Raw genomic sequence first — 112,356 nt, 5'->3', positions numbered from 1 at the left:
TCAATGTGTCCTAATGAGACAGAAGGTATCCTTATGCCCACTGAAAAGACGAGAAAGTGAAGCTCATTGACACATTCAACAAATCCACACTGAGTCCTAGCTCTGAGGACTCAGTAGAGACATGTTCTCAGCCATGAAGGAGCCTGTGTTCTTACAAGGGAAGGAAGACAACAAATTAACAAACAAGAAGACTTCAGGCAGATACAAGTGCCATGAAGTCAAAAAATAATGAAGTCAGGTGCCAGTGGCTCACGCCTGTAATCCTGCCTACTTGGGAGGCAGAGATCTGAGGATCACAGTTTGAAGCCTTCCTGGGGAGGAAAGTCCATGAGTTACTTACCTCCAGTTAAATCACAGAAAAAGTCGGAAGTGGCACTGTGGCTCAGGTGGTAGAGTGCTAGCTTTGAACAAAAGGAGCTCAGAGACAGTGCCCAGGCCCAGAGTTCAAGCCTCAGGACCAGCAAAAAAAGGAAAGAAAAAGAAAAAAATAACAAAATGAACTGCTAGAGCAGCTCAAGATAAGGCCCCTAAGGGGTGTCAGCTGACCTGAGACCTGTAAGGACCAGGCCACATATACACTGCTCATTGAGAAGAACATTGCAGACTTCCCACCAGGATCTGGCCTGGTGCTGCCAAGGGAAAGCCAGGGTGGGTGGGGTGGGCAAGTACAGGCGAGCTCTCAGAAGAGGGGTTTGCTTTAACTCCAAGTACAATGGAACTCCTGGGAGAAAGTAAAAGAGGGCAGACAGCCCTCCAAAAAATGTCTCCATCCTAATCCCTGAAACCCTCGGACATGTTACCTCAGCCAGTGAGAGAGGGGGTGGCAGATGTTGTTAACGATCTTGAGCTAGGCAGATTAGTTTAGATCATCCAGGTGGGCCCAATGTCATCACCAGAAGGGTTCTTATAAAAACAGAGGCGCAGAGGCAGGAGGGTCAGTGTTAAAGGAGAAGTGATGACAGAAATAGGGCCAAGTGATGCAAGGAAGGCACCATGAGCCAAGAAATGCAAGTGGCCTCTAGACAGTGGAACAAACAAGGAAATGAATCTGCCCCAGCTGGGCATGGTGGTTCATTCCTGGAATCCCAGCACTCAGGAGACCGAGGCTGGAGGAATGAAAGCTTGAAGCCAGCCTAGGCTATACAGCAAGACCCTATTTGACATACATACATACACACAGGGGCTAGGAAGTTGGCTCAGTGGTAGAGCGCTTGCCTTGCATGCCTGAGGCCCTGGGTTCGATTCCTCAGCACCACATAAGCAAAAAGAAAAAAGCCGGAAGTGGCGCTGTGGCTCAAGTGGTAGAGAGCTAGCCTTGAGCTGAAGAGCTGAGGGACAGCGCCCAGGCCCTGAGTTCAGGCCCCACGACTGGACCCCCCCCCAAAAAAAAACATACATACATACATACATACATACATACATACAAACTCTGGGGGTGGAATCTCCCCAGGCATCTTGGAGGAAATCATTCCCTAAAAACTCATTTCAGACTTTCTGGCTATAGAACTGTATGATCACTCTGTTACAGCAGCCATTGGAAATGAATTCAGGTGCTATGATCTGATTTGTGTTCCTGAAAAGCACACTAGCTGCTGCTGTGCTGTGAGGGGCAGAAGGGAAGCTGGAGAGCAGCTAGAAGTGAGCCCGGCTCACGCTGGTGCTGGTGGCACTGGGTCTTTGATGGTGGTAGAGGGGAAGGAGGAAGTGAGCATTTGCTAATGGGTGTATATATAGATGTGGGAGAAAAGCCAAGACAGCAACCAAGGGTGAGATCTTGGGGTTATAATTGGAGCATTTGGCTCAGTGGCTGGTGGGGACATTGACTGAGAGGGAAAGAATGGAGAGCGGGGAGAGAAGCAGGTCAAGAGAAGCAGGTCGAGATGGGGCTTGAACTCGGCCTGGCTGCCGTCCCTGAGCTCTTCAGCTCAAGGCTAGTGCTCTACCACTGGAGCCACAGTGCCCCTTCCAGGTTTCTGGTGGTTAATTAGAGATAAGAGTCTCAAGCACTTTCCTGCCTGGGCTGGCTTTGAACTGTAATCCTCAGATCTCAGCCTCCTGAGTAGCTAGGATTATAGGCATGAGCTTCTGGCACCTGGCAAACTTGAGATTCTTCTTTTTTTTTTTGGTCTGGTCGTGGGGCCTGAACTCTGGGCCTGGGCGCTGTCCCTCAGCTTTTCAGCTCAAGGCTAGCACTCTACCACTTGAGCCACAGCATCACTTCCAGCTTTTTTTGCTTATGTGGTGCTGAGAAATCGAACCCAGGGCCTCAGGCATGCAAGGCAAGTGCTCTACCACTGAGCCACCTTCCCAGCCCCAAACTTGAGATTCTTGATCCCCAGGTCTGACATGTTTGGACCTGAAAATATTTACTAAGGAAAAGAGTTCAAGAGGCCATTCCTGTATTAGCCCTTCTTGTCTAAGATATTTTGAGTTGGTTTCTATTTTGTACAGCTGAAAGCATTAGAATTAAGCAGCTCAGTAATCCATGCCAAATGTGGGATACTTGCTAGTCTCTAGAAACTACTGCTGTGGCCGAGCTCCATTGACTTACCTTCCCTCATTTCACTCCAGTGAGCCTATAGGGTTTCCAAGGGTGCCATCCTGGCTGTCAGGTCTAGTTCACCAAATGCAGGTGAGGCCTGTTCACCAGATAGGCTGCGGTGGTGAAGATGAAGCAGATATTGCTCCTGCCCTTCAGCAAGTCAAGTGCAGCAGAAGACACCATGCCAGGCCATCAGTGAATGATGAAAGGACTCTGTGAGGCCAGCCCAAAAGCTGACTTGTGAAATGGCCAGATGAAACTTCATGTGTGTGTGTTAAAGAACAGAAGGCTGGGGGTCTGTCTCAGATGGAAGAGCACCTAAACTAAAAGATGAAAGCACAATACTTCTCTTCGAGGCTCAGCTTTCTTCCTGGCTGTGAAAGGGGTTAGGGAGGGGGTAGAAACAGGAATGGAAGGAAAAAGAAAGAAGTTAAAGTCAAGCAATGATTATATATGTCATAGTACAGTGTTTGGCATATAATAGATGTCCCAACAATGTTCTATTATTTACCAGCTCTGGTCACATGGTTCTAATTCCTTATCTTTGCTGACCTGGGTGGCTTTCTCCCCTTTCTCACTCATTCCTGAGCCTAGTAGCAAGGCCTTTTGACTACAGAGACTTTTCCTCAGGCAGGAAATCTGAGCCCAGTGCCTGGCTTATGACAGCTTCTGGAGCTGGGTAGTTTGTGTTTTCTCTTCTCTTCTCTTCTCTTCTCTTTCCTTTGTCCCTTCTCTCCTCTCTCCATTCTCTTTCCTAAATGCAACACAATAAAACCAAACAAAAGCCTGATGCCTGGCGTGGCTTCTCAGGGAGTTATGCAAGTGTGTAAAAAATAAAATAAAATAAACATTGAGTTTTCAGCATTTGGGATGTTTGATTAGGCACTGAGTGGAGCCAAGGCTGGTTAGACCCAAGGAAGGCTCAGGGCAAAGGGGAGAGGGGAGGAGCTCCGGACAGTGTGGGAGGGTCCCAGGGACCAACTCAGAAATGGCTATTTGTCTCCTGAAAATTTGGCAACGCTCTGGTTGTATGAGCCCAGACACAGAACATTTGGGATCCAACAACTCCCCTTTCTTGGCTATCTACCATCTCTGTTCCTTGGCCATCGGGACACCCCAGGAGCCATTTCTTCCATCCTCCTGTCATTTAAACGACCCGGTGCCCTTGGCTCAATATTCAGCTCCCCCTCCCCACCCCAAGGAGATTGCACAGCCTGTGTTGATTACTCACCCCCCCCACCACACACACACACACACACACACACACACACACACACGGTCAATGTGTCTTTCCTGCTCTAGCTTGACTCCGCAAACTAGTTTTAGCTCATTTTCCTTTGCCCAATCTGAAGTGAGGCTGGAGGACAGCTGTTTGCCACCCCATGAAGCATCTCTCCCTCCCTGTCTGTTCAGGCTTGACTTCATCATCCGGGTCACTGCAGGTGTCTGCTGCCCTTCAAATGCTCACCACCAACAGACACTGATAGAGTTCCTGCCATTAAATCCCTGCATCCTTCATTTCACTGAGCCCTGAAAACAGAACCCTGAAGCTCAGAAAGGTCAAGTATCTTAGGCCTGGCCACACCGCTGGTAAGTGGACGGATGGAGCACGAATTCAGACACTGGCTGCCTACGCGTCATGTCCACCCCTCCCCAGGTCCTGGGAGTGGAGTTGTGATCACCTGGGGGGGTGGGGTGGCCTCAGGATGTCTTGTGGACTTGAAGACTAAGGATTTGACTCCGAAGGGGAGGAGAGTAGCCAGGACCCTGCCTCTGCTAACAGTTTATTCCTGTCAGTCTTCCAGGTTTCCTTTGGGGAAACTGAGGTTTGGCCAGGGTCCTGGGCCCTGTTCTCACCCCAAGATGTGCCCGAGTTGCTGCGGCTTGGAAACCTCCGGGGTGCAGGAGCGGGGTGGGGGCCGGTGGCCAGGGCCGGGGGTCCTACACCGGGGGCCGAGGGTTTGTCCCCCTGCCGAGCCTCCAGCTGCGGGCCGGGCGCGCGGGAGGGGGCTGCGAACTCCGGGGCCCGGCGCTCCAGTCCGTTTTTTCTTGCGGATCCCAGGAAGGGGGGCCGGCTCGGGGGTGGGACCGCCGAGGGGGGGATTCCCTCCCTCGTGCGAGCCGCCGACCGGCCCCTCTCGGGCCGGGAGCTCGGGCCGAGCGGAGGAGCAGCCGCGGGGAGCGCGAGCGCGCGCGGGGGTGGAGAAGCCGGGGGGCGGCGGCCAGGCACGCGGGGGCGGGGTGGGGGTCCGAGCCGGGGCTGCGGGGAACCAGGCGGCCCGAGCCACCCCCAGGACCGAAGCGCCGGGTGGGGCGCTGGCCCCGGAGGGCCTGAGCCACCCCACAGATTGAGCAACTGGGGGACGGGCGGGTGCTTCGGACGGTGCTGCGGCGGGACGGCGGGCCGCGCCCTCGCCCCTCCCGGGCCTGCCCCGCCACGGCTGGCTGGCTGCGCGGAGGTGAGTCCCCCTCGTCGCCGCTCCGTCCTCCCCTGCGGCCCCGCACCCGGGACCCGGGGCACCTCCCGTCGGGGCTCAAGCCCGGACCCCGGACCCTAGCAGAGCAGCGATGGATTCTGGGGGCGGAGGCGGGGGGGGGGGGGAGGGGACTTGTGAAATTGGCCTGTCTAACTTGGAGAGCTCCGGTGGGTGTGGGTGGAGTGGGGGGGGGACAGAAGAAGGGGTGTCCGCTGCGCTGGTCATCCAGCAAGCAAAGACCCCGCTCCGTTCCCCCAATGCTGCCGCCCCGACTCCTAGCCCCTCCCGATTGCTGCCTCGGCTTCTCGGCAATTCCCCCCAGCCCCTCACTTATTGCTAGGATGCCCCCCCCCCCCCGTCCATCAGTCCCATCACACGCCTCTGCAATCCAGGGACCCCCTTATCCCCGCCCCCAAGATCCCGGGTGACACCCCCTCCCCCAGCCCAGTCCCGCAACCCGGACGTGGCAGGCGGTGGCAGGCGGTGTGCGCCACGGCCCTGGATGCGCAACGAGTTGGCGACTTCCTCCGGGAGAAAGGATGGATGGATCGGCTTGGGGCGCTGAGCGCAGCCGGGACGCTGGCCGAGCAGGGATGAATTCGGGGTGGGGTGGGTGGGGTGGTGGTACCATCGGACCTCCGACTTTGGAGAGCTCGCGTGGATCGGGGAGGTGGCGGGGGCGGGGGTGGTAACGCGGGTAACGCGGCTTCGGGTCCTCGTCGGTCCCGGGGCACCTGTCGGGGCCTCTCGGGGAGAGTGGGGAGGGGAAGATGAATGTGAGCCCTGGGGCGGAGATGGAGTGGTGGGGAGGAGCGGTTCTCTCGGCCCGTGGTTTGGGGGAGCGGGAGGGAGGGCGGGAGGGGGTGCCCAAACACCTGGCTCTGCTCTGGCGGACAAGCTGATCCCGCCAGATCGGGCAGGCACGTCCTGGGCCCGCGCCCCGCCAGCCTGCGCCGCGGCCCACACTCTCCAGCGCGCAGCCGGTCGGGGCGGGGCGGGGAGGGGGGGGGGAGGGCTAATGAGAAATTATCTGGATAGTTTACATTTTTTGGGTCTGTATCCGTTCCCTGACGGAGAGTACCCATTTATCCTGATAGTATTGCAGGAGAGAAAGTCAGGCCAGCGACTCCCCGCCTTCAGATCCTCCTTCCTCCCCAACCTAGATCCTCTGGTCTTCCATCCCCGGTGGCCTCCTTCTCCTCCCCCGTCTCCACCTGCGCAGGCCCATTCCCCAAGCCCTGGCGATGGTCTCCACTCAGCTTCCCCAGCCTAATATTAGGTCCATGTCCACGCACACCCTTAACCTCTCAGGGCCATAGAATGGGACCAAGACTACCTCCCTAGTTATGATAGGACAAACAGGGGCCTGCAATACGGCCGGTGAGAGGAGGAGACCTGGGAAGAAAGGAGTGTCCTTCCCCACCTTCTTCCTCACCCCACCTCTACCCTTTCCATCTGGCTAGCATAGTGCGCCCCCCTCCCCAAAGTAAACTGCTGATCCAAGGGAAATCAGGATGAAAACGGTGATGGAAATGAGTCCGGAGATTTAAAAGAAGGCCATGGACTCCAGAGCTCCTGTCCCAGCCCTAGTCGGTTTGGAGCCAGAGCCTCCTTGATAGATGGGGAGCCTCTGAGACAAGGATGCTGGGCCCGCTGGAGCTTGGAACTGGAGGGCTTCTAGCTCAGACCTGTCCAGTGTTGACAATCAGAAGTCACATACGAGCCTGAATTTTCAAACTCTGAAAAGATAGGAAGTCCTGCATTGAGCCGTGACTTTTGCCTGTAGACCTTTAGCTGGAGATGAATAGCAGATGCTCCTTTAGGTGGCCCACTTGCCCTCCCATTTTCCACAACACATCTAAATTTACTATTTATTGCTTGTGAGTCTGTACACATGTATGTTTGTGTGCATGTATATATATACACACACATATATACACATATGGAGCCAGTGCAGATGCCCTCAGCATGTGCATATAAGCATATGTACATATATATGTGTGTATACATACATACATATGATGTATATATTTGCATTTCCTCCCAAAAGTGCTTGAAATGCTTCCTTTGAGTTTCAAGGAAATTAGTTCCTTGAAAAGAGCTAGCTAGTTTCACCTGCTCCAATAAAATTGTCCTCTAGTGTCCCAGCTGAGACTGTTTTCCTGCTGATCAGATGCACGTGGTCTAGAAGCTGATTGCAGGCAGGCAAGGTCTGACTAGGAAGGAGGCAAAGAGGAGGGGGAGGCTAAGAATCCTTGGTGATGAGGGGGGCACAAAGAACGCAGAGATGCTTGAGAGACCTTTTCTACCCTGAGGACCCCAGGAGTATGCACAGATAGTGAGAGTGAAGTCTCAGACCTAGGTTTAGTGCCCCCTTTGGCTGAAGCAGTATTTTCAGGTCTGCCCACTCCACCCCAACTAGTGCTGCCATCAGGAGTAAAACAGATGGAGAGAGATCACTGGTTGCTGGGACCATCAACCACAAAGAGAAATGCAGATAAGGAAATAGCATGTCAGGGTTCAGTAGTAAGGTTCAATCCAGATGATACAGAAAATAATATTGCTTTTTGAATGACTATAGGAATACTAGACTCAAAATGATTTTTATTTTTTTTGCCAGTCCTGGGGCTTGAACTCAGAGCCTGAACACTGTTCCTGAGCTTCTGAGCTTCTTCTTCTTTGGTCAGTCACGGGTCTTGAACTCTGGGCCTGGGCACTGTCCCTGATCTCTTCAGCTAAAGACGAGTGCTCTACCACTTGTGCAACAGCGCCATTCCAGTTTTCTGGTGGTTAATTGGAGATAAGGGTCTCATGGACTTTCCTGTATGGGCTGGCTTTGGACCATGATCCTCACATCTCAGCCTTCTGAGTAGGATTACAGATGTGAGTCACCGGGCTAGGCTCCTGAGCTTCTTTTGCTCAAGGCTATCACCCTGCCACTTTAGTCAAAGCACAACTTCTAGCTTTTTCTGTATATGTGATACTGAGGAATCGAGCCCAGGGCTTCATGCATGCTAGGCAAGCATTCTACCACTGAGCCACATTCCCAGCCCAAAATGAATTTTTTGTTATGAGAAATGCAACAGGTAGCCCTTGCTATGTGCCAGCACTGTTCTAAGCTTGCTCTTTTCTTTTCTTTCTCCTTCCTTCCTTCATTGTATCTCTCTCTTTCCCCCTCTCCTCTCTCTTTTCTCTCTTCTGCCTTGGACTTGTACCCAGGGCCTCAAATTCACTTGACTTTCTTGCTCATAGCTGGTGCTGTATCACTTAAGTTATACCTAGCAGCTTGACTTTCTGTGGTTATTTGGAGATACAGTCTCTTGGATTTGGCTACCATAATCCTTCAGATCTTAGCCTTCCAAGTAGTTATGATTTCAGGCATGAGCCACCATGGCTAACTCATGTAACTTATAATTAACTCACCTAAGCTATACTAACTCATGTAACCTATTACTCACATAAGCCATACTAACTCATGTAAACTATAAACAACCCTCATGCAGATAAGAAAATGAGCTCCGATCAACTAAGCAACTAACCCAAGGTAACACAGCTAATAAGTAGCAGAGTCAGCAATCCAAACCAGGCAGTCTAGCTCTCAGATTCATGCCTGTAACCATCTTGTTTTGCCTCTCGGCCTCTGAGACGGTATGGGAGCTGAAGATAGCAGCTTGGTCAAGTCGGCCACAATCTGTGGGTGATGGGGGTGTGTACGAGGGCTGGAGAGGGTGGGAAGGTTTTGGAAGGTCACACAAGGAGTGTTGGAAGGGGCTAGGAGGGGCTGGCAGCTGATGCGGCATGGGGGTGGCTGGGGGCATCACTGCTGGCTCGGGCCACAGCACCAGGTGGGATCCATCAGCTTCATGTAAACACTTCTCACAGGCAGCTTAACCACTTGAGTGTGTCTGGCCTTCAAAGCCAGTGGGAGAGGCTGAGAGGGAGGCACCAAACTCCTCTGGGGGGGGGGGATAATGATTTATCTCCTGTGCAGGTGGGCTCCTCTGAGAGGCCGGGGGGTGGGGGGTAGACTGGGCACTTGGAGGCTGAGAGAGGGAGGGATTGGGGAGCAGGAGGGTAGAGGGTACCTCCATGCTAGCATCTCAGAGGTGTCATTTAGGAAGCCAGTTATCTCCCTTTTATAGATGAAGAGACAGACGTGCAGGGTAGCCACCAGCCAGTGCCCAGGAAGGTGATGCTCCTCGTGGCATTCACAGAGCTTCCTGTGCTACAGGCCAAATGCTTACTGCGATCTCTCGTCTCTCTGGAGTGTGAGTGTGTGGGGCAGAGAATGGGTCAGGGTGGTCAGAGTTATCGGGAGTGTGGATCAGAATGTGGCTTTGTGAGTGGGAAGTGGAGGTCTGCACCTCACTCCCAAATTGGGCTCCAGTGCCCAGATGTCCAGCTTTCCAGACACATCCACTGGGGCAGGACCAGCTCCCTGCCCCCATCGCCCCAGCCGCCCTAGTCCAGAGCCCTGGCTCTCTGGGCTGGGGGATTATCTCTGGCCAGGGCAGGCATTGCTGCCTCTTTTATCCGTTCACAAAAGCCAGGCTTGCCCAGCCTGCTGTGTCAGAGTTTCTGTGGCCTGGGGAAGCCTTACTTCCTTTTCTCCCGCCAACCCTGGAAAGCCATACAGTCAGCCAGCTTGCCGGGGCCACTACTCCAGCTCCAGGACAGGTGAAAGGCACCTGGGTGACTCAGCACTGGGAAGAGAAGGCTGATGGGTGGTCACTCATGGAAAGACAAAGAAAGCTCCTCTTCAAATGACAGGCTGTTACTGTAGCATGACGTCTGTAGAGTAGACTTAAAGAAGGACTTCTAGTAGAGCTGGCTAATATTTGTCAAGAGTGGGGTCATCTTGTTCCCGTGACGGAGAAAATCCCAGTGATCTACAGGTTTGCTTTGGGTGCTCACCATCGTCTAGCTGCTCAGATAGCTGGCTCTCAGGGCAGGCTGGGAAAATTCTACTCAATAGAGGAAGAGATTTCTTTTCCCAAGGTACAGGTTGGGGGTCCTTGTTGTGCCCAAACATTCTCATGACTTCCTGGGCAGGAAAACATGTGGGGAGGTAGAAGGTATAAGATGAGAGGGTAAATGAACTCTTCTGTCTCCTTCCTGACAGGTTGGCTTTGGGGGGGTCTTCTCTGCTGAAGTGACAAGGAGGTTCTCCGGGTGACGCTCCAAGGTGGCTCCAGGGACCACTCTCTCTGAGGACCTCTGTGTGAGCTGATGGAGGACCCAGCTTCCCACACCCTCTCTGTCCCCAGCTGAGATTATGGTGGATTTGGGCTCTGGCCCAGGCCAGGGCCTCCAGCTGCTGACCCAGCCCCAGCCCCAGCCTCAGCCCCAGCCCCGGAGGCATTAGCCAGAGCCCTGCCGAGACCACCCCTCCTGCCAGGGGCCTGGGGCTGGCAAGTGACTATGCGGCTTGGACTGTGTGTGGTGGCCCTGGTTCTGAGCTGGGTGCACCTCGCTGTTGGCAACCGGGGAATCAAGGGCAAGAGGCACAGACGGAGTGAGTATCTGCATGGGGGAGGGGGAGAGGAGCATGCCATGGGAGGGGAGTCCAGGGGGAGAGGGGAGGACTAGAGGCCTTGGTAGCTCACTCTGGGATGGATGCTTTGTAGATAGTAGATCTTTCTGCTGGTAGATTACCCCACTAGTGGATTAACTTGTTGAAATTACCTACTCTGGGATGACTCCTTTTGTCTGCCTTCCCCTTTGAGGACTGCTGCCTGGATTAAGCTCTCTTGTGCGGGTCTAGTTTGTGGATTACATCCCTAGCTTTGTGTGGTATCCATGGCAATGCTTCCCGACCCTGCTCCAGCATGCTCCTTCCTACTTTCCTCACCCACCCAGACGTTCAGGGCACCTTTCTTTTTGTGGTGGCTGAAGTGTGATCCCGTGGGGGCAGGAATCCAGCACATCTAGGGAGTGGGCACCAGGGTTTCCCTGGCAGATCATGGACAGGAATAGCAGGGGTTGTAAGGCCAGGAGATTCTCCCATCCCCTGGCTTTTAACCAGGCCAGTGGGATTCAAGGAACTGTGGTAAGCATGATGGTAAGGCAAGCAGGGAAGTCCAGCCTTCCTACCCTCCAAGCCAGGCAGCTTCATGTTCCTCTGCTTTCAAAATGACCTTCCATATAAGATAGTGGGTTGGAAGAAAGGTTTTAAAAGAAAATCAAGTCCGGCAATGGTGTCTCATGCCTGTAATCCTAGCTACTCAGGAGGCTGAGATATAAGAATCATGGCTCAAAGCCAGCCCAGGCAAGAAAATCCATGAGACTCCTAACTCCAATTAACCAGTAAAAAACCAGAAGTGGCGCTGTGGCTCATGTGGTAAAACACCAGCCTTGAGTGTAAAATTAAGGGACAGTGCTCAGGCCCTGAGTTCAAGCCCCAGAAATGGCTTGTGTATGGGCATATGTGCGTGAGTGCATGCACAGGTGTGCGCGTGCGCACGTGCGCGCACACATACACACATTCTTGTATAGATGCTAAGAACAGGGAAGGTATAGGCCAAGGGACACCCAGTGAGTATTGCAGCCTAGGTCTCTTGAAGTCTGTGAGCCCAATGTTCTTTTTATTCGTGTGTGTGTGTGTGTGTGTGTGTGTGTGTGTGTGTTGTGTTTCCATGTATGTGTGTGAGTATGTGTGCATATTCAGGTGCATGTGTGCATGTGCTGTACTAGTACAGGGACTTGAATTTATACTCTCCTTGAGTAGCTTTTCCACTCAAGGCTGGTGCTCGGCTTCTTGACCCATGCCTCCACTTTGTGCTTAATTGGAGGTAAGAGTCTTATCAGATTTGTCTGCTCAGGCTGCCTTCAAACCAGGATCCTCACAGCTTCCCGAGTAGCTAGGATTACAGGCATAAGCTATTAGCACCTGGCTCATAGTTTTCTTAAGCACAGAGCTTGGTAAAGTTCAAGATTAACCTGCTATCTGCCCCTCCCTCCCTTTCCCCCTAATCTCAGACATTCCTTGTGCTCAGTAGTTTCTTTTTTTTGGGGGGGGGGAGGGGGGGTCTGGTCCTGGAGCCTGAACTCTGGGCCTGGGCGCTGTCCCTCAGCTCTTCAGCTCAAGGCTAGCGCTCTACCACTTGAGCCAGAACGCCACTTCTGGCTTTTTTCTTTCTGCGTATGTGGTGCTGAGGAATCGAACCCAGGGCCTCAGGCATGCAAGGCAAGCGCTCTACCACTGAGCCACCTTCCCAGTCCCTGGTGCTCTGTATTTTCAATGATGGTAGCTAGCCATTTATGTTATGGGAGTGGCCATGATTGTGAGCAGCCCCTGCTGGGGAGTGGGGTGGAGCCCTCTGGACTCCCCCCTAGGCTCTCTTTCAACATTTCCCCCATAAAGAAAAGTTGTGCCAGCAGACAGGAAGTCTTCCTGAAGTCTCGCCCAACTCCCTCTTGCTTCTCTTTTCCCTGCAGACTGACTTGGGCCAGGGAAGGATGAAAAGCAGTAGAGTTTTATTGGGTCTTTCTGGGAGTAGCCAAGGCCAGAACTCAGCCCAGGAGAGAAGCTCAGAGAATTGGTGAAGCTGAAAATCCCTGGCTTAACAAACAATTAGAGACGGTTAGGTTCATTCAGCAGCAAGGCCTTGATTTTCCTCCCTTCTCTGTTCCGGACAGCGTTTTAGACTATACAGGCCAGATGTAGTTTAGTGATTTGTAATCAGTCTCCTCTGTTTGAGAGAGAGAGTGAGGGAGAGCAAACGAGTTAGAGATTGGGATAGAGCAAACAAGTGATCGAGCAAGTGAGAGAGAGAGAAAGTCCAAGTTATACAATATACACAAGTGTTTCCACCTTTGCTCACGTGTATAGGAACACATACAGCAGCTGAACCAGGAGCCATCAGCCCTGGGTTCAAGTAAGTTGAACTAACAAAGTCATGGACTGGGCATCAGTACGGCCTGCAGTGGCCATGTAATGTAACTTTTTTTGTTTTTATGTGCTGGTACTGGGGCTTAAACCTAGGGCTTGGGTACTGTCCCTTAGCTTTTTAACTCAAGGCTGGCACTCTACCACTTGAGCCACAGTTCCACTTCCAGCTTTTTGATTGATAGTAAATTGGAGATGCGTTTCATGGGCTTTCCTTCTCACACTGTTTCTGAACCACTATCCTTACACCTCAGCTTCCTGAGTAGCTAGGATTACAAGTGTGAGTTACCCAGTTTCTAACTGTAATGTAGCATTTTGATGTGCCCACTTTGCCCATAGCCATACCCAGTGGTATGGTGATGGTGAAAGTTTAGGTTGGGGAGAGGGGGAAACACAGGGGTACAGTGAGTGTCCAGGATGAATAAAGGCTGGGCAGACATGAGGGTGTATGCTGTTAGGCCATCCTTGTTATAAAAACCACAGTTGTAAAGCTAGAATCTAGACTGAGGGGTGTGGTCTATGTGATAGAGTGTTTGCCAAGTATGAAGTTCTAAATTCAAATATCAGTATGGCCACAAGAAAAAGAGAAGTTTCTACTTGGATGAAGTGTGATGTGTGCAGAGAACAAAAACAGATATTGCTGAGGAATAAGGTTGAGGGGTGAAATAGGAAGAAAATTACTCATAGAATTTTTTCAGACCCACAAGGAGCTGGGTCTTTCTTGTAGATAATAGACAGCCATTGATGGTTTTGGACAGGGTTATGATGCCCATCCATTTTTTTCTCTTTTTTTTTTTTGAGGGAGGGCTTGTCCTGGGGCTTGAACTCTAGGCCTGAGCACTGTCCCTGAGCTCCTTTTTGCTAGTACTCTACCACTTGAGCCACTGTACCACTTCCAGCTTTTTTTGTGATTAATTAAAAATAAAAGTCTCTTGGGGCTGGGAAGGTGACTTAGTGGTAGAGTGCTTACCTTGCATATATGAGGCCCTGGGTTTGATTCCTCAACACCACATAAATAGAAAAAGCTGGACGTGGCACTGTGGCTCAAGTGGTAGAGTACTAGCCTTGAGCTGTAGAGCCGAGGGACAATGCCCAGGCCCAGAATTCAAGCCTCATGACTGACCAAAAAAAAAAGTCTCACAGACTTTCCAGCCCAGAGTTGGCTTTGAACCACAATTCTCAGAACTTATCCTCCTGAGTAGGTAGGGTTATAGACGTGAGCCACCAGCACCTGGCTCCATTGGAGTTTTTATTTTTGGTAATAGAGAAATGCCCAGAGCTGATGGATGAGTTGGGAGTTGGAAGAAGTGAGGACTTTGAGGAGGAGGGACTGTGATCCAGAAGTCATTCTTCCTATAGGGTTGCTTAGCTCAGCCACCCTGGGCAAAGCTCATTATAGCGATAGCATCTGGACAAAGGTGTGCACCAGGTTGAGGGAGGCCAGAGTGGGAGGGCACAGGGAGACCCAGCCTGCTTAGAGCAGGGAGCTGGGAAACAAAGAGCTTGGCAGCCAAGAAAGAGCTGGTTGGGTGGACTGGAAAGGCCACGCTATACACAAAGTCAGGAAGGAGGCTCCATGCCCTCTCGTTTTTTGTTTTGTTTTGTTTTTGTCGGTTGTAGGTGTGAACTCTGGGTCTGGGCGCTGTCCCTCAGCTCTTCAGCTCAAGGCTAGCCCTATACCACTTGAGCCACAGCACCACTTCCGGCTTTTTCTGTTTATGGGGTGCTAAGGAATTGAACCCAGGGCCCCATGCATGCAAAGCAAGCACTCTACCACTGAGCCACCTTCCAGCCCTCCATGCCCTCTCTGCCCTTCCTCCTCGCTGAGCCCACCCAGCCTCTTAACCAGGCTATGGGCACCTGATTACATCCCTAGCCTGTAGCTACCCATCATTAAAGCAGCAGGAAAGAGCCTTCTGTGCTCCTTCTTCTTGTCAATGGAACAGGGTCCTGTGTTCTACTCTGTGGTCATATCACGGCCTCCAGTACCCAAGGGTCTTTGCACAGCGGTTCCTCTCCTGTGGCTTGTCACTTTCCCTGGCCACCTGGGCCATTCCTCTGGAGCCACACATCACACTGTGCAGCCAGCCCTGCCTCCCTAGCGCTGGTGGGGCCAGCTCCTCCCAGATCTGGGCAACTGTCAGGTGTACAGGGGAAAGAATGAGTCTCAGGTTTCCCCTCTGAATCCAAATACTCAGCACCTTGGGCCTTCCACTCAAGGTAAGCCCCATCCTCACCTTCATAGCTCCTTTTCTGTGACTCCCTGTATCCTCAAGCTGAGGGCATCCTTTGGCTTCATTTCTCTTTGAGAAATATTCCCTCCCCCTCCTTTTTTGCCAGTCCTAAGGCTTGAACTCAGACCCTGGGCTCTGTCCCTGAGCCTCTCTGGGCTCAAGAATAACGCTCTACCACTTGAGCCACAGCACCACTTCCAGCTTTTTTAGAGTAGTTTATTGGAGATAAGTCACATGGACTTTCCTGTCTAGTCTAGCTTTGAACTGCGATACTCAGCTCTCAGCCTCCTGAGTAGCTAGGATTACAGGCATGAACCACCAGTCTATCTATAAACATCTTTTGTTTGTTTTTTGTCATGGGGCTTGACCTCGGCCTGGGCGCTGTCCCTCAGCTCTTCAGTTTAAGGCAAGTACTCTACCACGAGAGCCACAGTAACACTTCCAGTTTTCTGGTGATTAAGGGTGGAGATAAGAATCTCATGGACTTTCCTGCTGGGCTGGCTTTGAACCATGATCCTCAGATCTCAGCCTCCTGAGTAGCTAGGATTATAGGCGGGAGCCACCTGTGCCCTGCTATAAACATCTTTTTACCCATTGAACCAGCCCCTGACCATCTCTGAGTCCCATTTCCAAGTCCTGTGTGTATGTGTGTATGTATACATGCATGCAAGGAGTCCTGGGGCTTGAACTCAGGGCCTGGGTGCTGTCCCTAAGCTTTTGGCTCAAGTGTAGCACTCTACCACTTGAGCCACAGCTGCACTTCCAGCTTGTTTGTTTGTTAATTGAAGATAAGAGTCTCCTAGACATTTCTTTTTTTTTGCCGGTCATGGGGCCTGAACTCTGGGTCTGGGTGCTGTCCCTCAGCTCTTCAGCTCAAGGCTAATGCTCTACCACTGGAGCCACAACGCCAGTTCTGGCTTTTTCTGCTTATGTGGTGCTGAGGAATCGAACCCAGGGCCTCATGCATGCAAAGCAAGCACTCTACCCCTGAGCCACCTTCCCAGCCCCTCTCCTAGACATTTCTACCTGGACTGGCTTCAAACTGTGATCCTGATATCTCAGCCTTCTTAGTAGCAGGATTACAGGCATGAGCTGCCAGCACCTGACCTGACCTGTATCTTTTGATCTTATTTCCTCCTGTCTTCATTCCATCAGCGTACCTGCCTCTGGGTCTTGGGATCATATTCTACACCCATCTTCATCCAGTCCTCAGCTCACTGGGGTTTGTTTGGCTCTCATCTACTCCATTCAAGCTGCCCTTCTTAGGATCATTCAGCTGCTTTGAGGCTCACCAGCCTTGGCTTCCTCTAGCTCTGGTCCCTGAAGAACTTCTCTTTTCTATCCCCACTCTCCGTGTTCCCTCCCTGAGTTTCCTTTCCAAGAACCCTCTTCTTCTGCTTCTCTGCCCAATTGCATGTCACTGAGGCTCATCCTGAGCCTCCCCTCACTGCACAGTTTTATTTTGCCATTGCTCATCGGCTCCCAGGAATCCAGCCAGCAGCAATCATGCACCCCAACTATCCCCCAAGTTGTCTGCTCCACAGCCAACTTCTTGAAGAAGATGGCACTACTTCTTCTCTCTACTCCCTCCCTTCCTTTTTTCCTCTTCAGCCACTGCCTGCCCACCCCTTCCATGACCTATCACGCCACTGAAACTGCCCCATCAGGGTGGCCCACCTGTGTGCTCCCCATTCCTTACTGGACATCCCAGAGCATCTGGAATGTGGAGACCACACTCTTCCATCTCCTGGCTTCCATGAGGTGATATACTTTTCCATGGCCTCCCCTCTCACTCTTAGTTGGCCCCTCTTTCTCTGGCCTTGTCTCTCCTACCCTTGGTACCCATTCTCTCCACCATCTTGAGGACTCACTTGCTTTAGATGGCTGATTTCATGTCTGGCTCCAACAAGATCGTTTCTGTGTTCAACATTCTGAGAGACACAGGAACCTCACAGTCAGCATATTATCCCCTCCCCACTCAAGACCACTCTTCCTGTGGGGTCCCTACATCAGCGAGGGGTGAGAGCTGCCATATTGTACAGGTCCAGTGTCTCAAGGTCACCTTGACTTGTGCTTTGCTCTGACGCTCACCGCTATACCTGACACATTGCCTAATCTTGTGGATTCTACCTGTGAATATCTTCCCTCCTCTTATTTCAGATCCAGTTATTCTCCCTGGGAGTTGTTTCCCACCCCCTCTACCCCCGACCCCTTCTTGGAGCAGAGAGTCAGTACTGAGGTTCAAACACAGAATTTCACACTTGCTAGCCAGGTGTTCTACCAATTGAGCTATACCTCTAACCCTGTCTTATGTTTTATTGAGACAAGATTTTCCAAGGCTGGCCTGGGATTGACAATCCTAAACCAAGTATGATGATGTAATCTCATTAACAGGCTGAGACTGAGGCAGGAAGATCTCAAGTTTTTCAATTTATTTTTTTAGTTGTTATTATAAAGATAATATATAGAGTAGTTACAGTTATATAAGAGATCTCAAGTTGAGGCCAACTATAGTGAGACATGGTCTCAAAAACAAAGCAAAGAAAGATAAAAGCAGGGTGCTGATGTCTCATTCTTTTTTTTTGGGGGGGGGGTCTGGTCGTGGGGCTTGAACTCTGGGCCTGGGCGCTGTCCCTCAGCTCTTCAGCTCAAAGCTAGCACTCTACCACTTGAGCCACAGCGCCACTTCTGGCTTTTTCTTTTTGCTTATGTGGTGCTGAGGAATCGAACCCAGGGCCTCAGGCATGCAGGGCAAGCGCTCTACCACTGAGCCACCTTCCCAGCCCCATGATGTCTCATTCTTGTAGTCTACTTAATAGGTTAAGATCAGAGAATCTCAGTTTGAAGCCAGCCTGAACAAGAAAGTCTGTGAGACTCTTGTCTCCAATTAACCACTAAAAAGCCAGAAGTGGAACTGTGAAACCAGAAGTGGTTCAAGTGGTAGAATGCCAGCCTTGAATGAAAAATCTAAGGGGTAGTGCCTAGGCCCTGAGTTCAAGCCCCAGTATGGAGACACACACACACACACACACACACACACACACACACACACACACACACACACACACACACACACACACACACACTCACTCTCACTCTCTCTCTCTCTCTCTCTCTCTCTCCCCTGTGATTTCCTCCCCAGCTCCCAAATGCTGCAAATTATGGATGACCACCACCACACCCACATTCCACTGAGTTCCTACCTGGGAATTTTCTGATCCCCCTTTGCTATCCTTATAACCCATTTCTACCCATGTCTCAACTCCTTTCTGTGGGCTGGAGACTTCCCTGGAAGGCAAGCAATCCTTTTTCTTATCCCAGTTCCTTCTTCCCTCCCCAGCTTCTGTCTAGCCACCCACTCCAACCTCCAATCATGCTTAACTAATTTCAGAGCCCAGAGTGCACCACATTTTGCCTGTCAGTGCCGACAACAGCATTGATGATGTGCCAGGTAACTGGCAATAGGCACAGGAGTTCTTCAAAGGCCTTTGCAAATCTGTCCTTCACCAAAATGGTAAAGAGGGGTCAGCTACAGCAGCATAGCCACAGAGAGCTTCCAAAAGCCACCTGGCTCACTCCAGTCATCGACACTGCAGCAGAAGCCAGCATTCAATTCCACAATGGGTTTAGAGAAAACTCAATAATTGGGATTCAGCATCTTCTTTGGAGATTCTGGAGTTTGAACTCAGACCTCATGCTGATTAGACTGGTGCTTTACCACTTGGGCCATGCCTCCAACCTGGCTTTTTGCTCGTTATTTAGCGATGGAGTTCTCGGACTATTCTACTGGCTTCAAGGATTATGATCCTCCAGATGTAAGCCTCCTGAGTAGCTACAGTTAAAGAAGAGACATCAGCCCCTAGCTACATCTACCTTTTATGTTCTGTGTTCCCTGTGTCTGAAACACAGCAACTAAGAAATCATGGTAGAGTACTTGAATCTCCTCATTTTGACAAATGAGGATATCAATATGAATAGCAATAGCCTTAGCTGTGGCTTATTGAAAAGATGAGACGATTGATTACTTGTCTGACAATCCTTGCCACAGAATAGGATACTAATGCTAGTACTTAGAACTAAGCTGCGTTATTATGATTATTACTGATTGTGATTGCTTGTTACTCTCTTGTCTCAACTGCTTTCCTTAATGCTTCCTCTTCTGCTCTGGAATCAGAAGTCAGCCCCGGAGCATTCACGCCTCCAGTCAGCCATCTAGGGGATACATCTTCGCCTCCTTCTTTCTGAGTAGAAAGGGACACAGGTGATGCATTATTGTACTCAGACTTACAGACAGGGAGCTTGGCTCCAGGTCCAGTGAGATCTGCAGCCTGAGCTTGAGTCTGCTCTGCTGAAGCATTGAGTGAAAAAGCTAAGGGATAGTGCCCAGGCCCTAAGTTCAAGCCCTAGTACACACACACACTCCTTTCATCCATCCCTGAGAGATGCCAGCCTGACCCGCACACATACCCTCTATACAATGAAACCCCCCTGGGCTGGGAAGGTGGCTCAGTGGTAGAGTGCTTGCCTTGCATGCATGAGGCCCTGGGTTTGATTCCTCAGCACCACATAAGAAAAAAGCCGGAAGTGGCACTGTGGCTCATGTGGTAGAGCGCTAGCCTTGAGCTGAAGAGCTGAGGGACAGCGCCCAGTCCCAGAGTTCAGGCCCCACAACTGGACCAAAAAAAATTAAAAAAAATAAAACAATGAAACCTCCCTTCTTGTGGAGCCTGGGGAGAGGGCCCTCCCCTGCAGCTACCTCCTCACCCATGTTGTACCTGCAGTCAGTGCAGAGGGAAGCCAGGCCTGTACCAAAGGCTGTGAGCTCTGCTCCGAGGTCAACGGCTGCCTCAAGTGCTCGCCCAAGCTCTTCATCCTGCTGGAGAGGAACGACATCCGCCAGGTGGGCGTCTGCTTGCCGTCCTGTCCCCCTGGATACTTCGATGCCCGCAACCCCGACATGAACAAGTGCATCAGTGAGTGTGGGCAGGGCTAGAGAAGGGTGCCAAATGGGGGTGGAGGTGGTACAGTACACAGCGGGAGTGCTGTGAACTGTTGGTGGCCAGTGAGGATAGACATGAAGTTCTTTTTTTGTTTTTAATGTTAAGAAAATGTACAGAATGGTTACAGTTATATAAGTCAGGTAATGAGTACATTTCTTTTTTGAGGGGGGTGTTCGGTGTCATTGCTGGGACTTGATCTTGGGGCCTAGGCTCTATCCCTGAGCTCTTTCACTCAAGCCTAGTGCTTTACCACTTTGAGCTACAGTGCCACTTCGGGTTTTCTGATGGTTTGTTGGAGATAAGAGTCTCATGGACTTTCCTGCCTGGGCTGGCTTTAAACCATGATCCTCAGATCTTACTCTCTGAGTAGCTAGGAATTAAAGGCGTGAGCCACTGGCACCCAGCCCATGAGTACATTTCTTTCTGGACAGTGTCACCACTTCCCTTACTCTCTCCCAGTTTTGACCTCCCATCCTATCCACAAGTTGTATAGTCCATTTGAGACAAAGTTCTTGATTCAAATATTGTACTGTTGGCCAGATAGCTCCTGGGACAACCCTCCCCCTGCTTCCAATTGTATCCAAACTGGAATTCCATCTCTTCCTGCTGGACGTACACATGCTTCTAGTCCCATGGGTGACTCCAGTGTCCCAACTTGTCACTCAAGCTACAGACCTGATTGCCAACCTCTCATAGGTACCATGCTCCTTTCGCCCACCCAGCCAAAACCAAATCCTGGCTGCTCCACTTCCCTTCCATCCTCATAGCCATTGTCTTACCCAGGCCTCTGACACCTCCCAGCTGGACCAAGGCAGTAGCCTGGCCACCTGTCCTCCAGCCCTGATGTGGTTCCTCAACCCTCCCTCTGCACTGCAGCCACAAAGGTGCTTCTGAGATGCCCCCAACTCACTCCATCCCACTCACTTCTCCCAGAAGCCCTCTATCAGATCCACGGAAGTCCAAATCTGGGTAGGAACACTCTCCCCACCCCACCTCTACCCCCAGTCTTCAGGCTCTGCTTTCCACTCCATTATAGTTCTATAGACCCCAAGGCACATGCTGCCCTGTCCTCTGTAACTGTGTCTCTGCGCCATGCCTGGAGACATACCATGATCTCACCCAGGTGACTGGTGTCAGCGCCCCTCCAGCCGCTCAGTGCTTGGGGGTATATGAAACCCTGGCAAATCTCGGGCCAGTGGGGCCTCACCACGACCTTTGGAGGAAGAAGCCCAGAGAGGAATCGGTGGAGCTAAACTTTGCTGACTGGGCTCTGATCCCAACTTGGCTACTACTAGCCCATTGTATCACCCAGAGGTGGTCTCAGCCTCTCAACACCCATCTCCAAAATGGGAATATGAGTTCCTCTCACTAGGGAGAACGCTGTGAGAGCACACCTATAAAGCTCTTAGTGGCTGACACTCAGTAAATGGTAGTTGCTGTTATTATTTTGGTTTTTATTTTACTGGCAACCAAGCCCAGTCAGAAATCAGAAAACATCATAAGGCTGAGATTAGACTGCAGGGAAGGGGAGGATCAGAGTTGAGACGATAGAGGTAAACCTAGGAGTTGCCCTTTTGGTCTTAAGGGTGTTGGAGGAAAAGGGTTCTTGGCTGTGCCCGTGCCTGAGAGCCTGACAGCCTGGGCTTGAGGTGCCAAAGACTGGGAGTTACCAGCTTTGCCTGCACTCTGGGAAGCGAGAGATGGTAGAAGGCCTGTCCGTGCTCAGCCAAGCCCTGCATAGCCCAGCTCCCCCAAAGGAGGGAACTGGCAGGAGGGAGGCAGGGAGGAACCTGAGAGTCCAACCAAGGGGGTTCCTGGAACTCAGCCTTGAACTGGGAGAGGAATTTGCCCTAGGTTTGCTCTCGCTCCTCCAAACAGCTTCTTTCTGCCCTAGGCAGGAAGGGAATGAGAACTGGGTTGTGGTAGACGCTCAGCACTAGGGGAAAGGTGCTGCTTTCTGGAGACTCAGTTCTTCTGTGGTTAGGGGCCCTGGGATGCTGTGATATGCTGAAATTCTGCTCTCCTACCCCAAACCCAGAGCGCACGCACGCACGCACGCACGCACGCACGCACTGAAACTGTCTCAGTTGGGCCTCACCTTGAGTCCCTGAGCCTGGGACTGGATTTGGGTTTGTATTAGCTGGTGGTAGCAAGATTCCCAGATAGCCCTCAAGAGCAGCCCCTTCACCTGCTTGCCCCTACCCTTTTCTCTTCTCTGAAGACTCCAGTAGTCAAAGCTTTGGATCAAGCTGGACGCTGGTGACTCACTCCTGTAATCCTAGCTACTCAGGAGGCTGAGATCTGAGGATCATGGTTCAAAGCCAAGAAAGCCTGAGGCTCCTATCTCCAATTGACCACCAGAAAACTGGAAGTAGAGCTATGGCTCAGGTAGTAGAACTCTAGCCTTGAGCAAAATAGCTCAGGGACAGCACCCAGGTCCTGAGTTCAAGCCCCACAACTGACAACAACAATAACAACAACAAATCCTCTGGGTCAAGATCTGGTGGATGAGTGGGCATTGGGGCTGGGGATAAGAGGTCATGGCCACCCTGAACTGGGCCAGACCCAAGTCTAGTCCTGTTCCTCAGAATGCAAGATCGAGCACTGCGAGGCCTGCTTCAGCCACAACTTCTGTACCAAGTGCCAGGAAGGCCTGTACTTGCACAAGGGCCGCTGCTATCCTTCCTGTCCCGAGGGCTCCACCCCAGCCAATGGCACCCTGGAGTGCAGCAGTCCTGGTAAGCACCATGGGGTGCACATGTAGAGGGCAGAGGGATGAGTAGGGCACTTTATAGAGAAAGCTTCTCATTACATGCATACCCCCTGGGATTTTTCTAAGGCTTTGGGCCTTCCAGGTTAGAGAGGTTCCAACCTGAAGCCAGGCATCAGTGGCCCATACCTGTAATCCTAGCTACTCAGCAGGCTGAGATCTGGGGATTATGGCTCAAAGCCAGCCCAGGCAGAAAAATCCATGAGACTTATCTCCAATTAACTCTCAAAGCCCACTCAGAATTAGAGCTATGGTTCAAGTGGTAGAGTGCTAGCCTTGAGCAAAAAGAAACTTAGGGACAAGCTAGGCATTAGTGGCTCATGCCTGTAATACTAGTTACTCAGAAGCCTGAGATATGAGGATTGTAGTTCAAAGCCAGCCCATGTTGGTCATAGGGCTTGAACTCTGGGCCTGGGTGCTGTCCCTGCACTCTTCACCTAAGGCAAACGCTCTACCTCTTGAGCCACAGTGCCACTTCTGGTTTTCTAGTGGTTTATTGGAGATCAGGGTCTCACGGACTTTTCTGCCCAGGCTAGCTTTGAATCGTGATCCTCAGCTTTCAGCCTCCTGAGTAGCTAGGATTACAGGCGTGAGCCACCAGCGTCCAGCTCCCATGGATTCTTTTTTTTTTTTTTTTTGTCAGTGGAGGGACTTGGACTCTGGGCCTGGGCGCTGTTCCTCAGCTCTTCAGTGCAAGGCTAGCACTCTACCACTTGAGCACAGTACCACTTCCAGCTTTTTCTGCTTATGTGGTGCTGAGGAATTGAACCCAGGACCTCATACATGCAAGGCAAGCACTCTACCACTGAGCCACCTTCCCAGCCCCATCCCATGAGATTCTTACCTCCAATAGACTATCAGAAAACTGGAAGTGGTACTGTGGCTCAAGTGGTAGCTCAAGGCTAAGAGCTTGCGCTAAAAAGCTGAGGAACAGTGCCCACGCCCAGAGTTCAAGCCCCATGAGCAACAAAAAAAGAAAGAAAGAAAGAAGGAAGGAAGGAAGGAAGGAAGGAAGGAAGGAAGGAAGGAAGGAAGGAAGGAAGGAAGGAAGAGAAAGAAGGAAGGAAGGAAGGAAGGAAGGAAGGAAGGAAGGAAGGAAACAAACAAACTCAGGGACAGCACCCAGGTCCTAATTTCAAGCCCCAGGACCAGCACCAAAAGAATTTTCTAGTCTAAGGCCCAGACAGTGAGCAAATACGTGAGGCTACCTGGGGGACTCTAGGCCAGGAGAGCCCCCTCATATTTCTACTTCCCTTCTCCCTCTCTTTGTGCCAGCACAATGTGAAATGAGCGAGTGGTCCCCATGGGGGCCCTGCTCCAAGAAGAAGAAGCTCTGTGGTTTCCGGAAGGGCTCTGAGGAGCGGACGCGCAGGGTACTCCACGCTCCTGGTGGGGACCACGCCACCTGCTCTGACACCAAGGAGACGCGCAGGTGCACAGTGCGGAGGACGCCGTGTCCTGAGGGTGAGCTGCAGCCTCTGCCCCCCTGAGCCCAGTTGCTTTTGTCTTGCCCCTTGCCCAAGGCAAGGTCAAATAGACAGAGCTCCACTTAGTCCCATGCTGTCAAACCTGGGGGGGGGTGGTGCGGCCTGAGAGCAGTGCACCCAGGATGCAGTGTGGCAGGAGTTGGCAGCTTCTTTGGCCACCATTGCTGTACTTTTCCCATGTCTGGGTGCTATTCACACTGCCAGGGCCCTCCGTCAGATGGGGATGGGCTCAGCCCCAGAGACAAATAGGGATTCAAGCATCTGTGAAGAGGCCTGCTGCTCCTTATCTGCGCCCAGAGGTGGCCAGTGGGGGATGGGGTGGGGACCATCATACCTGTCTTGTGAGCTACACTGGAAAGTGCTCTTGGCTCTTAGGGAATCTAAGGTCTGAAAAAGAATGAGGAAGAAGCCTGGACACTGGTGACTCCTGCCTGTAATCCTAGCTACTCAGGAGGCTGAGATCTGAGGATCTCGGTTTGAAGCCAACCCGGGCAATAAAGTCTGTGAGACTCTTATCTCCAATTAACCACCAGAAAACTAGAAATAGAACTGTGGCTCAAAGTGGTAGAACACTAGCCTGGACCAAAATAGCTCAGGAACAGCACCTAGGCTGTTCAAGCCCCAAGATGGACCAAAAAAAGAATGAGGAGAAGGAGGCAGTGTGGCATAAACTGAGGAGGAAGAAGTGAAAAGATTCTTGAAACCTTCTCTCAGGACTCAGGCTTAGGGTCCTCCAAAGCTGCTGCTGGCCACCTCCCCACGGCCTCCATGCCCAGCTCCTGGCTATATCTCAGTAGGAGGAGGTTGTGGAGATACAGCATCTCTGTTCATTGTTTTGTTGATTCTTCTTGCTGTTGGTACTGTTGCAGGGCAAGAGAGGAGGAAGGGAGGCCAGGGCCGGAGGGAGAATGCCAACAGAAACCTGGCCAGGAAGGAGAACAAGAAGGCAGGCCTGGGTTCTCGGAGACGCAAGGGGAAGCCACAGCCACAACCAGGGACGGCAGGATCACCCACATCTGCAGGGCCCACCTAGGCACCGTGTCCAGCCTGGCCCATGCAGAAGAGCCCAGCTCTGCTCTGCATCATGAACGCTTTCCAGAACTGGAGTGTCAGAGCAGCTCATACATATACACTCTATCCACGCATACATACACACACACAATGATACCCAAATGTGTGTGTGTACATGCATTGTGAGTGCACTTGCGCACGCACACACATATACACACACACCACCACCAGGAGACACATCCATGCATACATACATACTCACTTGATTTATTATGGTTCCAGTGGACATAACAGAATATTTCCCAGCACTCAAATCTCAATGTTACAGAGTGGAACTTTCTGGAAGAACTGCTGAGATTGTATCTACTGAGTGTGGCAGACAAGAGCCAAAGCTCCAGGACTTCAGAAGCGTGGCCTTTCTCCTACCCCAGTGCAGCATGCCCAGCGTTGTGACTTGATCATTGGAGAGAATTGTTACACATCCATGACACATCATCAGGCCTGACCTGACTCAGAAAACTGCTTAAAGTTTATTTCAAATTAAAAAGAAAAGAAAAAAAACCCACAGCCTCAGTAGTCACAGGTATCATTCTTTTCCTTGGAGTAAGAAGTGACAAGAGTTGAATGCTAGCTACTATGGAGGTTGAGATCTAAGGTTTATAATTCCAGCCCAGCAGGAAAGTCCAATTAAACTCTAAACAGCCAGAAGTGGAGGAAGTATAACCCAAGTGGTAGAGTGCTAGCTAGCCTTGAGCAAAAAAGCTAAGGGACAGTGTCCAGACCCTGAGTTCAAGCACTAGTAATAGCAAAAAAATGAGGGGCAGGGGGAGGGTAGGGCCAAATTTCAAGAAACCCACATAGCCTCTGTGACAGAGGTTATAGCACAGGAAGAAAACTTTAGGAATACCCCGAGAGTGACAAGCAGACTCTCTGCATTCTGGTTACTCAGAATATGGTGGGCCACAAAGCAGCTTGTTAGGAGTGAGAATCTCAGTCCCATCCTAGACCTGTTGAACCATAGCCTGCATCTGAACAAGGTTTCAGGAGTTCATGTGCACAGCCAAGCTCAAGGAACACTGTCCTGGGCTGGGAAGGTGGCTCAGTGGTAGAGCGCTTGCCTTGCATGCATGAGGCCCTGGGTTCGATTCCTCAGCACCACATAAGCAAAAATGAAAAAAGCCGGAAGTGGCGCTGTGGCTCAAGTGGTAGCGTGCTAGCCTTGAACTGAAGAGCTGAGGGACAGCGCCCAGGGCCAGAGTTCAGGCCCAAGGACCAGACCCCCCCCCCCCAAAAAAAAAGGAACACTGTCCTAATTACCTCTCAGCAGGAGTCAGGGGACCAAGCCAGCTCTGATGGAGGACCATTCAGCTAGACATCATAGTTTTAATTGCAGCTCCTCAGGACATTGAGATGGGAAGGACTGCAGTTCAAGCCAGCCTGGGCAAAAAGTTGGCAAGATTTCATCTCAACCAATAAAAGTTGAGCATGGTAGTATATGCCTGTCTGTCATTCCCGCTCTGTGGGAAGCAAAAATAGTAAGATTTCAATACAGGCATAAACAAGAGAACCTATTTAAAAATAAATAAAAGGGGCTATGGGGACAAGGCTCAAATGCTAGAGAACCTTTCTAGTAAGTACAAGGTCTTGAGTTTAAACCTCAGTACTACCCCACCCAAAGAAAAAGGAGGAGTAGAGTATCTACAGAAGGGCTATGGCTATGGGGACAGTCCTAGGGGAAGGGAGTGCTCTTGGAGATAGTTGGGAACAGTCCCACTCTAAGGGAGTGAGTGGAATGATTTTTTTTGTGACATTCTGGTGTCCACTGGCAACTGTCCACCTACCAGGATGTGAATGAGGTAGTTGGTATCCAGCAGGGAGCCATTTGTGGCCTTGTCTTCTTGGAGCTTAGAGATCAGCAGGAGAGACAGGTGTGTATCACATGATTATAGGAACACATGCATAATTGCAGATGAATGAAGTCCTGTCAGGCAAATGCTGGCACACATATGTAGCCATGGTGAAATAGATTGAATTAATCTCCAGGAGACTTCTCAGAGGAGGTGATATTTGAGCCAAGCTCTGAAAGCTAAGTAGAAAGATTTAAGATCAAGACTGGATGGTTGACACTTTAGACAAGTGTGTCCAATAGAAGTATATGAGCCACATACATAATTTAAATTTCCCTAGTAGCTACAATTTAGCTAACCAAGTACATGCAAAATATTATCTTAAATTATCATTAGAGGTCAGGTGCCAGTGGCTCAAATCTATAATCCTAGCTAATCAGGAGGTTGAGATCTGATAATCACTATTCAAAGCCAGCCTGGACACACACACACATAATAGATACATATATACATACACATATATATGTATACATACATATATATATACATACAGGTATACATATATCATTCCAGATCTCATATATATGTGTGTGTTATAAATAGTTTTAGAGCCGGGCGCCGGTCGCTCACACCTGCAATCCTAGCTACTCAGGAGGCTGAGATCTGAGGATCACGGTTCATAGCCAGACTGGGCAGGAAAGACTGTGAGACTCCTATCTCCAATAAACCACTAGAAAAAAAAAAAAAATGGAAGTGGCGCTGTAGCTCAAGTGGTAGAGTGCTCTCCTTGAGCTGAAGAGCTGAGGGACAGCGCCCAGAGTTCAAGCCCCATGACCGACAAAAAAATAAAATAAATAAATATTTTTAGAGAAATCTTTCACATTAAAAAAAAGTCGGACCCCCCCAAAAAATAAAAAAAATAATAATAATAAAAAATTCGGAGTGAGACACCAGTGGTTCATGCCTGTAATCCTAGCTACTCAGGAGGCTGAGATCTACAAATCATAGTTCAAAATAAAATCCATGAAATACTTCTTATCTCCAATAACCCCAAAAAGCCAGAAGTACGTCAGCCTTTAACAAAAAAAGCTTAAGGACAGCACCCAGGCCCTGAATTCAAGTCCCAGGACTGGCAAAAACAAACAAACAAAAAAAAACTTCACTATTCTTTGAGCATAACTTAATTTGGATGCCAAAATTTCACCGGAAATATTTGATCTCTATTTTGACTTCTTACGAATTAAGATTGAAGTGGAAATGTGCATACTCCAATTGTTTTAAGAGTAAGGTTCCCAGGAATTGGGTATTTTAAATTTAGTCAATTAAAATTACACAACTTGAAATTTCAGTTCTTCAGTTGCATGGGGACCATATTTCAAGTGCTCAGTATCTGCAGGTATCTGGTGGGCCCTGCCTAGGACAGCACAGTCCCGCATAGGAGACACAACATATATTAATATCCTGTGACAAAAAGAGTGGTATTGAAGGAAAGGAAAGAATAGAGGTGGAAGACTTGGAGAAAAAGTGAAGTGAGGGGCTGGGAAGGTGGCTCAGTGGTAGAGCGCTTGCCTTGCATGCATGAGGCCCTGGGTTCGATTCCTCAGCACCACATAAGCAGAAAAAATTAAAAAATCCAGAAGTGGTGCTGTGGCTCAAGTGGTAGCGTGCTAGCCTTGAGCTGAAGAGCTGAGGGACAGCGCCCAGGCCCAGAGTTCAGGCCCCATGACTGGACCCCCCCCCACCCAAAAAAAAAAAAAAAGTGAAGTGAGATGATTTCAGAAAAGTCTTCTGGAGCCTTTATTCTCCAAGCCCAGGAAGGTGCTGAAAGGTGATAAGTAGTAGATTAACATGAAAAAATTTGCATTTTCCAAAGATCCTGTTGTCTGCAGTAGGAAAGACAGGGTGAATGGAGATTGCTCCAGATGCTGCTGCTGTGGTCCAGCGGGGAGGCATGTTGGAGGCTTAGCCTAGAATGGGAGCTGTGGAATTGGAGGGAAGTGGAAGGAGTCAAAGGTATTCGGAGAATAATGCTGGATGAGTTGGGTGATACTCTGGGAATGAAAGGTGCAGGGAAGTGGAGGCATCAAGGACAAAACCATTCTTTCTGGCTCAAACACAGACAGGTGATGGAGCTGTATGCCCAGAAGGGAAGTCTGTGAGGAAGACCAGTAAGGGAAAAGGAAGAATAGAAACTTGACTTTAACCATGTTGAGTCTGAAGTGCCTTAGAGACATGCTGGTGGAGATGATGCACAGAACACTGACAGATCTAACCACAGGGCATTAGAGAGTGGGGCACTGTACCAGAGAACACATAGGTATGGAAATCACTCAGAAGCTGGGCTCCCGTGGCACCTGCCTATAATCCTAGCTACTGAGAAGGCTGAGATCTGAGGATTGTGGTTCAAAGCCAGCCCTAGCAGAAAAGTCCATGAGACTCTCATCTCCAATTAACCATCAGAAAATTGGAAGTGGTGCTGTGGCTCAAGTGGTAGAGCACTAGCCATGAGCTAAAGAGCTCAAGGACAGTGACTAGGCCCAGAATTCAAGCCCCACAACTGACCGGAAAAAAAAAAAAAAGGAAAGAAAGAAAGAAATTACTCAGCTGTATCTCACACCTGTAATCCTAGCTACTCAGGAGGCTGAAAATCATGGTTCAAAGACAGCCTGGGCAGGAAAATCTACAAGATACTTTTCTCCAATTAACCAGCAAAAAGCCAGAAGTGGAGCTGTAGCTCAAGTAGTAGGGTGCCAGCCTTAAGCAAAAAAAAAAAAAAAAGCTAAGGAACAGTGCCTGGGCCCTGAGTTCAAGTCCCAGTACCTACACTAAAAAAGGAGGAAAAGAAGGAAGAGGAGGAAGTGAAGGAAGGAGAGAAGAAAGAGAAAGAGGAAGAAGCAAAAGAAAAAGGAAAGAGCTGTGGGCTTGGAAGAAGAGGATAACTAAAGGTGTGGGGGGAGAATCACTGATGAGCTTAGGACTCAGCCTGCTCACACTTTACCCAATGCTGTTTAGGGGAGGAGTGGAAGCAGACAATTCTTTTAGGAAGTTTGTGTGTGTTGTGTGTGTGTGTGTGTGTGTGTGTGTGTGTGTGTGTGTGTGTGTGTTTCAATCCTGTGGCTTTGAACTCAGAGCTTGAGCACTGTCTCTGAGCTTCTTTTGCTCAAGGCTAGCACTCTACCACTTAAGCACAGCACTACTTCTGGCTTTTTCTGTTTATGTGTTACTGAGAAATTAAATCCATGGCTTCCTGCATGCTAGGCAAGCACTACCCCTAAGCCACATTCCCAGCCTTTTTGAAAGTTTTGCTGAGGAAAAGGGGAGAAAAATACCAAAGAGGCTAAAAAAAGACATGAGTGAGTTGCTGCTACTTGATGATCCTGGGGTTTGAACTCAGGATCTCATGTTTGCCAAGTGCTCTATCACTTGAGCCACACCTCTATTCACCTCTCCCCCTTTTTGTAGCTTAGTTATTTTTCAAGTAGGGTCTCACAGTTTTGATGGGTATGGCCTTAGACTACAGTCTTCCTGCTTACAGCCTCCATTGTATCTAGATCCACAGGCATTTACCACCCCCCTACACACACCTAGGCCCAACTTATTCATTGGAATGGAACCTCACCAACATGTGCTCAAGGCTATCACTCTACCAGCTGAGCCACAGTGCCACTTCCGGTTTTCTGATGGTTAATTGGAGATCAGAGTCTCCTGGACTTTCCTGCCCAGGCTGGCTTTGAACCATGATCCTCATATCTCAGATTACAGAGCCACTGGTGCCTGGCTCACCAATATTTTGTCAAGGATAGCCTTGGACTATGACCCTTCTAATTTCTGTATCCAAAGTAGCTGGGATAACAGGCATGAATCACCATGCCTCATTTTATGTTTGGGGGCCAGAAATTATTAAACATGTTTCAAGCTTTCTGGGAAGGGTCCAATGAAGGGAAAGGTTAAAGACACAGGAGAAAGGAGGAAATCCATAGTGGAAGATTTTTCTATCGAGAGCCATCTCTGCAGAGTCAAGGTGAAGATCATGGGTCCGAATATCTGCCATTCCACAGGTCCCATCTCCACTCACTGCTAGTCAGGATTCAGAGCTCATGCTGGAGAGGGGTGATCGCAAGCTCCCCCCACCCCCGCCCAGCCCGCCCCAGCCTCTCTCTACCTTGCATCATCTCTCTGACCGTCACTGTGTCTTTGCCAGATTCTCTGTCCCCAGCAGTCTTCCACCTTGGCTTTTGTCCTCTCTCGGCCCTCTCTCTCATCACTGCCTTCTCATGTGCTCTCCCTTCTTTTTCTGTTCCCATCACAATCTCTGTTCTCCTTGTGTGCACCATATCCCTTTGTCTTTTTCTCTCCCTCTGCTGCCATTTCTCAGTCCATATATGCCTTGGCACCTTAGGTTCTAAATTATTCCAATCTTCCAGATCCTTAGATTATCCCAACTATGGCTATGGGCCAGCCTCATCTGGGAACTTGTTGACAACACTAAAGCTTAAAACCAGGTGCTGGTGGCTCACACCTGTAATCCTAGCTACTCAGGAGGCTGAGATCTGAGGATGACAATTCAAAGCCAGCCCAGATAGGCATGTGTGTGAGATTCTACAATTAACCACCAAAAACCTGGTCCTGGAATACTAGTAGAATACTAGTTAAATACTAGCCTTGAGCATTAAAAGCTCAGGGACACGGGGCTGGGAAGGTGGCTCAGTGGTAGAGTGCTTGCCTTGCATGCCTGAGGCCCTGGGTTCGATTCCTCAGCACCACATAAGCAAAAAGAAAAAAGCCGCAAGTGGCGCTGTGGCTCAAGTGATAGAGCGCTAGCCTTGAGCTGAAGAGCTGAGGGACAGCCACCAGGCCCAGAGTTCAGGCCCCACAACCGGACCCAAAAAAAATAATAATAATTAAAAAAAAATAAAAATAAAAGCTCAGGGACAGAGCTCAGGCCCTGAAACAAAACCCCAAGTCTGTCTGTCTGTCTGACTGTCTGTCTGTCTGTCTCTCTCTCTCTCATACACACACACACACACACACACACACACAATACTAAAGCCTAGGCCCCACCCAGACATAAAGGATGCGAATCTGTCTCCAGGATAGTTGCCCACCCCTCGTTCTATAAGCTTCCTGCTCTTCCAGTACTTCTAGCTTCTTCACATGACCGCCTTGAGCTTCTCTTGAAGCTCTGAGCAGCCCACAGATGCCCATGCCACACCTCAGCTTCCACATCTACATACATACTGACCGGGGGGAATCCTGATTCTGGTGCCCTGAAAGCTTCTAAAGTGTGATCTCAGGCATCCCTCGATACAGAGATCCCTGGGCCTACCTACTCTTGTCTGCCCACATTGTCCTATGCTGAACTGAAGGGTAATATGAGTCTCAAAAGGAGGGGCAAGGCCTCTGGGTGCTTACCACAGGCTGTCTTACACCTGACAGTATAGAAAGAGGAAGCAGAGTAACCTACCCTATATACACCTCAGCCCAGGCCCTGAGCCTGGTCTGTGCTGTAAATAGGGAGACATGGGAGGAAAAAAAAAGAGGGGCAATTCTTACAGCCCTAAAAACATCCCACCTGAGGCCAAGACCAAGAAGAAGGAAAGGGACCGGAGTTGGTTTTCACACTTAGTACTTTTTAGGGATGAATGAGTTCTGGAGAGGTGGAGTCTATATCTACTAAGATTCAGGGTTTTCCACTTGTCTCCCAGGTTAAGGCAACAACAGCATGTGATTGTACTTGGTTGTTATTGTATACCACATTGTTATTTGGAAAATGTTAGCTTTTTCCTCTGCAGGCTCACAGCCTTGCTCAGACAAGCACATTTCTGGCCACCTTACCCAGTTCCAGCTCTGGTATGTTTCAGACTGATTCTCCAGAGCATGAATTTGTTTTTCCTTTCATTGTTTTAGGTGATGAGGTTGTGTTTTCTGGATTTGTTGTTCTTGGATTTTTTTAAGTGGGGATTTTTCCCCTTTCTGCTTTGTTTGGTTTGGTTTAAGAGGACTGAGAGAGAATTTAGGGAAAGGGTCAGCTTCATTGGGATCTGTTACAAGCCCCTGACACAGGGCCAGGCCCCCAAGTACTGGCTTTCTGCCTCTGACCCCTCCAGCTATGAACCCGACAAGATTTAAATGGGCAACAGGTGGAAAGCTTATTGAATGGTGCTAAGGCAGGAGAAAAACAACCAGAGAAAACAGGTTCCATCTTGAGGGACTAAATGGATTCATTGAAGATGGCAAGGATACTATCCATACGGCTAGTCAAAGCGAACAAAAACAAAAGCCCAGTTATAGCAGAGAAGAGATCTGAAGACTAGATGCCTCAGGGGATGCTAAGACATGAGCATACCAGGGCTGGGTGCACCTGCTTTGGTGTGGCACAAATGCTGGTTCCTCCAAGGGAAAGAGACAACACAGAGGGAAGAATAAACAGACCTTTCTTGACTCAAGACTTGGTTGAGGGGGCCTCTAGCATGGATGCTGGTAGAGCCAATATTCTGGGCCTCTACCTTTCTCTGGCAACCCCTAAGCCTACTAGGTTGTTGTTGATGAGGATAAGAGATTCCAGTCAATGGCTGGAAAAGGTGACTTGGGTTATACCCTGGAGCCTTCCAGTACTTAAGTAGAAAATTGCGAAACAAGGCTACATTTTGAAAGAGAAAGTATGTGAAAAATGGTTCCTCCCTCGCCTGTTCTCTCCTGGAGCTTGGTGCAGGGAGGTGGGTGAGATGGATTGCTGACTAGATTCACTCTGCTGTGGAAAAGAGTGCAGAACCCAGTCCCTAAGTGCCCCCTCAGGCTAGCTCCCAGCAACTACCAGCCTTTGATGAAGAACTATTGATATTAGGATGCATTTTTTACCATCTGTTGAACATCAGTCTGGTCCATGGAGAAAGCCAGCTCTTTTCTCCAGCTGAGTTTTGTCTTCTGAAAGGGTTGGCTCTGGAGGGCTCCTACTGCAACCCAATATGGACGGTGGGCTGCTGATTGAATACTTGGAACGTCTTCAGTTTGAGCCAGACCCGTCCATAAAATGGGAGGCATTTTGGCAGTTCCAAGGCCCCTGGCACAACCGATCTTGGCCCTGGCCTGGATGTCTTCTTCAAGGAGCAGGGTGGGCCTCCTGCCAGCATGCTTCCCTGGGAAACATCGAAGTGAGTTAAAGTCAACAATGAGTTCATCTCCAAAAGGAATAAACTGACAGCCTTAGGGCAGGGGACAGGAGGAGGGAGAGCAGAGGGTTGGGGGGGGGGGGGGCAGAGGAGGGCGCTAGGTGATACTGGAGCAGCCAGACCAGATCCAAGCCTGTCAAGAGAATTGGCAGCTCAAGGAACAGCAGAAGTGCTTTTCCAGGCAGGCCAGCCCTAGAAGACTCTCTTGGCTAAACTGGTAACAATCATGGTGTCACAATCCCAGGGCCATGAGAAGGATTCCCTCAAGGACTGAGGGCTAGAGCAAGGCAGATGGAAAAAGGCTGAGATGATAGCCAGTAGCTCAGGTGGCCCCGGGCCTGCCTCAGGGTGGGCAAAGATATCCATGGAACAGAGCTATGACACACCGTATCATGTTGGGGGACGTGAAGGGAGAGGATTTGACCAAAGTCAAGGGATGGGAAGGCTCATGAAGGATGATTGTCATAGGCCTCAACATTGTTTTGTTGGTGTATCAGTGCTGGGGCTTAGACTCAGGATCTCATGCTCTGACATTGCTTTTTTTTTTTTTTTTTTTTGCTCAACCACTGAGTCACCCTCTCCACTCCAGCTTTTTGCTGGTCAATTGGAAATAAAAATCTCACAGACTTCGCTGGTTTCAAACCACAGTCCTCAGATCTCAGCCTTCTGAATAGCTAGGATGACAAGCATGAGCCACCAACCAGTATACTCCCCCCCCCCAAAAAAAAACACATTTTAATCTGAACATCTCTCTTTCTTAAATTTGTCTCTGATGACTCTATATGAAGATAACTAGCCTGCTTTGCATTACACTTTCCGAAGGATCCCAGACTGCCCTTGACTCATTTAGCCTGGTGATGCCCAGTGGCATTCAGGAAGTCCCTGGGACTACCTGAAACCGAGGCCACCTCTCTGCAGGCATCAGAATAGACTCCTCAGCCTGTCCTATCATCTCAAGGTGAGCTCATTTGTAGGAGGGTGGCTGCACCTCCCTCCCACCAGCTACTCTGGATGGAAAAGTCTAATCAAAAGTTGCTTGTGCCAGGTCAAGATACACATTACCCATCTGGCTTAGACCTCCCATATGCCCCCAGGGCTTGAAGAGTCTGGCAACAACTGCCCTGAATATACACTTGGCCTCTTTCCCAAGGGCAGGATCATTGCCGATAGACTGTGTTTGATTTCTCTCATGCCCTCACATTCATTCTCATAAGATATTTTATTGTACGAGGTATTTGCCTACCATGCATATTTACAATTCTTTTCCTGCCACCAAACCAACAAAATGTCCACAGACATTGCATCTCGATTTCTCACAAACACATTCTCACTGCATTCCCATGGTTTACCCTTCTCCAGTTTCCCTTCTTTTCCCTTTCTCTCTCTCTTTTCTTTCTCTTTCTTTCTTTCTTTCTTCTTTCTTTCTCTCTCTCTTTCCTTCCTTCCTTCCTTTCTTCCTTCCTTCTTCCCTCCTTCCCTCCTCCTTGCTTCTTTCTTCCTTTCTTCCTTCCTTCCTTCCTTCCCTCCTTCCTTCCTTCCTTCCTTCCTTTCTCTCTCCTACCTTCCTTTCCTATCTTCCCCCCACCTCACCCCCAAACTACTTCATCCTCAGATCCATCTGATCCCTCTCCAGACTGGCTGAGTTGGACTTCTCTGCTCCCAGGAGAGTCTTTACACTTTCCAGCCCCATGGATACTACCTTTTGCCTGCTTTTTCCTGCTTTCCTTGTGATGTGTAGTTTCAAGTTCTTCGTGGCTATGACATGCCCAGTCCAAATTTCCCCATATTTGACCAATGGCTTCTGCTTTTGACTACCACAGGCTAAATGGTGAATGAATGGGGGGAAAAGTAAATGGATGAAAAAAGTTTCACCTTGAATGGTTTCTTTCTTTTCTTATTTTTCCCTGGAGATGATAGTTATTGATGATACTTATTTTTCTTTCTGGGAGGAAAAATAAGAGCTACATCAAAGATCATTGGAGCACTAGAGCAAAGGCTAGCCGGCCTTGATTTTTCTGTCATTCAGATACTATTGATTATGACAACCTAGATTTCAGGGGCATTGCCCACTACCTCCATCCCTGTCCCATCCACTCCTATGCTCAGAATTATTCCTGAGTCCCCTGGACTAAGGGACTGCCACATTTCAGTGCTGTTGGACCTGCTGCTTCCTCCCCTGCAGTGTTTCCTTATACTTCCACCAACACTCATTACCTAGTGCAAATTAGTGTCCCCTGTGAAGCAGCCCTCCAAAGCTCCCTCTGCATCTCTTTTTCTTTCTGTGTGTGTGTGTGTCTGTATGCTGGTACTGCGACTTGAACTCATCCAGAGCACTGTTCCTTAGTTTAGTTTAGTTTTGTTTTTTAACTCAAACCTGGTACTCTGCCCTTGGCCACAGTTCCACTTCCAACTTTTTGATAGTTAACTGGAGATAAGAGTCTCCCAGGCTTTCCTGCCCAGCTGGTTTCAAACCTTGACCCTCAGATCTCAGCCTCCTGTATAGCTAGAAATATAGGTCTGGCTCCCTCTCTGTATTTCCATCACTGTTTTTCCAGTCCTGGGGCTTGAACTCAGGGGCCTGAGCACTGTCCCTGAGCACTGCTTCTTTTTGTTCAAGGCTAGCACTCTACCACTTGAGCCACAGTGCTACTTCCAGCTTTTTCTGTTTATGTGGTACTGAGGAATCGAATCCAGAGTTTCATGCATGCACTCTACCAAAGCCACATTCCCAGCCCCCATTATCACTTTTATCACCATCTGTTCACCTTTATAACATCTATATCTGTGCCCCTCAGCTGAGTGTTGGTTCTATATTCATTACTACAGTCCCTGCCCTTTCCCACATCTCCCAGGGTATATGGATCCAGCTGGAAACACAATGGAAACATTTATACAACACTTGCAGCCACTTAAACCCCTTTGTGTGCAATGCTTCAGTTTACCCTTAGTAGTTCAGCCCTGGGCTGGGGGCGGGGGGGATGTCTATTTTCCAAATAACTGATATATAAAGAAATGAGCTGGGTGCCATTGGCTCACACCTGTAATCCCAGCTACTCAGAAGGCTGAGATCTGAGGATCGCGGTTCAAAGCCAGCCTGGGCAGGAAAGTCTGAGACTCTTATCTCCAATAAACCAGTAGAAAACTGCAAGTGGCACTGTGGTTCAAGTAGTAGAGCGCTTGTCTTGAGCTGAAGAGCCCAGAGACAGCGCCCAAGCCCAGAGTTCAAGCCCCACGACTGACAAAGAAAAAAGAAAAAAAGAAATGAAAAGAAAAAAAGGTGACCAAAAAAGAAAACAAGGTGACCAAGGGCACACAGCTGATGAACACTGAGGTTAGGATTGGAACACCAGCAGCTTGGTTAGCACCAGCTAGTGCTAAAACTCACATCTGGTATGTCCCTTTCCCCACGTGAGTGCCATGACACCCAATCTATGCAGCATTTTACTCATTTGCTGAAAGAAGTATTCTAGGGGTTGGATTATATATGATTGTAAACGAAGCCATTGGGCCCACAGTGGTTTCTACTAGGTTCTACCTCTCTATTCCAGCCCCTCATCAGCATCCACTGCTCATGGCTGCCCAGCCAATACCATGGCTTCCACGTGTGGCCCAGTGTCATGCCCCAGCAACTGTCTGGGTATGGGGGGGAGAGGAGGGTGGCTGCCAAAGCTGTCCAACTCAATGCCTCAGGACCATGTTGGGCAGAGGAGCTCAGCAATCCCCTTCTCTTGGTTTTAAGCCTTGACACTAATGTTGGTCTCATAGAGATTAGTAAAGAGAGAGTGTGTGTGTGTGTGTGTGTGTGTGTGTGTGTGTGTGTGTGTGTGTACCAGTACTGGGGCTTGAACTCCGTGGCTGGGTGCTGCCTTTCAGCTTTATTGCTCAAGGCTAGTGCATGGCACTTGACCCACAGCTCTACTTCTAGCTTTTTGGTGGTTAATTGGAGATAAGAGTCTCATGGATTTGTCCTGTTTGAGGTGGCTTCCAACTGTAATCCTCAGATCTCAGCCTTCAGAATAGCTAGAACTGCAGGCATGAGTCACTAGTGCCCAGCTGTCAAGAGCCTATTTGAGATTCCACATGAAGCCCCCTTCTCCTTCAGGATCAAACAGTATCTGGCATGTCCCTTTCCAGGTACCTCCCCCAAGACCTGATTTGTATTTGTACTCTAGTACAGACTCTTTCTTCTCTCTCCATATACAATTTAAACCTCTGGAAAGCGCCCCCTGCTGGCCCACTAATGGAAGGTGGTGGTGGTGATGGTTTGAATGCCAAGGGCAGAAATAAAATGGAATGTCAATATTAAGATAGGCAATGTACATTCTCAGAGGGCAATGGCAGCTAGATAGTTATCGAGGAGTCAGTTACATGCCCAGTCAATGTGCAGAACACCACCGGAGCCCTGGGATGGGAATAGCGAACAAGCTTTTTTCTTTAAAGGGCCAGGAAGTAAAATTTTTTTTTTTTTGGGTCCGGTCGTGGGGCCTGAACTCTGGGCCTGGGTGCTGTCCCTCAGCTCTTCAGCCCAAGGCTAGAGCTCTACCACTTGAGCCACAGTGCCACTTCCGGCTTTTTTCTTATGTGGTGCTGAGGAATCGAACCCAGGGCCTCGAGCATGCAAGGCAAGTGCTCTACCACTGAGCCACCTTCCCAGCCCCCAGGAAGTAAATATTTTATAAAGGCTTTGCAGTCCAAATGTTGTTGTCTTTTGGAGCAATCCATCTCTCCCTGATTGGGCAAAATCGGCCAAAACTTATGTATAAATAAATGGCATGGTTGTGTTCCAATAAACTTTATTTAAATTTTATGTCACTTTTATATGTCATAAAATGTTTTACTTTTATTTGCTGGTACTGAGGCTTGAACTTAGGGCTTCACATTCTTCCTTAGATGTTTTTACTCAAGGCTAGTGCTCTACTACTTGATCCATATCTCTACTTTCAGCTTTTCACTGGTTGGAGACAAGAATAAGAATCTCTTGAGTTTGGGGCTGGGAAGGTGGCTCAGTGGTAGAACACTTGCCTTGCATGCATGAGGCCCTGAGTTCGATTCCTCAGCACCACATAAGCAAAAAGAAAAAAGCCGGAAGTGGCGCTGTGGCTCAAGTGGTAGAGCGCTAGCCTTGAGCTGAAGAGCTAAGGGACAGCGCCCAGGCCCAGAGTTCAAGCCCCACAACTGGACCCCCACCCCCAAAAAAAAGAATCTCTTGAATTTGTCTTCCTGGGCTGTCTTCAGATGATGAGCCTCAGATCTCAGCTTCTTGAGTAGCTCTTGATTGACAGGTATGAGCCACTGGCATTCAGCTTACTTTTATTTTTGACCCTTTGAAACTGTAGAGCCCATCCTTAGCTTTAGGACCATATTAAAATAGGCAGCTGGTAGGATTTGCTCAATGGGCTATCTGTTTTGCCTACCCTTATGCTGGAACATGATCTACTTAGTTTGAATCATGTTTTTCTTGGGCATTGATGATGTAGGAGACAGAGAGCACAGCAGAAACTTAAGTCTCAAGTCCTGGGTACAATGGTAAGACTTCTCAGACAGTTGCTCAGCTCTAGCTAGAAGCTAAAGTGACAACTGTCTTGGGGCTGGGTCAGGCGGCTTACATGGAAGATTGCCTGCCTTAGCAAGTGGGAGGGTCTAAGCTTCAACCCTAGAAGTACTGAAAAAGAAAAGAAATTAAAAGTGGCAACTCTCTAATCTCTTAAACAGACATCTAAAGTGAAGATTTCTCCATCCAGGTAGCACAGGATATTGGAAAGACTGCTTTTCCCAAAGAAGAGGAAACTAGAGATTTCTGTTTTTTTCTAATCAGGGTGGTTTTTACACACAAATAAAGTTTCAACCACTTCTGCTGTGAAGAAGGTATTCACTACCTTTCTTTCAAGACGTTGACCTAAGTCCTTTTTTTTCAGGTCAATCACATGGCCTGAACTCTGGGCCTGGGTGCTGTCCCTCAACTCTTCAGCTCAACCATTTGAGCCCAGGGCCACTTCCGGCTTTTTCTTTTTTTTTTTTGCCAGTTGTGGGGCCTGAACTCTGGGCCTGGGCACTGTCCCTCAGCTCTTCAGCTCAAGGCTAGTGCTCTACCACTTGAGCCACAGTGCCACTTCCAGCTTTTTCTGCTATGTGGTGCTGAGGAATCAAACCCAGGGCCTCATGCAGGCAAGGCAAGCACTTTACCACTGAGCCACCTTCCCAGCCCCACTTCCGGCTTTTTCTGCTTATGTGGTGCTGAGGAATTGAACCCATGGCCTCATGCATGCAAGGCAAGCACTCTATCACTAAGCCACCTTCCCAGCCCCACTAAGTCCCTATTTTGGAAATAAGATTTTATTCCCAGTTGGCATTGAGCAAGGGAGGGATCAAGATGGATGGAGAGGTGGAGGGAAATCTCAGGTCTTGCTATGTACAAGCTGCCCTTAAGATAACACTGGCTAGATAGAATGCCCTATGACATACTGGTTTATTTGTTGTTGTTGTTGTTTGTTTGTTTTGTCAGTCATGGGGCTTGAACTCTGGCCTGGGCACTGTTGCTGAGCTCTTCAGCTCAAGGATAGCACTCTACCACTTGAGCCATAGTGCCCATAGTGCCACTTCCGGTTTTCTGGTACTTTATTGGAGATAGTAGTCTCACCGTCTTTCCTGCTGGGGCTGGCTTTGAACCTCAATACTCAGATCTCAGCCTCCTGAGTAGCTAGGATTACAGGTGTGTGCCACAGGTGCCTGCTGACACATTGTTTTTTGTTTGTTTTTTTGTTCTTTTTTTTGTCGGTCGTGGGGCTTGAACTCTGGGCCTGGGCGCTGTCCCTCAGCTCTTCAGCTCAAGGAGAGTGCTCTACCACTTGAGCTACAGCGCCACTTCCAGTTTTCTGGTGGTTTTTATTGGAGATAGGAGTCTCACGGTCTCTCCTGCCCGGGCTGGCTTTGAACCGCGATCCTCAGATCTCAGCCTCCTGAGTAGCTAGGATTACAGGCATGACACATTGTTTTAAGAGCAGACTTTTTCTGATTTTTTTTTTTTTTTTTTTGGGTGCTAATGGGGCTTGAGCTCAGGGCTTTGCAAAAGCTAAGCAAGAACTCTCCAAACTTGAGCTACAACTCCCCAGCCCTACTTTTCAGATCCTTGAATGTGACATTATACTTCTGGAAACAATCCAAGGGACTTGGTTAACATTTTTTAAGGACTGTTTTCCTAAGGAAAAGGAGGAGGTGGGTAGGAGATGAGAGGGTAAAGAGTTACACAAAGATTTAGTCTAACGGCTTAAAAATCAAAAGGATCACTGGACAGATAGATATCAAGTGTAGTTAAAACACACACACACACACACACACGGATACTGGAAAGATGACTTAATATGGACCCTCTAGCCTCCTTGGAGCTTAAACAATTATCTACAATTTGGAATTATGCTTTAAATTCCCACATTAGTGTGTGTTCTGGATCCATTTCTCAGGATGTAGCCAGCAGCTTTGAATTCTCTAAACCAGGCTGAAAATTAGAGGGCACTAACAGCATTCCATAAAAGTGCATCTCAGATTTTTTTTTAAGCAGATTCTTCTGAGGACCATAGGGATCCAGTGATAGAAAGAAGCAAAACACTGCTGGTTATATTTTCAAAGCTTAACCTAGGAATCCTTTGAAGAGCTCTTTCCCTAGCAATGACACAGATGCCAAGACCAATAAAGACTATATTTTTCCACCTACAAGTGATAACCAGCTACATTATCCGTGAGAGAGATTTCTGAGGCTTCTCAGAGATGAATCTCTCAGTCACTTCCCATCAGCTTGCTACAGTCCTTACCCCAGAATTTCCTAGGCATCATCGACTGATAACTGAAGGCAATTTGGTCAGTTAAGCCTGCCTGCCTCCTTTCCTCCTTTCTTTCCCTTTCTTTTCCTTTCTTTCCCTTTCTTTCTTTTTTCCCTCCTTCCTTCCTTCCTTCCTTCCTTCCTTCCTTCCTTCCTTCCTTCCTTCCTTTCTTTCTTTCTTTCTTTCTTTCTCTCTTCCTCTCTTTCTCTTGAACTCAGGGCCTGAACGCTGTCCCTGAGCTCTTCCGCTCAAGGCTAGCCCTCTACCACTTTGAATCACAGCTCCACTTCTGGTTTTCTGGTGGTTAACTACAAGTCTCACAGATTTTCCTGCCTGGGCTGGCTCTGAACTACAATCCTCAGATCTTAGCCTCCTGAGAAGCTAGGATTACAGGCATGAGCTACCAGTGCCCAGCTCTTCCTTCTTTTCTTCTTCCTTCCTTCCTTCCTGCCTTCTTTCCTTCCTTCCTTCCTTCCTTCCTGTCTTCCTTTCTTCCTTCCTTCTTTTCTTCTTCCCTTCCATCATTTCTTCTTTCTACCTGGGCTCTGTCCCTTAGTGTTTTCACTCAAGGCTTGTGCTCTACCACTTGAGCCTCAGTTCCACTACTGGGTTGTTTTTGTTTTGTTTGTTTGTTTGTTTTTTGTCATGGGGCTTGAACTCTAGGCCTGGGTGCTGTCCCTTAGCTCTTCAGCTCAAGGCAAGTGCTCTACCACTTGAGCTACACGGCCATTTCTGGTTTTCTGGTGGTTAATTAATAAGAGTCTCATGGACTTTCCTGCCCAGGCTGGCTTTTAATCCTCATATCTCTTATTACAGGTGTGAGCCATCAGCGCCCAGCTACTACTGGCTTTTCATAGTTAGTTGGAGATAAAAGTCTCACAAATTTTTCTGGGCTGGTTTTTAACCTTGATTCTCAGATCTTAGACTCCTGAGTAGCTAGGATTACAGATGTGAGCCACCAGCGCCCTGAAGCCTTAACACACTTTACTTTTCTCATATTTGCTGGCAAATTCTTGAGGCTGTATTTCCAAAGACTGATTTCATTTTCTATAAATGAAGCAAAACAAGACAATCCTGCAACTATCTCTATTCTTGCAGGGTCCAGAGCCTTCTGCTTGAGGACTAGGACTGTTTTGCATTCAGCAGCATCCATTCCAGAGTCTAACTCTTGGTCCAGGAAGACAAGGGTCAATGCATCCTGGACTTGTCAGAGAACAGACCCAAGGGGAGAAAATATAGGGAATCTCCTGCAGTTCAACTGGGAAAGCATAAGCCAACAAGCTGGCACTAATTAAGGACTAATGGCCTTACGATGGAGCATTGCCAAAGGATAATGACCCTCTGGCTGCAGCATAAATATCGAGACAATTGGGACAGAGCCAAGACATATATATTTTCAGAGAGTGTTAGATCCCACTGCAGTCTTCTTCACCCTTGCTCTGCTGGGGGAAAAAATGAGAGGATGTAAGATAGATAAAGAAGCCGGGTACCAGTGGCTCACACCTGTAATCCTAGCTATTCAGGAGGCTGAGATCTGAGGATCACAGTTCAAAGCCAGCCTGGGCAGGAAAGTCTGTGAGACTCTTGTCTCCAATAAACCACTAGAAAACCGGAAGTGGCACTGTGGCTTAAGTGGTAGAGTGCTCCCCTTGAGCTGAAGAGCTGAGGGATAGAGCCCAAGCCCAGAGTTCAAGCCCCAAGACCAACAAAACAAACAAACAAACAAAATGCTATGTTCCGGAGCTGGGAAGGTAGCTCAATGGTAGAGTGCTTGCCTTGCATGCACGAGGCCCTGGGTTTGATTCCTCAGCACCACATAAGCAGAAAAAGCCAGAAGTGGTGCTGTGGCTCAAGTGGTCAAGTGCTATCCTTGAGATGAAGGGCTGAAGGACAGTGCCCAGGCCCAAAGTTCAGGCCCTACCACCACCATCACCAAAAGGAAAAAAAAATTCTATGTTAGAAACAGCTGCCAGCCCAGTGCCAGTGGCTCATGCCTATAATCCTAGCTACTCAGAAGGCTGAGATGTGAGAATTGCAGTTCAAAGCTAACCTGGGCAGGAAAGTCTGTAAGACTCTTTTCTCCAATTAACCACCAGAAAACCAGAAGTGGCACTGTAGCTCAAGTTATAGAGTGCTCGCCTTGAGCTGAAGAGCTCAGACAGTGCCCACACTTCAAGCCCCACTACCAAAAGAAAAGAAAAGAAAGAGAAAAAGGAAAGGAAAAAAAAACAAAAAGAATAAAGAAACAGCTGCCATTTGCCTATCTGACCCCAAAGACAAGTTGTTACAGATGGAGGGTGAAAGTGCTTCCTGTGAACACATCAGTCTGGAATATGACACAAGATTGTTGGAATCAAGAACTATTTCTAACTAGATCCTGTCAGGCTCTTCCCATTCACACAGGCCTGTGGTTACTAGTAGCAAGATTGTACTGGGATGAGACGCTCACCCAGAGTCTGGAGCAAAAAAGAAAAACCCCATCTGCATGGTGTGCAGCTTTCTGTGAGGCTTTGTATACCATAACTCATGTAAGCATATTGCAAGCTTTCAGGGTAGTTAAATTATTCTGTCTGTTTTAAGGCTGAGGAATTATAGGCCTGGAGGTGTCTTGCCTCCGCTGGTTGCTATGACATCAGAAAAAGAGTGAAAAATAGCCACTGTAGTTACAATGGTGGGAAGCAAAGCTAAAAAAAACCAAACTGGTAATTTGAGCTAGATCTATCTCAATCTCCCAGTAGGACTGAGAGTGGTTGTCAGGATGGCTAGTTCTGTTGTAAAAGAGTCCATAGGTCAGATTGTAAAAATAGATGGGAAGTTTGGATGATCAATGCAAAGTATGTGAACAGGAGAGAAACAACCCGCCATATCATCTGGGAAAATGAAACTCTTTGGCAAGACTTCACAACAGCTTGATTCAAAATTTCATAATGAAATTATGTCTCTGATCAAAGCCTGCATGAGCTCATGGGCTGATTCTTGCCATTTGTGTTTATTCTGGTTTGCACCAAGTTGAAGCAGCAGAAACACATTAACCTAATCTTCTCTCTTTGAGGAGACTATTGCACCCTCATTTGGGAGTCAAAGGGACAGTGTGGAGCAGAAGGAGATATTTTAGATTGTCACTAAACTCATGCCTTCTCCCATTAGCTGTCTGAGTTGCTTTACACACAAGTCAGGGTAGGGCCTTTCTAGTAAGATTGTGTTTAATCTCATAACACTTGCTTTTAGGGCAATCAAAGCAAAGATTAGGAGGGAGAAAGAACATCCAGCTCTCCTCTAAGACATGGCCTGCTTTGGGTCTAGAAAGAGTGTTTTGTGGATTTCTTAGCTTCAAATTCAGAGAAATGTTTAGTCATGACTCCAATCTCACTTTATAACAATTTTTTTTTTTCCATCGGTCGTGGGGCTTGAACTCTGGGCCTGGGCACTGTCCCTCAGCTCTTCAGTTCAAGGGGATTGCTCTTCCACTTAAGCCACAGTGGCACTTCCGGTTTTCTGGTGGTTTATTGGAGATAAGAGTTTCATGGACTTTCCTGCCCAGGTTGGCTTTGAACTGCTAGGATTACAAGCATCAGCCACCAGTGCCCAGCTCCAATTGTTTGTTTTTGACTTGTGTTACACTGCATAAATCCACACTTTCTCCCCTGTATTCTGGCTTATCCCAGGGGCATGATGACGGTCACTTCTAAACAACATGAACTACCACAGCAGAGGGAGGGTTCTTGATGAAATGTTGACATCTAGAGGATTTATTTTTGCTTATAGGAACAGAAATTGCTGTGTCTAATTGCTCTTCTTTGTCCTCAGTTCAAGAGACATTTCCCTGTCTTCTTTTTTGGTAATTCTAGAGATTGAACTCAGAGCCTCACACTTGCTTGGCTAGTACTCTACCACTTCAGCCATGCTCCCAGTCTTTCTATTCTTTTTTATTTATTCAATGAGTAGTTAAGAAGTCTTTGTTTTAGTTCAGGTGTTTATTCTGAGCTTTACAGACAGTTAAAAAAATTGTAAGTTGTCTGCATTCTAGTTTTGAGGAAACAAGTCAATTTGCTTGTAGATAAGATCCATTCAGCTAGTGCTAAGTACCCTTGAGTCAGTAAAGCAGAAGTATGTAACCGAATAACTTCAGAAGGTAGTTAACTTAGACATAGGAGACAGGAAAGATTTCTTCCAAAAGAAAGTGTTGCCAGATTAAAAAAACAGGACAAATTTTCAATTTGAAAATTACAGATGAACAATGAACAATTTTTATTTGGAATTAGCTTATTCTAGAAAATGTATTCGTTCTTTACCTGGAATTCCAATTTAACTAGATGTCCTGCATTTTTATTTGCTAATTCTTACACCTTACCAATAAATGACATTTGAGGGGGGAACTGAAGAACCCAGTGAAAAGATTCAGGGAGCGATCAGGAGGTATGAGTTATCTCAAGAATTCTGTAGGGCATGGCAAGGAGTTTGGCCCCTCTCTCTTTCTCTCCCTCCTTCCCCTCTCTCAGATGATAAGCCATCTGACCATTAGAGGTCTTTTTTTCTTTTCCTAGCGAATCTAGGGCCTTGGGCATTCTAAGCAAGTGCTTTACTTTACTACCGAGCTACACTTCAAGCTTAAGGTTTTAAGCTCCATCATTCTTGGAAGCGTTAAAGGACAAACTCAGAAGATAAATCTGAGCCACTGGTCTGAAAAGAGGCTTTTTAATCTGGAGTTCTGAGCCGCTTGTCCGGGTAACTAGAGGTTGCTATGGAGAGGCCGCTTGGCGGTTGCTAGGGTTGGAGGGGGCGGAGCTCGAGTCTGAATGACGTCAAAGCTCCAGGGGCGGAGCCAGAGCCTAGAGTGCCACGGAGCGCGCTGCGCGTTCACAGGAAGTCGAATGGGGGCGGGCATTGGTGCGGACGGAAGTGACGTATCTCCGCCGAAGTAGTCGTGCGTGGTTCACGCGGGTGACTTCGGCTGGGCCTAGCAAGTTCGGAACTCGTTTATCCAAAGTCTAAGTCAGGACTGCCCTGGTTACGTCGGCAAGATGGTGAAGCCCAAGTACAAAGGACGGAGCACCATCAACCCTTCCAAGGCCAGCACAAACCCGGGTAATGGTGGACGGGGCTGGCGGAGGGTGGGGGCCTGGCGGAAGCCTGGCTGGGCGGGGGGGGGAGCTGAAGGGGCCGGGGTGTGTTGGGGGGGTGCACCTGGCGGCGCTGCTCCGGGATGTGGAGGGGAGGGGGAAAGCGAGTCACGTGTGCGGCGGCGTCCCGCCACCGCCCACAGGGGCACCCAGGGGGTCCGACAGCTGAACGCCCGGCGGGTCAAGGTGGGAGTCTCCTGGCCTCAAGTTGGGGAGAGGTGAACTCGTTGGCAGCCTTGGAGGCCCAGCCACTGAGATACAGTAAATCAGTTTAAAAGTGGCGTAGGACTGTACTCCCAGCCCTTGGGAAGCTGAGTTCGAAGCCAGCCTGGGCTACGTAGTGAGACCCTATATAAAAAACAAAACCCAAAACATTAGGCCCAGCTAGGAGGCCTTTCATACTTTGACCATACCTTCTTGCCACCTTAGCTTTGGCCAGTTAAGTGGGGAAAAAGTTTGCAGATTTGTCCCTTGGAATTATGCCGCTAGATAACGATCATTTTCGATACAGGTGTTTCCGCAGATGAGAACATGTTTTGCCGAGTTTCCACCACCAGGGTGAACAAGATGGGCTTTGGGGTAGTCTCTTTCATTTGAGTTTAGGCAATTAAACTTTATGGTTTAGAGCGTTGGTTTTTGTTTTTTGTTTTTTTTTAAACGACAACACATGTCAGATGTTTCCCCTGGACAAATAATCCAGTTAGAGTATCCTGGAATCTCAGAATACTGGACCCAAAGAGGCCTTCAAAGATTGTGATTTTTTTTACTGGTAAAGAGACTGAACCAAAATAGGAAAAGTGGCTTTTCTTAGTAAAGCTGCCAGTACTTCAGGTGCATACAGGTGATAGGAGAAGCTAGGTAAAAATACTTTGCTTATTTATTTGCCTTGTTGTTTGTCTCTGACAAGGCAAAAATTGCTACTAATTTTAACTTATTCACTTAAGAAATTAAGAACATGTTTGTATTATAACATAGTGCATGCACCTGACACTCAGCATTTGATAAACTGAGACAAGAAAGTAAGTACCTACATGGTTAATAACCTAGATGGTGATCACATGCTTTTGTGTTCTAATTCTGGCTCTGACAATTAGTAGGTGTTTCACTTTAGGTGAAATGCCTGAGTACTGTGCCTTGATTTCTTGGCCTTCAGCATGAGAATAATGTATCTCCCTATGACTACCATATGGATTAAATGAAACGATGTCTGCAATGTGGGCAAATTAGCAGTCATCATTGTTAAACCCAGTCCTTTTGGAGTTATTGATTGAATCAGCCAAGACATAACTCCAGTAGTAGTAATTTATTGGAGCAGAAATTTTCTAGACTTGCCTAGTCTAGAAAGATGCATTTTAAGCTGTCATATTTACGCTTTTGATTGTTTAGTAGTATACTGTCAACTACTGTTATTCCTAGATCGAGTACAGGGAGCAGGAGGCCAAAACATGAGAGACCGGGCCACAATCCGGCGCCTGAACATGTACAGGCAAAAGGAGCGCAGGTGAGCATTGGGCATTGTCTTCCTTACCCCTTTCTCCTTTATGATACTGTCCTTGACTTTGAGCTGAAACCTTGTAAGCTTCTAATGTTCCCAAACCCCATTGACCCCAAATAGGAATAGTATATTATCAAATACCGTTTTACATGAGCATTGTGATAAATCATTGATTCCTGGTTAAAGGTATAGGTCTGGATGGTGAAATGGTGATTGTTTCATACTTCCCAAGGTAGAATTTTGTTCCTTATAGACTAGTCTCCACCAAGGGATCATTAAATTTCAGAGGTAATTACTATCAGATAGAAATAATAAAAAAAAAAAAAACATGCAGGATTATTTATGAAAGATGCCCCCCACCCTTTAAAAAAAAAACCCAAAACCTGTTTTCTTGACTCAGGCTTTAAATCACAGAATTGTGTCACTTAGAAACTCTTGAGTTCTACTGAGGCAGCATCTGCTCTAGGGACTGAGTGTGACATTTTGCTAGCTGGTCTAGATTTGTTTGGTAATTAAATTATCTCTTCTAAAAGATGTGTCTTAAACAAAAACATCAGTAAATTTAATCTCTCTTACTCACCTACTTTGCTGTTTGTTTTAGAATTTTTTTTTGGGGGGGGGGGGTCAGGTCATGGGGCCTGAACTCTGGGCCTGGGCACTGTCCCTCAGCTCTTCAGCTCAAGGCTAGCGCTCTACCACTTGAGCCACAGCACCACTTCCAACTTTTTTCTTTTTGCTTATGTGGTGCTGAGGAATCGAACCCAGGGCCTCATGCATGCAAGGCAAGTGCTCTACCACTGAGCCACCTTCCCAGCCCCTTGTTTTAGAATTTCGAGTTCCAGGATAAATCACTCTCTACTTGAAATTCATTTAAGCCAGCCCTCAACTAATTTACCCAAAAGACTCAAGTATGTGACTTTTTTTAAAAAAGCAAACAAACAGTAAGTGGATTTTTAAACAGCATTGTTATTCATCTAGCAGAAATCATTACGTGGTCTGTTGCAAGAGGTTAAATGTCTTTTGGGTAATCTGTTTCAAATGTAGAAGTGCTTTTTGTTTACCAAAAGCTGTATTTCATGATCATTTAAAACCTAAAAAAAAAGTCTTTTTGATGGAAAGGGTATTCTGTAAGCCAAACTTTGCTGTTGTTGCCTTTCTTCTGTTGTCAACCCAAATCTGTTATTTCCTCAATTTAGAAACAGTCGTGGTAAAGTGATTAAGCCTCTGCAGTATCAGTCAACAGTGGCTTCTGGCACAGTGGCACGAGTAGAGCCAAATATTAAATGGTTTGGTGAGTATTGTCACCTGTTTCTTTGTTCTGTAAAATGTATGTTGTGTGGAGAAGGATAGAGTTGTAAATACCTAAAAGGCAGACGGTTTTGGTTAGTCAAACTGTCAAAGATTGTATGAGAAAAGGATAAGAAATCCTTGCAGTGGGAAACAAGTGCTGAGACTAGTGGTGGATTTCAGAAATACTTGCTATTTTTTTGGGTCGGTCGTGGGGCTTGAACTTTGGGCCTGGGCGCTGTCCCTCAGCTCTTTAACTCAAGGTTAGCACTCTACCACTTGAGCAACAGCACCACTTCTGGTTTTCTGGTGGTTTATTGGAGATGAGTTTAATGGCTTTTCTTGTCCTGGCTGGCTTTGAACCATGATCCTCAGATCTCAACCTCCTGAGTAAGTAGGATTACAAGCGTGACCCACCGGTGCCCATCCCTAATTCTTAATTGTGAGCCTCCTTACCACTTAAGCAGGTAAAGCTATTCTTAATGACTATCATTCATAAATCTTGGAACTCTCACCTCTCACTTTCTGGTTGCACTGTCTGATAAGTGGCTTTGCAGTCTAGCCCTTCTTTTGGCTTGCAGCAGAGTGGATCCGAGTTTTTGGCTTTTCCAGGTATGAATAAGAAGTATCTTCAGTCTCAGGGCACATCTTCCTTTGGAAACTCTCCCTTTCAGACTTTAATTGGCTCTTAATAAGGTGGTTGGTGGTCACTATTTGCCTAGTATTTGATTCTGTGCCTGGAGAGAGATAGTAATCACTTTTTATCTTTTATACCTCTCACAGGAGGAGCTGGGGATGGAGCTCAATAGAAGAGCATTGCCATGTAGGCATAAAGTTCAGTTTTTGCCATCACAAAAGAAAAATGTGGGGCTGGGAAGGTGGCTCAGTGGTAGAGTGCTTGCCTTGCATGCCTGAGGCCCTGGGTTCAATTCCTCAGCACCACATAAGCAAAAAGAAAAAAGCCGGAAGTGGTGCTGTGACTCAAGTGGTAGAACACTAGCCTTGAGCTGAAGAGCTGAGGGACAGCGCCCATACCCAGAGTTCAGGCCCCACAACCGAACCCCCCCCCCCAAAAAAAAAAAAAAGTCTATAACATGGTATAGAGGGGCATTCAGCATAGCTAATAAGTACCAAAACTTCAGATCCATAGAGCTTGAATTTGGTTTTAGTGGTGGTGGTGGTCATCATGGCCCTGAACTCTGGACCTGTACACTGTCTCTCAGCTCTTGAGCTCAAGGCGGGTGCTCTATGACTTGAGCCATAGCGCCACTTCTGGCATTTTCAGCTTATGTGGTGCTGAGGAATCGAACCCAGGGCTTCATGCATGCAAGGCAAGCACTCTACCACTGAGCCACCTTCCCAGCTTCATAGAGCCTAAATTTGAAATCGAGTTCTGCCAACTATGTGACTGTTTATTAAGTCTATCCATCAGTCTTTGTAATCTCTAAAAGATGGGAGTAAGAGTAGTAGTACCATCATGAGATCGCATTTTGAGGCCAGCCTGAGCAAGAGGTTTAGCAAGACCTCATCTCAAGTCTGGTGTGTAAGTATATCTATAATCCAAGATATGTGTAGGCATAGATTGGAGGCAATCAGCCTGAGCTTGGCCCAGGCAAAAAATGAGATTTTTATCTGAAAAATAACTAAAGCCAGATGGCCTCGCTCCAGTGGTAGAGCACCTGTCTACTTAAGCAAGCATGAAACCCTAAGTTCAAAACCTCAATAACACAAAAAGGAAGAATAGTATCATCTCACAGGACTGTTGTGTCAGTTAATTAAATATGTGAAAAAAGCTAGCAAATAGTATTGTATAAATGTCATCAGCCCCGATGTTTACATTTGTGCTGCACTGCTGCTTAATTGAGTACTTCCTTCTGGATTTTTTACTTATAAGGGGTTCACCACATAGTGTTTCAGAGCTTTGTTCTGTTTTCTTTACAATAAATTTAGTGGTTCATAGATTCTTCAGTCCCTCATAGTCCTAAAAATTACAACTGTGAGGAGTTTCTGAGTGCAAGGCTCCTATCTATACAAACCAATCAGCTATGATTGGCTCCAGATTTCTTTGCCAAAACTAACAAGAATCAGGACATTTGTCAGATCTTAATTTCCATTCAGTGATTTTTTTTTTTTCAGTTTCATCTAGTCAGGAAATGGGCTTGGAAAACTATCAATACTTGTGTGTGTTGAGGTTGGTGGATATGCATTGTGATTGAGTGCTGGGGAGGGTGTTAGATTTTTTTTCCCCCCTCATGTTTGAAAACAGCTACACGGAACGATATGTAATTGATTGGGTGGATGAGGGTCAGGTAGAATGGATGCAGAGGTGAGTGAATCCAAGCTATTAAGTAGCAATGTTTTTACTTATAAAACAGGAAACACACGTGTGATTAAGCAGTCATCATTACAAAAGTTTCAAGAGGAAATGGATAAAGTTATGAAGGATCCATATAAAGTTGTCATGAAGCAAAGCAAGTTACCAATGTCTCTTCTCCATGATCGGATCCAGCCTCATGTAAGATGTAGGATATCCTGGTGATGGAATTGAATTGCATAGACAAACTTCCTGGAGATACCTCTGTAACTTTTTGGCTTTTTCTTCTGAGACTTTCCTCTTTTCACCATTGGTAGGATCTCAGTTTTAGTAAGAATTGAGTTTTGCCATACAGCTACAGTGGCATACTGGATTGAAATTCAGAGTTTGGAATGGGACCTTGCTCAGTCTCTTTCAGTACCCTTAGTTAGGTTTCTCCACGTGAGCATTAACTTTCCTGCCTGTAAAGACAACTTGGCTTCCTGTGTGGATACAGATGAAACTTCTGTAAAGCATTTGGCCCGCAGTAAACACATAGCATACTTCCTCATAAAGACTAAGTTGACAGTAAACTGGTAGTAATTTTAGTTTCTTCCTTGCAGTACTGGGAATTGAACACTGGGTCTTGTACATGTTTGGCAAGTGAACTACATCCCAGCCCTTTTTTTATGTTGGTAGGCAGACTTGTTTTAAGTGGTAATTCCATCAGACTACAGAGAGATGTAGCATTAGGATTGAAATGGAAGGAGTCCTTTGGTGTTTTGTTCTTCCCTGGCTTTGATGAGATCCTTGGAGATTCTTTTCAGCTGAAGGAAAGGAAGGGTGCTGTTCAGACAGTTGTTGATTGCTGAAGTTTGAAGTACAATGAGAACTGGATCTGGATGGAGTAGAATGAGCTTCGAATAGAACAAAGAAATCGCCTAATGTTTCTCTGCACATTTTTACTTGCATTGAATAATAATTCCCAGAAATGTAGCCAGTACATAAGCTTCAGTTCCAGTATAAGGAGGAGAGGAAAACATTGACATGCATACATGGATTAAACAGTTCAAAGAAAAGTGTTTACTTGGAGAACAAAATAAAAGCCAGGGCCTGGTTATTGCCTCAGGTTTTGTCAATTATGTTTTGTTTTATGATGGACTAGAAGAATGGCACCTATTAGTGGAGTGACTGTTTTCTTTCAGGGAAACACATGAGTGTAATTCATGAACCACAGACAAGTTGCTCATTTCCCTTGTTCTCTTTGTCATTTCTCCCTAAAGCCATCTTCTAACCAACTATTGAATCCTGTTTCTGGGAAGAACAGAGAGGTTCTATTATGGATTTATTGTTTTGTTCCAGTTATTTGGTGCTCCTAAAATCAAGTGCTTAAATAGCTGATAGGTAGAATGGAGGGCCTGTATTTACCACAGTCATCTTATAATTTGTTGCAATGAAAGTTTCAAATAATTGATGGATTTTCTGCTTTGGCCTCAAAAGCTTACTTGTTTTAGTGTGATATTAGGAGATCTAACTACAAGATGATTCTGAGCAGGAGAGTCAAATCAGATATGCTTTAACTTTTACACATTTAGCTCTTTGTATATTAGAATTATGTAGCAGTATGGTAAAAGTAATGTAACTTGATTTACATTTGAACATTAATTAGTTCCAGCATATACACAAAATTAAATATACTGTATTTCATAGGTATAAGATTTTTAAGGATAAATTTGATTGTACTTGACTTTAGAACCTAGTTCCCATGGAAAATGTTAGTCTTTGAGGATGTTCCCTTACTTGGAAGCTAGCAAGGAAAACCAAAGGAAGAACAAACAGTAGAAGTTTAAAGAGCCTTAGAAGTCAAAGGGAGATGAATTAAAAGCTCGAAGCTTTGAGGCTCAATCCTACCCCAAGTTTTGTAACAGTCTACTTACCAGGGAGCTTGTACTGAGGGAGAGTGATTCTTTTTTTTTTTAAATGAGATTCTCTGCTGCTTCTTAACAATCTGTTACGTGATAGATGCTAACTCAAACTTTGACTTTTATCCTGCTTCAAGAATTCCTATGCCTGTAATTCCTTTACAGGCACATCAAGTTCTAGTTACTATCAAGTTTCTTTTATCACATCTAACCTATTCTTTTGGACTTCACTAGATATCTTTCATGTGCATTTAATAAAAGTCTTTCCATGTGCATTTAATAAAAATGTTACCTAAATTAGGGAAAATGTTATCTGAAACTAAAATGCATCTTAAAAAACAAGCAATTCCTTTTAGCCATGAAAGAAATGGACTTCCAAGAAAAAGTTGGCATTTACAGTTGGTTTAAAAAAAAACATAAATTTGAGTATGATTTTCCTTGACAAAATCTGTGAATTTGGCGAATCTTATGCACTTACATGAACGCTCAAAAAAATGGTCAAAAAAGATAAGTTAATTTTCATCATTGTAGCCTTAATTGCATTTGACTAAAATTTATGATAAATGAAATAAAACAGTTTTTGGCAAATACCATACAACTTTTCATATTTGCTTTATTTGTATTAGTTTTGCATTTCTCCCAGGAAACTTATAATGCTTCAGAATAGAAGAACAAGTGTGTTATTTAAATAGACATATCTAATTTGCAGCCAGACTGAATCCATGTTCTTAAACAGGTTTTAATGTGGGTAAAGCAGGTGGTTTTATTAGCATTCTTTTTTTCTCTATGCTTTCCTTAGTTTTATCTGTAATTCTTTTCCCTTTAGAACTCAAAGGTGCACATTCTTGATACTGAAAGTTTTGAAACTACATTTGGACCCAAGTCACAGAGAAAGCGGCCAAATTTATTTGCAAGTGATATGCAGTCTCTTATAGAAAACGCTGAAATGTCCACAGAGAGCTATGACCAGGGCAAAGATCGCGATTTGGTAACTGAGGACACTGGTGTGAGGTATGCTTTCGAGGTTTGTTTGGTCTCATCATTTCTTCTTCAGCTTCTTTTCGCTGCTACTCTGTTACTTGAGTCATGTCTCCAGCCCAGTTTTTTTGCTGGCTAATGGGAGATGGAGACTCTTGTTCTTAGGCTGGCTTCAAACCATGATCTCCCAGGTCTCAGACTCCTGAGTAGTTAATATTATAGACCAGAGCCACGGGTACCTGACTCTGCTAGATATGTTTTTACATTCATATTTTCTTTACAATACCTTAAGCCTACTTTTAACTTTTTTTTTTGGTACCAGTACTAGAGCTTGGGTACTATGCCTAGGCTTTTTTGCTCAAGTCTGGCGACTCTACCACTTGAACCATAGCTTCGCTTCTAGTTCTTTGGTGGTTAATTGGAGTTAATATTATCACAGACTTTTCTGCCTTGGTTGGCTTTGAACTGAGATCCATAAGTACAAGCCATCTAAATAGCCAGGGTTATAGGCATGAGCCACTGGTTCCCAACCAAACAGGCTTTTTAATTTTATGTTTTCCTAAATTATTACGAATACATGTCAGGTGTTGTGATATGTTCCTGTAATCCCAGAACTTGAAGGTTGAGGCAAGAATGAGCCTGAATTTGAGGGCAGCCTTGTCTATATAGCAAGACCTTGGCTTATAAAAATAATTGCTTGAGGATTAGGCGTGGTAGTTCAGTATTGTGATCCTAGCTACCTGGGAAACTGAGATTAGGATTTTTCAGTTTGACAGCAGCCAGCCCCCCCCCCCCCCAAAGATTTGTGAATCTCCATTTACTAGTGGTTGATCATGGTAACACATACCTGTCATTCCAAGATAAGGGAAAACACAGTGGCCATGTGTGGTGGTATATACCTGTGATGGTGGTGGTATGTCTTAGTAATGCAGGGAAGAGCACAAATAGAAGGATAGCAGTCCAGGTAGACTCAAGTGTAAACAGAGACCCTGTCTTGAAAATAACACAACTTTAGAATGTATAAAGATTGAATCTGGGTGCTAATGACTCATACCTTTAATCTCAGCTACAAAGGAGGCAGGGGTCAGAGGATCACAGTTGGAAGCCAGCTGGGGCAGAAAAGTCTGTGAGTTCTTATCTCTGGTTACCAAAAAGCTGGAAGTGGAACTGTGGCTCAAATGGTAGACTATCAGCCTTAAGCAAAAAAACAGAAAAAAAGTGCTAAGGGATAGCACCCAGGCCCTGAGTTTAAGACCCAATACTGTTAACAAAAAAGAAAAGACTCATAATGTTGTACAACCATTATTATCACTACCTATGTCTGATTCCTGTTATCTTGTAAAAGTAAAACTATCCAGAGAGGAAGTGGGGAGGGAGGGAGGGAATAACAGCTAACAGGAAAGTGGGGGCAGCAAGTGGTCAAATGATAGAGGACGTGCCTCACTGGCAGAAGGCCCAGTTCTAGAAAAAGTAAAAAGTAAAACCCCAAGGTTTAGGGGAGAAGCTTGGTTGTAGAGCATATGCACAAGGCCCTGAGTTCTTTCCCCTACCCCCTCCCAAAAAGAATAATTCCCACATCAGTCAACACTAATATAATGTTTAATAGGCTATTTATAGTTTTCCCCTAGGGTGAATTATCAGTGTGACTGAATTTTCCTCACTTTTATATATTCCCCAACGATATTCTGTATGGCAAACCATGGTGTCAAAGGTTATGCTTGTGTTTTTTTGTTGTTGTTGTTCGTGGGGCCTGGGCACTGTCCCTCAGCTCTTCAGTTCAAGACTTGAGCCACAGCATCACTTCCTTATGCTTGTTATTGACGGGCAGCTGTCCTGTTGCCCTATAGGGAGGGTTTACTGGCTTAGCTTCCTTGGGCAGGGCTGGAGAGATGTCTTTTAACTGAAGTTGAGGTTGTGTCCCTTTTCCAGTGGTGTGGTAATGTCACTTCATTTCTTTTGCCAGTTTACCCCAAGCTTGGGGCCTGCTAAAGACAATGCCAAACCATTTGAGGCCAACCAGAAGGAAAGAGCAGGCTCATTTATTCTTAAAAGTATTTGGATTTGGGGCTGGGAAGGTGGCTCAGTGGTAGAGTGCTTGCCTTGCATGCATGGGGCCCTGGATTCGACTCCTCAGTATCACATAAACAGAAAAGGCCTGGAAGTGGCACTGTGGCTCAAGTGGTAAAGTGCTAGCCTTGAGCTGAAGAGCTGAGGAACAGTGCCCAGGCCCAGAGTTCAGGCTCCATGATCGACAAAAAAAAAAAAAAAAAAGTATTTGGATTTTCCAGTTGGCTCTGTCATCTGTCATCTTCTAGTGATTTTAAATTTTCCCTCCTCCAAAAGATACAGGAGGTAATAGGGGAAAACAAACTATTTGAAGCCAGCCCAGGCAGGAAAGTCTGAGGTTCTTTGTTTTTTGGTGGGTCATGAAATTTGAACTCAGGACCTGGGCACTGTCTCTGAGTTCTTTTTGCTCAAGGTTAGCACTTTACCACTTTGATTGTTTGTTTGTTTGTTTTGGGTCCGGTCGTGGGGCCTGAACTCTGGGCCTGGGTGCTGTCCCTCAGCTCTTCAGCTCAAGGCTAGCGCTCTACCACTTGAGCCACAGCGCCACTTCCGGCTTTTTTCTTTTTGCTTATATGGTGCTGAGGAATCAAACCCAGGGCCTCAGGCATGCAAGGCAAGCGCTCTACCACTGAGCCATCTTCCCAGCCCCCACTTTACCACTTTGAGCCACAGGACCACTTCTAGTTTTCTGGTAGTTAAATGGAGATAAGAATCTCACGGACTTTCCTGCCTGGGCTGGCTTTGAACTGTGATTCTCAGATCTCAGCCTCCTAACTAGCTACGATTACAGGCCTGAATCACCAGTGCCTGTCATGTCCAACGTTCTTGCAAGGCATGCACTCTACCGCTGAGCTACCTTCCCAGCCCCATTCCAACATTCTTTATCTCCAATTAACTACAAAAAAGAAAAAGAAAAGTTGGAAGTGGAGCTGTGGCTTAATTGATAGTTTTAGCCTTGAGCAAAACAAGCTCAGGGACAGCACCCAGGCACTGAGGTTAAGCCCCAGAACTGGCAAAAAGGGAAAAAAAAAGGCTTTTTATTTTCCTCAGATAAATAGATTCTAAGCCTTATCAGAATAAACAGATTTAAACTTATCAGAAAAAAACTCATTTACTTCACATGGAACTGAAATGTACGTTGTAATTATGGTCCTGCTTGTACCATTTCATAATTCACTGACACTACAGCTGTGTTTCCCCCCCATTTATTTTTTTTTTAATTGTGATAGACTACGTATAACTACATATGGTCAAAATCTACCACTATAACCATTTTAAGTATAGTTGAGTGGTTTTAAGTACAATTATACTGTTGCACAACCTTTACCAGTGTCTACCTCCAGAACTTCTCATCATCCCAAACTAAAAGTCTGCACCCATTAAATGCCAATCCCATTCCTTCCTTCCTCAGTCCTTTGTAACTACCATTCTTTGTTTTGTGAGCATAACTTGTCTTGGTACCTCATACAAGTGGAAACAAAATGTGTCGTTTTCTATTGGCTGTTTTACTTCGTACAATGTATTCAAAGTTTATCTATAATTGTAATGTGTGTTAGAGTATGCCTTCTTTTTGAAGCTGGATAGTATTCTACTATAAGCATCGTTTTCATATTGATGGTGCTTCTGTAGCTCATTTTGAATGCTTTCTTATTTAGAAATGAAGCCCAAGAAGAGATATATAAAAAGGGACAGTCCAAAAGAATATGGGGTGAGCTCTACAAGGTAAGATTCTTCCATTCTCAGTTCCTTTGGCTTTCATGATTTTTGTGAGCACCTGATTTTGATAGATTGACACCCTGTCACATGAAGTACAGGCTCTGTTACACGTTCATCCTCTTCCCTCCAGAAAGAAACCAGGATTAAGCAGCCACACATACTGCCATTATTCTAGGGGACTGTATTTACAATTACCTGCATAAGAATGGCAGCTACCTATATACACTAAATATTTTGCTGTCTAGTATTTCTTTTTGATTACCATTTATTTTACTTAGAGCCTCATGAGAATTACTAAGCTATTTAATTTTTAATTTTTTAATTTTTTTTAATTTTTTTTTTTTTTTTTTGTCGGTCGTGGGGCTTGAACTCTGGGCCTAGGCACTATCCCTCAGCTCTTCAGCTCAAGGCGAGCGCTCTACCACTTGAGCTACAGCGCCACTTCCGGTTTTCTGGTGGTTTATTGGAGATAGGAGTCTCACGGTTTCTCCTGCGCGGGCTGGCTTTGAACCGCGATCCTCAGATCTCAGCCTCCTGAGTAGCTAGGATTACAGGCGTGAGCCACCAGCGCCCGGCTTACTAAGCTATTTAGTCCTGCCCACCTTTCTTTGTAAGTAAGAGTGCATGTCTGGAAAAGTTGATACTTTGCTCAGCGCTCTCATCCTGAGTCCTGATCTGATGCTTAACTGGCTGAGATCTCTGTGAGAATAATATTGTTAGGAAGAAAGACCTTCTTCAAGTATCATGTAACTAAACAGTATAGTAACAGAGAAACTAAACTATATACATGTATGTGCATGTATATACATATATATGTATATGTTTTCTGTGAAATACACAAAATCTATAATATTTAGTAGTTAACAAGTAAAGAGCTAACCCAGTAAGTTGAGGGTTTTTTTTTTTGTTTGTTTTTATGTTTTTGTTTTTGTTTGTCATAGGGCTTGAACTCAGGACCCTAGGCACTGTCCCTGACCTTTTTTAGCTCAATGCTAGAGTTCTACCGTTTTGAGCCACAGCACCACTTCTGGTTTTCTGGTGGTTAATTGGAAATAAGAATCTCACAGAGGGCTGGGAAGGTGGCTCAGTGGTAGAGTGCTTGCCTTGCATGCATGAGGCCCTGGGTTCGATTCCTCAGCACCACATAAACAGAAAAAGCCGGAAATGGCGCTTTGGCTCAAGTGGTAGAGTGCTAACCTTGAGCTGAAGAGCTGAGGGTCAGTGCCCAGGCTCAGAGTTCAGCCCTCACGACCGGACCCCCCCCCTCCCCCCCCCAAAAAAAAAAAAAAAGAATTTCACAGACTTTCCTGCCCAGGCTGGCTTTGAACCGTAATCCTCAGATCTCAACCTCCTGAGTAGCTAGGATTACTAGGGTATGAGCCACCGGCACGTAGCTATTAGTGGTTAGTTTTTGTATTTAAAATTTGGTGAGTTTGCTGGGTGCTGGTAGTTTATATCACCTCTGTAAATTTAGCTACTTTGAGGATCACTCATTGAAGCCAACCCAGACAGGAAAGTTCATGAGATTATTGTTGTTGTTGTTGGATATGGGGCCTGAACTCTTGGCCTTGGCGCTGTCCCTCAGCTTTTTTTTTTTTTTTTTTAGTATTTTTTTTTTTTTTTAAATTTGTGAACATACTGTACAGAGGGGTTACAATTACATGGGCAGGATAATGCATACATTTCTTACCAAGCATTGCAGCTTCCTCCTTTGTTTACCCTTCACATCCCTTCCCAGCCTCCCCCCTCCCCCCCCCACCCAATCCTTCTCCCTCTCCCCCCCCCCCCCCCCCCCAGCTCTTCAACTCAAGGCTAGCACTTTAGCACTTGAGCCACAGAACTATTTTCTGCTTTTTCTGCTTATGTGGTATTGAGGAATAGAACCTAGGGCCTCATGCATGTGAGGCAAGCATTTTACCACTGAGCCAATTTCCCAGCCCACCATGAGACTTTTATTTTCAATTAACCACCCAAAAAAGCCAGAAGTAGATCTGTGGCTCATGTGGTAGAGTGCTAGCCTTGAGCACAAAAGATCAGGGGCAGCACCCAGACCCCAAGTCTGGCACACACAAAAAGACAAGTTTTAAATATTTATAGGATGAAAAAAAAAAAACTGAATTCTGATAACTGGGGTTGATATTGACTATACCTACTCTCCTCACAGGCTGCGGTACAGTTTGTTTGTTTTTTTAGGTGTTTATTTACTTATTTATTTAGACATAGTTGGTAAGAGAACATTTCAAGATTTATTTCAAAGGTCAGATATTTAAACACACAGTTATTCAAAGCCCAGAACAGGTTAGAGTTTGGGATAAAGATGAATAGAAGGGAAAAGAAGTTTAGAGACTTAGTAGGATGACTGTATGATCTTCGGGCTGTGTTTTGTGGTGAAGGGTTCCTTGTGGGCCTCAAGAATGTCACCAGGTGTAGAGAGGAGACAGTGTGGTGGGTGTGTATCCAGCAATGGCAAAGGAAAGAAGTCCAAGATGGGGTTCAACCATCTTCCAGCAGTTTGGTTTGAGGAGGGATGGTCAAGGAGGCAGACTAACCCTCAGAAAGAGAAGAGGGAGGAAGGGATCCATTGACTCCTGACTGTCCCCACCCGAGTCATGGCTCCTGGATTTTAGCACTAGATGTAAGGGTCACTGGAAAGGAAAGCACCACATGGTTCAGGCAGAAAAAAAGTTTATTGGGGGGAGAGCAAACCCGTGAGAGATGGAGACATGCAGAGACAGGGGATAGAAGAAGAGAAAAAGAGAAAGAGCTGCTGTGCAGTTTCTAAATACTATTTGCCCAGATTCCCTTACAGGTTGTCCTTCTTGGATTTTGTATGTATTATAGCAAACTATTTCTGCCTCTTTGAATTTGCAGGTAATAGACTCTTCAGATGTTGTAGTCCAAGTTCTTGATGCTAGAGATCCAATGGGTACCCGTTCCCCTCACATTGAAGCTTACTTGAAAAAGGAAAAACCCTGGAAACACCTCATTTTTGTGCTCAACAAATGTGACCTTGTTCCAACCTGGGCAACAGTAAGTACAGAGCTAATTCAAAACAGATGATAAAGGCTACTTCTAGCTCAAGTAGACTTGAGATATGTATTAATGTATCATGGTTCCTAGAATTTCAGAAATTGAAGTGCTGTGCTTCTGAAGCGGTTTCTAGTCACTGCAGAGTTCTTAATGAAAACACAACTGCAGTGTGCTCCATTGATAAGATAGGGGCGCCCTTCTTCCTCTGATAAGCATGCTGTGTTACAGGGCAGCTGCAGGACCCCTGCAGGACCAGGATGATGTGCCCTCAGATAGGCAGCTGCTGCAGCTGCTGTCCTGCAGCACACATTGTGTTCCACTGATTGCATGTAGTAGCAGTGCAGGCACTTGGGAAATATTGTTTTGCAGTATTTCTCAGACAAAAAAACAAGCGTTGTCATACTTGAAAGAATATTTCAAGGGGGCTGGGAAGGTGGCTCAGTGGTAGAGCACTTGCCTTGCATGCGTGAGGCCCTGGGTTCGATTCCTCAACACCACATAAGCAGAGAGAAAAAAAGCCAGAAGTGGCGCTGTGGCTGAAGTGGTAGAGTGCTAGCCTTGAGCTGAAGAGCTGAGGGACAGCGCCCAGACCCAGAGTTCAGGCCCCACGACCGGACCCCCAAAAAAAGAATATTTCAAGGAATTATAAATAACATTTTTCCTTAGGTAACTATATTTGAAACACAATACAGTAATTCTAGCTCTGGATCTTCTGTATATCGTAACTAAGGAAGTACAATTTACTAGCATGTTTTGTTCTCTCCCTTTAGAAACGATGGGTTGCTGTTCTCTCCCAAGAATATCCAACACTTGCTTTCCATGCAAGTCTTACTAATCCCTTTGGCAAAGGAGCATTCATTCAGCTTCTACGGCAGTTTGGGAAGGTATGAAAACCTGGGCTGCTGCTTCTGGAGTTGTATAGCTGAGAGTTTGTATGAGAGCCACTTTTGCCACTGGTCTTGTCACCAGGTGACTTTATGTCCAACTCAGTATGTGTTCTAGTGATGTAAAAAACTCTGCCTCTGGATTATGAGGGATTATGAAGTGCTTCCTCATTACTTTTTGCCACTGTTCTAGACTAGAGTTGCTTCCTTTTCTGCCACATCCTAGACAGAATTCTACCCTCTGCCTGAGGCTGGCTGCCTTCCTCACACTTCCTGTGCCTCATTCCTGGTTTTCAGGCCTGCCAGGCTCCTTCACCCTCAGGGCCCATGCAGTTTTCATCTCTCAGCCCAGGGAGGGCCTTGCTGCCCATCCTCAAGCATGTCTTAGAACCAAATTACTGTCTTGTCCTCACTGATCCATGCTCTGTAACTGCAATTTTCTATTTGTTTTGATTACTTTTTTCGTGTTCTCCACTGCTGAGAAGCAAATACTTCTGATTCTTAGCTATCATTTCTAGTGTTTCTTTCCATGTTGTTAGTACATACTTATGCTCAAGATTGGTGCTCTAGGCTGGGAAGGTGGCTCAGAGGTAGAGCGCTTGCCTTGCATGCATGAGGCCCTGGGTTTGATTCCTCAGCACCACATAAGCAAAAAGAAAAAAGTCGGAAGTGGTGCTGTGGCCAACTGGTAGAGTGCTAGCCTTGAGCTGAAGAGCTGAGGGACAGCGCCCAGGCCCAGAGTTCAGGCCCCATGACCGGACCAAAAAAAAAAAAAGATTGGTGCTCTACCACTTGAGCTATGCCTCTACTTCCAGCTTTTTGCTAAAGATAAGAATCTAGCTGGGTGCCAGTGGCTCACGCCTGTAATCCTAGCTACTCAGGACACTGAGATCTGAGGATCACAGTTCGAAGCCAGCCCAGGCAGAAAAGGCCCTGTGAAACTCTTATCTCCAACAACCCACTCAGAAGAAGCCAGAAGTGATGCTGTGGTTCAAGAGATAGACCACTAGCTTGAGCACAAAGAGGCTCAGGGACAGTGCCTAGGCCGAGTTCAAGCCCCAGGACCAGCAAAAAAATAAAAAGATAAAAATCTCTTGAAGCCCAGGCTAGCTTCAAGCCTCTATAATTAATATTTAATTTATTGATTTCTTGATCTCTCCTATCCCTCCTCCCAATTTTAATTTCCTCTGTAGAATGAGGATTATGGTTTTTCACTATTGTTTTGGTATGAGAGGTTAAAATTGAAGGCCTCTCGTACCCTGGACAGGGCTAGGTTTCTTACAGTCCTCCTTCCACACATTCTTCATTTACTTTGTCTACAGACAACAGTGTTGGACTATGTGATTTAGAACTCATATTATGACTGAAACACTAGTCACAGTTGATCAACTCAGTTTGAGTGGCTTCCTTTCTGATAGAAGCTTTTTTTTTTTTCCTGGACTTAATTTACTTGTTTTGAAGACTGTGTGTAATAGAGCTTGAACTCAGGGTCAGGGCTTTGTGTTCTCCTTTAGTTTTTTGCCTCTACTTGCACTTTTCTCTGTTTTGGTTGTGTCTATACCACTGATATGCCTGAAGATGCTCTGGTAGAGTGGGAACCTTGAGAATTTCTGAGTATAGTAGGTAGTCCACTCTGGTAGTCAGCACTTTTCCCTCTCTCCAGTAGGAACTAGCTGCTCACAGGCCTGCTATAAATCTGACTTCTGAGATTTCTTGTCCTTTTACTTATCCTCCCTTCATTTTTTAAATTTTGCCAGTACCGGGGTTTTAATTCAGAGCCTTGTTGGTACTCTGTCACATGTCCAGCCCAACTTTTTGCTGGTTATTTTGGATATGGAGTCTTGCAGGCCTTTCTGCCTAGCTGGCTTCGAACTGATACCCTTCAGATCTCAGTCTCTTGGGGAGTTAGGATTATTGATATGAGTCACCAGCACCAGATTACTCCTTCCTTGTGATGGGCTTAGAAAAAACAGTTTAAGACACCTTGCATTCTGAAAACATCTTTATTTTATCTTACAACCCTATAAGGTAAAATAAACAGAACAGTAAAGGCACTACTACATTGTCTGGTTCCTTTTGCTGCTGAGAAATCTGAGGCCATTCTGACTCCTCATCTTTTGTGGCTGGGATTTTTTTTTTTTTAATTCCTGTTTATTACTGTGCCTGGTGGGTCTTTTTACTAGTGTGAGCTAGGCATTCAGTGGAACTTATACTCTGATACTGTGTTGCTCTTTGAAGTTTGCTTTTTGCCCTTTGCCATCTGTTTTTCCTTTGAGGAATCTGGGTTTTACCTCCTGATTTAAGTTTTAAATTGTATATGTTTTGGAGCATATATGACATTTTGGTCTACTTTGCAGGCTTAACCACATACTCTTCAACTTTTGAGAGCTCTTGTTTAAAACCTTACTTTCTGACCCCTTCTCATCTTACTTTATGGATGCATTATTTTCTCTCTCCCAACATTGCCTTTTTTACTTCCAACTTGCTTTGGTTTTTCTTTCTTTTTTTAGCCAGTCAACAGGGCTTGAACTCTATACCTGGGCACTGTCCGTGAGCACTTTAGCTCAAGGCTAATGCTCTACCACTTTAGCCACAGTGCCACTTCCTGTTTTCTAGTGGTTAACTGGAAATAGAGTCTCACGGACTTTCCTGCCCTGGTTGGCTTTGAACCATGATCCTCAGATCTCAGCCTCCTGAGTAGGTAGGATTATAGGCATGAGCCACTGGTGCCTGGCTTGCTTTTTTTCTGGCTTTTCTGTTACAGTAACACTTTATATCTGTGGTTGTCTTAATCTTCCATTCATATTTTAAAATAAGATACTACACTGGACACAGGCATAGACCTGTAGTCCCATTTATTTGGGAGGTCAAAGCAGGAGGATTGACTGAGCTCAGGAGTTCAAGACATGTCTGGACACTTACATCCTGGGGGAAAAAAAAAGTTCCCAAAAAGAGCCAGTATGATGGTACACCTAGCACTTGGGAGGTTGAGGATAATGAACTCAAGGCCAGCATGGACTACATAGAGAAACTATCTAAAAGGGAGGTGTGGGAAACAACATATATGTTGGGAGGGGGAGGGCTAGGCTGTGGTGAATAATAGCTTTCACTGTAATGGTGATTAAATAGGGAACCAAATGTTTTGTTGTAGATAGTTTTTGACTATAGTTAATTTTTTTTTTCCTCTTGGTCTATGATTCTCCAGAAAAGATTCTTCCAGTTTCAATTCTGAGGTCTGTAAGCTGGATGCCAGGGTTCTGTGAGAATAGAAGATAACTGTGCCAGTGCTGAGGGGATGGAGAGGAACAGCTACTTTGGCAGACTGGTCACCAGTCTTTTTGTCCTCCCACCAGTTCCCCAGGTTTGACTTGGCATTTTACAGGATTTTCAGTGTTTTCACGTTTGCAGTCATACTATGTAGTGGCCAAGTAGATGGTACTTTTTTTTTTTTTTTTTTTTTTGCCAGTCCTGGGGCTTGAACTCAGGGTTCAGGCACTGTCTCTAAGCTTTTTTCCTCAAGGCTAGCACTCTACTACTTGAATCACAACTCACTTCTGGTTTTTGTGGTGTTTAATTGGTGATAAGAGTCTTACAGACTTTCCTGCCCAAGCTGGTTTTAAGCTGCAATCCTCAGATCTCAGCCTCCTGAGTAAGTAGGATTATCATTGTGAGCCATCATTGCCTGGCTTTAGGTGATACTTTTTAGCTTCTTGTATTTTGTTGTCTTTGTTTCTTTACCTTGTTCTTTGGTTTCCTGTGTTTCATTCTACTGGTTTAAGTGTGTGATTCCTACAGTTGTCTTTCTTGTGGCATTTGGTGAGTGAGGTCAGCACATGTGTGCACATTTAGTCCACCCCCTTTAGTAAGAAGATTGTTCTCTTTCTAGCTCTCTTCTGTGTTGCTCAGGATGACTCCAAACTTTCATTTTTATTTATTTTTTGGTCGGTCGTGGAGCTTGAACTCTGGGCCTGGGCGCTGTCCTTCAGCTCCAGGCGAGTGCTCTACCACTTGAGCTACAGCACCACTTCCGGTTTTCTAGTGGTTTATTGGAGATAGGAGTCTCACGGTCTCTCCTGCCCGGGCTGGCTTTGAACCGAGATCCTCAGATCTCAGCCTCCTGAGTAGCTAGGATTACAGGCGTGAGCCACCAGCGCCCGGCTGACTCCAAACTTTTAGACTCAAAGGATCTTTTTGCCTCAGTCTCCCAAGTAGTTGAGTGTTATTAAAAGGTTAAAACCTACTGGACACTGATGGCTCATACCTGTAATCCTAGCTACTCAGGAAGCTGAGATTTGAGGTTCAGAGCCAACCTGGCCAGGAAAGTCTGTGAGACTCTTACCTCCAGTTAACCACCAGAAAACTGGAAGGGGACCTATAGCTTAAAGTGGTAAGAGTGCTAGCCTTGAGCAAAAAGAGCTCAAGGACAGTTTCCAGGCCCTGCAACAGACAAAAAAAAAAAAGGTTGAGACTTTTTCCGAGGAGTTTTAACATGTGAGGTTTCTTTTCTTTTCTTGATGCTTCTTTTCAGCAGTGTAAATATGAACTGTACTATGTAAAGAAAAGGAGAGGGCTGGAAATATAGCTTAGAGGTAAAGTGCTTTCTTTAGCATGCAGGAAGCCCTGGGTTCAATTCCTCATTACCACATAAACAGAAAAAGCCAGAAGTGGCAGTGTGGCTCAAGTGGTAGAGTGCCAGCCTTCAGCAAAAGGAGCTGAGGGACAGTGCCCAGGCCCTCAGTTCAAGCCCCAGGACTGGCCAAAAAAAAAAAAAAAAAAAAGAGAACGAGAGGGAGGGAGAGAGACAAGTCATAGGCTCTCAGTGAGTGAATCTGTTAAGGTTTTTGTCTCTGAATGTATTGCAGCAGTAAGTGATGATACTGTAAATTGGCAATTAACAAGCTGTTTCTTCCTTTGTTTCTTTTTGTTTGGTGTTTTGACAGTACTGAAGTTGGTCAGCCTCATGCTTGCTAGACAGGGACTGTACCTCTTGAGCCATACTTCAGCCCTCTTTGTTTTAATTATTTTTCAGGTAGGGTCTCTAGCTTATTGCCTGGGTCCAGCCTCAAACTACCATTCTCTTAACTACACCCTACCATGTGTAGCTTATTGTTGCAATAGAGTCTCTGAAACTTCCTATTCAAGCTGGAACCATTATCCTCCCAATCTGTCTCTCAAGTAACTGAGATTGTACAAGTGAGGCACTGTGCCTTCTTTTTTCTTGACCTAAATGCAGTTAATCTTCAAACAAGGATGTTTTTTATGTGAATGACTAAGGAAATGATTGGCCTCTAACTTAACAAGCATGTATGTGCAGCTCAAGCTATGTAACCAGTGTGTCTTAAGCTTCATATTAAGTTCTGTCAACACTTTCGCTGTGTTCTTTATATTAGCAAAGTAACACAGTTCGTCGCCTTAAGGAATAATATTCATGTGTATTTGTATGTGATATGTATTCTCTTTGCACAGTTGCACACGGACAAGAAACAGATCAGTGTGGGGTTCATTGGCTATCCAAATGTAGGCAAGAGCTCTGTGATAAATACATTGCGCTCCAAGAAAGTCTGCAGTGTGGCTCCCATTGCAGGTGAAACAAAGGTATGTCTGGCTTACAGAATTCTCCTGCATATTTTTTTAATGGAGGGTGATTGTTTAACACAAGCAGTTTTTGTTTTGTTTTTGGTGTCAATTCTTGCATTTGAACTCAGGACCTAGGCACTATCCCTGAGCCTTCTTTTTTTTTTTTTTCAAGACTAGCACTCTACTACTTTGAGCCACAACTCCACTTCTAGTTTTTGAGTGGTTAATTGGAGATCAGAGTCTCATAGACTTTTCTGCCTGGGCTGGCTTCAAACCACAATCCTCAGATCTCAGCCTCCTGAGTAGGTAGAATTACAGGCATGAGCCACAAATACCCAGCGGATTCTAGCTTTTTGATGGTAACTGGATATAAGAACCTTGCAGATTTGTCTGCCTGGGTGCTTCCAATCCACAATCCTCAGATCTCAGCCTTGAGCCTTGTCCTGAGTAGTTAGGATTATAGGATTGAGCCACTCACATCCAGCTCTACCCACTTAGGTAAGAGTGCTTTGTATACTATTTGATTCCTACGTGATTTAATGGATGACATTCAGATTTAAGGCTATTTTAAGTTGTCATTCCAGCCTTTTACTTTGATGGACAAAACTAACAGGAATATTTAATGCCTAGGCTAAGAAAAGACACCCAGAATAGATTCTGATCATTGAGGGATCAGTACCAAGAACACAGAATGTTCTCCAGGGGAACAGTATGATTCCCTCTAGAAGCAAAGAGAAAATAGTACTGTGCTTCCAAAAGTAATGTTAGAGGCCACTTTTGTTACTGTGCAATCCTAAGTGGAAATGCTGTTTGATTTATTCTTAGACACTTAGCCTGATAGAAACTAGTTTATATGGTATAGAGAGGTATGTTCTTAAGCTGGATCACGTAGCAGAATGCTTTTCTTCAAGCCCTCCCTTTTGTACTCTAACTTCAACCATAGCTTCCGGGGTTTGAAGTGTTAGACTCAGGATGTCTCTGACTTAGAATTTTATCTTCCAGGTTTGGCAATATATTACCTTGATGCGTCGGATATTCCTGATCGATTGTCCAGGTGTGGTTTACCCCTCTGAGGACTCAGAGACAGACATCGTCCTGAAAGGAGTTGTGAGTATTTGGTCATAATAGCCTCTGCCTGCCTTCTTTGGTAGAGGAAGTTGGGGGATTGGATCCCCGAAGACCTTTGTTTCTTGTTGGGAAGGCAGTTTTGGATCAACTTGTCTAGTGAAACTGGGGAACATGATGCTGAACAGGGAAGCCTCCTTCCCACTTCGTCTACCTGAGGAGGTTGTGGGACCATAGACAGATATGGTCAGTGTCACCCCACAATACAGTGTGTAGTTTACACACAGGTCCAGAGGAAAGCAGGGCCTGTTGATGCTTAGTGATCATTCATCTTCGTGGGTTTATGGGTTGAGTCATTTTGGAACCCAGTCATTTCCTTGCTTGTTTCTGAATATGCCAGAAACTTTAAATGGTTCCCCTTAAACATAACCATGCCTCTGGCCACACATTCTGTGCATATTCCTCTCCTCTGTTCTTAAACTTTCTCAGTATTTGTGTCCTGAGATTGGCAGGATTTTAACCATTTCTACAAATGGGTAACACAAATTGTTTTAAGCCCATGCTTCTTGTGGATACACACAGCCAATTTGTGGTGAGCTGGAGTTCTGGACTCCTTGTCTGTGGTCAGTGGTTCTTGCAGACCACCATGTCTGGCCACCCCAGAGGCAGGCTTCTTCTGCCAGGCTCCACTCACTCTGTGATATTGAAATTCATTTGGCCTTACAAAGAGCACCAGAACTTCCCGAGACCACAACATAGTTTGCAGATTTCTATTACCATCTAGGTTCAAGTTGAGAAAATTAAGACTCCTGAAGATCACATTGGTGCTGTTCTTGAACGAGCAAAGCCAGAATATATTAGCAAGACATACAAGATTGATTCTTGGGAGAATGCTGAAGATTTTCTTGAGAAGCTAGCTTTCCGCACTGGGAAATTATTAAAGGTGAGCCAGGGTCCGTGGAAAGTGGATGTGGTATAAAATACAGGGTGTTGTAGAAGGAGTTATGTGAGCAATGGGAAACTTGGCAGGTGAATGATATTGAGCACTTAGGACAACTAAAATACCTCTAAAGTAAGAGGTGATTTTTTTTTTCTGAAAGTTAATTGAGAATATTTCCTAACGTTTCAGGGTGGAGAGCCTGACTTGCAGACTGTGGGTAAGATGGTTCTCAATGACTGGCAGAGGGGCCGGATACCTTTCTTTGTCAAGCCTCCCAGTGCAGAGCCACCCACTTCCCTTCAGGTAAGAACTGGAAATCATGGTCACCGGAATGTAACTTTTGATTGCTTCCCTCTGTAGAGCATCTTCTTTCTTGCTTTGTGGTAATATTTTAGCTGTGTGTCCTCCTGGAATGCTACCTTCATTACTTTTGGGAGCATTAGACTAAGAAGCAGAAATACGTCAAACATCAGCTTAGATACCACCTTGGGAAAAGGTGGCGCTTTTTAAGTGTAAGAGTCTTCTTGACAGTCTTTTCTTACATGTGGAGAGCAAAGGCACTGCCAAGATTAATTTATTGAATAAGCATATATTAGAACCAACTATGGGTGCAGCATAGGAACAAGGGAATGAGTAACGGCCCTTGCCCTCAAGAAATGTGTGCTCAAATGGGGAAGTAGAGCATGTAGTTGGTGCTCCAGGAAAGTGGTCTTGGGTTTGGAGCTCATCCACTGTTCAGGAAGGTTCTCAGTTGTCCCTTTTTCCCCTTTCACAGAAGTGACTGCCCCAGGGCATAACAGTAGCACTTGGCTTTTCTCTTTCTAGGGCCAAGTCTCAAGAGATGGCTTCAAGTTTTGTACTGTGCCAGTATCATTTGCGTTCATATAATTTTTTCTGACAGGTTTAAACTCGGGGCCTTGCTCTTACCACTTGAGCCATACCCTAGCCCTTCATTTAGGAATCCATTTCAAGATTTGCAACTGTAGTGGGGTGTTTGCATTTGAGTATTTTCCTCAGCATTAAAAACTTTTTAACATGGGGGCTGGGAATGTGGCTTAGTGGTAGACTGCTTGCCTAGCATGCATGAAGCCCTGGGTTCAATTCCTCAATACCACATCAACAGAAAAGACCAGAAATCGTGCTGTGGCTTTATGTGATAGAGCACTAGCCTTGAGCACAGAGAGGCTCAGGGACAGAGCCCAGGCCCTGACTGGCAAAAAAAAAAAAAAAGCTTGAAATTGATGTTAATCAAATCCTTTCCCCTTTTTCTTCCCTATAAAACCACAGCCAGCCAAGCAGAACAGGTCTTCCTTTTCAGTGTAGGTGAAGTCAGTCAGTTGGTGATATATTCATTCAGCAACTATGCATAGAGCATTTGTTATGTGCCAGACTCTGTGGGTACTGGAGGTATTCCAATGGCAGAGCAGGCAAGATCCCCTGCCCCACTGCATGTACATTCCTGTTGGGGGAGAGGGCGACGGAGGGGGAGGGGGAAGAAGGGAGAGAGTTATAAACTACTAAAAAAAACCAGAAGTGCCACTGTGGCTCAAGTGGTAGAGCACTTGCCTTAAGCAAAAAGAAGCTCAAGGACAGCACCCAGGCCCAGAGTTCAAGCCCTAGGACCATCAATAATTTAAAATAATAATAATAGTAGTAATAGCCAGTTTACAATAAAAGACAAAGGGCAGAAATAGCCAAATGAAAGCCATGGCCAGGGCAAGGAATGGAGAACAGCCAGGACAAGGCATATGTAAGAGCCAGTAGCTTCTGAGTTCTTTCTGGGTATGCCTACCTCCCAGCCCACAAGTATTGTCACTAACCTGGAATTGCAAACCCTATTATGGTTAGTTTTTTGGAGTTTTTTTTTTTTGGCCAGTACTGGGGCTTGAACTCAGGGCCTGGGCACCATCCCTGAGCCTCTCTGTGCTCAGGCCTAGCACTCCACCATTTGAGCCTTAGCGCCACTTCTGATTTCTTCTGTTTATGTGGTACTGAGGAATTGAATCAGGGCTTCATGAATGCTAGCAAGCACTCTAAGTCACATTCCCAGCCCTAAGGGGAGATTTTTATGGAGGCTTTAATATATGAGTAGCCATTGGTGATTGAGCTCAGTCTCCAGCCCCTCTTCTCCCCAAGAGGTCTGAGGTGGGACTGGAGGTCATGCCTTAGTTAAGATATATCTAGGGGGGCTGGGAAGGTGGCCAGTGGTAGAGCACTTGCCTTGCATGCATGAGTTCCTGGGTTCGATTCCTCAGCACCACATAAGCAAAAAGAAAAAAAAGCCGGAAGTGGCGCTGTGGCTCAAGTGGTAGAGCGCTAGCCTTGAGCTGAAGAGCTGAGGGACAGCGCCCAGGCCCAGAGTTCAGGCCCCACAACCGAATCCAAAAAAAAAAAGATATCTAGGGATGATTTAGTATATTAGCTTAAACTCAATGGGGGTAGAAAGGGCCTGATTTAGGTATCAGTGCCATGACTGAACATGCCAAGCTTTCCCTGGTGCTTCTTTCTACCATCTTATCCATGCAACCTGAACTCTGAACTTGAGATTTTCTAAAGTCAAAGCAGCTGGGTAAAGTGCTATGTAAGTCCAGGAAATGCTATAAAAATTTGTATATTCTCTAGTGAGGAGATTTTTTTTCAGTCTTCAGATTCTCAGTAGGTTTCTGCCTCACACAAAAAAGAAGACAATTAGCCTGGCGCCAGTGGCTCACGCCTGTAATCCTAGCTACTCAGGAGGCTGAGATCTAAGGATCGCGGTTCAAAGCCAGCCTGGGCAGGAAAGTTCGTGAGACTCTTATCTCCAATAAACCGCTAGAAAATGGGAAGTGGTGCTGTAGCTCAAGCAGTAGAGCCCTCGCCTTGAGCTGAAGAGCACAGGGACAGCGCCCAAGCCCAGAGTTCAAGCCCCACGACCTACAAAAAAATAGAGACAATGACAGAGTAAGGGACAGAATAATGCTTCTAAGAGTTGTGTAGACCACTAAACTTGGGTCCAGTTGCTCATTAAAATTCCCTGAGCTGGGTGCTGGTGGCTCACGCCTGTAATCCTAGCTACTCAGGAGGCTGAGATCTGAGGATCGCAGTTCAAAGCCAACCAGAGCAGCAAAGTCCGTAAGACTCCTATCTCCAATAAACACCAGAAAACCAGATGTGGCGCTGTAGCTCAAGTGGTAGAGTGCTCGCATTGAGCTGAAGAGCTGAGGGACAGCGTCCAGGCCCAGAGTTCAAGCCCCATGACCGACAAAAAAATCTCCCTGAGTGGCTTCCCATCATACTAGCTCCCCATGTCACCCCTCTTTAGCCAGTGACTTCTCAGTACTCTGGATGTCCCAGGCACATTTTGGGGTACTCTCTGCCCCCTTTGTGGCAAAGAGATTAGGATGGCTTTTGCCTCTCGTCATGAAGATGTGTATAAAATACTACTCACAGGACTCCTCGGATTCCCCACTCACACCGTACCACCTCTCATGGGGTTAGTTTCTTCAGGTGCAGGACTTCTGACATCACGTACTTGGCTGTTGGTGTATCAAACATGTACAGTCTTTGTCCCCATACAAAGCTCCTAAAATCCTTGGAATTTCCCAAAGGATATGAGTATTATGACATTATTCAGAAGTAACCCCTTGTTAAGTACCAGACTAAATTTTCGTTTTCTGATTCCATTTCTCTTCCTGCTCAAACCCTCCTTTGGGCCTCAATAGCCTCCGCCCTCCTCATCCTTAGAAGTTGTCACAGATGCTTCCCAGAACATTCCAGAAGAGGAACCTGCAGAAAGCAAAGAACCTGTCATTGAGAAAGAAAAAGAAGAGGACAGTCCTTGTGATGCCAACTCAGAGATGCAGCAGATTTTGGCCCGGGTTCGCCAGAACTTTGGCAAAATCAACGTCGTGCCTCAGTTTTCTGGGGATGACCTGGCTCCTGTGGAGATATCAGACATAGAAGAAGAGCTGGAGAGCTTTTCTTCTGATGAGGAGGAGCAGGAGCCAGCAGTAGATGAGGAGGAGGAGGTGGAGGAAGGAGCTCTTCAGGAGTCCCCAGGAGAGCCAGTGGGAAATGACACCAAAGCAGTGATTAGAGCGCTGGACGAAAAGATTGCTAAATACCAGAAGTTTTTAAATAAAGCCAAAGCTAAAAAGTTTTCAGCAGTCAGGTAATAGCTTTCCATCTAATGAATTGCAATTTTTTCATTTCTTTGCCCAAAACTTGCTCGTAAAATGAGTGTTTTTGTTGTTATTGTTTTTTAGTACTAGGGTTTGAATCAGAGCATCAAGCTTGCTAGGCTGAACCATACTTCTAGTCCTTTGTTTTACTTTATTATTTCATATAGGATCTCTAATATTTTTGGTTTTTTTGTTTTTTTTTTTTTGTTTTTGGGGGGGGGGGGTCCGGTCGTGGGGCCTGAACTCTGGGCCTGGGCGCTGTCCCTTAGCTCTTCAGCTCAAGGCTAGCGCTCTACCATTTGAGCCACAGCGCCACTTCCGGCATTTTCTTCTTATGTGGTACTCAGGAATTGAACCCAGGGCCTCCTGCATGTGAGGCAAGCACTGTACCACTGAGCTATCTTCCCAGCCCCTCACTTCTGGGTTTTTTGGTAGTTAATTGTTGATAGTCTCAGGGACTTTTCCTGCCCTGGCTGGCTTTGAACTGTGATTCTCAGATCTCAGCCTCCAGAGTAGCTAGAATTATAGGTGTGAGCTAAGAAGAGTTTTTTAAGGGAATGTGTATCTATCTCTCAATTGCCTGATTTGGGCAGTTGAGAGGAATGGTAGGCAGCATGGTTACTTTGCCTTTCTCTTCCAGAATTCCCAAAGGGTTAAGTGAAAAGATTTTTGCAAAATATGAAGAACAAAAGAAAACACCTGAACAACAAAGAACATTTGAAGAAGATGTGGATGATACAGGTGAAGATTATTTATTTATTTAGAATAATTTGCATGTTTAGGATTTTTGGAAGCCTGAGTTTAAATTTCCAAATTAACTCTACTGTCCTCCATATAATATTCTATCTGGCTGATTTCCCTGGTTCCTCATCATATAAATTAGATTATTTTTCAACCCGCATATCTGTTGGTATTAAATTGGCAGTTCTGGAACTTTGCTTTTATTATCATTATCTTTTGTTGTTGGTAGTGGTTGTGGGGCTTGAACTCTGGGTCTGGGCTCTATCCCTGAGCTGTTCAGCTCAAGGCAAACGCTCTACCACTTGAGCCACAGCGCCACTTTTTGTTTTCTGGTGGTTAATTGGAGATGAGTGTTTCACCGACTTTCCTGCCTAGCTAGCTTTTGAACTGTAATCCTCAGATCACAACCTCCTGAGTAGCTAGGATTACAGGCATGAGCCACTGGGTACCCGGCTTCATCATTTATTTTTTTGTGCTGGTCTTAAGGCTTGGACTTGGGGCCTGGGCATTACCCTTGAGCTTTTGAGTTCAAGACTAGTGTTCTACCACTTGAACCACAGCTTTACTTTCAGTCTTTCTGGTGCTTAATTGGAGATGAGTCTCATACTCTCCTGTTGAGACTGGCTTCTAACCAGAATCCATAGACTCAGCCTCCTGAGCAGCTAGGATTACAGAAGTGAGCCACTAGCCTCTAGCTTAACATTAGTAACAGGATTAATCTTAAGAAACTAAAGAGAGTCTAATCAAAGTGGAGCAGGGTGTGTTGCATGTATTTTTCACTCCCTTAATTTTACTTACAGCTTCCATAGCAAGAGTGTATTTATCTAACACAAGAATGAACTGCCATGACCCAAAAGGTCTGTGTTGACCTGGTTCCCTCCCAGCATCCTACTTGCTCTTTGCTTTTCTTACCCACTCTATTCATCCTGGCCTTCCTCTTTCTGCTGGCCTATTATTAGCCTTTTTCTCCCTGTAAGACTCAAATTTTGAAAGACCTTTGTTTGCTTTTTTTCCCCCTTATGAATGTTTTGTTTTGTTTTGTTTTTTGTGTGTCTAGCACCCACCAAAAAGGGAAGAAAGCGGAAGGCACAGAGGGAAGAAGAACCTTCAAATAAAACTCAGAGGACAGTGACATCAAAGGAAGTACGTGTTTTGATTAATAAGAGCGACATTATAGGAAATAGAAGTCTAGTTCTCAAGACCTACTCTTTCTGAAACAAATATGCCCTGTAGCTGGATCCCAGGAATCCCATGACCTGGTTGAAGTTACTTAAAATTGGATCAGGGCGTGGCTCACTGGACAAGAGTCCTTAAGTACACATCTTGTATTTCAGGAATTCCTGAGCACTGATTTCAAACATAGGCTTATTGGCTGGAAGAGCTGTCTTGCATCATCCCAGCAAGATAATACAGAGCAGGCTAGGTTGGCAAGATCAGTGATCTCTATAAAGGGCAGCTTTGTAGCATGTGTGTGGAGCTATAGCAGCCCCTCTGGGGAGGGCAATAGTTTGTCAGGAATGCTTCAGAAAGGATTTAACCATTGGGTATCAGCAACCCTTTGTCTAGTTGTGATCAAAATACCTAGGATGACTTAAGAGAAATGAATTTGGCTCACAATTTTCAGTGGGTTCAGTCTTAGTTGCTAAGGAACTAAGCAGAACATAATGGCTTCAGGATTATATGCTAGGGAAAAATTGTTCACCTCATAGTGGACAGGAAGCAGAGAACAGTGATGGAAGGCTCTAGAGCAAGGACACATCCCAGTGGCCTTTCTTCAACCAAGCAGCAAGTTCCTCTACCTCCCAATAATCAGATTTTCCCTCCCATCAATGGATTAGCAGAACTCTTATAAGGGTATCATCTGGGCAAGTGGCACAAACACATCTAGAGGTATGTTTACTTATCTAGGCATTTCATCTCAGAACTAGTCTATCTGGTAGAAGGATCCACCAGATCCTTTATAGCTCTGCTTCTAACAGCTGTGGTGGAAATGCACAGGAAATAAAGCAGAAGTGAGAAACAGGACCCTTAAGGTGTATAGCTCTCGGTGTTTGATGGAGTTTTTTTCTTGTCATTTTTTTTTTGTTGTTACAGCGGAGGAGAGCAGAACGACAGCAACGATCCAAAAGAGTTGGTGTACGCTACTATGAAACACACAATGTGAAAAATAGAAACAGGAACAAGAAGAAGAGCAATGACTCAGAGGGACAAAAGCACAAACACAAAAAATTCAGACATAAGCAGTAACGTCTAAAAAGTTCTTTATTAACTTATACAAAAATAGTCAATTAAAGATTGTATTCATTTTCTTCATGTTCTGTTGTTATTACTAAGGCCACAGTGCGCTAGTTCTGAGGTTTAGAATTTGAAGCCATTACCAGTGCTACTGAGAACAAAGGTAGAGGCCTTCAGCATTAAGGTCTGCTATCCAGTCCGATGGCACTTCAGGGACTTCAGATGGTCTTGGGTTCTTTGAGACTCTGCCTTTCCACTATGTCTACAGAAACAGGTGGTCTGTAGAATGCCATTGCCTTTTTGCTGCAAGTACAGGTTTGGGACAAATGCACACAGGACTAGGCTTTACAGTATGAGGGGAAAGCTCTGGTAACTTTTCAGTTCATTGAGCGTGTTAGGTGGGCTCATTAGGACGTTATTGCATTATTGTGGAAGTCATAGAACCAGCAGATCTCAAAGAAGAGTTCTTTCCCAAGAAGTTGGCAGCACAGGCAGGTCACTTTAGTGAACACTTAAAGTTCCTTAGGATACCTGGTTATGGTTAAAGTGGTGCCTTCCAATTTGAATTAAGTGGGGGGGCATGCTTGACTTAGAAAGCAGCTGTTCTGTAGGATCAGTTCTTCCAAAGAGCCTTGGAGCCCTGAACAGGAAAGATGACATCAAAGCTCTACCAAGGAGTGAGCCTTCTGCCCCTCTTCAGAGGATATTGAGTGCCTGTCTGAGGCATCCCATCTGAATGGAATGCTTTGGCTTAGTGCTGACAGCAGTACTTAGATAAAACTTGGTGAATGGTGGGTGTCACCCAGCTTGCTGCCCTGAATAAAGATATAAGTTGTTCATTTACTCTCAGTCTATAAAAGATGTCTTCAGGGTATAGCCTGACAATTAGTAATTAGAACTGCATGTGAGATGTGGTATATTAAAACAGCTAATTGGGGGTGTGGATCAGGGTTTGATAGTTTGCAGAACAAGATACAAGTGCATTTGTGGTTGGGGGAGCTGAGGTGCAGAGCTCAAAAAATACTGGGACTTTGATTGCCAGCAGTTACTTTTTATATAGCCATGAGTTCTGCTGCTTTCTAATCTAGGCGAGAAAATTGAGGCACGCGAAATCTTGTTTACTCAGCGGATAGAGATAAGCTGACACAGTATAACCACAGCTTGGAAATGAGATTAAAACTTGCCTTAGAGTAGGAATGAAAGTGGAGGGACAGGCCAGAGAACCCAAGTTAGAGTACAAGGTGAACTGAACCAAACATTTGAGGGACAGGAGCAGTTTCTTTGTCCAGAAGGGGCTGGTAAGGAATGCTGATGGGAAAGCAGTTGCCTCCTAAGTTACTATTTCAGTTGACAGTCCCCATTGTGGCTGTGAGCTGAATACTAGAACCAGGGTTCTCCACTTTCCATTGTCCAACTAGGAGCCTGGCTGCCAGACCTGAGGGATTTTACAACACTGGGGCAATAGCATGACTTCTGACAAATGCATAGGTGATGATCTCAGGAGGGGAGGGCTTGTTCACTAAGGAAACTAGCTTTTAATTACAAAGAGCTGTGGTGGGGTAGTAGCTTTCACTGAGACCCATATGGAAATTATCACTTCTTTGGTGCGATAATGCCTTCCAGTTGGGCCTGAAAAACAAAAGCAAATTCTGTTAATACTTGAAGCTTGCAGCGTGACACATAGCTGAAAAGGTGATAGAAGTCTGGGAAGAAAACTCCAAATGATATCCTCAATTGTTCTTTGTCCTTTAATTTCCAATTTTGTATTTTCTAGATTAGCTGGCTTCTGGTATGGCATATAGTCTTGCTAGGTTAGGGATACAAGAGCACCTAGTTTCCACGCTAATGGCTTAGTGTATAATAGCACTGAAAAAGAAATTGAATAAAAGTTGTTGAAATAGTGGTTTTTTTGCATTGCTCAGATTTTAGGCCTGAATATGTCTGTTAAGTTAAACAGTTGGCTGGCTAGTTCAGGATCCTGAGAGCTCTTTTGGGACCAGAGTTTTGGGAAACAGCAAATTATCAGCCACTAAGACAACTTGACACCCAATTAGAGAAAATTACTACCAGTGAGCAGGGAGCTGTCCATCTTGTACATAAGACACTTGGGAGTTACTCTGCTTCTCTGGCAGCCAAAGCAGTAATTTACTATCAGGGTATGTGGACAGATCTTTAAGTAGGTCTGTCTAAGGAACAGCAAACAGTGCTTTATTTGCAGTGCAGCTTTGAGCCAATAAAAATAACTCACTTGTAAAGAATCCTTCACCCTGGGGATTACAAGGTTGTCTTTGAATGTTAAGGTATTGAGCTTTGCTCTTGTTGTGGATACTGTAGGGGGGAACTGAGGAACTGGGATTTGTGACAGAAGAATGTGGCAGATAAAGGCATGTGGCAAATAGCAAAACAGCTTCAGAGGCTGTTGAGTAAACAGTCACATCTGGCTGTGAACATGTGTCACTTTTGTTTCTGTTAAACTCTTCTGCAACAAGAAAGTCTCTGTCATCTGCTGGTGGTTAATACAAAGCTGCCTTTTTCAACTGGTCAGACTTTGGGGATTGGAGAGCCATTATGCCTGCCAATGTCAAGAACTTAAGCTTTCTTTTTTTTTGTCAGTCATGGGGCTTGAACTCTGGGCCTGGGCACTGTCCCTGTGCTCTTCAGCTCAAGGCGAGCGCTCTACCACTTGAGCTACAGCTCCACTTCCGGTTTTCTAGTGGTTTATTGGAGATAGGAGTCTCAGGGTCTTTCCTGCCGGGGCTGACTTTGAACCGAGATCCTCAGATCTCAGCCTCCTGAGTAGCTAGGATTACAGGCGTGAGCCACCGGTGCCTGGCCAAGAACGTAAGCTTTCTGCAAGGCCAGTGCCATAGGGGGAAAACTGCTCAACATAAATAGGCCATGTATTTAGAAGAGTAATGTTCACACCTCACCAAGCCCCAGAATAGATTCTTCACACCTTGAAATGGATGATTGGACCTCGACCCCATGGTTTGTTTTTTTGGTTGGTCCTGGGGCTAGAGCTCACGGCCTTGGTGCTATTCCTGAGATTTTTGTCTCAAGGCTAGCACTCTGCCACTTTGAGCCACAGCACCACTTCCAGTTTTGTTAATTGGAGAAGAGAGTCTCATGAACTTTCCTGCCCAGGCTGGCTTTGAACCATGATCCCCAGATCTCAACATCCTGAGTAGCTAGGATTACAGACATGAGCCTTATTCAGTCTTTTTCTCTGTGTGTGTGCTGGTACTGGGGCTTGTACTCAAGGCCTGGGTGCCATCCCTTAGTTTTTTTACTCAACGCCAGCATTTTACTACTGGAACCATAGCTTCAATTCTGGCTTTTGGTGGTTACTTGGAGGTAAGATTCTCATGGACTTCCTACCTGGTCTGGCCTTTCAACTTCCTGAGTAGCTAGTATTACAGGCATGAACCACAGGCTCTTGACTTTTCAGCTGATCATAAGTGGGCCATAAATTTGTGAGCACGAGAATGCAGGTCAGGGCTCAGCCTTTGAAAAGCTTGGGGTCTGAACACCTGTGGTTCAGTCCTCCCTGCAGAAGCCTCAGTTGAATAAAAACATGCCACCAGCAAGGAAGCTCAGAAGAACTAATTACAGCTCTGTTCCTCTGACTACACACCTGGAAAAGGATCCCAAGTGTTTCTTCCTCTCAAGATCCTTCCTTGCTCACTTGCTCGTCCGTCTGGCCTTCCCTACTTTTGCCTTGGGTCCTGCTTCAGTAGATGCCAATGACAGAGCATTTTCCTCAAAATACTAGAGATCTGGCCCATGAAAGAAAGCTCCAAAGATCAGCTTTAAAGAGTGTTAGCTCCACATTTTTTGTGTTTGCTGGTACTGGGGCTTGAACCTGAGTACTGTCCCTTAGCTTTTTCACCCAAGGTTGGTACTCTACACCACATACGCTACAGTTCCACTTCCCAATATTCTCTCTCTTCTAGAAACTGTCCACTGGAGAGCCAGGGTGTGGTGCCATAGTGGGGATAAGTTGAGAATACAGTCCCTTCCACAGTTTAGAGGGACAGAGAACTCGAGTAATAAGCCCTCACCTGTGCCCCAAATCAGTCTCCCTATCTCTCTGCAGTGCCTGTGGACCAACATTTAAAGCCTTGGGTGAGCTATGAAGTGGCTCAAGTAGAACACTTGTTTAACAAACACAAGGTGCCAAGTTCAAACCCCGGTATGCCCAAAAGTAAAAATGAAAACCATATATGAAACTGGATCCAATGGTCTGGCCTGGGAAGCAGGGTGGGGTACTTCCCACCTGGGGCCTGTTCCTCCATGTACCTTCAGCTGCTGATTTGTCCGCTTTAGGAACTGAATCTCCTCATTGTGTTTCTTCTCTTCCACCTGTCTTCTCTCACTCTCCCGTTTCTCAGTGGCCTCGCATTTAGCTTTCTGCTCATTCACTTGCCTCTCCAGATCTCTCTTCTCAGTCTCTAAATCTGCAATCTAAGGACAAAATGCCCAGTCATCCTGAGAAGTTGCCAACTGGGAAGTTGTAAGGACCTGGGGGTGGGAGGACAGGATTTGGGACACAGTTGTCCAACTCCAGACATTGTCAGATACCTACTGCCACCCAGTGGGGGGTCTGTGATCAGCACAAAGTGGCCTCAGACAAGATCACCAGGCTAGACTGAAAGCAAGAGGCCTCACTGAAGTGGTGCAGGTCCAGAGCAGCCTAAAGGCCAGAATTCAGTGCTGCAAGGACAATCAGGCCAGGAGATGGGACAGAAGAGTCTCAGGGCCAATAGATCATGATGAACCCCACTCACTTTCCTCTCCATGTCTGATTTCCCCTGTTCAGCCTGCAGGGCCTTCCTCATGCCAAATGCCACGCTGCTCTCATACAAGGTCTGGTAGGCAGCAATGGTCATGCGGATCTCATCCCGGACTCGGAGCAGCAGCAGCCCCCTCTCCGCACAGTTGATGGTGACCTCCCGGATCAGCTCATCTTCCAGTGTGCAAAGGGGAGAACAGAGAAAATGAAGGGCAGGAAAGTATACATTTTCTACTGTCAACCATCCTACTTGTTGGGAAGGGCTCTAGGGTGTGTCCTTAGGTCTCAGGGAGAGTACATTCCATACCCCAAGAAGCCTGGTCATGCAGATGCTCCACTGAACTCTGCATTTCGAAGAACAGCCAGCAAGATACCAGTAAAGAAATCTGACCTTTTCATTGGGAATATGGTGGTATTTTAATTCAGCAGTCCCTTTGGCCAGATTGATTTGGAAAGCAGGGTCTAGATCTTGCCTCCATCTTTCTATAAACATCTGGAGGGAAAACCCCACCCATGCTGAGGCTGAGGGAAGCCTTCAGCTGCCCTGGAGTTTGGAGGTGTTTTGCAGATCAGAGTCCACATGCCAGCAAAACTAGACTGAGTGGCATATTAGCACCAGCACTCAAGATAGCACATCTTCTTAAATCTCTTGTATCTGTTGATTAACTGAAAGCCAATGTTGATGGATGAATGGATATATATAGGACATGAATTTTTCTGATTAAAAATTAACTGCAAAGCCGGACACCAGTGGCTCATGCCTATAACTCACTACTTGGGAGGCTGAGATCTGAGGATCATGGTTCAAAGCCAACCCAAGCAGGAAAGTCTGTGAGACTCTCATCTCCAAATCAGCCACCAGAAAACTGGAAGTGGCGCTGTGTCTCAAGTGCAGAGTGCTCGCCTTGAGCTGAAGAGTTCAGGGACAGCACCCTGGGCCAGAGTTCAAGCTCCACAACTGACAAAAGATGATACAACTGGCCGGGCGCCAGTGGCTCACACCTATAATCCTAGCTACTCAGGAGACTGAGATCTGAGGATCACAGTTCAAAGCCAGCCCAGGCAGGAAAGCCCATGAGCCCTAACCTTGAGCTGAAGAACTGAGAGACAGCACCCAGGCCCAGAGGTTTTTTTTTTTTTTTTTTTAAGTGCATGCTTATTATAGAAATCTTTGTAAACATTAAGATTTAAGTGGAAAGTTCTTGTCTTACTCCAAGTATCTGCTCAGGAATAAGGAACCTAGGTTTCCAAGAATACAGTGACTGTCAGATGGGCTACTGGTATGAGACCTTGGGAGGGGAAGAGGGTTCATTTAGTAGTTGCTGAGTAAGTCAGACAAAGATGGGGTAGGTTTCAACTTGGGGGTGCTCAGGGCTTGGATTTGTGCTGAAGGAGAAGAGAAGGAGGCAGGAGGATGTATAGTACTCACCAAAACACTGTGAGTAGAGCTCTCTGCGGACAGGGCAGATGCCCGTCTCCCTGGCCTGTCGCTGCTGCAGCTTCAGGTCCAGTTGTTCCTGGAGATGTACCACGTCCATCCTGGTGCTGGGGGTGCTGGACACCTGCTGGATCCATAGCTGCGTGTCTTCCACCCACTCCCTGTGGCACAGACACAGCCAGAATGAGCAGAATGAAAACTTACAGATGTCAGAGGGCCTGAAAAGCTCTTAGCCTGAGCAGGAGTGAGAGCTCTGCTACCAGCCCTTTAGAGTCTCTCCCTCTCTCTTGGAGTATGAGCTTCAAAGTAACACCCACTATGCTATCTCCCCCAGGGACTCTACCTCAGGGCTGGGTGGGTGAGGTCACCTTCCACAGGTCCTCCAATCCACCACTATTCCACATCTTACTCTCCTAGCATGGTGAGAAGGGACTTACAGTCCTGCTGCTTGATCTGAACAGAAGGCCCACAAGACACCATAAACCTTGGGTGTGTCAGAAAGAAGCACATGTATGTTAGGAGCAGTGAGGGTCTTGGACATTGTGCTAGAGCCATGCCAGGTTCCAGAATGACAAGGGAGCTAGCTTTTGTGCTGTTATTGATGGGAGGAAATCAAGTGACAAATCAAGCCCCTCCCTTAACATCCATCTGAGAGATGACACTCACTTCTGGTTTCTCTACTTCACAGCCTTATAAAGGTCACATGTGCTACACAGGACTGCAGAAGTAAAGCCAGGCAAGGGAGCATGTTAAAGAGGGGCTCTAAAAGAGGAAAGGACATGAGCAATGCCTACACGGGTAATGAAAAGGAGAGAACATGAGAACAGTAACTGTCAAGGCCCTGAAGTGATTAAGGTGTTTCAGAAATCGTGTGATGGCCCTTTTGGCTTTAGCACAGTGAACAGGATGGAAGATAAAGTGATGAGAACAGGGATAGGTCATAGGCCACATCATGTCATGTCTTCTAGGCATTGTAAGGACTTTGCATTATTATTTATTATTATTATTTCTATTTTGCCAGTCCTGGGACTTGAACTCAGAGCCTGGGCACTGTCCCTGAGCTTCTTCTGCTCAAGGCTAGCACTCTACCACTTGAGCCACAACACTACTCCTGTCTGGCTTTTTCTGCTTATGTGGTACTGAGGAATTGAACCCAGGGCTTCATGCATGCTAGGCAAGCACTCTACCACTAAGCCACATTCCCAGCCTGCATTCTATTACTACTATTATATTTATTTTTATTCTTTTTTGCTGGTTCTAGGGCTTGAACTCAGGACCTGGGCTCTGTCCCTGAGCTGCTTTTGCTCAAGGCTAGCACTCTACCACTTGAACCACAGCTCCACTTCTGGCTTTGTGTGTGTGTGTGTGTGTGTGTGTGTGTGTGGTTAATTGGAGATAAGAGTGTCACAGATTTTTTTTTTTTGCTTGGTCATGGGGCTTGAATTCTGGGCCTAGGTGCTGTTCCTCAGCTCTTCAGCTTAAGACTAGCACTGTATCACTTGAGCCACAGAGCCACTTTCAGTTTTCTGGTAGTTAAATGAAGAGTCTCACAGACTTTCCTGTCTGGACTGGCTTTCAACTGTGATCCTCAGATCTCAGCCTACTGTATAGCTAGAATTACAGGCATGAGCCATCGGCACCCAGCAACAGGATTTCTTATCCAGGCTGGCTTTGAGCCATGATCCTCAGATCTCAGCCTCCTGAGTAGCTAGGATTACAGGTTTGAGCCATTGGTGCCCAGCTATGATTTTACATTTTAGAGTCTGTTGATATGACTTGTGGTTAAGGTGTTGAGGACAGAGTTCAGGAGCAGAGTGGAACCAGGGTTTACCAACATGAAGCCACTGCAGCAGTGCAGGTAGCAAACAGTAGGAACAAGATGGCAGAGGCAGGGGACAATTAGGTAGATGGACTTGAGAGATCATATGAAGCTGGAGTAAAAGAAAATTGTTTTTTGTTTTTTTTTTTGGTCCAGTCATGGGGCCTGAACTCTGGCCCTGGGCACTGTCCCTCAGCTCTTCAGCTCAAGGCTAGCGCTCTACCACTTGAGCCACAGCGCCACTTCTGGCTTTTTTCTTTTTGCTTATGTGGTGCTGAGGAATCGAACCCAGGGCCTCTGGCATGCAAGGCATGCGCTCTACCACTGAGCCACCTAAAAGAAAATTGTTAAAGGAAAAGAAGTATTGTGTGAGAATTCAAAAGCAATGAAAGGAATAGTCAGGGTGGTACATGCCTGTGATTCTAGCACTCAAGAGTCAGACCCAAAGGATTATGAGTTTGAAATCAGCCTGAATCACATAGCAAGACCCTGTCTCAAGAAAAAGAAGAAAAAAAAAAAAACACAAATAAATGAAGCCAGGCACCAGTAGCTCAGGCCTGTAATCCTAGCTACTCAAAAGGCTGGGGATCTGAAGAATACAGTTTGAAGCCTTCCAGAACAGAAAAGACCACTTTAATCTCCAATTCATCATAAAGCTGGAAGAGCTGTGGCCCAAGTGGTAGAGCACTAGCCTTAAACAAAAAAGCACATCGACAGTCCTCAGTCTCTGAGTTTTAGCCCCAGAACCAGCACAAAAATAACCCCCAAAACAGACAAAAAATTACCAAGCAGGGCTAGGAAGGTGCTCAGTGGTAGAGTGCTTGCCTTGCATGCATGAGGTCCTGGGTTGGATTTCTCAGCACCACATAAACAGAAAAAGATAGAAGTGGCACTGTGGCTCAAGTGGTAGAGTGCTAGCCTTGAGCTGAAGAGCTGAGGGACAGCGTCCAGGCCCATAGTTCAGTCCCCATGACCGACCCCCCCCCCAAAAAAAAAAAATTACCAAGCACTAGTGGCTTAAGCCTGTAATCTTAGCCACTCAGGAGGCTGAGATCTGAAAGATCAAAGTTTGAAGCCAGCCTGGAAGTAAAGTGCATGAGACTTATCTCCATTTGTCCAGCAAGAAGCTAGAAGTGGAGGTTTGGCTCAAGTGGTAGAACACTAGCCTTGGAAAAGTACAAGGTCCTGAGTCAAGTCCTAGTACTACACACACACACACACACACACAGAGCAATAACAAAAAAGAAGCAGTGAAAGAGGTCTGTTCTCTTAGAAAAAGACAAAAGATAGTATGACATGCTGGTTGAAGAAACAAAACATTGTGATTCAGTTTATACACATCACATTGAGAATGTTGGAAATCTTGAAGAAGACAATGAGGAAGAAATTGAGTTTATAGTGGAGTTTAGAGGAGAGGGCAGTGTTGTAAAAACACACTTGGGAACCATCAGTGTATAGATAGCATCAAAAGTCATGAGTCTGGCTAAGGACAATTAGAAAATAAGAGCAGACTGAAGCTTCTCCTGCGGGAGCTAGGGGACACTATGAGGAAATTAGAGCCAGGCACAGTGGCAGACTGCCTCTCCCCATGCTCCTCAGTTGTGGGATATAAAAGCCTGAGTCTTTTTTTTTTGGGGGGGGGGGTCCGGTTGTGGGGCCTGAGCTCTGGGCCTGGGCTGTCCCTCAGCTCTTCAGCTCAAGGCTAGCACTCTACCACTTGAGCCACAGCGCCACTTCCAGCTTTTTTCTTTTTGCTTATGTGGTGCTGAGGAATCGAACCCAGGGCCTCGAGCATGCAAGGCAAGCGCTCTACCACTGAGCCACCTTCCCAGCCCCCTGAGTCTATATATATATATATATATCAGTTGTGGGGCTTGAACCCTCAGCCTGGGCGCTGTCCCTCAGTTCTTCAGCTCAAGGTTAGCACTCTACCACTTGAGCCACAGTGCCACTTCTGGCTTTTTCTGCTTATGTGGTGCTGAGGAATCCAACCCAGGGCCTCATGCATGCAAGGCAACTCTACCACTGAGCCACCTACCCAGCACAAAAGCCTGAGTCTTACTCCTACTTTTTTACCTTGGTGGAAGGATGGCATTCAAGATTTCTTCTGCCTGTTTGGTAGGATCTGGGACACAGGAGGTTGCTCCAAGCTTGGCCTTGGGTGGTTGTGGGACCGGGCCTGAGGGTCCAGGCTGCTGAGGGCTGACTTTCAGTGGCCGAGCCTAAGAAGGAGAGGAAGGCACATCTGAGGGTAGATGATAGTTGAGGCACTCTGGATTGCTCCACATCTCCTCTGCCATCCCTCCCCATTCCCACTTTCCCCATTCATCTTCCCAGTAGAAATGTCTCAGAGCTGACGGAGGCTATGAAAGGTCTCAGATTCCAAACTGCCCCCCCCCCCCCCCCCCCCCCGCAAAAAAAAAAAAAAAAGATGTCACTGACATGAGTGATCTAGGCCTCCTCTCTCACCCCTCTTGTGATGGGAAAATCACTATCTGATGGACATGGCTACTACCATGAGCAGCAGAGCTCCATCCATCTCCCTGAGTTAGCTCTTTCATCCTAAATCTGTCCTCTGGGTCACACTTACATTCGGACTTCTCAGATCATTCTTCCACACTCCTTCCCAGATGCAATTCCTTTTACTGCCAGTCACTACCATCCCTGTCCCTTGAGATTCCCGACCCTCAGGGTCCCGACCTTTCTGCATGGGAACTTCCAGGCTGAGTCATCCTCCTGAGAGTTGCCCTTACCTTGGGGCTCCGTTTTTCCGTATTCCGGCTCACCAACACTGGGGTGTCATACTTCAGCAGGGAATCCGCTGGGGGGATCATGGCGGCGGCCGGGGTAGCAGCCCAGCAGTGGCCCCTCCAGTCAGGGCCTTGTTTGCCGTCACCATGGAAACCCCTTCTTGGCCGGGGCGGGGCTTCGGAGAGGGGCGGGGCCAGCCGTCCATGAGTTTCCTTTTTACCCCAAACCTCTGATATACATGGTTTCTTAGGGGCTTTGATTCTGGAGGAAGCCCAGGTACTATTGGATGCCAGGAGAACAAGGGTTCGAGTCCCTACGCTGGGCCTAATTCCCAATGTGAGTGGGGCTGGGCAATTCACATGTAACAGCAAAAATATAAACACTAAATTTCTTAATATGTTTATTTCTACAGTTTGCTCTTGTGAAAAGTTTTTTTTTTTTTTTTGGGGGGGGGGGAGGAGTAAACCTGCAACTAGTAAAAAGGGAAAACTAGTGGCTCTTGTTTGAGGCAAATGATGTTATTTATATTTATAAACTATGAAATGTTATACATTTATTATAACAGTTGTTGGGTTTAACTCCATCGTGTGTTGTTCTGAAATGGCTAGAAATATAGGTCTCGATTCTCCAGCCTACATCATCTATGCCTTCCACTTATTCCAACAGAAAATCACACTGATGAAAGGAAAGCTTGCTCTCCTGTTTGAGAGGGCTGAGATCTCTGCTTTTACAGGAAGATACTGGGAGTAAATTGGGTATGGAATTCTACAGCTGATAGTGATGTTTTCCCTTCAGTTGTTGGGGAGCATACTCAGTGTCTCTGAGTCTCCAGAAATGTGCTTTTAAATTTAATTTTTGTGTATTGGACTTGAACTCAAGCCCTTGAGATCTCTCCCCCTCTCATATATATTCCTTAATTGGAACTGGGCTTTCCTGCCTGGGCTTGCTTGGAATCACAGTCCTTTCATCTCAGCCTTTTGAGCAGCTAGGGTTACAAGTGTGAGCGACCAGAACTGACCTCACTCAGCTTTTTTTTTTTTTTTTTTTGGGGGGGTCCGGTCGTGGGGCCTGAACTCTGGGCCTGAGCGCTGTCCCTCAGCTCTTCAGCTCAAGGCTAGCACTCTACCACTTAAGCCACAGCGCCACTTCCGGCTTTTTTTCTTTTTTGCTTATGTGGTGCTGAGGAATTGAACCCAGGGCCTCAGGCATGCAAGGCAAGCCTTCCCAGCCCCTCAGCTTTTTTTTTTCTGGCTTTCCCCACCCCCTCTACTGGCCACTTGTACCACACTTCAAGTCCAGTTTTCTCATCTCTAGTCCAGTTTCCTATTTTTCTCTTTTATTCTTTTCCTTTTAGTTACTTGGAGTTAAAGTCTCGTGGACTTCCGGCTGCCTTCAAACCACTATCCTCCAAGTCTCAGCCTCCCAAGTAGATAGGATTAAAGGTGTGTACCACCTGCCCTCTGCTATTAATTGATTGATTCATTCTGTTACAGCAACCAACACAGACCATCAAAGATCCAGACTACTTTTTAGAGAGGATAAAGGAGTTTATTGCTGCGATTGACCCCAACTAGACTGTTAGGACTAGGTTAAATTAAACAAGTTAAGTATTAATTAGACTAAGGAAGAAGGAAATTTAACTGGGATAATTAAGTCCCAGCACCTAAAAATAAGAAATGCAAACTTGAGAAAGGGGAACAAAACTGTGCTTTGACATTTACCAAGTATTGCAAAGCACGTAAAAATAGGGCCAACAGTATGCAAGGCTGACCACCAATGTCCCAATGTTTCTTTTTTGTGATTATGCTTGCTTAGCAAATATATTAAAACAGAACTAGACCCTTTGCAGTTAGTTTTATTGATTAATATGAATAAGGCCAAACTTGAAAGGTGGGAATTTCCCTTTAGAAGAAAACCCAAAACTGAGAGCAAAGGGAAGATCAAGGTAAAATATTGCAATTTCCCAGGGCTGGTGGGACTCGAACCCACAATGGGTGAAAGGAGTCACCAATACTCAGTCAATAGGGCTAGGAATCATTAAATGGCCATGGCATCTGACCTCCACTACACCCAAACAGTGAAGACCAGCAGTGAAGTCAAATAGCTCAGGGTATTTGAAGGCAAGATCCATAGGGGAGGGGGCACCACTAGCAGGTGGCCATGACTGGCAAAGAAGCAAGTTACAGAAGCAGAGCTAGCAGTTAGTGATTACAAAATGGTGATTACAATTCCAGTTATTCCAATAACCAAGACCATAAATCACAAGGCAAATCTTCCCATCAAAGAAGCAAGTAAGTGAAATAGCAATTACAGCCTCTATATACAAAGTAGTAAGTCCTTGAAGCAAAAACCACATTCCAAATTTCTTATCACACCCCCAAAATTAAACCACCTTCCAGGTTTTCTGGCTCTGTCTGAGTTTCACTGTTATCTACTGAATTCCAGTAACCTGGTGTTTAACTAATTTACTTCAGGGGCTGGGAAGGTGGCTCAGTGGTAGAGCGCTTGCCTTTCATGCCTGAGGCCCTGGGTACCATTCCTCAGCACCACATAAGAAAAAAGAAAAAAGCCGGAAGTGGCGCTGTGGCTCAAGTGGTAGAGCACTAGCCTTGAGCTGAAGAGCTGAGGGACAGCGCCCAGGCCCAGAGTTTAGGCTCCACGACCGGACCCGCCCCCCCCAAAAAAAACTAATTAATTTACTTCAAATCTTTATCTCTGGAATTTTCCCTTTAATGACTAACCTGCAGTTTATACAAGGAGATTCTGCCTTTCAAGTCTGGCCTTATTCTTCCTCACTTTGCAAATTTCAGTAAATGCTAGGCCTCAGTTTGTTCCATTCCTAGGGTCCATACTTACGTTTCTCAGGTTACCTTGGTTTTGTTTGTCCCAGTTAAATTTAGTTTTTCCTTGGTCTAATTAATACTCTTTGTTTAATTAACCTGGTTCTAACAAAGGAATGAGAACTTTGTCTTGGTTATTGAAATTGTAATTGCCATTTATAATTATTAACTGCTAGCTTTGCTTCTGTAACTGGCTTCCTTACTGATTGCAAAATTACCACTGACCAACTGTGAGTGGCCTCTGTGGTTTTTGCCTTTCTATTCCCTGTGCTATTTGAGTTCTGGGCTGGTCTTTACTGTCTCAATAGTGGAGGTTAGTCGCCGGGGTTAATAAAGGTTCCTAACCCTATTGATTGTTGGGGACTTCTTTCACCAATAGTGGGTTGGAGTCCCACAGGCTCTGGGAAGTTGGAATACTTCAGGCTAGTGCCAGAAGAAGTTTGGATCCTAAGGGAGGGGAGATCTTGTTTTTTGTTTGTTTGTTTGTTTTTGCTAGTCCTGGGGCTTGAACTCAGGGCCTGGACACTGTCCTGAGCCTCTCTATGCTCAAGGCTAGCCCTCTACCGCTTATGCCACAATACCATTTCTATTTTTTTTTTTTTTTCTGTTTATGTGGTACTGAGGAATTGAATCCAGGGCTTCATGCATGCCAGGCAAGCACTATACTACTAAGCCACATTCCCAGCCCAGACCTACAAGCTGGTTATACACATTAATCAGATATACAAAAGGTCAGGCAGGCTGACATCAACTTCTGACTAGGTGAACAATTTCTTTCCAGTTGTGCAGAAATCATGATATCCAGTTCTACTCTTTCTGTATTGTTATAAAAATATATATATAGGGACTGGGAAGGTGGCTCAGGGGTAGAGTGCTTCCCTTGCATGCACGAAGCCCTGGGTTCGATTCCTCAGCACCACATAAGCAGAAAAAAGCTGGAAGTGGCGCTGTGGCTCAAAGTGGTACAGTGCTAGCCTTGAGCTGAAGAGCTGAGGGACAGTGCCAGACCCAGAGTTCAGGCCCCACGACCAAAAAATAAATATTATATATATATATATATATATATATACCTATCTTAGTGGTTTTCCTGTCCTTCAGATAGCCCCACTTTGTCTGCCCCCAACTCACATTCTAGCAACAGCCCCACTGGGCCACTTTCCGGCAACTGGGTGGGGGCCAAATGGATGCTGGAAAGTTCCTCGCTGGGAGAGGTAACTTTGATGCGGCCTGTTTTTTCTGGGGGTCGGCACTCAGGCCTGATGCGCTTACCGAGCTGGAACTCTACTACTTGAGCCACGACCCCAGCCCTAGATACTGCTCTTGAAGTATAACCATCTACCACGCACCCTGGTTACCTGGAGCCACGCCCACAAGGGCGTGGTCACACACCCAGAACTTTGAGGCCGTGAGGGCTTCTGGGAAGCACACCCTCCCGGAAGCGGAAGTTCAGGGAGTAGGCGCGTCATTTCCTGAAGATAAAGGCGAGCTCAACGGCCTGGACTTCATTTGCTCCGTCCAAGCTGCGGGATGAAGGAGGTGAGGAAAGAGCGAGTGCGCGGGGGCCGGCGGAGGCACCGGAACGGAGACGTGGTGACTATGGCGCCGGCTGTGGTGGTGAAGCAGGAACGCCTCAGTCCGGAAGCCGCGCCGCCCACCCAGCGCCGTCCCGACCTCGCCGGCGGCGGCGGCAGCCCGACCCCGCCACCAGGCCGCCGCGGGAGCCGAGCCCGGGGAGTGAGCCGGTAAGTGCGAGACACCCGGGGTGGAGAAGTTTGGGTGGAGCCCTGTGGGGAAGTAGACGCCATCCTGAGGTGGTGGGGGCGTCCGGGCGTGTTCGTTACAGAACCTTCACCCCAGCACTGCCTCTCGCCTTGTGGCGCTGCTAAGTGCGCGCTTAACGATCGGGGTCTGGTGTCTTCGGCCGGGGTCCCTCCCCATTCAGCAGGTAACACCGAACGCTTATGAAGTCAAAATGAGATCATCGCTCCTCCCCTGCCCCCACTAAAGAGTGCGACTGGTGTCTTTCTAGTGTTGTTCCCTCAAAGATTCCTATACCGAGTTCTAGGCGGTCCACCTAGAACTCTGAAGGGGGGAAAAAAACAAACACGGTTTTCTATACTCCTTCATTTAAACATCTATTCAACATAGTGTTACTGAGGGCCTAGGTACCATTCCAGGTACTGGGTCACAAGGATCAACTAAAGATAGTCTTTAACCTCGAGAAATCGGCTGGGGAGGGGGACTTATGTAGCCCCAAGACGAACAGGATAGCCAGCCAATAGATGAATGGTAAACAAATAGTAAGACATCTTAAAAGAGTATGGGCTGGTGATTGGAGGAAGTGGAAGAGGATTTATTTTAAGCTAAGACTGGAGTGATCCGATTGATCCAGCTCTTTAAGATCTAGGCAGAGGAAACAATTTGTGGAAAGAACCTGAAGCAGAATCGTGTTGGTTCTAGGTAGGATCGGGGGAAGTCCTCTGGATGACATGTTGATAGATTGAATGTGACTGCTGGTGAAAGGAGAGACTGTTTGGTTGTGTTGAGAAAAAAAATGACTTCTGGGTGTTGGCTAATAAAGTGGCAAACATTGGGATAAGAAAAGGGTTTGAAATCAAGAATTAGTATCTAAGCAGGAAGGTTCAAGATGTGGCTTTAGAGGGGACCTTAGTGTTAAGAAAGCCCTGGCAGGCCCGGGTGGCTCACACCTGTAATCCTAGCTACTCAGAAGGCTGAGATCTGAGGATTGTGGTTCAAAGCCCGGGCAAGCAAAGTCTGTGAGACTTTTTTTTTTTTCTTTCTGTCCGGTCGTGGGGCCTGAACTCTGGGCCTGGGTGCTGTCCAGCTCGTCAGCTCAAGGCTAGCGCTCTACCACTTGAGCCATAGCGCCTCTTCCGGCTTTTTTCTTTTGGCTTATGTGGTGCTGAGGAATCGAACCCAGGGCCTCATGCATGCAAGGCAAGCGCTCTACCATTGAGCCACCTTCCCAGCCCCGTGAGACTCTTATTGCCAATAAACCACCCAAAAACTGGAAGTGACCCTGTGGCTTAAGTGGTAGAGTGCTAGCCTTGAGCTGAAGAGCTGAGGGACAGCACCCAGGCCCAGAGTTCAAGGCCCACAATTGACCCACTCCCCCAAAAAAAATAAATAAATAAAGCCCTTAACTCCTTTAGTGATCAGAAGCAATCTTCCAAATGTGGTGTTTATGGTTTATGTTTAGTAGGTAGGCCTGATATGAGAATCTGATTTGTGTGGGAGAAGGGAAATTGAGATAAAATCCAGTATCCCTTTCTCTGAAAAGGTCCCCAGCCAAAAAGAAAATCAAGTCTTCGGGGAGAAGAAGCAAGTCTCCTCGGACTAAGAGAAGCCGGAGTCCTCACCACTCAACAGTCAAAGTTAAGCAGGTAAGTGGATCAAGGGTGTTTGATAACTGGCTCCATATCTTCATGCCAAGCTGAAGAGAGTGTTTTTTTGTTTGTTTGTTTTTTGTTTGTTGGTGTGGGGCTTGAACTCCGCTTGAGCGCTATCCCTGCGCTCTTCAGCTCAAAGCGAGTGCTCTACCACTTCCCGTTTTCTAGTGGTTTATTGGAGATAAGAGTCTCATGGACTTTTTTTGCCAGGGCTGGCTTTGAACCGTGATCCTCAGATCTCAGCCTCCTGAGTAGCTAGGATTACAGGTGAGAGTCACTGGTACCTGGCTTGAGAGAGAGAGAGAGTGTGTGTGTGTGTGTGTGTGCGCGCGCGCGTGTGCACGTGTGCGCGCGCATGTGTGTACATGTGTGTGCAAGCTTTTCTAAAAAGTGTATGCAGGGAGTAGTTCTACTCATTTGCTTATATTAAGCTTTTATTTTGAAGCAGTTGTTAATTCACATCTGATAATTGCATTTATCACAAGCAATTCAGAGAGGTGTACTCTTTTTTGCTTCTCCAAATAGTCACATCTTAACAGAACTGTTGATAGGATCACAACCAGAACATTGTTATTGATGTAGTCTAGATATAGAATTTGTCTCTACAGGGATCTCCAATGTGGTACTTCCGAGCGCCCCCACTTCTTTCCTTAATCCTTTATCCTTCCTTAATTCCTGACTGCCTCTTCTGCTGTTTTTTGCTTCTTTTTTTTGGGGGGGGGTCCAGTCTTAGGGCCTGAACTCTGGGCCTGGGTGCTGTCCCTCAGCTCTTCAGCTCAAGCCTAGTGCTCTACCACTTAAGCCACAGCGCCACTTCCGGCTTTTTTCTTTTTGCTTATGTGGTGCTGAGAAATCGAACCCAGGGCCTCAGGCATGCAGGGCAAGCGGTCTACCACTGAGCCACCTTCCCAGCCCTGTTTTTTGCTTCTTTAACGTTGTAGGTTTTCAGTTTGTTTCAATTTGGTACTAAGATTTGGGACTGTGTTGAGATTTAGGTTTTGGCCTGTGGATGATGACCATTTTATTCAGTACTATTTGTTGAGAAGGCTGTTTTTTATCAGTTTCTGGTGCTCATACCTGAATCCTAGCTGTTTAGAAGGCTGAGATCTGCAGATGGTAGTTTGAAGCCAGCCCAGGTAGAAAAATGTGGTTTAAATGGTGGAGTGCAATCTGTGAGAAGATGTACACTGAGAATTCAAGCTGCAGAACCAACAATCCCTCCCCTCTCCCCCCCAAATAAAAAAGAAAGTTGTTTTTCTTCTATTTGATTGATTTTTGCTCTTTTGTCAACAATCGGTTGGGCTAGATGCTAGTGACTCGTACCTATCTATAATATAATACTAGCTATTCAGGAGGCCCAGTTTGAAGTCAGCCTGGGAAGGAAAGTCCATGAGACTCTTTATCTCTAATTAACTAACAAAAAGCCAGAAGTAGAACTGTGGCTGAAGTAATAGGGCCCCAGCTTTGAGTGAAAAAGCTAAAGGACAGTGCCCAAGCTTTGAGTACAACCCTCAGTATTCACACACACACATACACACACACACACACACACACACAAGCACATACATGCACGTATTAGTTGGATATGTATTTGTAGATATGTATTTGTATTTCTGGGTTCTGAATTTCAGTTTTGTTTGTTGGGGAGAAGGAATACTAGAGATTGAACTCAGAAACTTAAACTCAAAACCTTGAATTTGCTAGACAAGTTCTTGGCCCTCAGTGCATTTTGCTTTTAGTTTGTTGTCAGTCTCAAGTTTTTCCTGGTGGGCTTCAGATTAAAGTACAGCTCAAATGTAGTGGCACCACCATACCTAACCTTGTCGGTTAGTTGTGTGTGTGTGTATGTTTGCTGGTTGGTACTGAGGCTTAAACTCAGGATTCTGAGTCAAGGCTCACTTAGCTTTTTTTTTATCTCAAGACTAACACTTTACCACTTCAGCCACACCTCTGCTTGGAGATAAGTCTCTCACGGATTTTCCTACTTGGGCTGACTTTGAACCACGATCCTCAGATCTCAGCCTCCGTGTAGCAAGGATTAAAGGTGTAAGCTGTTTCTTTTTTTCTTTGTTGGCCTTGGGGCTTGAACTCAGGGACTGGGCACTGTCCCTGAGCTTTTTAGCTCAAGTCTAGCAAAGTGATAGAGCTACCACTCGGAGCCATAGCTCCACTTCTGGTTTTCTGGTGGTTAATTGGAGATGAATCTCATTGCCTTTCCTGCCTGGGCTAGCTTTGAACTACAGTCTTTAGCTTTTAGTCTCCTGAGTAGCTGCTTGGCTTAATATTGCTAATCTAAGCAGAGAAAATTCATGTTCTTGGGGCTGGGAAGGTGGCTCAGTGGTAGAGCGCTTGCCTTGCATGCTCGAGGCCCTGGGTTCGATTCCTCAGCACCACATAAGCAAAAAAAAGAAAAAAGCCGGAAGTGGCGCTGTGGCTCAAGTGGTAGAGCGCTGGCCTTGAGCTGAAGAGCTGAGGGACAGCGCCCAGGCCCAGAGTTCAGGCCCCACAACTGGACCCAAAAAAAAAAATTAAAAAAAAAAAAATTCATGTTCTTTATATAGCACTGATGCTTTGGTTAGTAGTGAGACTAAACATATCATCAGGAATTTGTACTTCTTTTAAAGTCAGTTCTAGGGATTGAACTCAGGCTCCCTAGCTTGCCAAGCAGGCATATCTTTACCCCTTATTAAGCTTTTATTTCTTCTGAATTTCCTTAATAATGTACTTTGCCCATTTTCTAGTATTTGTGTTATTAACAAACTCACTGATATATTAATATATGGTCTGTACTGCAAACTTTTATTATTTTTATTTTTTTGCCAGTCCTGGGGCTTGAACTCAGAGCCTGGGCACTGTCCCTAAGCTGCTTTTTTGCTCAAGGCTAGCACTCTACCACTTGAGCCACAGCGCCACTTCTGGCCTTTTCTGTTTATGTGGTACTGAGGAATCAAACCCAGGGCTTTATGCATTCTAGGCAAGCACTCTACCATTAACATTCCCAGCCCCAACTTTTTTTTGTCAAACTCAGTTTTGTTTTTTTTTTGGTCAGTCGTGGGGCTTGAACTCTGGGCCTGAGCGCTGTCCCTCAGCTCTTTAGCTCAAGGCTAGCGCTCTACCACTTGAGCTACAGTGCCACTTCCAGTTTTCTGGTGGTTTATTGGAGATTAGAGTTTCACAGGCTCAGGCCTGTAATCCTAGCTACTCAGGAGGCTGAGATCTGAGGATCGAGGTTCAAAGCCAGCCTGGGCAGGAAAGACCGTGAGACTCCTATCTCCACTATCTGCACGACCAAACCAAAAAAATAAATAAATAAAATAAAATAAAATGTCTGTTAATACATTTTTACAGATTTCCTACATTTTTCCTGTTTCTTAAGTTTATTCCTAGATACTAAATAAGTTTTGGTACTGTTGAAGTAGAATGGTGGGTTTTGTGGGTTTTGTTTTGCTTTTGGGTGCTGGTCATGGGGCTTAAACTCAAGGTTGGGCACTGTCCCTGAACTTTTTTGCTCAAGGCTAGCACTCTACTACTTGAGCCATAGGTCAACATCTGTCTTTTTTTGGTGTTTAATTGGAGACAAGAGTCTCATGGACCTTCCTTCTCATGATGGCTTTGAACCATGATCATCAGATCTTAGCCTCCTGCATAGCTAGGATTGCAGATATGACCCACTAAAGTGTAATCTACTCCCTCTCCCCCACCTCCCGGTCATGGGACCTGAACTCTGGGCCTGGGTGCTGTTCCTCAGCTCTTCAGACTCAAGGCTAGCACTCTACCACTTGAGCCACAGTGCCACTTCTGGGTTTTTCTGCTTATGTGGTGTTGAGGAATCAAACCTAGGGCCTCATGCATGCAAGGCAAGCACTCTACCACTGAGCCACTTCCCAACCCCTGAAGTGTAATCTTTTTTTTTTTGGGTCCGGTAGTGGGGCCTGAACTCTGGGCCTGGGCGCCGTCCCTCAGCTCTTCAGCTCAAGGCTAGTGCTCTACCACTTGAGCCACAGCGCCACTTCCGGCTTTTTTCTTTTTGCTATGTGGTGCTGAGGAATCGAACCCAGGGCCTCATGCGTGCAAGGCAAGCGCTCTACCACTGAGCCACCTTCCCAGCCCTGAAGTGTAATCTTTTAAGATGAGTGTTATGATTTCATTATTGACATGAGGAAACTACCTTTTAAAAAAAAAAAAAGCTCGCGTGTGACTACTTAATTGTTCTTTTATTTTCATGGCTCTGAAAGTTGCCTGTGGTTAATAGTGCTCTGAAAGGGAATGTGCTTTTTTTCCTTCTTTTTGTATCAGGCTTCCTTACTTTTCATTTTCTGGGCATGGCTTGTGCTGTTAGGGCTGCAGTTGTGTAGCGGCATGATATAGATCTTTAGCGCCTTTTACAAGGGAACATAAACACCACATTTAACTTTATGTCTGTGGGAAACTTTGTTCTGAGTGCCCCCAGACAACTATGATTACAGCAGCTTTTTCACAGATTGTTTGAATTTCAGGAACGGGAGGATTACCCTCGGAGAGGACGGGAGGACCGACAGCACCAGGACCCATCACAGCAGGAACACAGGAGATCTAGGAACAGTAACCGAGACAGAGACAAGCATCGGGGCCATTCCCGCCAAAGGAAGAGCTCTGATGAAAGGCCTGGTGGTGGACAGGGCCGGGATAGAGACAGCCACAACTTGCAGGCTCAGGAGGAAGAGCGGGAGTTTTATAATGCCAGGCGCCGGGAGCACCGCCAGAACGAAGTCACTAGCACTGCTAATGAGGCTCAAGAGATGGTTCCTCAACCTGGTGGCAACAGAAACAAAGAAGTGCCTGTTAAAGAAAAACCAAGCTTTGAACTTTCTGGGGCACTTCTTGAGGACACTAACACCTTCCGGGGTGTCGTCATTAAGTACAGTGAGCCCCCAGAAGCACGTATCCCTAAAAAACGCTGGCGTCTCTACCCATTTAAAAATGATGAGGTTCTTCCAGTCATGTACATCCATCGACAGAGTGCTTATCTTTTGGGTCGACACCGGCGCATTGCAGACATTCCAATCGATCATCCCTCTTGTTCAAAGCAGCATGCAGTCTTTCAGTATCGGTAAGTATACACCTGGAAGAGGACCCTGGAATGCCAGCAGGGGCTAAATGTCTCAGCAGTGCTCTGGAGTCTGTGCCCCTCTTGTCTAGTGGCAGTATTAAAGAGTACTGTAATCTAGCTGCTTACTGAATAAGAGCTTTCAACTTCGTTTCAGAAACTCAGATTTTTAATATGCCCTTAGCACTTGCCAAGTATTTGACTCTGGGACAAGCCATTCTGGTCCTGTTTGTACCTGCCTTTCAGTGTCATTATGAGATTTAATTGGAAATACAAATGAAAATGGTTGGTGTATTTATTAGCTGAATCTGCATCTTGAAAGCTTGAGTTGTCTATCTGTTGCCATTTGATCCTCACAACAACCCTGTGGGAAAGATGAGATAATATCCTATTTGACAAGACAAGGAAAGTAAAGGTGGGCACAGCCAGATGACCTTTTTTTGGGGGGGTGGGGGTTCAGTCGTGGGGCCTGAGCTCTGGGCCTGGGCGCTGTCCCTCAGCTCTCAGCTCAAGGCTAGTGCGCTACCACTTGAGCCATAGCACCACTTCCGGCTTTTTTTTCTGCTTATGTGGTGCTGAGGAATCGAACCCAGGGCTTCATCCATGCAAGGCAAGTGCTCTACCACTGAGCCACCTTCCCAGCCCCATCCAGCTGACTTTCCTAGTAAGTGATTACCAGAAGATTTCTGACTCAGATCTAGCCCATCTCCTTTGAATCTGAAGTCCTAATCCACTGATTTTTTTTTTCCACTTGGACTAGAGGTAAAGTAATATTGATGTATAGCTAAAAGAAGCATTTTATTATTAAACCACAACAGATTTTTATTTGTATTTATTTTTTGTTCTATTCATGGGGCTTGAGCTCAAGGCTTGGGCTCTTTCCCTGAGTTATTTTTACTCAAGGCTAGTGCTCTGCCAATTGAGTCACAGCTCCACTTCTAGCTTTTGGAGATAAGAGTCTCATAGAAGGCTGGGAATGTGGCTTAGTGGTAGAGTGCTTGCCTAGCATGCATGAAGCTCTGGGTTCAATTCCTCAGTACCACATAAACAGAAAAGCCCAGGAGTGGTACTGTGGCTCAAGTGGTAGAGTGTTAACCTTGAGCAAAAGAAGCTAGGGACAGTGCCTAGGCCCTGAATTCAAGCCCCAAGATTGGGGCTTGAAAAAGAGTCTCATAGACTATCCTGCCCTGGCTGGCTTGGAACCATGATCCTCAGATGTCAGCCTCCTGAGTAGAGCTAAAATTACAGGTGTGATCCATCAGTGCCTGGCTTCCTCTTGACTTCTTAGAGTTTTTTGTTTTTTTTTTCTTAGAGTTTTTAACTTGAATCATGTTCAAGCCAGGTTGCTTACATCATCTAGGCTGGGTAGCAAGGAGTGTTAGGAGAGCTGGATGATAAGGCAGAGTTTTGCTCACAAGTTTCTCTCCTTGTCTCTTCTAGGCTTGTGGAGTACACTCGTGCTGATGGTACAGTTGGCCGGAGGGTAAAGCCCTACATCATTGACCTTGGCTCAGGAAATGGAACCTTCTTGAATAACAAGCGTATTGAGCCACAAAGATACTACGAACTGAAAGAGAAGGATGTACTTAAGTTTGGATTCAGTAGCAGAGAGTATGTCTTGCTCCACGAATCATCTGATACTTCTGAACTAGACAGGAAGGAGGACGAGGATGAGGAGGAGGAAGAGGAAGCAGTGTCTGACAGCTAGCAAACTAAGAAACAACCCATTCTATTGAGACACCTTTTCCTTCTTGAAAGGCTTGGGATTGACTTCAAAGCACCACGGTGCTCGCTGTAACGCCTCTTATTGCCTTAAGTCTTTCCTCTGTTGCTGACCAGCATGTGTTAAGAACACTGACTTAGGTTTTGTTGATTTGTTTTGTGGCACATAATCATGTGCCTGTGGTCATTTGTTTTTAAACAGTCTCGCCAATTACAGTACATCGTGTTTTAGTAGAAGCATTGTGGCTTTAGTTGGTGCTTTGAGAACTGCTGCCTAGGAAATGGAACCCTTTGTTGAAGGGGAATTGTGGTTTGTTCTCTTTGTACAGTTTGTTTATTTATATAGTTATTAAGCTTTGTGGACCAGGAGTTTTTCTTTTTGGGGCAAATCCTTGAGCAGAGAATCTTACTGAGCTTCGATTGTCAGCAGAACAGCCTCCATTATATACCAAAACTTAGACCTGATTGAACTCTTGAGTCATATAAGTTAATTTTGCACTTTTTTTTTTGAGGTTTGGGGGAGTGTTAACCACATGACCTCATTATCAACTTAAACAGATGCTTTGTGGCACCTGTTTAAACATGTGACATACAAGAAGATTATGGCTACTATCACTGGGTGCTGATTAATGGGAGAAGCTGAGATGCTTGTGGATCTGTTTCCTGTAGAGAATTCTGCTTTCTCCATGGAGCATGTATGTAACTATTTCTATCATCTGGTCTATCTATTCTTCAGTTTTGCATTTTTAGCCAAACAGCCCTTTTCTCCCCTCCCTCCTTCCCTTCCTTCTCTCCTTCCTTCTCTCCTTCCTTCTCTCCTTCCTTCCTTCCTTCCTTCCTTCCTTCCTTCCTTCCTTCCTTCCTCTCCCTCTCCCTCTCTTTTTCTTTGAGAAATATACCATCACCTATGTGACAGGGGCCTTGCTTTATTGTAACAACATGTAAATATGTCTGAAGAAGATTGTGTAGCATTTCTACATGTTTCATCTTTAAAAATTGTTAAGAGAAGTTGTATTTACCTTCCAAGGGCAGGAAAGCAAGGGGGCTGCCCATTTTCCTAATTTTCCACCAAGAATAATGTGTAGGTAGAAAAGTACTACTTACATATAGTGTCTATGTGTGTATTATATATCAATTATATGTTCAAGAGCTGTGTGATGGTTTTCGTATGACAGTGTCATATAAATATAACGCCACACGACAGGCAAAGGCTTCTCTGCATTTGAAGAGAAGGTTTTCATTATATGTATTTTTGTGATAAAAAAATAAAATTTGTAAATATATTCCTATTTCAAAGGTTAATACTTTTCCTAGCACAGAGGTCTTAAGTTCAATATCTATTTGCTGCTAAGAGTTTTCATAATAGTGTATTTGAGTAAAATAAGCAATTGTGTAGGGAGTCATAAGGAGATACCAAGACATGGAGAAGTGGGCCCAGCTCTGCACGGAATCCAGCGCTTCCAATTTCAGCAGGTGAACATGGGTCATGGGGAAGCAATAGTACTTTCTGAAATGGCAGGAAAAGACAGGTTTTCTTTCAAGTAGAGATTAGGGCAGGCTATGTGTAGTGAGCTCTGGTATTTTATACAGCAAAATACCATCCCTGCCAAGTGTGGGGGGGGGGGAATGAAGGGGGGGAAGGAGCTCACACCCGTAATCCTAGCAACCTAGGAGGCAGAGATCTAAGGATGGTGGTTCAAAGCCAGTCCAGTCAGGAAACCATGAGACTCTTAACTGCAATTAACCACCAGAAAACCAGAAGTGGAGCTGTGGCTCAAAGTGGTTAGCCTTGAGCTGAAGGGCTCAGAGACAGAGCCCAGGCACTGAGTTCAGGCAAGCCCCATAAATGACAAAAAAATGAAAATAAAAAATACCATCCTTACCATTTCATCCTCATGGGGGTGGGGAAGGTGACATGGCTATTAACTCCTCCTCTGAGGTTGGAACTTTAGGGTGATAGTGAGTTAGATGATCATTTCCATTGTTTTTTACATTCTAGTCTCATATTCAAGGCTAGATGTTGCCTGCTGCAGAAAGGCAGCTGACTTATATTCATTCAAAATAAATGGAAAGATTTTTGAAAAGTGAGCACTTAAGATTAACTAGATGAAAGTTATGATGAGGGCTGGGAAGGTGGCTCAGTGGTAGAGTGCTTGCCTTGCATGCATGAGGCCCTGGGTTCAATTCCTCAGCATCACATCAGCAAAAAGAAAAAAGCCGGGAATGGCGCTGTGGCTCAAGTGGTAGAGTGCTAGCCTTGAGCTGAAGAGCTGAGGGACAGTGCCCAGGCCCAGAGTTCAGGCCCCATGACTGGACCCTCCCCACACACAAAAAAGAAAGAAATGAGGGGAAGCTACAGGGCAACTAGCATTTCACCTGTCTAGAAAGTAGATATTGTTCTGGTAAGTTTAGGTTTCCCCCCAGAGTTTCCTCTGGGATTAAGCACTGATCTGGCTTTTTAAATTTTTTTGGTCGGTCATGGGGCCTGAACTTGGCCCGGGTGCTATCCCTCAGCTCTTCAGCTCAAGAGCTAGCAATCTACCACTTGAGTCACAGTGCCACTTTCTGGCTTATGTGGTCCTGAGGAATTGAACCTAGGGCTTCATGCATGCAAGGCAAGCACTCTACTACTGAGCCACCTTCTCAAGCCCTGATGTGGCATCTTAATCCGGGGCTAACTGATTCAGTGTATGCTGCTGCTCCTGCTCCCTGCTGACCTTGGGCTTTGCTTGGACATCTCACTGATGGGTACTGTGGTACACAACAACTTTGCCAACCTTTCAATGACAAATCCCAGTTACATTGTGAACTTTGTATTAGTAGGGCAATAGCTTCCTGGATTTAGGTTTGTTTTTTTTTTCATGCTGAAAATGTGGGAAGTTCTCTTTTTTTTTTTTTTTTGTACAAAAATTGTCCAAGAAAGATCCATCTCCGAAGTTGATACTTGTTCATTTTAGCTTTTTGCAAGTACATTTATCTTTTTTGTTGTTGGATAGAGCTTGAACTCTGGGCCTGGGTGCTGTCCTTGAGCTCTTCAGCTCAAGGTTTGTGCTCTACCACTTAAGCCACAGTACCACTTCTGGTTTTCTGAGTGGTTTATTGAAGATAAAAGTCTCACAGACTTTCCTGCCTGTGCTAGTTTTCAACCACGATCCTCAGATGTCAGCCTCCTGAGTAGCTAGGATTATAGGCGTGAGCCACCGGTGCTTGGCTAAGTTCAGTATCTTTTCTCAACCCTGGCTACCTGGCTAGCTTGTCTGCATATCATTGCTGTCAGAATCAAGTTATAACAGCCCTTTGCTACTGAGCCTTTTTAGCAGGGCCTCTGGTGGCCCACCCTTGTGCGGAAGTGTACAACAAAATTTTCATATTTATAATATAGCTTAGTTTTACCAAGCTTAGAGTTTGGGAAATTAGGGTAGTGGCAGAGCACTAGCCTGCTATGCTCAAGGTTCCATCTCCAATTATCTCTCCCTGACCTGAAAAGTTTAGAACATAACTCTTTCTTTAGAACGTAACTCTGATCTAGTGCATAGATGATCATATTTTTTGTTTGTTTTGTTGGGTTTTTTTGTTGGTCATGGGGCTTGAACTATGGACTTGGGCACTATCCCTCAGCTCTTCAGCTAAAGGCGAGTGCTCTACCACTTGAGCCACAGCACTACTTCCAGTTTCTAGTGGTTAATTGGAGATAAGAGTCTCATGGACTTCCCCCCCCCCCCCCCCCCCCCCCCCCCCCCCCCGCTTGCTTTGAACCTTGATCCTCATATCTTAGCCTCCTGAGTAGCTAGGATTGCAGGCATGAGCTACTGGTGCCGAGCCATATTTTTTTAAATGTCCTCATTGTAGAAATGAGTTGTGGATCTGAGGAACAAATGGCATCTGGTAACTGGAGCCTAAATGTGCTGCACAATGTGTCAGCAATACCTGCTTATGAACTAATACTCTGTATATGTGAGTTTATGTTAAACAAACAGGCAACGTTATTGAAATGAAAACTTTTGGAATTTAAAGCTTCATTTGGTTTCTTTGGTAAAGTGTGTGGTATAGTTATTAAGTGAGAAACAATTTACGAACACAGTTGCTAAAAGTCTAAACAGTGAAACTCCTGAGTTCCCCAACAAATACTTTTTTCTGTTGTTGGTTGGGGGGCTTGAACTCTGGGCCTGGGCGTTGTCCCTCAGCTCTACCACTTGAGTCACAGTGCCACTTCCAGTTTTCTGGTGATTTATTGGAGATAAGAGTCTCACAGACTTTTCCTGCCCAGGCTGGCTTAGAACTGTGATCCTCAGATCTCAGCCTCCTGAGTAGCTAGGATTACAGGTGTGAGCCACCGGTGCCCGGCCCCTTCTGAACTTTTTATATTAGCATATATTTGCTGGGGCTGGGCACCGGTGGCTCACACCTGTAATCCTAGCTACTCAGGAGGCTGAGATCTGAGGATCACGGTTCAAAGCCAGCCAGGGCAGGAACATCTGAGAGACTCTTATCTCCAATAAACCACTAGGAAACCGGGAGTAGCGCTGTGGCTCAAGCGGTAGAGCTCTTGCCATGAGCTGAAGAGTGCAGGGACAGCGCCCAAGCCCATGACCAACAAAAAAAAAAGTTCAGAAGGGGTAGGGATGGACCTTACCAGTAAACGGCTGGTCTGCCATGAATTTGATCCTTAGGATTATCAAATAAATATATATGTATATAAACAAAAGGAAGCAGTGGATTGATGTGTTCATGCTGTAAAGTTAAGGTAAATCTATCATCAGTTGCATAAACTTAGTATGCTAGCAATTATTTTGTAGCTGTGAAAGAGCAATAATCAAAGATGCTTTGCATCTGTAGAAGAGATAACATTTGAAGTGTGCCTTAGAAAGTAGGTTGATTTTAGGCCAGGTGCTGGTGGCTCATGCCTGTAAGCCTAGCTACTCAGGAGGCTGAGATCTGAGGATCATGGTTCAAAGCCAGCCTGGGCAGGAAAGTCCATGAGACTTATCTCAAATTAACCACCAGAAAACAGGAAGTGGTGCTGTGGCTCAAGTGGTAGAGCACTAGCCTTGAGCTGAAAAGCTGAGGGACAGCGCCCAGGCCCAGAGTTCAAGCCCCATGACCAACAAAAAATAAAAATAAAAAAGAAAGTAGGTTGGTTTTGGATCAGTAGTAGAGGATGTTGTGCCAGACGGGGCAGTTCAGGGAGCAGCAGAACTGCAATGGATACAAGGAAAAAGACTATTGACCCAAAGTCCCATAGTGGTAGAGTTGGAATGAGAAATCACTCAGTCCAGGATCTGGTGATTTTTCCCACCTGCAGAGCTTACTGAAGAAAGTGGAGTGAAAAGAACCAGTTGGTATTAGGCTGCCCAGTTCACATGGGTCTCAAGGAAGTCACATTGGGTAAGACATCTGGGAGTAGAGTAGCTTCAGCAAATCTTCACCAAGTCACAGACATGTCTACTTGACAATTGCCATGTTGACTCATAAAAATGGGCAAATGTGGGCTGGGAAGGTAGCTTCATGGAAGAGTGCTTGCCTTGCATGCATGAGGCCCTGGGTTCAATTCCTCAGCACCACATAAGCAAAAAAAAAAAAGCCAGAAGTGGCACTGTGGCTGAAATGGTAGAGCACTAGCCTTGAGCTGAAGAGCTGAGGGACAGCACCCAGACTCAAGAGTTCAGGCCCCACAAACGACAAAAAAAAAAAAAAGAACACTTCATTTGGTTGATTGATTATAGTAATAGAGTTTGAACTCAGGGCTCTTTACTTTCTAGGCAAATGTTCTACCAATTGAGCCATGACTCCAGTGTGAAGAGTACTTTATGAAAAGTACGGTTCTAAGTATTTTGAATGTTCTCTAACATGCATGAGCTCCTTGACTCCACCATAACCCAGTGAGGCAGCCTGCAACTGTCCTTTGTGCAAATGAGAACGCTGAGGCACAGAGAGGTAGGTGGGATTGGGATACAAACCCAGGCACTGGCTTCAGATATAATCTCCCTGCCTTCTCTCTCTTCTCTTCTCTCTCTGATATAGGGTCTGGTTGGTCTCTATTCTTTGGTTTCAAGGAATCCTTGAACTTCACCCTCCTGAGTGGGCCACCTTGTAGGCTGCCATTGGGATACACTCATTTTTACAGTCATATTTTTTTATTTTTTTTTTATTTTTATTTTTTGTGGGCTAGGAATGTAGCTTAGCAGTAGAGTGCTTGTCTAGCATGCATGAAGCCCTGGGTTCAATTCCTCAGCACCACATGAATAGAAAAAGCTGGAAGTGGTGCTGTGGCTCAACTACGTGCTAGCCTTGAGCTTCTTTTAGAAGCGCAGGACAGTGCCCAGGCCCTGAATTTAAGCCCCAGGACTGGCCAAAAAAAAAAAAAAAAAGAAGAAGAAAAAGAGGAAAGAAAAAAGAAAAAAAGGTCAGGGATAGCACCCAGGCCCTGAATTCAAGCCCCAGGACAGGCCAAAAAAAAAAGAGGAAGAAGAAAAGGTCAGGGATAGCACCTAGGTCTTGAGTTCAAGCCCTATAACTGACAAAAAAAAAAAAAAAAAAATAGGGGCTAGGATTGTGGCTTAGTGGTAGGGTGCTTGCCTACCATGCATGAAGCCCTGGGTTCAATTCCTCAGTACCACATAAACAGAAAAGGCTAGAAGTAGCGCTGTGGCTCAAGCAGTACAGTGATAGCCCTGAGCAAAAGAAGCTCAGGGACAGTGCCAGGCCTTGAGTTCAAGCCCCAGGACTGGGAATTCTATCTCTATCACCTTCCTCTATTCCCTACAACCCCTTCAATTGTTTCACTCTTTTTTTGCTTTTCTTTTTTTCTTTTGCCAATATTGGGGCTTGAACTCAGGTCCCTGAGCTTTTTTTGCTCAAGGCTAGCATTCTCCAGCTTTTTCTGTGTATATGATATTGAGGAATGGAACCCAGGGAAGGCTTCGTGCATGCTAGGCAAAAACTCTACCACTAAGCCACACTTCCAGCCCTCTATTTTTAAAATTATTTTTACTTTTATTTTTCGTTGGTTGTGGGGCTCCAACTTGGAACCCAGACACTGTCCTTGAGCTTTTTCCCTAAAGGCACTACTACTATGGCACCCTCCTGAGTAGCTAGGATTACAGATATGAGCCACCTGTGCCTGCCTCATTCTATTTTCATACATGCAGATAAAGTATATTTTGACCATATTAACTCTCATTTACCCTCTGCATTCATCTTCCCAGTCCCTCTGGTACCCACTCCTACTTCACTCTTTTTTTTTGATCGGGGGCTTGAACTCTGGGCCTGGGTGCTGTCCCTGTGCTCTTCTTCAGCTCAAGGCTAGTGCTCTACCACTTGAGCCACAGCACCACTTCCAGTTTTCCAGTGGTTAATTGGAGATAAGAATCTCATAGATGGAGCTGGGAAGGTGGTTCAGTGGTAAAGTGCTTGCCTTGCATGCATGAGGCCTTGGGTTTGATTCCTCAGCACCACATAAGCAGAAAAAGCTAGAAGTGGCACAGTGGCTCAAGTGGTAGAACACTACCTTGAGCAGAATTGCTCAGGGACAGCACCCAGGCCCAGAGTTCAGGTCCACGACTGACAAAAAAAAAAAAAAAGAATCTCATGGACTTTCCTGCCTGGGCTGGCTTTGAACCTTGAACCACAATCCTCAGATCTCAGCCTCCTGAGTAGCTAGGGTTATAGGCGTGAGCCACTGGTGCTCAGCTCTCTTGCCATTTAAAAAAAATAGTGTATATTAATTATACTAAGACATTTCATTATGGTATTTTTATACATATATAGAGAGAGTACATGTGTGTGTACCTTTGAAATTCATTTTTCATGAGAGTAAAAAATGTGGTATGTAGCTTTTTGTAGGCAGGACAGTACAGGTGGGTAAGCTCAGCCTCAAACTCAACTTCCTTGCTTGGTGCTTTATTATTCTAGCCATGCCTCCAGACCTGCTTTTCGCTGTTATTACTATTATGCTGGCCACTGATGTTCATGCCTATAATTCAAGATACTCCAGGGGATGAGATTTAAGGATTGTAGTTCAAAGCCAGCCTGGGCAGAAAAGTCCATGAGACTCTTATCTCCAATTACCCTCCAGAAAACCAAAAGTGATGCTGTGGTTCATAGTGGTATAGTGGTAGCCTGGTTGAAAGACCTGGGGGAGAATGCTCAAGCCCTGAGGTTCAAGCCCCATGAATTACCAAAAAAAAAAAAAAAAAAAAAAAAAATATATATATATATATATATATATATATATATTTGGTTTTGATGGCATATCTATTAGCAAAAGTAGGTATTGAGGTTTGTCATTATTATGTTGAGGTGTTATTATTATGTTGAGGTGTTGTGTACTAGTGCTATAAGTCCAGATGTATTTGTGTGATCTTGGGTGTATCAATATTTGGTACACATTAGGCTGTTGTTTCCTTTTAGTAGTTTGGGTTCTTTTTTGGGGGGGAGGTTTGAACTTTGGGCCTGGGTGCTGTCCAGCTCAAGGCAAGTGCTCTACCGCTTGAGCCACAGCGCCACTTTTCAGTTTTCTAGTGGTTTATTGGAGACTAGAGTCTCACAGACTTTCTGCCTGGGCTGGCTTTAAACCATGATTCTCAGATCTCAGCCTCCTGAGCAGCTAGGATGACAGGCATGAGCCACTGGCACCCAGCTTTTTTTTTTTTTTGGGGGGGGGGATCCGGTCATGGGGCCTGAACTCTGGGCCTGGGTGCTGTCCCTCAGCTCTTCAGCTCGTTAGCACTCTACCACTTGAACCACAGCGCCACTTCCAGCTTTTTTCTTTTTGTTTATGTGGTGCTGAGGAATTGAACCCAGGGCCTCATGCATGCAAGGCAAGTGCTCTATCACTGGGCCACCTTTCCAGCCCCCCCTTTTTTTTTGACAGTCCTGGGGCTTGAACTCAGGGTCTGGGCACTGTCCTTGAGCTTCTTTTGCTCAAGGCTAGCACTCTACCACTTGAACCACAGTACCACTTATGGCTTTTTCTGTTTATGTGGCACTGAAGAACTGAACCCAGGGCTTCCTGCATGCTAGGCAAGCCCTCTACCACTAAGCCACATTCCCAGCCCTGAATTGACCTTTTTGTCTCTTCTCTTTTTTTATTGTCATGGGGCCTGAACTCTGGTCCTGGGACCTGAACTCTGGTCCTGGGTGCTGTCCCTCAGCTCTTCAGCTAAAGATGTGCGCTCTACCACTTGAGCAACAGAACCACTTCCCGTTTTCTGGTGGTTTATTGAAGATAAGAGTCTTATAGACTTTTCCTGCCTGGGCTGGCTTTGAACTGTGATTCTCAGATCTCAGGCTCCTGAGTAGCTAGGAGTACATGTGTGAGCCAGGATTGCCCAGTTTCTCATTTTTATTTAAAATCTTTTTGTTAAACATAAGTGCACCTACTCCTATCTGATTTTGGAGTCTATGAGCTTGGAAAACTTTCCCATCCTTTAATCTTTTATTTTTTATTTATTTATTTTTGTTTTGTTTTGTTTTTAAATTTTTGACAGTCATGGGGCTTGAACTCTGGGTCTGGGCGTTGTCACTCAGCTCTTCATCTAAAGATGTGCACTCTACCACTTGAGCCACAGAACCACTTATGGTTTCCTGGTGGTTTACTGGAGATAAGTCTCATGGACCAGGCTGGCTTGGAACCGCCATCCTCAGATCTCAGCCTCCTGAGTAGCTAGGATTACAGTCATGACCCACTGATGCCTGGCTTATTTTTTATTTTTTTGTCAGTCATGGGGCCTGAACTCTAGGCCTGGGTGTTGTCCCTCAACTCTTCAGCTTAAGAGGAACACTCTACCACTTGAGCCACAGAGCCATTTCTGGCTTTTTCTGTTATGCAGTGCTGAGGAATTGAACCCAGAGTCTCATGCATGCAAGGCAAGCACTCTACCACTGAGCCACCTTCCCAGTCCCCCATCCTTTAATCTTAATCCTATGCTTATCTTTGTAAACATGTTTCTTAGAGACAACAAACCTTGTTATTTAACCTAATTTACCATTCTCTTTGTGTGTCGTACTAGGCTTGAACTCAAGGCCTCAAACTCATTTAGCTTTTTTGTTCATAACTGGCACTCTGCACTTGAACCAAACCTCCAACCAACATTTTGCTGGTTAATTGGAGATAGTCTTACCAGACTTTCTGCCAGACTGGCTTCCAAAATGTACCTCCAGGTCTCAGTCCTCTGAGTAGAATAAGCCACTGACATCTGGCCTTATTCTGTCCTTTTTTTTTTTTTTTTGGTGCTGGTAGTAGTACTAGGGCTTGAACTCAGGGCTTTGTGCTCTTATTCTCATAGTTTTTTCATTCAAGGCTGGTGCTGTACCACTTCACCCACACTTCTACTTCTGGCTTTTTGCTGCCTAATTGGAGGTCAGAGTCTTATGGACTTTTTTTGGTCTAGGCTGGCTTTGAGCTAGGATTCCCAGATCTCAGCCTCTTGGGTAGTAGCATGAGTGAGCCACTGGTGACAGCTGGCCATTCCTTATTTTTTTAATTAGGGAATTCAGAGCATTTACATTCAGTGTTAACACTGAGAGGTTATGTCATATTGACTGTCACTTTGCTGTTTTCTGAAACTTTTTTTGGGGGGGGGTCTGGTCGTGGGGCCTCAACTCTGGGCTTGGGCACTGTCCCTCAGTTCTTCAGTTCAAGCCTAGCACTCTACCACTTGAGCCACAGCACCACTTCCGGCTTTTTTTCCTGCTTATCTCGTGCTGAGGAATTGAACCCAGGGCCTCATGCATGCAAGGCAAGAGCTC

General features: G+C 46.1%; 4 protein-coding genes and 1 non-coding gene across 6 annotated transcripts; 4 read left to right on the top strand and 1 right to left on the bottom strand.

Moving 5' to 3' along the window:
* The first annotated feature begins 4,078 nt into the window (after positions 1-4,078).
* Positions 4,079-25,982, top strand: Rspo1 (R-spondin 1). Of its 2 annotated transcripts, none has more exons than XM_042681706.1 (6): positions 4,079-4,132; positions 10,142-10,534; positions 19,923-20,114; positions 22,730-22,879; positions 24,187-24,375; positions 25,268-25,982. In XM_042681706.1, exons 2-6 carry the CDS (start codon positions 10,441-10,443, stop codon positions 25,429-25,431), a joined length of 789 nt encoding a protein of 262 aa, XP_042537640.1. In that variant the 5' UTR covers positions 4,079-4,132; positions 10,142-10,440; the 3' UTR covers positions 25,432-25,982. The 2 variants fall into 2 exon arrangements, with proteins under 2 accessions (XP_042537640.1, XP_042537631.1); XM_042681697.1 differs by lacking the exon at positions 4,079-4,132 and adding an exon at positions 4,963-5,001.
* Positions 25,983-32,651: 6,669 nt separating this feature from the next.
* On the top strand, positions 32,652-32,780 carry LOC122112880. Its single transcript, XR_006148291.1, has one exon. It is a non-coding gene; the product is annotated as a small nucleolar RNA SNORA51 (small nucleolar RNA).
* A 14,356-nt stretch (positions 32,781-47,136) lies between these two features.
* Positions 47,137-77,827, top strand: Gnl2 (G protein nucleolar 2). The gene is made up of 16 exons (XM_042675372.1): positions 47,137-47,324; positions 48,776-48,860; positions 50,051-50,145; positions 52,517-52,656; positions 55,183-55,367; positions 59,057-59,123; positions 61,989-62,147; positions 62,918-63,031; positions 68,498-68,626; positions 69,611-69,715; positions 70,458-70,616; positions 70,803-70,916; positions 74,315-74,763; positions 75,414-75,514; positions 76,572-76,657; positions 77,609-77,827. Exons 1-16 carry the CDS (start codon positions 47,261-47,263, stop codon positions 77,759-77,761), a joined length of 2,205 nt encoding a protein of 734 aa, XP_042531306.1. The 5' UTR covers positions 47,137-47,260; the 3' UTR covers positions 77,762-77,827.
* Positions 77,828-79,034: 1,207 nt separating this feature from the next.
* On the bottom strand, positions 79,035-88,689 carry Dnali1 (dynein axonemal light intermediate chain 1). The gene is made up of 6 exons (XM_042675374.1): positions 88,552-88,689; positions 87,875-88,020; positions 83,971-84,140; positions 82,537-82,715; positions 82,049-82,213; positions 79,035-79,378 (listed from the first exon to the last, which is right to left on the bottom strand). Exons 1-6 carry the CDS (start codon positions 88,630-88,632, stop codon positions 79,343-79,345), a joined length of 777 nt encoding a protein of 258 aa, XP_042531308.1. The 5' UTR covers positions 88,633-88,689; the 3' UTR covers positions 79,035-79,342.
* A 4,166-nt stretch (positions 88,690-92,855) lies between these two features.
* On the top strand, positions 92,856-102,888 carry Snip1 (Smad nuclear interacting protein 1). The gene is made up of 4 exons (XM_042675373.1): positions 92,856-93,131; positions 94,691-94,793; positions 99,296-99,888; positions 101,326-102,888. The coding sequence occupies exons 1-4, from the start codon at positions 92,917-92,919 to the stop codon at positions 101,591-101,593; spliced, it is 1,179 nt and encodes a 392-aa protein (XP_042531307.1). The 5' UTR covers positions 92,856-92,916; the 3' UTR covers positions 101,594-102,888.
* Positions 102,889-112,356: the final 9,468 nt, after the last annotated feature.

Source organism: Dipodomys spectabilis, unplaced genomic scaffold, assembly GCF_019054845.1.
Source record: "Dipodomys spectabilis isolate Male_0828 unplaced genomic scaffold, ASM1905484v1 ptg000002l, whole genome shotgun sequence".
Lineage (NCBI taxonomy): Eukaryota > Metazoa > Chordata > Mammalia > Rodentia > Heteromyidae > Dipodomys > Dipodomys spectabilis.
Note: the sequence above shows the minus strand (reverse complement) of the source record. Positions and strands in the feature narration are given on the sequence as shown.

Coding starts and splice junctions, on each gene's coding strand:
- Gnl2 (XM_042675372.1), top strand. CDS start 47,261: ATGGTGAAGCCCAAGTACAAAGGACGGAGCACCATCAACCCTTCCAAG. Junction 63,032..68,497: donor TTCTACGGCAGTTTGGGAAG/GTATGAAAACCT, acceptor CTCTTTGCACAG/TTGCACACGGACAAGAAACA. Junction 70,917..74,314: donor AGCCACCCACTTCCCTTCAG/GTAAGAACTGGA, acceptor GGGCCTCAATAG/CCTCCGCCCTCCTCATCCTT.
- Dnali1 (XM_042675374.1), bottom strand. CDS start 88,632: ATGATCCCCCCAGCGGATTCCCTGCTGAAGTATGACACCCCAGTGTTG. Junction 84,141..87,874: donor AATGCCATCCTTCCACCAAG/GTAAAAAAGTAG, acceptor TCTGTGCCACAG/GGAGTGGGTGGAAGACACGC. Junction 82,214..82,536: donor AATCAGACATGGAGAGGAAA/GTGAGTGGGGTT, acceptor TTTTGTCCTTAG/ATTGCAGATTTAGAGACTGA.
- Rspo1 (XM_042681706.1), top strand. CDS start 10,441: ATGCGGCTTGGACTGTGTGTGGTGGCCCTGGTTCTGAGCTGGGTGCAC. Junction 10,535..19,922: donor GGGCAAGAGGCACAGACGGA/GTGAGTATCTGC, acceptor TTGTACCTGCAG/TCAGTGCAGAGGGAAGCCAG. Junction 24,376..25,267: donor GAGGACGCCGTGTCCTGAGG/GTGAGCTGCAGC, acceptor GTACTGTTGCAG/GGCAAGAGAGGAGGAAGGGA.
- Snip1 (XM_042675373.1), top strand. CDS start 92,917: ATGAAGGAGGTGAGGAAAGAGCGAGTGCGCGGGGGCCGGCGGAGGCAC. Junction 93,132..94,690: donor CGAGCCCGGGGAGTGAGCCG/GTAAGTGCGAGA, acceptor TTCTCTGAAAAG/GTCCCCAGCCAAAAAGAAAA. Junction 99,889..101,325: donor CATGCAGTCTTTCAGTATCG/GTAAGTATACAC, acceptor TGTCTCTTCTAG/GCTTGTGGAGTACACTCGTG.